Source organism: Rhinatrema bivittatum, chromosome 6 (genome assembly GCF_901001135.1).
Source record: "Rhinatrema bivittatum chromosome 6, aRhiBiv1.1, whole genome shotgun sequence".
NCBI lineage: Eukaryota > Metazoa > Chordata > Amphibia > Gymnophiona > Rhinatrematidae > Rhinatrema > Rhinatrema bivittatum.
Window position 1 is genome coordinate 95,717,068 of NC_042620.1, and position 144,179 is coordinate 95,861,246.

A 144,179-nucleotide genomic window follows, 5' to 3' on the forward strand; every position below is an offset into this window, starting at 1 on the left:
GTCCCCTAATAGGAAAGGCTAAAGAGGTTAGAGCTATTCAGCTTGGAGAAGAGATGGCTGAGGGGGGATATGATAGAAGACTACAAAATTATGAAAGGACTTGAATGTGTAAATGTGAAATGGTTATTTACTCTTTCCATAATACAAGGAGTAGGGGGGACTCCATGAGGTTAGCAAGTAGCACATTTAAAACAAATTGGAGAAAATTGTTTTTTACTCAATGCACAATTAAGCTCTAGAATTCATTGTCAGAGGATGTGGTTAAGGCAATTAGTATAGCTGGGTTTGCATAAATTCCTGGAGATGAAGTCCATAAACTGCTATTAATCAATAGGGAATAGCCACTGCTTGTTGCCAGCATTAGTAGCATGGGATCTATTTAATGTTTGGGTACTTATTAGATACATGTCACTTGGATTGGCCACTGCTGAAGACAGGATACTGGGCTTTGTCTGACCCAGTATAGCATATCTTATGTTCTTAAAATGCAAATATCTAGATTTCTTGTGCACATTATGCTTTGCTGAGTATACAGGGTTCACAACTTGTTTGTGCAGGCACATGCATACAGCTTAGATCATTACATATAAGCACTTAATACAGATTTTCTGCATGAAATGCTTACCTTAATGGCCTTCAGGATGCGAAGGTCCAGTTCTCCCATACTTCTCACAGCTGCCTCTGAAATTGTGCAGAGTACCATATGTTTTGCAAGAGAAGATGATCTGACTTGCAGGCTCCTCAGCCCTCATCCTGCCCTGATTCTGCTTCATCAGAGGCATCAGAGGTCTTGCCACTTGTGGCTCAGGTCTTTCACACTGTGATGGATGTTTTCACATGTGATGGATGTTCTCACATGTCTCTCTTTCCTGTATAAGCCCACTCTACTGAACTCTAGATGATACTGGAAATTCTGGACTTTTATCACCTCAAATACCAGAAGGTCTATCTCCCTTGGCTAGAAGTTGGGTTTCCTAGGTAGGGCTCCCCTCCCTCAGGACATGGTTCAATTAGGAACATGGGCACTGGGAGCAAGCCCTTCATACATGCATATGTGGGATTATGGCACATATTTGCATATATAAAGAGACGGGATTTACATAAGTAATAATACAAGTGTACATTTTTTTAAATTAATAGCAAATGTACATGCATTTGATATATTTCATGTATATAGGTTAATACATGTGTGTATAGCCACTGTAATATAGTGGTATATGCATACTCCTACATAAGTCTATGCACAGTTGGTCTATAAATGGGATAGAGACTTTCAGATCCAGTCCAGTGTTTATCCCTATAGTTTTCAATGAAGGAAAGTACTTAACTGGCTCTGCCTGTCCTTGAAAACAGGCATCCTGCTGCTATCTGTAGCATCATCTACTCTACTGACTTCTTGCCTGGATGGGAATCAAATGAGGAAATGTATATGCTTGATCCAGATTCAGGTAATAGCCAAGCTCTCATGGCTGGCTAAAAAGGTGTTTGAGAGGTACTTATAGACTACAAATAATGGAGGTGGGTGGTGAGATGAGGTTATGGACACAACAAGGAGTTCCTGATAGCTCACAGCTGGGAATGTTTGTGTGAAATCTCTCAAATATCACATTATCCTACAGGTCTTGTAGAATACAAGGCAACTCAGTCTTTTTGCAGGGAGATCTCCATGGAAAGGTGGGTATTTCAAAGATATTTATTTATTTATTAAAGTACTTCTATGCCACACTATCCAAGATTCACATGGTTTACAATTCTACATTCATAATTCAACATAAAAACACAAACAAAGCAAAATCAATCCAAACATTACTCCAACAAAATAAAATATCCAAACATAAAATAATACATGGGCATGTAGGAATGAGTAGTAATCAACTGACACAAATCTGGACTGACTCCAGCGTTTCTTAAAATACTTTATCTTTATTTGCCACTTTAAGACATACACCTTAGTAGACTGCTTTTACCTTCAGGATAGTGTACTCTAATTACTCACAGTTAGTACTGCATCCCTCGGTACTCATATAGCGTTGTTACAGCTCAGTATTTGGACAGCAATATTCTACAGGAGCTGCCTTCCTCCTTGAGACACGGGCCTGGTCTGACTAACCCACTTGGGTTACAGTTCTTATTCCTTCCCTGTTAGGGCCCTGCCCACAGAGCTCTCTCGCACAAGGGGAATTAAAGGGGTCTAGGCACCAAGCCTGTTCCTACACTGGTTTAAGGGGGAACATAGGGGCACTGCCTCACATACCCCTCTTCATTTTGACCCATTGGTACAAGCATCTTCACTCCCCCTGGATTCCATCCAGGGGAGTGTCTCACTTCCCTAGCCCCTCTTATCTGGTCACCCACCAGTTAAGCTTGGGGTTAGGGTTCTAGAGTTATGCTCACCCTCAACCTCCAGTAAACTAGACTGCCATAGCACAACCCAATGTACCACCTGTACCCCCAATCCTTTAACTAAGTCTCTCACTGGCTCTGGGTTCAAATTCACCCAGCAAAATGTCTAGGACTGTCTGTAGTGCCTCTAACAGTGATTCCTCTGGTATCCCCTTAGAACTCTCTGGCCACTCACCCATGCTGGTCGCTGGCTGTACTGCAGCCTCACTTACTGGGGTCTCCATAGTGCCACCCTCTGGGGTCTCCACAATTCCTTCCTCTGAGTTCTCCTTTGTAGCTCATTCACTGGGATCCCTGCAGCACCACCCTCGTGGCACTTCATCTCCTCTCTCACTAAACGTTTCATGCCCTCTCTCTCTGGGCTTCTCACACAAGTTGTCTCCAGACTCCCGGTTGTGTTTGGGAACCCTACAAGGTCTTCCTTGGGACCTCCTCGAGAACCAACTTCCAACTTTCCAATACTGCCTCGTCCTAGGCAGCCTATGTCACCCTCCCTAGGCATCTCTGTGACCCCTCTCTCAGGGTTCTTCACCACTCACTTCCCTGGGCTTATTACAAGAGCTATTTCTAGACTCTTTGTAGTGTTTGGGCACCGTACAGGTTTTCTATCAGGACCTCCTGTAGTGCAACTCTGCTGCTGGGCCTCCACTCAGTTCTTTGTGGTGGATTCCTCAGCTGCCTGATCATGTAGGCTCTTCTCAAAATAGGAATCAAGAAGAGCCAGGCTTGCTTCCAGGTTCTTTTTTCCCTTCACTATGGAAATTTAGGAAAAATCTGCTTGCATATCCCTTCAAAATTTGAAGGACAAATACTTGGGTATATCATTTGTGCATATTTAATAGGTAAATTCCAACTTATCTTGTCAAATAGTGTCCTTTGTCTCTACTTAGACAGACAGAAATAGTGGAAAGTGTTCTAAATATCAAAATCACAGAACATATAGAAAGGCATGGTTTAATGGAACAAAGTCAGCATGGCTTTACCCAAGGCAAGTCTTGCCTCACAAATCTGCTTCACTTTTTTGAAGGAGTTAAACATGTGGATAAAGGTGAACCGGTAGATGTAGTGTACTTGGATTTTCAGAAGGTGTTTGACAAAGTTCCTCAGGAGAGGCTTCTAGGAAAAGTAAAAAGTCATGGGATAGGTGGCGATGTCCATTCGTGGATTACAAACTGGCTAAAAGACAGGAAACAGAGAGTAGGATTAAATGGACAATTTTCTCAGTGGAAGGGAGTGGGCAGTGGAGTGCCTCAGGGATCTGTATTGGGACCCTTACTTTTCAATATATTTATAAATGATCTGGAAAGAAATACGACAAGTGAGGTAATCAAATATGCAGATGATACAAAATTCTTCAGAGTAGTTAAATCACAAGCAGATTGTGATAAATTGAAGGAAGACCTAGTGAGACTGGAAAATTGGGTATCGAAATGGCAGATGAAATTTAATGTGGATAAGTGCAAGGTGATGCATATAGGGAAAAATAACCCAAGCTATAGTTACACAATGTTAGGTTCCATATTAGGTGCTACCACCCAAGAAAGAGATCTAGGCATCATAGTGGATAACACATTGAAATTGTTGGTTCAGTCTGCTGTGGCAGTCAAAAAAGCAAACAGAATGTTGGGAATTATTAGAAAGGGAATGGTGAATAAAACGGAAAATGTCACAATGCCTCTGTATCGCTCCATAGTGAGACCGCACCTTGAATACAGTGTACAATTCTGGTCGCCACATCTCAATAAAGATATAGTTGCAATAATAAGGGGAATGGAACAGATCCCCTATGAGGAAAGACGAAAGAGGTTAGGACTTTTAAGCTTGGAGAAGAGACGGCTGAGGGGGATATGATAGAGGTGTTTAAAATCCTGAGAGGTCTAGAACAGGTAGATGTGAATCGGTTATTTACTCTTACAGATAATAGAAAGACTAGGGGGCACACCATGAAGTTAGCATGTGGCACATTTAAAACTAATTAGAGAAAGTTCTTTTTCACTCTACGCACAATTAAACTCTGGAATTTGTTGCCAGAGGATGTGGTTGGTGCAGTTAGTGTAGCTGTGTTTAAAAAAGGATTGGATACGTTCATGGAGGAGAAGTCCATTACCTGCTATTAATTAAGTTGACTTAGAAAATAGCCACTGTTATTACTAGCAACAGTAACATGGAATAGACTTAGTTTTTGGGTACTTGACAGGTTCTTATGGCCTGGATTGGCCACTGTTGGAAACAGGATGTTGGGCTTGATGGACCCTTGGTCTGACCCAGTATGGCATGTTCTTATGTTCTTATCTGGCTATATTTTGATTTATCTGGCTAAGTGGCAGCACACGTTCCTTAGCTGGATAAGTCTGAAAAGCGCTATTTCTCCATCTAAGTACCACTTTTAGGCTTATCTGTTAATGTAAGATAGCCAGATAAGTCTTATAAAAAGTGCTTCTTAGCTGATAAATCTTAAAACACTATGTATCCAGCTAAGTCAGATAGCTGCATAAGTCTGAAAGCTCCACTTATCTGTATATGTTGCACTTTTTAGACTTATCTGGCTATCTTATATATCTTGATAAATCTGAAAAGTGCTACTTAGATAGATAAATAGCACTTTTCAGACTTATGTAGCTAAGTGCCACTATTTAGCCAGATAAATTGAAACTTATCCAGATATGTGCCACTACTTTTTTGGATAAGTCCGAACTTGTGTGGCTTCTGGTTTTTACATGTGCAAGCATGTTTGTGAGTATATGTACTCTTATAACCTACACATATCATTTGCATTAAACTTATAAAATACTGTATCAATGTGAGCAGTTCTGAAAGTTTCCACTTGAACAATTTAATCTCATTTTACAGACTTTCATGCAAGCCGTTCCATAACATTGGTCCAGCAACAGTGATCATAGACTCTCTTGTCTCTGCTAACCTTATGAGCTGTGGAAACAGAACATTAAGTAAACATTGCATGGCAGATCTCTAGTTACCTTCAGACCTATAAATCTTAAAAAGGATCTTTGTTATTCAGGGCCTTATGCTTCATGAAGATAACTTTAAAATTTGCCCACCATCAAATTAACAAACAGTCAGGCCGATACAGTACAGTGCGCTCTGGCAGAGCACACTGTTAACCCGCAATTGGACGCGCATTTTTAACATGCTAGCTTTACCCCTTATTCAGTAAAGGGTAATAGCGCATCGAAAACGTGCGTCCAACCCCCCTCGAACCTAATAGCGCCCGCAACATGCAAATGCATGTTGATGGCCCTATTAGGTATTCCCGTGCGATACAGTAAGTAAAATGTGCAGCCAAGCTGCACATTTTACTTTAAGAAATTAGCGCCTACCCAAAGGTAGGCATTAATTTCTGCCGGCGCCGGGGAAGTGCACAGAAAAGCAATAAAAACTGCTTTTCTGTGCACCCTCCGACTTAATGTCATGGCGATATTAAGTCGAAGGCTCCAAAGGTTTAAAAAAAAAAATTTTTAAATGGGCCCGTGGCTCACAGGTTGAAAACCGGATGCTCAATTTTGCCGGCGTCCGGTTTCCGAACCCGTGGCTGTCAGCGGGCTCGAGAACCTACGCCGGCAAAATTGAGCATCGGCTGTCAAACTTGCTGACAGCCGCCGCTCCTGTCCAAAAAGAGGCGCTAGGGACGCGCTAGTGTCCCTGGTGGCTCTTTTTGCCATGGACCTTAATGTAAATAAATTAATTTACTGTATCACGCGCACAGGAGAGTGTCCTGTGCGTGCACCGGGAGAGCGGGCGCTCGCCCGCCCTCCTGCAATTTTTACTGTATCGGCCCGAGTGTAATGAAATTAACACAGGAGTAATGGTGCTCATGACGCAGTGTCCCTGTAAAAACGCATGCAGCTGAATTTTATATCACCTGCAGGTCTTGGACTATTGAAGATGATAAGAAAAGAATCCCAGTAGTCCAAACATTAAAATAAAGACCTGAAGTACTGTTCAAAAATTGCCTGGTCCTAAAAAAGGTTTAGGATTTCACAATAGCCATGGCTTAAAAATCACAATATGGACAAATGATTTGATTTGTGTTTTAAACTACAAATTTTGATTCAAAATAAGACTAAGGGTACTTCAGTATCTAGTGGAATTTCCACTACATCAAACTGGGTTTTAAGAGGAGCAGATATCTTCGGAAATATGCTCAGTTTGATGATCTCAGTTTTACCAGAATTCATAATCAATTTATTACTGGTAAGCCAACATTTAATTGCCTGAAAGTAAATCAAAATTAAACCTAAGGTGGTACTCATTTTGGAAACAGGGAAAAATAATGACAGTATCATCTGCATAGATTCTGTACTATAAACCCAATTCTGAGAACAATTTGCTTAAGGGTAGGAGATAGAAATAAGTGTGGGCAAGTTGATGAAGGGATTTGGAGATAGAAGGAAGCAGCCTTGTGGAGATAAGCTATGCCCTACCAGGGAGGATAGCCAGACTAGGCTTGGTGCTATGTATACATCAGACACGTTTTAATCCAGATAGGCCTTCATCTCTCTGGGGTAAGAAAGATAGTTTTTCATTTCATTGACATCTGCAGCTTTTGGGATATAGAGTTGAATTAATTGAACTTGCTGCAAAAGGCAGCTTCAAGTATCTCCAACCAGAGTATCTATACCTCTTTTCAGTGGAAAGTTATGCTCTAGTTGAAAGGGCTACTTCATAATTGCTCCATATCGCCATATACTATGCTTTTAGTGAAGGGGAGGCATACAAGAATTTTCCCTCTATAGAATAAACCCATGCTTGTGGCTTGATTGCCGCACATCTCTAGTCCTTTGGGAAGGTACATTGTAAATGTGGACTTCAAACTCTGAATTATTGTGTCCTTACAGGTTGGTCAATTAGGGGTGCTAAGTATAGGTGCCCACCCAAAGAACCAGAAGTTGCAGACAGGCAGCTGTAAGGGTAGATGAGAGGAGGATAAGGATTAATGGCAATCTTTCATGGCAAGCTACATACATGGCAATATGTGGGCATTAGAGTAATTGCTATAGGCTGTCCTTAAAGGGACTTTACTGTAAGTGGAAATGTCCCAAAGCATGAATCAAATAAAAGAGACGCAACCAAAATTATAATAATGAATATGAACTTTTATATAAACTTGAAAGTTTTTTAAAACCTTATAACTATTTACAAATAAAATATAAATGGGAAAAGTATGTTAAAACCTAGGGAATAAACTATTTACATTAAAAAAAAGGACCCAGAAACCTTAGGAAGTCAGGTCTTGAAAGGTCTGGTGTCATTGGTGGCCTCACAGCCATAAGCTCAAGAGCGGCTGTGTAGCCATCTTGAGCCTAGGCTAGTTGCTCTGTCACCTCAACCAGCTTCCTGAGGTCAGCTCTGATCTCTCTCTTCCTCCCACATCCTCTGTACAGCCAGGCCAATAGCTGATAGACACACTGTCTCCTGGCCTGAAGTAAGTGCTCCAGCCACTGAGGCAGCCTTTGCAACTAAAGGGTGCTACAATGATTCTGGTGAGAGGTATTAAGGTGACTCAACACCTCCCTTGCCCAACAATAGCTGGGCAGCCTCAGGGCCAGCATCTCGAGGTCATGAAGCAGAAAGGGAAAGAGGACCTATAGGAAAGAGGAGAGGAATTGGTGGGACAGTAGGCCTGGGGGCTCTAGTGGAGGGAGGGGAATGGCTGCTATGCTGCTGCTGGATCCACGACTGGTGGTGATAACTGCTGGTACAACTGCTGCAGTCGCAGCAGCAGTAGGAGCTGGGAGCTCTTCATCTTCTTTTTCCTCCTCGTCAGAGCTGGTGTTTTCTGTGAAAACAGAAAAAAGTGTGTGTGAGGCCATCAGCTGGTATGCTCCAGGGGGTGATGTATAGCATCATAACTGCTATAGAGCATTGCATTTTGGGAAGAGGTGGAGGAGCTGGCATGTGCTGCTAGTGGTGGGAAACCCATGTCCTATAGACAGTGGCAAGCCAATAGATAGATTCAAAGGTTCTGGCACTCAGGGAACCTATCAACCCAAAAAGAATCTACAATCCATACATAAATATTTACTACGTCCCCACAATCAGAGTCACTAGGCTAGATATCACCAGAAGACGTGCCTTTTCCATCGCTGGACCCAAATCTGGAATGCAATTCCTGATAACTTGAGGAAGATTACCAAACCACAAAGATTTTTAAAAGAACCTTAAAACCTTTCTTTAGGAGTGCTTTTGAAACTACCTCTACATCTTAAACTTGGCCTCTAATATATCTAAGTAAGCACTTAGAAAAAGAAGCACCTCCCCTTTACTATCTCAATCAGATGCAGTGTCTTCCATCCTGTTTTGATTAGTCTGTCAAAAGTCCAAGCTCGCTGTATTTTTACTGATTTTGTTTTAATATTTTTAATGTTACTTTTCTTTTAATTATGTATATGAAACGACTATGTAAACCACTTTGACCACCAAAGAGTGTAATTGTGGTGCCTAGCTAGTGATAGGGGCTTGGAGGTAGGCTCAGTGCCTGGAGGTTTGTGTTGGTGTGTATCCTTGATTGCAAGTCATCAAGGGCCAGGATACAGCCCCAAGTCTTTGGGTCTTTGTTCGATGTAAGGCATAGATAGTCCCTCCTAAGAGTTTTAGGGTGAGTTCTAACATCTTCTCTAGTACTATACCAGGCCTGTGACTGCATTATAAATAGTGTTCCTTGATAGTGCTGCCCATGACCCAGGGAATAGGTAAGGATCGTGTCACAGTGCATGAGGTTTTCAGGAAGCTGTAGGCAGGGGCAGGGCAATAGTGGGGCTAGTGATGGAAGCAAAAAATAGACAGAACTTGTTGACATCTTGATAGGCATGGAATTTACTTGACCCTGGCCTCCTCCTGCCTAACACACAGCTGGTCAAGCCACTCCCCCTCTTTGCATCTCAGCTCCTGGGCCTTCTTCTTAAGGTTCTCAATCTATAAAGAGAAAAAGGAATAGAAGGCTGTTAGATCAATGTAACTGCTTATGTGACCTCCAGAATGTCAAGTTTCCATTATTTTTACTGAAGCCTTGAATCTGTTTCCTGGCTAATTGCTCTCCCTTCACACAGATATATGTGGTGTCAGGCCAGATTATTGACCAAAGCAGGGACAACCTCAGAACAGCCAAAGTACTCAGTTTCAGGAGGGAGATAGCAGGCCAGTACAGGCTCTTGGACAGCCGCATTCTAAGGCATGATTTTAAAGGGAATAATAAGGAAATACAGTTACTGCAAAACTTGGGGTGGTCATTAACAAGTACGACTTGTTTAATTTTCTCCCTTCTGAAACAGGGACATAGGTCAACTATGCAAAAGGGTCTAGCAAAAAAATCAGAAATATGTCCCAGAGGATGTATTTTCCCTTACTTGGACCTTTTACTAATGACCACAGTCTAAAGTTGTTCTTATTTTTCCTAAATTTTTGTTTAATTATGTATATAACATTACAAATCAATTTCAAGTCCATTATCTGCTATTAATTAAGTTGACTTAGAAAATAACCACTGCTATTACTAGCAACAGTAGCATGGGATAGACTTACTTTTTGGGTACTTGCCAGGTTCTTATGGCCTGTATTGGCCACTGTTAGAAATAGGATGCTGGGCTTGATGGACCCTTGGTCTGACCCAGTATGGCATGTTCTTATGTTCTTAAATATGCCTATTGCCTCTTCCCCTACCACAAGCCCACAATGCCCCCCCCTTCACCCCCAAACCCATTATCATTTTGCAACCCAAGGATCTCCTATCCTCCACCCTCTAAAAGAGCCTTCTATTGCCCCAACTCCTCCCCTAACACCCCTCCCCCAAATAACCTCAATCCCCAATTGCCCCAACACCTTCAACCCCAACCGCTTCCTAAATTTTCCCAACAACCCTTAGTCCCACTCCAACCCAATTGCCCTTTATGCCTCTACCTCCACCCTACTCTATTGACCTTAATTGCCCCAATCCATCCTAACATCTCTAACTCATACCTTAATGCTCCTTACCTCCACTCCCATACCCCATCACCTTCCAGATCTTCCAACGTACTTACCACCCTTCAGAGGTAGGAAGCCAGTTGATAGTTTCTGGCCTGCAGCTTCCTTCAGGTCCTCCTCCTGCATCTATTGAGACACCTAATCCCCACATAAGAAACATATTCTCCTCATTACTAACCACCAGGGACATTAGGGTCTGCACATCCCTGGTGGTGAAATTCAGTTGCTTCGTTGGGGAAGAGCCATCTTGGAATGAGTCCACCCTGGAAGAACTGGGAGGTCAATATTAAAAAACTGTTTAATTGGATAACTGAAATGTTATCCATCTAAATGGCTTACTTGGGTATATTCAGCACTTATCTGGCTAAATTCTAGCCAATTAACTACTTACCTGGCTAGAATTTAGCTGAATAAGTTGGGATGTTCTGGGGCAGAGCAAAAGGCATTCTGGGGAAGAGAAGAGTTAGTCAGATAAGTAAACAGGCTATCTCCGGTCAGGCTGGTTATACATAACCAGCTAACTTTAACAGATATATTCAGTGTAGTGACTGCACTGCTGAATCTACCCTGCTGGATATGTTTATCCGGCTAGCTAGCTGAGCTGCTTAGTGGCTGAATATTGCCTCCTGGAAGTTTGAACAGATGTGGAAAAACATACACATATGCATTCGTGATTTAGCGATAATGGGGTACATTTTCAAAGACGCGCGCACATGCACCTGATTTTGTATCAATACACGCATGTTCGCGCTGGTACCCATTTGTGCGTGCAGGGGGGAGGGAAATTTTAAGCAGATCAGTGGAATACAAGCTCATTAAATGCAATCTGTGCAGATTATAAAATATAAGCGCACTTCTGTGTGACCCCATATACGCATGAATATAGGATGCATGCAGTTCTTCGAAAGTTATCCTCCATCTGAGAGGTTTTTGTTTTAATTTTATATTCTTACCCACCTAGAATTATGAATAGTGGTGGATATAAAGCTTTTAAATAAATACATACTTGAACAGTTTTGTAAGGAAGACTATTCTAATGTTGACAAAATAGGTGGAGACTTAACCCAACAGATTTACAGCTCTAATTGTTGCCAAAAGTACTTCCACTGAGTATTAACTCGCGGGGTGGAGGATGGAGTCTTATTAAAATGTTGTAATTTCAGTTTTGTTATTTTGGATATAAATTTGCTTTGTCCTTCAATAAAAGATTGTTGGCTTTGAAAGATGAAGAGTATGGTATGTTGATGAATGGAAATAAACCTTATTTATATGCATGCAAGTTTGATGCACTGACACAACAAAATAAAAAATGTTAAAGGGAGTGTAGATTTTCATTAGCCAATGTATTTTGGTATGTTTTTACATGTGTATGCATTCACACATAAAATATCTATGCACAGGGAGCCCAACTTTCAAAACTGTTCACAGGACACTATTTATGCATCAAAGTACACCCACAGAGATTTAAGCTATTATTTTATTAACTTTGTAGTGGGAGCTGCACAGTTTATAAAATACCATGTACTTCTGCCCTGAATTTAAGTGTGTATATTTGTAATTCAGGAACATCCATACTTTTTCTTCTCATTTTCTACAACTAAATGCTTATACTTTACACCCATAATAATTATAACAATATGGGGCAGATTTTAAAAAGTTGCGCAGCAGGCGCGAACTAAAGTACGCCTGATTTTATAAGATACGCGCGTAGGCGCGCGTATCTTATAAAATCTGGGGTCGGCGCGCGCAAGGCTGCGCAAAATCGGCAGCCTGCGCGCGCCGAGCCGCGCAGCCTGCCTCCGTTCCCTCCAAGGCCGCTCCGATTTCGGAGCGGCATCGGAGGGAACTTTCCTTCGCCCTCTCCGCACCTTCCCCTCCCTTCCCCTACCTAACCCACCCTCCCGGCCCTATCTAACACCCCCCCCTTACCTTTGTCGGCAAAGTTACGCCTGCTGGAAGCAGGCGTAACTTTGCGCGCGTCGGCCGGCAGCCCCGCTCCGTCCTCTGGTCCCGGGGGCTGGTCCGGAGGCCTCAACCACGCCCCCGGGCCGGCGCCACGCCCCCGGGTCCGCCCCCAAAATGCCACGGCCCGCCCCCGAAACGCCGCGTCAGTAGGCCCTGCCCCCCGACACGCCCCCGACACACCCCCTTACAAAAGCCCCGGGACTTACGCGCGTCCCAGGGCTTTATGCGTGCCGGCGGCCTATGCAAAATAGGCGCGCGGGCGCGCGAGGGCCCTGCGCGCGTAAATCTGGAAGGATTTACGCGCGCGGGCCTTTGAAAATCCGCCCCTATGTGTGTAGATATCCATAATTAAATGTGGAGGCAGGTATTTTATAAATTATGCATATACCTGCTTTGGAAAATAATTATTTGTAAGAGTACCAGAAATAACCAATTCATTGATACTTCCACCAGTTCACCTACACCCTCCAGCACTTCACCCTGAACTCCCATCAACTCACCAAGATCTAAAAACCCCAAACTATAGACAACAGGAAGTATGATTTCAATTTCACGAGACAATTAGCAGGTGTAAAAGTGTTCAGACAGGTTCATAAATGTGTGTACATATACTTGGGTAGATTTTAAAAGCCCTGCGTGCGTAAATCCTGCCTGAGTTACGCACGCAGGGCACTTGTGCGCCGGCGTGCCTATTTTGCATAGGCCGCTGGCGCGTGCAAAGCCCCAGGACGAGCATAAGTCCCGGGGCTTTGCTTGGGAGGCGTGTCGGGGGGCGTGTTGGGGGGGCATGCCAGGGGTGGTGCAGCATTCGGGGCGTGTCCAGGGGCATGCCAGAGGCGGTCCGTGGGCAGGGCCGAGTGCTCCGGCGACACGCGCAAGTTATGCCTGCCAGAGGCAGGTGTAACAACGAAATAAGCTAGAGGAGGGAGTTTTAGTTAGGGCTGGGGGGTGGGTTAGATAGGGGAAGGGAGGGAAAGGTGGGGGGGGGGACAAAAAAAAAGTTCCCTCTAAGGCTGCTCCGATTTCGGAGCGGTCTCGGAGGGAACGGAGGCAGGCTGCGCAGCTCGGCGTACACAGGCTGCCAATTTTGCGCAGTCTTGCGCACGCCAACCCCGGATTTTAAAAGATACGCGTGGCTACGCGCATATCTTTTAAAATCCGGCGTACTTTTGTTTGCGCCGGTTGCGCATACTTTTTAAAAGTCTTCCCCACTGCTTTCAAAATAGCAGTTTGAACATGTGCTTCCAAACCCCACCCTATAACTTCCCCTATTTCTCCTTTCAGATTTACATGTGGCACTGAAAACTCATGCAAAATCTTGACGTTTAGAAAATAGCATATATGTGCCTATATATTTAGTGCTTTTTTTCTATACCGGCATTCAAGATAAGGATCACATCATGCTTGTTTACAATTAATAGGGGGTGAAAATGCAAATAAACTCAAACAGTAACAAGTGAAAAGAAACTCTGAAGTTACAATAAAACATGTATGCTACTTACACACATATATACTAATTTTACAGAATTTTACAGACATTTTTCTACTGATATCTCCAAATATTTTTTTAGAGCAAACAGTTGGAGGGCATAGTGAGCTCTGCAATAGCTAAAATATTGAGGATGGGAAGCTGTCCATTTAACCCTGAAGGAAAGAGTTCACAAATTTGTAGCTAAATTGACAGAAGTGGACTAGCCAAAACAAATTTTGTGTAAAAACCAGTTCTTCAGTAAATATAAACAATTTGGCTGGTTCCACATTATCTTTCTCTCTAGTCCCAGAGAATTTGCCTTTCTGGAAATATTTTCCTTATGTAATAAAAATATAGAGGTTGATTTAGAAAAGGTTTAGCAGACTAATTTTGGCATTGTAAATTCCTAATGCAGCCTAGCAAATAGACTCCTATATTTGCAGTGTCCATCTAATTCAAAAAGGGCCTCCTCTACTGTGATGAGCAGAGCATTATGAATAAACCCAGACCCCTTTACTTTTGCAATTAAATGAGGGGTAAAAAATTTGTCCCATGAAATTAAACTTCAATTTGCATTGCTTTGAATTATTTAAAAAGGTCTTCTGAAGAATGGTTGTTTTTACTTTATTTTTATTAAGCCATTAAAAAAGCATTTTTGTTTTAGAGCTTACTACTATCATAAAAAGAAAACAATTAATACCATCTGGGAGACAACTGGATTCCATAAATCGACAATGGTGCAATTATGGGGATCTTTAGGACTTGAACCCAAATATCCAAAAAATATTTATTTCTGAGAAAAAATGCTTTTTTTACATATATATTTTATAAATAGGAAAAAATAGCATTTTTTTCAGAAATAAATATTTTTATCAGTGATTAAAAGGAAGTACTAAGATATAAACACCAACATTTATTTTTCACTGAATATAATCAGAACAGAGCTTTGTGGTAGCTCTGTTCGCTCCTCACACATTTTTCAGTCCTCACAATGGATGAATTTTTAAAATGTTATATGTGTAAAAATTAGCATGGATATACATAAATAGCCTCTACTCACTTATTCTGTATTTTATAAAAGTTGAAAATAGTAGCATACTTTCACTTTCAAGCACACATATACATCCATAGAAAAGAGTTTGTCTAGGGGCTTGCTGGGACCGGGAAAACATTTACACACATACCAGCTAATTTTAAAACGAGCGTACATGCACCCATATATGCATGTATCGGTGCGTGAGCAGAAATACGCTGGAATTTTAAATCATGTATGCAACTGAGTGCATATTATTTAAAATACACCTATCATGCATAAGTATGATCCTAATTTTAAGAGATTACTCCGGGAAACCTACTTTGCATATCTCCCATAGGACTTTGCCGGCTATAACATGCATGTGTAAGTAGATTTTAAAACATGCTTGTGTGAAGTTTTTCCAACTAGTCCACCAGTTTGACCAGTCAATAATGAGGTGTTCCAGACCCCTCTGGGTCTTCAAACTGCATGTCCTTGATTGATTTGGACCCCTTACCCTGTCCTGTAAGCCCTAAAATGCAAGATCTACAGACTTGTTCCTCATCATGTTGTTAGGCCTGGGTCCGGGCTCTGGCCAAGGTGAAGACCCTGGAATTCAGACCCAGCCTCTGGGCTAGGCCACAGTATCAGGTCTGGATCTGGGTCTGGCCTCCAGACTAGGCCCAGAAGTCAGGCCTTGATCTCCAGCTGGGTTGCGACATCAGATCAGGATCCAGGCCATGCCCCAGCATTGGGACCCGGTCTCTGGGCAGGGGTGTGCCCTCCAGCCATTGCCTGGGCTCAGCTGAGGCTGAGGCCTTGAGTAGGCAGAAGCTGAAGTCACAGCGATCTACCATGGCCTTGGCCAATGCAAGGTGATCCTGGTGCTGGTCTTTTCACGGGTGGTTTGGAAACTCCAGGAGGCCCTGTTTTGGGTTTTTTTTATTTTTATTTTTAATGTTTGGTTCATTTTATTCAGACAAATGAAATAAATCAGACATTCCAAGAATGGAAATTCATGGGTAAAAGTGACCAAAATGATAAAGGGTATGCAACAGCTCCCCTATGAGGAAAGACAAAAGAAGTTAGGGCTGTTCAGCTTGGAGAAGAAATGGCTGAGGGGAGTATATGATAGAGGTCTACAAAATTATGGAAGGACTTGAATGGGTAAATGAGAAATGGTAATTTACTCTTTCAGATAATACAAGGACTAGGGGTACTCCATAAAACAAATCAGAGAAATTATTCTTCACTCAATGCACAATTAAGTTATGGAATTCATTGCCAGAGGTTGTGGTTAAGGCAGCTAGTGTAGCTGGGGTTAAAAAAGATTTGGATAAGCTCCTGGAGGAGAAGTCCATAAAGAGCTATTAATCAATAGGAAATAGCCATTGCTTGTTGCTGGCATTAGTAGCATGAGATCTATTTAATGTTTGGGTACTTGCCAGGTACTTGTGAATTGGATTGGCCACTGTTGGAGACAGGATACTGGGCTTGATGGACCCTTTGTCTGATCCAGTATGGCATATTGTATGTTCTTATGACTGTCAGTAAACAAATCCATAGTAGAGCTGATAGGTGGTGACTTGGCCCAGCCACAGATACCAAGGCTTACCTTACCTTGGCAAGAGCAAGAACAATTATTGCAAAAGGACTAATCCAGTGTAATATTATTCCCATTAACAGTGGTAGTTAATAAGTGAATGACATGAAATAGATCTTGAGGTCACAAGACTGCTATTTGTATACGAGAAAAATAGTAAGTCTTTTTAGCCTTCTTAGTAATGGTGCTATATTCTATTAACTTCTCTATTGTTCAAGTCTATTCTGTATCTAACGTGCCATCAGTGCTCAGAGAACCAGAACTCCTGTTTGACTTTTCTCATAGAATCATTATACGAGGGTGCATACAATTTTCTCCAAAAGGACAAAATATTAAAAGGAGCTATCATATTAAGTGTTCCAGCAATTTACTATGTGTCAGAGGTAAAACAAGATGATTCAGTTTAGGCAGAAACAAATCATGAAGTTTATCCATGTGGGTGTCAGTACAGCTGCGGAATGGGGGGATCATTTTTCTAGAAGTAGCAGAGAACTTACAGGGTCATTTAACAAATTGAATTAGGGCATTATCATGGGCGTTAGGGCACTAATGCCTGCAATAATGCCCTAACACATGCGATAAATAATACACTGCGAGATGCGTATGCACATTTTAAAAATTTAGTCAAGTGGGAGGAGTTTGGGAGGAATTTATGAAAGTGAAGGATGCTTAATATTGCATATGATAAGGTAACACATGCTAACATGGGATTTAATGCCAGAAATAATTGCACCTTTTTTCCTGGCATTATGCCTGCGATAGCTGTGTGTTACAGCCGAACCAGATTTGCGATAAATATTGCAAATTCTTTTTGAGGGAGTGATAGGGAGAGAGGGAGTGAGAGAGAGCACCTCTGGGGAGGCACACATATTAGGCAACTTTTATACCACTGTAAGATGGACCATTCTGAACTTGGGGTGAGGTATTGCTGGTGGCCTAGGTTTTTGGGGGAGTTTCACATGCACAATCAGAGGTACGAACAGCATAGTAGACATCAGTGATGATTTTTTGTGATTTGGAGTGATGAAAGGTAAAGAAAGATAAGATTTGCACAATGTACTCTTGACCTAGCTTGATGTACTCTCAAGCTAGGTCAAGAGCACAATGTGCTCCATTTTGCCTCAGCAATAGGTTCCTTGCATTCTAGCCTTGCCTGGTCCAGCTTTGCTTCATCCATCCATCCATCCCTCCATCCAGCCTTGTCTCATTCAGCCTTGCCTTGTTCAGCCTTCCAGCCTTGCCTCACCTCACCTCGCCTTGTCTTGTTCGTGTTCCTGCCAGTATTTTTTGCTTCACCTGTCTCCCTGTCTTGTCTTTGTCCTAGTCCTCAAGAGTCTTGTTTGCCTTGCCATGTCCATCTAGACCTGTCGTTCCTTCATCTCGTCTGCCTTGGCCTCTTTCTCCAGTTCCGACCTCTCATGATCTTAACCCTGAAAAAATTATATGTATGTTATAGGAATTAGATGGACACCGGTATATAAGAATGTGAAAGTCTGGAGCAGCGGGTGATACTTATATCCGAATTGAAATAGAATATTTGAGAAGATTTGAAAGTCCTGGAGAAGTGGATTGAAGAAGCCTTGATTGGCGAAACGAGGTTCCTTGTTGGGAGGTGGATGTATATGTAAAAGTACAAAAAAATATTTGAAAAGTATGGATATGTATTTAGAAAAGTGGATACCCGTGTTGTGACTAAGAGGAGAAAATTATAAGGAAAAGTTGGGATATGGTGCAATAAAGTACAGTGGGGAAGTGTTTTAATATGTTGTTGTGATGTTAACAGGATGAATGTGGATGGATGAATGTGTGAATTTTAAAGGTAAGGGGTATTTATTACAGTGTAATAGGGGTGTTAATGCACTTTATAGGTGTCCAGGATATGTATTGTAACTGAAGTTGATGATTATGATTATGTATTGAGACAGTGAGACATTACATTTGTTACAATACTTCAATATTTGAAATTAATAAAGAATATATATGTTAAATTTCATGCTGTAACTGTATGCTGTTAATAATATTAATAGTACCCTTATGTGTTGATATTATATTTTTGCCTCTATGGCCAACTTCAATTCAAATTCACTCTTTGCCTGTCTTATCAATGTTTTACACTTAACTTGACAATGCTTATGTTTTATCTTATTTTCTTCAGATGGATCCTTCTTCCAATTTTTGTAGGATTTTTTTTGGCTAAAATAGCCTCTTTCACCTCACCTTTTAACCATGACGGTAATCATTTTGCCTTCCTCCTACCTTTCTTAATGTGTGGAATACATATGGACTGCACCTCTAGGATAGTTGAACACTTTTAACCTTTGCAGCTGCACCTTTCAGTTTTTTTCTATTTTCCTCATTTTATCAAAGTTTCCCTTTTGAAAGTTTAGTGTTAGAGCTGCAGATTTACTTATTGTCCCCCTTCCAGTTATTAGTTTAAATTTGATCATGTTATGATCATCACTGTTGCCAAGTGGCCTCACCATCATTACCTCTCATCAAATCCTGTGTTCCACTAAGAATTAAATCTAAAATAGCTCCCTCTCTTGTTGGTTCATGAACCAATTGCTCCATGAAGCAGAGTAAAGATGAGAGATGCTGAGAGGAGAGGAGGAATGCTAGGGAGAAAGGGAAGGGGGAAGGTAGAAAGAAGAGGGAAGATACTGGAAGAGGGAAAAATTTGACAGGAGATGTTAGAAGGGAAAACAGGGAACATGCTGAAGTAAAGAGAAACGGAAGAGAAGAGATGCCAGGAGTATAGGACATTAATATTTTCCTCTAGTCCCCTCAATGATTTTGAAAGTTATGTGGCCCTCATCATAAAGAGTTTGAGAAAACCAGTTCTAATATCCTAATTTGCTTAATATATATATTTTTACCACTATGCCTTCTTTTCACCAAAATAAACTCCAATAACTGGAAAAATGATGTAATTTTTTACACTGATTTTCTCCCATTTTTGTTCTTGTTACAATAAACACCATTAATTGCCAGGGAAAATTAAATAAAATAAAAACTGGAAACAAAGGTCTCTATAGATAGAAGTGGAAAGTTTTCATCCATAGCTTAATTTTTGTTTAGCTGTATTGAAATACTGCTTTAATTCTATGAAAATTATTTTCAACTATAAAAATAGCTCATGCTTAATTTTGTACACACTGTACATAACACACTATACATCATATGAATGTTTTGTATTTAAGTTTGTTGTTAAATTGTGTTCATATTTTGAAGAAAACACATCAAAATGAATGAATACTGTATATACTTGCATATAAGACTTCAATTTTATGCCCCAAAATATGCTTGAAAAGCTCAGTTAGGCTAATCTATGGATCACAGCCAAAGTTTAGAGCAAAGTATGGTTGCTACACATTGAGGTCGATGTGGGCATGCCATGTATAGCTATTTGTATATTAGCAAAAATATAAACTATTCATTATGCTAATTATTTAAAACGATTGATTTTTAAGGCAATATTTATGCACTATGTTATGTTTTAAATGTTTTAAATCATTTTGTGAAATGTGAATTATTGTGCCTTGTTTGTTTATATTTGAGGAAACAAGTTCAACATCCTATTTGTGCATTTTAGGAAAAGAATATAATAAAACATCACTTCAGTCAGTAAGATCAACAGACAGAACATGCCAGCTTTGTTTTCAAATGAAATTTACCTTACTACAATAGGCACTGAGATACATAGAAACATAGAAATGATGTCAGAATAGGCTCAAACGGTCCATCCAGTAGTTATCCCCATTCTTATTTATTTTCCCAGACCATAACATTTAGTGTCCTAGTTGGTTGCTGTCTGAATCCGATTCCCCTTTTCTTATTTTCCCCCCTGCCATTAAAGCAGAGAACAATACTGGAGCAGAGAGCAATATTGGAGTTGATATCAACAGAATGAAAGCTTATTTGTTAAGAATAATAACCGCCACACCAGCAAGATACCCCCATGCACTTTTCTCTTCATTTGTATCCTTTTAGTCTTTAGGGATCCACAGTGTTTATCCCATGCCCCTTTGAAATCTTTCACCTTTTTTGTCTTCACCACCTACTCCGGAAGAGCATTCCAGGCATCTACCAACCTCTCCGTGAAGAAATATTTCCTGATGTTGGCTCTGAGTCTTCCTCCCTGGAGTTTCATTTCATGACCCCTAGTTCTAGATGTTTACAAAATGAGTAAGCTACATCTGAAAGCTCTTAAAAGTAAGACAAATGTATAACTATGTCATTAGGGTGATATTAAGAGGCAAAAATGCATACTTGACTTATCTCTGACAGTTTGTTGCAAGCAGACTGTAGGCTATCACATTATTAACCTTGAACTATATGCAGGTTTCACATTTTTCTGGTTTAGGAGGTTAAAAAAACGATAGCTTATACATGGATGATCTTATATGCAAGTATATACAGTAGTTTGTTTAAAGTCAAGAAGACCTAAAGAAAAAAGAAACTGATTACCCGGAGAATAGGACTTTTCCTACCAACCAAGAAAAATGTTTTCTTTTTCATGGTACTTGAGATGTTATTTTACCATAGTTTTTGGTTTGATGCTGCTTATAAGGGAATCTACATTCCAGGAAGCCAGACCACCTTAACAGGCTCAATGGCAGAAAACCAAACAGTTTAATTCTTTCTCATATTTTTTCCTTACAGTTCTAATGTTATTAACCAGTTCAGTGGCAGTAACTTTGCATTTCAAATTATCTGTTTTACCTCATCATAAAGACTCACAATGAAAAAAAGCCTTATGTTGACTGCAGAAATAAAGGCATAATAGCAGCCCTCGTTTTCTCACTGACTTTTAAGAGAAGAAGATTAGAAATGTGAATAAAGACAAAATTGCAGGTTTGGTCTTGTCAAAAATTGATTTATGCCAAAATAGACCATGAGGTGTCAACTACAGCAAGATAAGTGACATGTGTTAACCACTCTCCCTCTTGCACAGAAGAATAAATGATATAATTACTTACGTTTCTGTAACTGGATCATACATCTTATATTAATCTTTTTAAACAAACCTATCAGGTGAATGTTAAAAGGAGTTACACCTATAAAAGTATCATATTATCAGCAAATTTCAAAAGTTATTTAGATGCATAAAGTGCACTTGCACGAGTAAATCCATTGGACAATTCAATGGCATATTTTGTAGAAATTTTCAAAAGCTCATTTACACAGATAAAGTGCATTTACACATGTAAAATCAATTTTTAAGTGTGTAAATGCTTTTCAAAATCAGGCCATGTGTGTACAACCTTTTTGCCCTCAAAAATAGAATTTAACATAAAATATGTTTAGCACCGGAGCCACACACAGGGCCGGATTTTAAAAGGGTTACGCGCATAACGTACGCGCGTAACCCTTTTAAAACCCCCCTGCGCGTGCCGAGCCTATTTTGCATAGGCTCGGCGGCACGCACAAGCCCCAGGATACGCGTAAGTCCTGGGGCTTCACAAGGGGAGGCGTGTCGGGTGGGCGGCACGAATTTCGGGGCGTTCCGGGGGCGTGTCAGGGCATGGTGCCGGCCCGGGGGCGTGGTCAAGGCCTCCAGACCGGCGTAACTTTGCCAACAAAGGTAGGGGGAAGGGTTAGATAGGGCCGGGGGGCGGGGGGGTAGGTTGGGTAGGGGAAGGTGCGGGGGTTAGAAGGAAAGGGAGCTGAAGGTGGGGGGGTTAGAAGGAAAGTTCCCTCTGAGGCCGCTCCGAAATCAGAGCGGCCTCGGAGGGAATGCGCGCAAGTTGCAGAAATGTGCACCACCTTGCGCGCGCCGACACGGATTTTATGCCGCGCGTATCTTATAAAATCCAGCGTACTTTTGTTTGCGCCTGGTGTGTGAAAAAAAGTACGCTCACACGTAGATTTAGAAAATCTACCCCACACTGTTTTCATGAGGAGTTTCTTCAATCAATTATTTAGTAAACTGCTTCAAAGAGAAGTGGTAATAAAAGTATTTTAAATAATAGGCAGCAAATTTATTGAAATCATGTTTTATCCACTTTAATAATTAAGTCAACATAAAACAAAATGCTTCATATAAGTATACTTCTAATTTTAAGAGGTTACTCAAGCTCAACTAGTGCACGTGTGTCTTCCATAGGACCTTATCAGCTTTAATGCATGTATGTCAGCAAATTTCAAAATATGTTCCCATGAGGCACATTACCAGTTTTGCAATTAGTCCACCAGTTTGTCCATGTAATAGCAAAGTCTTTCACCTCTCTAGTTCTTCACCCTACATTCTCCCCGGACCTCTCACCCTGTATTTATTTTAGCTGATATTATATTATATTTATGGATTGTTAAGAACATAACAACAAAAGAAATTGCCATACTGGGTCAGACCAAGGGTCCATCAAGCCCAGCATCCTGTTTCCAACAGAGGCCAAACCAGGCCAAAAGAACCTGGCAATTACCCAAACACCAAGAAGATCCCAAGCTACTGATGCAATTAATAGCAGTGGCTATTCTGATGGAGCGCACTGTTAACCCTCTATTGGATGCGCGTTTTCGACGTGCTAGCATTACCCCTTATTTAGTAAGGGGCCGAAAACGCGCGTCCAACCCACCGAACCTAATAGCGCCAGCAACATGCAAATGCATGTAAATGGCCCTATTAGGTATTCCCGCGCGATTCAGAAAACAAAATGTGCAGCCAAGCCGCAAATTTTCCTTTCAGAAATTAGCGCCTACCCAAAGGTAGGCGCTAATTTATTCGGGCACTGGGAAAGTGCACAGAAAAGCAGTAAAAACTGCTTTTCTGTGCACCTTCTGACTTAATATCATGGCAATATTAAGTCAGAGGTCCCGAAAGTTACCAAATTGAAGTCGGCCCGTGGCTCGCGGATCGAAAACTGGACGCTCAATTTTGCGGGCGTCCGGTTTCCAAACCCGTGGCTGTCAGTGGGCTCGAGAACTGACGCCGGCAAAATTGAGCATCGGCTGTCAAACCCACTGACAGTCGCCACTCCGGTCCAAAAGGAGGTGCTAGGGACGCGCTAGTGCCCCTGTGCCTCCTTTTGCCTGTTTTTACCGCCGGGCCTAATTTGCATAGTGAATTGCATGCACAGGAGAGTGGCCTGTGCGCGCACTGGGAGAGCTGGCGTTCACCCGCTCTCCCGCGGACTATACTGTATCGGCCCGTAAGTAAACTTGATTATTAGCAGTTAATGGACTTCTCCTCCAAGAACTTATCCAAACCTTTTTTGAACCCAGCTACACTAACTGGACTAATCACATTTTCTGGCAACAAATTCCAGAGCTTAATTATGCGTTGAGTAAAAATAATTTTCTCTGATTAGTCTTAAATGTGCTTCTTGCTAACTTCATGGAATGCCCCCTAGTTCTTCTATTATCCAAAAGTGTAAATAACTGATTCACATCTACTCGTTCAAGACTTCTCATGATCTTAAAGACCTCTATCATATCCCCCCTCAGCCGTCTCTTCTCTAAGCTGAACAGGCCTAACCTCTTCAGCCTTTCCTCATAGGGGAGCTGTTCCATCCCCTTTATCATTTTGGTTGCCTGTCTCTGAACCTTCTCCATTGCAACTATATCTTTTTTGAGATGCGGCGACCAGAATTGTACACAATATTCAAGGTGCGGTCTCACCATGGAGCGATACAGAGGCATTATGATATTTTCCGGTTTATTAACCATTCCCTTCCTAATAATTCCTAACATTCTTTTTGCATTTTTGACTGCTGTGGCCACTAAGCCAATGATTTTAAAGTATTATCCACTATGATGCCTAGATATTTTTCCTGGGTGGTCGTTCCTAATAGGGAACCTAACAACGTGTAACTACAGCAAGGGTTATTTTTCCCTATATGCATCACCTTGCACTTGTCCACATTAAATTTCATCTGCCATTTGGATGCCCAATCATACAGTCTTGCAAGGTCCTCCTGTAATGTATCATAATCTGCTTGTGATTTAACTACTCTGAATAATTTTGTTATTATTTTGTTCCTCACAATCTTTTATATTTTAGTAATAAGTTTTACAAATAAAGTATATAAAACATTATTCTATCAACCCTGATAGACTTGCTGACTTGATCAGCTATGAAGTTCAGCTTTTTAAATTTGCATTCAATTTTTTGACAATTTTAGCTCAATAATATACAGAATCACCATTAAGAGGAATTCAATTAGTTTCACTGAGGAGGTTATAAGTAAAAATCATGAGGTTATGTGGTTTGAAGAATAGTAAGGTTTGCTTTGGTTGTATGTGGGTTTTGGTGTTTGCTTTTTGCTTGCTTTCTGGCTTTTTGGTGTTTGGGATTTTAATTTTGTAAGCTTGTGTTGGGTGATACAAACGAGACATTGGAGAGGGATGTGGATGTGGTTGAAGTAATGTGTGAACTTTGCTGAAACAACCACTTTTTGAAACAATGAAGTTTGGGGTTCACAATGGAGTCTTGAGAAGTTTCAGGAGATCTTCATGGACACAATATTCTGGTAGAGGCTCTCCTTGTTTAAGGCTATGTATAAAGATTAAACTGCTATTTGGAAGGTGAGTGCATTTCTGTAGCGCATTCTATATATGTGTCTATTTTGTTTTTAGTTATTATTGGGTTAGGATTTATTTGAAGTGTATATTGTATGTGTTGTATATTTATACATGCATTTTATATATAGTTTTTTTTTTGTATAACATTGCATTTTTTAGGTTATATTTTTGTCCTTTATATCTTTGTCTACTTTGTGTGATATACTGATGTATTTTTGTTATATAAATTAAAATAGATTGATTTTGTATTTATATGTTTCTTATATGGCTTAAGTTGTTGAAAAATGATTTTACTGTTTACACTTACTTTTTATGTTTCTTTACTTGTAATCTGGTGCGTTGTGTTAGTTTAGTTGTTTTTTATTTCCTAATTGCAGAAGTTGTACAATTCAGAGCTGCTGAACTAGCAGCTGGTTTAAAACCAGTAACTAACCTCTGCTTCAGTAGTAGCAGAAGATGATGTGATATTGGAAAGCTTTTTTGGCTAACTTTAGTTCAGCTATCAATCAATCAAATATACTATGACATTTTATAATTTCCTAAGCAAAAGTAATAATCATACTTACATCGTTTTGAGATCTGGCATACAAACACTTCAAAGACAATAGTATAATTATTTAAATGACATGCAGAAAGACAATTCTTTAAGACTTTTGTATTTCACAAATAATTCTTCAGTAAAAAATAAATAAATAATCCCCTCACCTCTAAAAAATAGAACTATTGTATACCAGCTGCAGATTATAATGGAGTTATTTTTTACTTACTCCAACATTCAGAGGAGGTGCATGGGCCACAGAGGTTTACATAGGCACTGGACCCAATCCTACACCTCATCCTGCCTCAGAAGAGGGGAGGGAAGGAGGAATTTGGTTGACTTGAGGTTCTGTACACTTGACTACAGTATGGTCTACTGTATTGCCTGTTGTTTCAGGATAAATCATGATTGAGCACTAGACCAACAGGGATTCATCAGGAGTAAAAAAAAAAAAAAAAAAGGGAGCAGGTACAGTGCCTCCCTCCTCCTTTTATTTCTTCCTCAGGTTTTACCAGTTTCTTCCCTACATGGCTTTTCTGCTCATTTTTTTGTATGACATGCTATTTTTCTTACCTGGAGGGGATATCTGGGCATGCTGGGGGAATGGCAAAATGTAGACCACACTGGGCAAGGTGCAGAGTCAGATAGGTACTCAGTGGTTTAGCAGAGGATTGAAGCAGGCAGCTCGGTGCAGAGTGCAGTTGCAGAGGTCATTGAAAACTAATAAAACCACTAAGAAGAATAGTATAAACAAGCAGGCATTGGTGGAAAATGCAGAACAAAGTTCTATGTGTGTGTGGGAGGGGGGGGGGAGGGAGTAGTGATATGAGGAGGAAACATGGCCTCTGTCGCTGATTAGAAGTAATGAGATTACAAGTGGTGTGGGAGCATTGCAGGAATGGATGCAGAGCTCAAATGTTGGATAGGGAGTTTCAAACATGGTTGAGTTTGGAGGAGATGTCTGTGGAAGTGAGGTAACCAGGGGCCAAACCATGGTAGTTTTAGGAAGGGGATCTAGTGAAAGAGAGATGCAGGGGGGAAGGGAGGAAGGCAAGGGGGAGGTTGGTAAGTGTAATGTGGGGAGGGAGTGGGGAAATGTGGGGTCATGGATCAAGATGGAGAGGCTTGTCATTTTCCTGTTTCAGGTACTCCAAGGTGGAGAATGCTAACTCTGCAGTTGAAGCTCCAGGGCCCTCACGCCCAGAGATTTAGAGGGAGAGGCTTATGAAGAGGATGTCAGTGGAGGTAGGCATCCAGATGGATGGAACAACTGTGTGGTGGATGTCCTGCCTCTGTAGCAATGGCAGGGGCTCAAAAAGGTGAGCTAGTAGGACAGCTTGGTGGGAAGAGGCAGAGTTCAAGGTCTTGGGTATATGGGAGCAATGGAAGAAATAGTAGAAACAGGAAGCACCAGGATGAGCCATCAAGCATGTTCTCTTCTTCGATGGAGACTTCTTGTGGCTCATCTGACACTGGTGAGAGCATTCACTCACTGCGGGGAATGAGATTGTGGGACTCAAGTGTGATTCGGGGTCCCCAGCCCGAATTGTAGGAAGAGGTTCCTAAGGCATTGTGATAGAAAGTCAAGAAGAGAACAAACTTTGATATATTTTACCTTTTAGAATGGTAGTGAGGTGGAATGAAGGATAAAAGGAGAAGAAAGAAGAAGAAAAGAGTGAGGGAGGGGGTCCAGAAGGTGCCTAAGAATAGTTTTAATTGGATTAGGTGTTTTTTTTCCTAGGTTAATGAAAGTTAGAGGATCACTAAGATTCATCCTAGTAGGGGCCTTTGCTAGCTTTAGGGATGCCATATTGGGAGCCACAGAGATTATGAAAGAACTTGACTGAACTATGACAAATGGTTCATGGACAAACTGGAGGTGAACCATAACATGATATAGGTCATGCAGGATATTAACTTGTGATTAAGACAAATGACTTACAAGGCTCAATGGATCAGAAGAGGGGCCTCCAGAGTGGCAGGGAACAGACAGGTGAAGGACAGCCCTTTTGGGTAGCTGCAGCAAAGGGGGGGGGGGGGGATCAAAGCCAAGTAAATCACCCAAACAGGTTAAGCCAGAAGCAAGCATGCAGGATCTTTTTTGGTGATAAAATAGATGCATATGTTTGTCTCTGAATTGTAAATTCTAGCATAATTATTCAGTCTGCGCTGGTGGATGCCTAGCATCTAACAGGCTAATTTTAAAATGAGTTCATGTGTGCCCATACACGTGTGTCTGTTATGACTGCAGCTGCCCGTGGGTTTCCCCGCGAGCAGACTCACCTCCTACATGCTATCTTCACCCAACGCGGCAGGACGCCGCTGTCGGGTCTCCCCACGCAGCTGGAGCCGCGCTCTGTTTCTCTCCCTTGCGGCCCGGAGGCTGCCCCAGATCTGCTCCTGCTCCGCGGTTGGAGTTGCAGCCTTTCGGCGTCTCCCACGGGGCTGGGACCGCCCCCGACATTGTCTCCATCTTCGCGGCGTTAGGCCGCAAGCCCCGGTGCCATCCGGCGGCTGGAACCGCCCCCGGGGCTCCCCGCAGCGGCTGGAGCCACTGCCGACGTCAGGGCCTGCTCCTCAGGCCCTGCCTGTGTCTGCACGCTGTGCGTCGGTGCAGGCCGCTGTCCACAGTCCTGCACAGCTTCCTGCTGCTTCTTAGGCGCTGGCACACGCCTCTCTACAGAATTTAAAGGGCCAGGCACAGGAAGTGTGCTGGCCCCACCTTGCCATGGGACTTCCTGTATTAGCCCTATAAAGGGCTGCTCTGTCAGTCTGTTCTTTGCCTTGCATCGTGGAAACTTCTCTCTGGAGGCTCCTGCCTGCAGGAGCCTTTGTAAGGTCTTCTAGTCTTCGTGGAGCTCCTCATCTCGTCCGTTTGTATCATGTCAAGTCTTCATGCCTGAGGTCCTCATCCAGGTGTCCTGATCTGCATGTCCTGGTGTCTCGTCCTGATCCACAGTTTCCTGATGTTCCAAGTTCCGGGATGTCCTGTTCCCCTGTCTCATTTTCGCTCTCGAGCCTTCTGGTCCGGTAGGCCGGGGGTCCCTCGGATGATGTGTGCCTGAGTGGACTAGCCTGCAGGTGCACGTCTGTCCTGTGCTCCTGAGCCGTCATGTCCCGCCAGCTATTGTGGAGCTCCGGGCGACTTATGGCTCCGTCGTCGTAGTTCCGCAGTGACTGGACTCTTTCCTGCATCTGTCCCGTTCTTCTCGTGGTCCGTGACCAGCCTCTTGGGGCTGTGTAGGGTGCGTAGTGGACGGGGAGGTCTGCGATCAGCCCATTGGGTGCGCCCTTGAAGGTGGACTGAGTAGGGCGCCCTGAGAGACAATGCAAATGTCCTCCCAGCCATAGTCAAGTTCCAAGTGTCTCATCTGCGATGCCGTCTGCATCGATCCCAAGTGGCTCGTCTGCGATGCCGTCTGCATCAATCCCAAGTGTCTCGTCTGCAATGCCAACTGCATCGATCCCAAGTCTCGTCGTCAGTGATGCTGTGCACCAACTCAAGTTCCTGTGCTCCTGAGCTTCATGTTCTGTCTTCGTCTGTGGTGCCGTTACAGCGACCCAAGTCTCCTATGTCTTCATGTCAAGGCCGTCTGCCCTCAACCTCAGGCCGGGCCTGCTGCTCCATGCTGCTCGCAGCAGGTCCGAAAGGGCTCGGAATGGTCGGAGGACCATTCAACTTCCAACATCCTCGGATGTTGGCCTTGGGAGCTTGCCGGTCTGGTAGAGGGTATGACCGTCAGCCATGCGGCACCACCATCAACCCTTGGCTCGGCCCTGAAGTCTGGGTCGGGCTGAGGCCCATGGGCACACTAAAACACCTCGTTCTCAACAGTGTCGGCACGTGAGTGGAGATTTCATTTCATTTTCATTTAATAAAATGTATTAATCACTTCACACTAATGACTGAAGCAATATATAATAAAACATAAGAACATAAGAACATGCTATACTGGGTCAGACCTAGCGTCCATCAAGCCCAGCATCCTGTTTCCAACAGTGGCCAATCCAGGCTATAAGAACCTGGCAAGTGCCCAAAAACTAAGTCTATTCCATGTTACCGTTGCTAGTAATAGCAGTGGCTATTTTCTAAGTCAACTCAATTAATAGCAGGTAATGGACTTCTCCTCCAAGAACTTATCCAATCCTTTTTTAAACACAGCTACACTAACACACTAACCACATCCTCTGGCAACACATTCCAGAGTTTAATTGTGCGTTGAGTAAAAAAGAACTTTCTCCTATTAGTTTTAAATGTGCCACATGCTAACTTCATGGAGTGCCCCCTAGTCTTTCTATTATCTGAAAGAGTAAATAACCGATTCACATCTACCTGTTCTAGACCTCTCATGATTTTAAACACATCTACCAGCCGTCTCTTCTCCGAGCTGAAAAGTCCTAACCTTTTTAGTCTTTCCTCATAGGGGAGTTGTTCCATTCCCCTTATCATTTTGGTCGCCCTTCTCTGTACTTTCTCCATCGCAACTATATCTTTTTTGAGATGCGGTGACCAGAATTGCACACAGTATTGAAGGTGCGGTCTCACCATGGAGCAATACAGAGGCATTATAACATTTTATGTTTTATTCATCATTCTCTTTCTAATAATTCCCAATATTCTGTTTGCTTTTTTGACTGCCGCAGCACACTGAACCGATAATTTCAATGTGTTATTCACTATGATGCCTAGATCTCTTTCTTGGCTGGTAGCACCTAATATGGAACCTAACATTGAGTAACTATAGCATTGGTTATTTTTCCCTATATGCATCACCTTGCACTTATCCACATTAAATTTCATCTGCCATTTTGATGTCCAATTTTCCAGTCTCACAAGGTCTTCCTGCAATTTATCACAAGGTGCTTGTGATTCAACTACTCTGAACAATTTTGTATCATCTGCAAATTTGATTACCTCACTTGTCGTATTTCTTTCCAGATCATTTATAAATATATTGATAAGTAAGGGTCCCAATACAGATTCCTGAGGCACTCCACTGCCCACTCCCTTCCAGAGAAAATTGTCCATTTAATCCTACTCTCTGCTTCCTGTCTTTTAGCCAGTTTTTAATGCACGAAAGGACATCGCCACCTATCCCATGACGTTTTACTTTTCCTAGTAGCCTCTCCTGAGGAACTTTGTCAAATGCCTTTTGAAAATCCAAGTACACTACATCTACCGGTTCACCTTTATCCACATGTTTATTAAATCCTTCAAAAAAGTGAAGCAGATTTGTGAGGCAAGACTTGCCTTGGGAAAAGCCATGCTGACTTTGTTCCATTAAACCATGTCTTTCTATATGTTCTTTGATTCTGATATTTAGAACACTTTCCACTATTTTTCCTGGCACTGAAGTCAGTAGTTTCCCGGATCGCCCCTGGAGCCCTTTTGTCAAAGCTATTAACTGGCTGTCTGCTGTCAATGGGTATCAGAGTCAGTGCAGGAATTTGTCCTGCTCTACTTATGGTTAAATGTTAAGGCTAAGGCTTTTCATGTGCCAGTGATGGAAAATGAGATAGAAGATTCTCTTTCTCATTCAAAGTGGTCCATATTCAGATGGCTAGCACTTGGAGCAGATTTGATCATAGAAGCTTTTCCCAACTTCCTCTGTCAATTTGGCATTCAGAAGCATGGCATTTGTTATGTGCATCAGTAGCATCAACAACCTGGGTTGCTTATGTTCATTGGTGGAATCAGGTGGCTTCTTTCTTAAATGAATTTAAATGCCTTCGATTTATTTCTTGTCAAACAGGCTTCAATTTTATCATCTCTAGACTACTGCAGTTCCCTCTATCTAAGATTACCTCAATCTACATTGCAAGCTTTATAGAACATCAAGAACACTGCAGCCTGTTTGTTCTCTGGAACTCCTTTTCATGCACGCACCTCTCTGACTCTAGCAGACCATCACTGGTTGCCCATATGCTGGTGCATTACATTTATCATCCTGACATTAGTATTTAAATTTAGTAAAGGCCTTGCACCTAGTGGTTTTCCCAAACCTGTCATCTACTTCCTACCCCAATTCTTTACAATAAACATTAAAAGGTCTGCTGGTTGTCCCTGATTTCAGTGTTATGACTGTATGTTTAGTGTTGCAGGCTATCAACTATGGAATAAACTCCCAGATGTCCTTCAGGCAGAAAATGACCTTTTGCACTTCATCTGTTTTCTTCTGCATTACCAGTCTAATCTACCCTTTTGATCACTTCCATGCTTGGCCACTGTGAAAAATGTATTTGAGAATAAGCCACCATACCTTGTATGTATTTTTCTATTCTGTCTGTTTAAATATTGCATCTCAATAATGTTTTGAATTGTGTTTCTTTTAATACTGTGTATGTTTTTAGTAACCTGTTGAGCTCAGTGGATTGGTGGGCTATACATTTTATAAATAAATAAATAAATGGGAAGGAGCCCAATGATCATCGTTTCTGAGGCATGGTACATTATGCGAGAAAGGGGGCTCAAGGCTGGCAGTGGTAGTGAGTATTACAGTTTTTCTTTCTTTATCAAAGCCAATGGATGAGGTAACCTAGGCATGGAGAGTTTAGTAAAGTGAATGTTTATGTTAGATAAGTGGGTGCAATCCTGGATCAATGTAAACCAGTCACACCCCAGTTGTTATTAGAAATATTGGAAGAGTTACCAGAGGTATATGCAGGGGAATATGAGGTTTCTTTGTTCTCAGTGGCACTTTTGAAGGAGTCAATGGTGCAGTTTTCAATAGGGATGTGAATCGGGCTTCGGACGATTGAAAATATCGTCAATATTTTCAAAATAGTCAGAAATCGGGGGCTCCCCTGAAATGATAGGAAAACACCACAATATTGATCGTGGGGGTTCTCTTATCGTTTTGGGGGAGGGCGGGAAAAACGGCACACAAAAATAACCCCTAAACCCACCCGACCCTTTAAAACTAATCCCTTTGCTTCCCCCACCCTCCCGACCCCCAAAAAACATTTTACAGGTACCTGGTGTTCCAGTGGGGGTCCCGGGAGCGATCTCCCGCTCCCGGGCCGTTGGCTGCCACTAATCAAAATGGCGCCGATGGCCCTTTGCCCTTACCATGTGACAGGGTATCTGTGCCATTGGCCGGCCCCTGTCACATGGTAGGAGCACTGGAAGGCCCATGCCATTTTTAAAGATGGTGCTGGCCATCCAGTGCTCCCTCCATGTGACAGGAGCCGGCCAATGGCACAGATACCCTGTCACATGGTAAGGGCAAAGGGCCATTGGCGCCATTTTGATTAGTGGCAGCCGACGGCCCGGGAGTGGGAGATCGCTCCCGGGACCCCCACTGGAACACCAGGTACCTGTAAAATGTTTTTGGGGGGTCGGGAGGGTGGGGGAAGCAAAGGGATTAGTTTTAAAGGGTCGGGGTGGGTTTAGGGGTTATTTTTGTGTGCCGTTTTTCCCGCCCTCCCCCAAAACGATAAGAGAACCCCCACGATCAATATCGTGGTGTTTTCCTATCATTTCAGGGGAGCCCCCGATTTCTGACGATTTTGAAAATATCGACGATCACATGATAAGGGCAAAGGCCATCGGCGCCATTTTGATTAGTGGCAGCCAATGGCCTGAGAGTGGGAGATCGCTTCCGGGACCCCCAGTGGACCACCAGGTACCTGTAAAACCCCCACTGGACCACCAGGTACCTGTAAAACCGCGATCGGGCCCGATGAAAAAAAAACGACGTGAATCGGAATCGGAATCCGAACCGATTCCGGTTCCGATTCACAGCTCTAGTTTTCAATGAATCCAGGATTGTCAGGATTATTGAGCAACAATGACATGCTATCAAATGAGGTTGTGCAGTTTATTATTCATTGATCTAAAGTGGACCACAAAGTATTAATTTGACATAGGTGCGCGTGTTGGCATTTTGTCCAGTCAGAAATGCTTGGGCATTCTTAGATATACAGCCCAGAAATGGTGTCCAGTTTTTGGTAGATATAAGTGGAGCTCCATTGCTTAAATAGCAGCTTAGGGCTAGCCTCTTGAGAATGATATTAAGATTGGGGAAGATACTCCCCTTCCCCAGTGATTCTGTGATTCACCTTTTTCATATTGGAGCAGTTACAAGCAGGACAATGGTGGGGTTTCCGGATTAGCAATTTGGAGGACTGGTCAGTAGTATTCCATGACTTACGTAGGCTACATCCAGTCAGATAATTACCATTGATAATGTCAGATTGTTAAATTTGGTTAACTTTTTCCTACGTAATGCACATGTGTTTTCCAGGACAGAGGTATGCCTGGGTCATGGGCCATTTATTTATGCATTTGGCATGTGAGAGGGCTTACTTGAAGGCTTAAGGACATGATCTGTGGATGGCCTCCAAGGGAGCTTCAATCCGCTGGTTTGGGAAAAGAGGGATGAGATGAGATTGGCTCCTCCCATTGCTATGTTGGATGTTACATAAATTTCTTGTCTGGAAGTATTAATTATAAATTTGGGTGAGATGATTTCTGGTTCTGGTCTTGCTGGTAGCTGATTTTGGCTGACTTCATTTTACAGACTCGACCTGCCCATGACCCTCCCATGCCCTGCTGGACCCTGCCCACTCCCCGCCCCTTTTTTGATATTTGTGATTTGAGCACATAGTGGGAAATACATGCGTACCCACGCAGGCTTTAAAAAACAGGTGACACCAGCCAGGCCGAGTCACATGCATATCTCCCGGCTTTGGCACATGAAGGGGTTTTAAAATCTACTAGATTCTGTTTTGAAAACAATAATGACATTCATTGACATTGACATTTAATGTTATTATTTTTAATGTTGCCAAACATGTTGTTATGTCAGTCAATTATGATTCCAAAATTTTAAATGCATACCCAGAGGTTGTGGAGTTGTAGTCTTTGGAAGTTGGATATGGGATCAAAGGGGTGAGCATCTCTCATGACTGGAATTTGAATGATCATACTGGCTTGTAGACATGTGCATTCATTTGAGAAAAAAAAAAAAGGAAATGTCAATGAATGTCTTTATGCCCCGCACAGATTTTAAAACCTGCAAGGGTACGTGCGTATCCCCCGCTACATGCACAAATATCAAAAAAGGGGCAGGGCATGGGAGGGTCATGGATGAGCTGAGTCTGTAAAATGAAGTCAGTGCATAAGTATTTATGTGCACAAGCGTGCGCCGTGGTCCCCAACTGTGTAACTTTACTACTGCTATTGACAGCATGTAAGTCATGTAACAAAAAAATACTAGGCTAGTCAGTGGGTTTTAAGGGTCAGGGCTAATAGGGTAGAAGGGAGGCAACATAGTTAGGGCATTTAGGAAGTCCTCTTCTTTACTGGGGTGAACTGGGAATGAACTGGAGAAACAGGTAATTGCATCGGCGCGCATATCTACTAAGATTCCCCTCACTTATGTTCTCGAGTTGGCATTTGTGCACACATGCGTGTGTCAATATAAAATATAAAATAAAATCATGCGCATATGTGCGTGCATATAGCCAATTTTATAACAAGCGTAAGTTATAAAATTGCCACATCCATAACCCTTCTGTGGGGGTCCTATTAATGAAAGGGGCATGAGAGATGCCCACTTGCCACCTGCTTGGACATCCCTTGACAAATGACATTGGCTGGCTCTGAGACTGGCGCCATAGTGATCTCAAAATGATGTGTGTCTCAGGGCCAGCTGGCACCATTTTGCTATACAGCCGTAGAAACATAACACCATACAACAAATGGCAATAGTCATTATGTCAGGGCCAGCTGGCACAACTTTAATGCAAAGTCCGAGGGGCAGGATGCATGTGGACATCTCTCTGGCCCTTTTCATATACAGAACCTCCATGGAATTGATAAGGAGTAGCCAGGATATTCTTCAGCCTCAGCATCTTTTTCAGGTGGAGGAAGGGGGTTCAGAGGGGCATGGAGAGACTCCCATTTTGCTTCTTTGGGGTGGGATTAAAATCTTTATTCTGGTTTGGCAAGTCCAAACCAAAATAAACATTAAAAGGTGCATTTTTAAAGTCCATCATGTGCAAGTACCGGGAGATACGTGCATGGCCGGGCCATGTGCACACCGAGCACATTTTTGAAACAGCCCTCCCGCACACAATCTCCCGGTACGCAAGGAAGTTCCAGGGTCTATCAATGGGGTAGGCCGGGAGCAGGGTCTGGGCGAGGCAGGGGCAGGGCAGGGGCCGGCCGGGACAGCAGCCATTAGCCCCTGTCCTGGGGAGGCACACGCCAGCAGCCAGCCAGCACATGGAACTTTCTTTACCTCCAAAGAGGAAGTAACTTTTAAAACAAAAAATATTTGAATAGTTGGGGGAGTTAGGGGTCGGGAAGGAGAAAGGAAAAGGGAGGACGAGTAGGTAAGGGGACAGGGAAGTTCCTTCCCATTCCGCTCCTAAATTGGAGCGGACTGAGAGGGAACTGGGAATGACCCGATTACATCGCCGTGTGTTGTTTTTTTTTTTTAGAAAATCCCCCTTGCGCGCAAGTTGCGACCTGCCCGCACATTGACGTGCTGATGTAAAATCAGGCGCGCATGTGTGCGTGGTGTTGTATTTTATAACATAGGCGCATCACCACGTGCATGTTATAAAATTGGTACATTTTTTAAAATCTACCTCTAAGTGAACTGAAATCTGAAATTCCCCCCAAAAGCAAAACAAAAAAAAGAAATTTTGAAGGCTTATACCATTCTAATGGAGTTCATTTACCTGACGTGAGTTGGACTTGTTTAATGATGTGTTGCAGGAAGATTTGGAATGCATATTTTAATATGAGAACAAGGGTTTGGCTTTATTGTTGTGAGGGGTATTGTTAATCTATTGTTCAATATCTGTGAAAGGTGACCCAAACCAGAGCCTGTACTGGTTAAGTTGTTGATGGATTCATCTGGTCATTGGATGTTCTACAGGAATTCAAATCTTGGTGTGTTTGGGGGGAGGGGAGAGGGGGAAATCCACCAGGAAGTGGGTGTGCTAAGGACTGGGCACATTCGCAAGTGGTTGCCTGCTGGAACAAGTCCCCCAGGTAATTGCTGGGGAGTGTAGGCATTGCCAAGGGGTAACACTTTGTTGTTGTTTGTCTCGGGGAATACTACTAAACATCAATAAATCTGCCACCTGCCTCATCATTTTTGTACGTCAATAAAATGTGTGCTGATCCTTTTTTAAGAGTGATGAAGTTAGGATCTGTGAGGTGAGACAAGTGTCTTCCTGATGTACATGTTAGGGATGTGAATCGTGTCCTCGATCGTCTTAACGATCGATTTCGGCTGGGAGGGGGAGGGAATCGTATTGTTGCCGTTTGGGGGGGTAAAATATCGTGAAAAAATCGTGAAAATCGTGAAAAATCGAAAAATCGAAAAATCGCAAAACTGGCACATTAAAACCCCCTAAAACCCACCCCCGACCCTTTAAATTAAATCCCCCACCCTCCCGAACCCCCCCAAATGACTTAAATAACCTGCGGGTCCAGCGGCGGTCCGGAACGGCAGCGGTCCGGAACGGGCTCCTGCTCCTCAATCTTGTTGTCTTCAGCCGGCGCCATTTTCCAAAATGGCGGCGAAAAATGGCGGCAGCCATAGACGAACACGATTGGACGGCAGGAGGTCCTTCCGGACCCCCGCTGGACTTTTGGCAAGTCTCGTGGGGGTCAGGAGGCCCCCCACAAGCTGGCCAAAAGTTCCTGGAGGTCCAGCGGGGGTCAGGGAGCGATTTCCCGCCGCGAATCGTTTTCGTACGGAAAATGGCGCCGGCAGGAGATCGACTGCAGGAGGTCGTTCAGCGAGGCGCCGGAACCCTCGCTGAATGACCTCCTGCAGTCGATCTCCTGCCAGCGCCATTTTCCGTACGAAAACGATTTGCGGCGGGAAATCGCTCCCTGACCCCCGCTGGACCTCCAGGAACTTTTGGCCAGCTTGTGGGGGGCCTCCTGACCCCCACGAGACTTGCCAAAAGTCCAGCGGGGGTCCGGAAGGACCTCCTGCCGTCCAATCGTGTTCGTCTATGGCTGCCGCCATTTTTCACCGCCATTTTGGAAAATGGCGCCGGCTGAAGACAACAAGATTGAGGAGCAGGAGCCCGTTCCGGACCGCTGCCGTTCCGGACCGCCGCTGGACCCGCAGGTTATTTAAGTCATTTGGGGGGGGTTCGGGAGGGTGGGGGATTTAATTTAAAGGGTCGGGGGTGGGTTTTAGGGGGTTTTAGTGTGCCGGCTCACGATTCTAACGATTTATAACGATAAATCGTTAGAATCTCTATTGTATTGTGTTCCATAACGGTTTAAGACGATATTAAAATTATCGGACGATAATTTTAATCGTCCTAAAACGATTCACATCCCTAGTACATGTTAATGCATAGTCTTTTATGTATTTACTTATAAGAGTGAATAACTGTCTCATATGTGTTTGCAGAAAGAAAAAAGGAGCACTGCTTTCTTTTTTTCAATAAACAGATAAGGCAGGAGCCTTTACATCAAATAATAAGAAACATAAGAAATACCATTCTAGTTCAAACCATCAGTCCTATCATCCTGTCTCTGACAGTGGCAATCCAGCCACCAGTACTTGGTAGGATCCCAAAGAATAGTTCCTCTCCTTTTTATTCAAAGCCAGGAATAAGGAGTGACTTTTCCAATGCGATATGCCTAATAGTGGTTTGTGTACTTTTCCTCCAGGAATTTCATTAGTCCTTTTGTAAACCCAGTTATGACAACTACTTCCACTATATCCTATGGCAACACATTCCACAGTTTAGTTTTGTGCTGAGTGAAAAAATAGTTTTCTCCAATTTGTTTTAATTGTACTACCCATTAGCTTACTATTGGAAAGGATAACTTACCATTCCTGTTTTACCATACTCATGATTTTATAGACCTCTATCATATCTCCTCTCAATCATATTTTGCCAGTTTGAAAAGCCCTAACCTATTCAGCCCTTCCTCATAGGGGAGCCATTCCATCCCCCTATTCATTCTGATTGCGCTTCTCTGTACCTATTCTTGCCTATAAACTAAAACAAGAATAACATTTTTCATGTGTTCCAAATCGTCTATTTTTAAATGAATCATCACAAATGTCAAACAAATTTCAAATTATGGAAAATTAAATTTATTTAATTAATCCTTCGAGGGAGGAGAAGGTTGAACTGGAAAATGTCAACAAATTAAAGCTGTTTCACTTACAATTTATATTTTCATGTCATAATTCCTAACATAGAAAAGTATGTTCTACAAAATCTCTTTGCTTACACAGTTTGAAAACATTTAGCCAACTACTTTCCAGCAACAACAGAAAAATAGTCACTGTGCCTACTCTCTTTCAGATCATTTTTATTATTAAATGGAATTGAGAAATTATTTGATGGCTAGAATTAGCCGTGATATTTTAGAATCACAGTCACAGAGGTATGAAGCCATAAGGCCCAAGCAATTGCCTGTATATTGTTTAGCTGAACTATGGAGCTCAAGACTTTTAAAAGCCTGTCCCAATACAGGCAAAAAACAGTCAAGAAAAACATCTAACACAGATCCATTTGTGGTAAGGCACTTCAAGGGATGTATTATTTCCTACAATTACACCTCCAAGGTGGTTGAAATCACTCAGCCTTTGGCGTCATGCCTCAGAACACACTTCAGGCTTAGCTGCAAGACATCAATATATACACCAGTGTACCTTAAAGCTATAACACTTGACTAAAAGTATTGTTAGATCAATAAGAATGCATGATTATTGCAGTATTCTGCAATATTACCCTCTGGTAGTCATGCTTACATCTCACAAATTATAATGTGCCCACTAAAAAGAGTATTTAAAGCAGCAGCACCTGAAAACTTTCTTTTTTTTTTTTTTATATAATTTGTGTGGCAATTACAAGGAAAATCAACTAGATCCACCTTTTACAATTGAAGAATTCTATTTCAACATTTTTGAAAGCTCCTCTTACTCCCATTGCTATAAATCAGAGTAAATTAGAATGACTTTGCATTGATTATCTGGCATCACAATGATACATGTAAAAAATAAACATAGTACAAACAGCTAAAGAGTGGATTCATGAAGGAGATATTTAAAGCATATGCCTTTTAGAGGTTAAATATTTTTTTAAATTTCTAAATAGCATGAAAATATAAGAAATACAATACTTCTGATAAAGTAAATAAATTTACTGAATACGGACAGTAATCTCTACATCTAACCTAATAATTGTCACATATTCTGCTTATGGTGGGTTTTCTTTAAAATATTTAATTAAATGAATTAGTTACTCAAAAATGCTTTGAGAGAGAGTGCCTTTCTAATATCGTTGTACCCTAGTAAAGCAGGTCTCTGCACTTACTGTTTGTGTAACATTGATCATCATCAATTGATCATATTACTGAATTTCATTTTCAGAAGAGTGTTTAAGGTTTACCAAAATAAAGTCCTTTATCATACTTTTTGGTTAATTCTTCAAGTTTACTATATTTTATAGTTGAGCAAAGGTTTTTATGTAATACTTACTGAGTCCAGAAAAATGAGACTGTGTCTATATCATTCTATATAGTTTTGATATTGTTCTCCTGTTATTTATATTGATAGTTTCTGATAATTATCCTGCTATTTATATATTATTTTCTTACTCTGTGTGCTCTCTTTCGGCCTCCTCTTTTCTCCTGTCCCACCCCCCGGCCCCTGTTTTATGTATTTTCCACCTTTGGTTCGATTGTGAACCGGTATGATGTACCCACTAATGCCGGTATAAAAAAGTTTTAAATATATAAATAATTAGATCATTCTCTCTCTTTCTACATATATATAAAAAGAAAGAGAGACAGAGAGAAAGGGACTGTATATAATACCCCAAATTTCAACTAGGAAATCTATTGGCTTTGATCAAGGTTTATTTAATAGTAAAGATCTTTCAAGAGTAGATTTTCCAATGCATGTAGAAATGTCTGTCCTGATAAAATATATTTAACTCCTAGGTATAAATGGACATGAAAAATTTCATAGACTGAATAAATAGCTTTATGGGTATGATCATGTGATTCTTTCACATGATCATACCCATTCTTTCACATGATCAAGACCATTTCCCATCTGACAGCCCAGAAGCCCCTCTCAGTGTGATTATTACATGCCTTATGTTAAGGTTTTCTAGTTGTTGTTTTTTTTTAATCTATATTTCCATACTGCATCTTGTTACCCCCCTCCCAGTTGTAAACTCCCTATTAATATGTATTTTCCAAGCTTAAATGTTCGAATGTAAACCGGTATGATGTCCCCCACTAATACCAGTATATAAAAGCCTTTAAATAAATAAATAAATAAATAAACAAACAAACATCATTATTATATAAACAAGATTTGTACTGATCGCTTTTCAATTTAAGATTTATGGTCCTCTTTCTTCCAGAGAAGATTCAGAGCTCGTCAAAACATATTTAAATAACATGTTTCGATTACAATACATCTAAAAATAATTAGTAAACATAGTCCTTTGTGTCTCACTTTTTTGCCACTTCTTTTTCTATAAATAAGAACATAAGAACATAAGAAATTGCCATGCTGGGACAGACCAAGGGTCCATCAAGCCCAGCATCCTGTTTCCAACAGAGGCCAAAAACCAGGCCACAAGAACCTGGCAATTACCCAAACACTAAGAAGAATCCATGCTACTGATGCAATTAATAGCAGTGGCTAATCCCTAAGTATAATTGATTAATAGCCATTAACGGACTTCTCCTCCAAGAACTTATCCAAACCTTTTTTAAACCCAGCTACACTAACTGCACTAACCACCTCCTCTGGCAACAAATTCCAGAACTTTATTGTGCGTTGAGTGAAAAAGAATTTTCTCTGATTAGTCTTAAATGTGTTACTTGCTAACTTCATGGAATGCCCCCTAGTCCTTCTATTATTCGAAAGTGTAAATAACCGAGTCACATCTACTCGTTCAAGACCTCTCATGATCTTAAAGACCTCTATCATATCCCCCCTCAGCTGTCTCTTCTCCAAGCTGAACAGCCCTAACCTCTTCAGTCTTTCCTCATAGGGGAGCTGTTCCAACCCCTTTATCATTTTGGTTGCCCTTCTCTGTAACTTCTCCATCGCAACTATATCTTTTTTGAGATGTGGTGACCAGAATTGTACACAGTATTCAAGGTGCGGTCTCACCATGGAGTCATACAGAGGCATTATGACATTTTCCATTTTATTAACCATTCCCTTCCTAATAATTCCTAACATTCTGTTTGCTTTTTTTGACTGCTGCAGCACACTGAGCTGACGATTTTAAAGTATTATCCACTATGATGCCTAGATCTTTTTCCTGGGTGGTAGCTCCTAATATGGAACCTAACATCGTGTAACTACAGCAAGGGTTATTTTTCCCTATGTGCAACACCTTGCACTTGTCCACATTAAATTTCATCTGCCATTTGGATGGTTTCTGGGACAGCTTAAATGAGAAGGGATAGAAGGTAGTTTGTCTATTTGTGGATGATACCAAAATCTGCAACAGAGTGGACATGCCTGAAGAAGTAGAGAGAATGAAAAGTGATTGAAGAGAGGTTGAAGATTTGGCAGTCAGGATTCAATGCCAAGAAGTACAGACTCATGCATCTGGGATACGGTAATAGAAAAGAGCTGTATGTGATTGGGGGGAAATGCTGATGTGCATGGACCAAGAACGGGATCTTGGGGTGATAGTGTCTGGCGATCTGAAGATGATGAAGCAATGTGACAAGGCAATAGCTAATGCCAGAAGAATGCTGGGCTACATAAAGAGAAGAATAACTAGTAAAAAAATGGAGGTGGTGATACCCTTTAATGATGTACAAACATTAAAACTTTTTCCATTCGAAAGAAATCAGTAAAACTAGGGGAAATGAAATGAAACTCCAGGGAGGATGTCTCAAAACTAGTCAGAAAATATTTCTTCACAGAGAGGGTGGTAGATGCCTGGAATGCGCTTCAGGAGGAGATGATGAAAACCAAAACAGTGAAATAATTCAAAAGGGTATGGGATAAATACTGTGGATCCCTAAAAGCTAAAGGATAGAAATGAAGAAAAATGTGCATGGGGGTAACTTGCTGGAGTGGCAGTTACTACCCTAAACCACTAAGCCTGATACTTTGATGCAACTTAAACATGGTTCTCTACTTCAATGGCAAGGTGTTACGGGGAATTGGATTCGTACACAACCAACGAGAGTCCTGACTTTTATGATGTGGGAAACTGATAAGCAAGGATGTTATGGAGAATTGGATTCGAACAGCAACCAACGAGGGCCCTGACTTTTATGGTCTGGGAAAATGATAAGCATGGGGTAACCTTCATAGTACAGCAGATACTACCATAAGCTTACTTGGAAGACTGGCTGGACCATTTGGTCCTTTTTTGCGGTCATTTCTATATTTCTCTGTTTCTGTGCTGCATGAATATAGACATATGTTCACCCAAATGACAAATGATCTCTTGCTTTTATTTGACTCTAGGATCACTCACATATAAATATATTCAATCCACCGATGGTAGCTTTCAAACAGTGTGGGTGCACTTTGGCGTGCGTGTGTCAGCACAAGTCCAGATACATGGCCATTTTATAACGTGTGCACACATATGTGCACACGTTATATAATAGCCTGGTTTTATGCACATGTGTGCTCAATTTTAAGTGGGTGAATGCCTAGGCATGCAAATCGAGATTCTACCAGGTAATTCAGGGTATTTTATAGAGATGTGCTTCAGCCTTTATCGGCCTGCCATGGGAAATTTCGGTTTCCTACGGGTCGGGCCTTGTTTTTTCTGCAGCCCTGAATTTCGGAGTTAGTACGCACTAACTCCTGTTAGTGCGCGCTAACATTTCGGGAAAATTTGCTTCATTTGTCAGGGTTGCCAAAACAGGATGAATTAGACATATCTACTACAATGGTGCGGGTCATCCATTTATCCTACCATGTGACAGGGGCCAACCAATGGCACCGGTAGCCCCTGTCACATGGTAAGGGCAAAGGGCCACTGGCACCATTTTGATTACTGGCAGCCAATGGCCCAAGAGGGGGAGATCGCTCCCGGGACCCCCAGGGACATTTGGCAAGACTTGGGGGGATTGGGCAAGTCTTGGGGGGTCGGGATAGTGGGGGTTTGTAATTAATTAAATTTGAAGGGGTGGGTTTGTTTGGTTTTTTTTAATGTGCTTTTTCTCCCCCCCCAAAAAAATGACTGTAAAACCAATCAAAATTTTGTCGGTTTTATTTTCATTTTGTCAGCCCCCGAAATGCAACGAAATAGGAAATATCATCTTTGTTTCCTATTTTGTTGCAAATGAATGCAAATCCCTAGTAAGTATTTACGCAGATATTTCTTGTCCTTGCTCTGATATGCTCACACCTAGACCATACCCCTTTTTGAAGTCAAGTGAGATGTGGGCACAGCTGGAGATATGTATACATATGGGTGGTTTTTAAAATTTGGTGGCAAACCCGAGCTCGTTTTGTGCACATATCTCCTGATTTTGGCATGCACCAAGCTTTTAAAATTCACCTTTAATTGAGCTTAGCTTCAGGTTGACCCAGATCACTTGCAAAGCTATGCAGCAACCCGTACCTCCCATGGGAGCAATATTGACACTTCTAACTTATTGTTGTGTTCCGCGGCCATGGACGGCCACGACCGTGGCCCCCTACCTTGCCCATGGTGGTGACCCGCCGCGGCAGCTTCTAAGGAAATCCCTGAACCTGTGCCTGTCGCTCCGGCACGGGTTCCTGGGATGGCTGCCGGGTGGGGAGCCGTCCCTGCTCCTCCTTTGCGGTGTCCGGCAGTCTTTCTTCCTCTGTGGAGAAAATCCAAGATGGCCACCGCCATCTTTAGGCACGAGGCCACGCCACCTCTCTAGATTTAAAGGGGCCTGGCCCCTTTAACTACTTACAGCTGTTTCCAAAGAGCCGGAATGGAGGAAGTATAAAGGGAGGCTTCCTCTGCTCATTCCTTGACATGGCAACGTCTCTTGTAGTGCTGTTTAAGTCTGCTTGCTTCGGTGAGTCTTCTTGCACCTTGGATCCTAGTTCCTGTCTCGTCTTGGTGTTCCTGGTTCCTGACTTCGGATTGGCTAGAGGTGATTCCTGGTGTGAGACTTCGGACTGGCAAGCGGTGATCCCTTGGTGTAAGACCTCGGACTGGTAAGTGATGACCCTCTGGCACTTGACCTCGGACTTCCTCTGAATCATCATCTCCAAGGGCCCACCTAAGTCCCAGTGGCCCGGGTCCCTACGGCCTCCTCCCAGGGGGATCGCGGGCTTCCAGGGGTGAAGCTCCAGTTAGCCCTTGGACCGACCTCGACTCCTTGACATCTCAAAGGTCCACTTAAGTCCCAGCGGCCTGGGTCTCTATGGGCTCCTCCCAGGGAGACCGTGGGCTTCCAGTGGCGAAGACTCCGTTCCTCTCCTTGACGTCACGACTCTTCATCTGCCTCCACAGTCGCCTCAGTCTCCAGTGCCGAGGGTCAGCTGGTCACTTCTTCTGTTCTGCCTCGCCACCTGACGGGAGAACCTACGGATCCACTTCCTAAGGTATACCATCCTCCCATCGGTCCAAGGGTTCACAAGCCTGAGCATAACACTTATTCACACTTTTCAAAAGTATGCACATATTTTTCCATGAAAAAATTATAAGTAAGGACTTATCCAACTAAGTGGTAGCGGCTAAATATCTAGCTGCATTAACAGTCCAAATAAGTACTTAACGGGATAAGTACTTATCTGGATGAGTGATGGGGAGGAGCTGGGCAGTTTAGAGATGAGCTATTTATCTGGCTAAAATAGCCAGATAGCAATGATATTTAAACTTCTCCTGTTATGTTAACTGGATAAGTTAAACTGGCTCAATAGCAAGTCTAAAGTTAGCCAGATAAGACTTATCCAGCTAACTAGAGATTTATTCATGGATATTCAACAGCATAGCCATGTTGTTGAATATCCCCTGAATTTAGCCAGATAAGAATTTTTCAGCTTACTTAAATGTTCAATTCGATATCTACCACAAAGTGAAAGTATTCATGTACTTTCCTTTGAAAACTGGTATAAAGACCATGGGAAACTAACTAAATCTGTGCAGATTCTTACTACATATTGGGGCGGATTTTCAGAGCCCTGCTCGCCTAAATCCGCCCAAAACCGGGCGGATTTAGGCGAGCAGGGCCCTGCGCGCTGGGAAGCCTATTTTACATAGGCCTACCGGCGCGCGCAGAGCCCCGGGACTCGCGTAAGTCCCGGGGTTCTCCGAGGGGGGCGTGTCGGGGGCGGGCCCGGTCGTCGCGGCGTTTCGCGGGGCGTGTCGGCAGCGTTTTGTGGGCGGGTACGGGGCGTGGCTACGGCCCGGGGCGGTCCGGGGGCGTGGCCGCGCCCTCCGTACCCGCCCCCAGGTTGCTGCCCGGCGCGCAGGAGGCCCGCTCGCGCGCGGGGATTTACGCCTCCCAGAGGGAGGCGTAAATCCCCGGAGAAAGGTAAGGGGGAGGTGTAGACAGGGCCGGGCGGGTGGGTTAGGTAGAGGAAGGGAGGGGAAGGTGAGGGGAGGGCGTTAGAGGATTCCCTCCAAGGCCGCTCCGATTTCGGAGCGGCCTTGGAGGGAACGGGGGTAGGCTGCGCGGCTCGGCGCGCGCCGGCTATACAAAATCCATAGCCTTGCGCGCGCCGATCCAGGTTTTTAGCAGATACGCGAGGCTCCGCGCATATCTACTAAAATCCAGCGTACTTTTGTTTGCGCCTGGAGCGCAAACAAAAGTAGCCTATTCGCGCTCCTTTTAATATCCGCCCCTATATTTTTTATGCAGATAGCACAGAAAAGAAAACATCAAAAATACTTTTCACTTTCAGCCTTTCTATTAAGGGTTGAAGAGATGGAGGTGGGTTTTGTTGTTAGGGTTCTCAACACTCCTGCTGGAACTCTTGCTAGTTCTACAGCCATGGAAGCATATCATTGTGTGAAAGTAAAAGAAGAAAAACAATTTAGGCACCAAGTGTATAAACCCTTCCCTAAGCCTTACTGTACTATATACAACACCCATCTTTAACATACCACATACAAAGAAAGCAGACAAATAACATAGTAACATAATAAATGACAGAAGCAGATAAAAATGGAAATGGGACATCTAGTTTGCCCAGCAAACTACCCCCTAGATGGTGCATCTAGTCTGCCTGTGTAGGTTACCCCCAAGCCTTCTGCTAAGGGTAACCTGTGTAGGTTACCCCCAAGTTGAAATGTAATCTTTAGGTATAACAGAAGTTACTCAATTTCATCATTTCTACTTTTTAACCCAGTAGGGATCTTCTGTGTTTGTCCCACACCCTTTTGAATTCCATTACCGTTCTTGTCTTCACTACTTCTTCTGAGAGGGCATTCCAAGCATCCATTTTGCTTTCTTTTCACATTGTTCCTTCCTCCTTGGAGTATCATATTGTGAGCCCTAGTTTTACAACTTCCTTTCCATTGGAAAAGATTTGATTTTTCTGTATCATTAATTCATTTTAGGTATTTGAGTCTATATCATATCACTCCTGTCTCTCATCTCTTCCAGGGTATACATATTTAAGTCCTTCAATCTCATCTCATGTGGCTTTTGATGCACACCCTGCACCATTTTGACTGCCTTCCTCTGGATTGCTTCTAACCTATCTCTATCCTTTTCAGATACAGTCCCCAGAACTGAACACAATACTCCAGGAGAAGACTCACCAAGGACCTGTACAAGTTGACTGTCACCTCCTTATTCCTGCTGGTTCTGACTCTCTCTATGCAGCCCAGCGTCCCTCTGGCCTTAGCCCCCCCACCTTGTCACATTGTTTGGCTGCCTTCAGATTATCAGACACCATCACCTTGAAGCCTATCTCCTATTCCATGCACATCAGTCTTTCACCCCCCCCCCCATCATGCACAACTCCTTTGTATTGATGTACCCCAAATGCATGACTGCACTTCTTGTCACTGAATCCCAACTGTCAATAAAGAGAGAGTGCTCCAGACATGAAACATCCATTGAGAAATAAATAGAAGATTGGCAGAAAGTAGAACATGACAGAAAATCATATTGCAAAATAAGAAAGGAAAAGCTGTAACCCTAAAAAGAACACAACACTGGCTGAATAACCATTCCCTATTGTGCAATAATGTAACACATTTCAAACAGAATAATTGACTCATTCCTATCATTACATGCATATGTCATAGACTGTACACCGAAGAACAATTGGCATGAATATGCGACAACTCGGCCACCTCTGAATTGGATAAAGCAAGCACGTTGTCTCACAGATATGAGCTACAGAGAGCATGTGAATTCATAAGGGCAGCTATATAAACATAATCAAGGATATGAGCAATCAAAAATGAAGGCAGTATCCTCCACAGCTGCTCTTATGAGGTGAAGCAACCTCCTGGGCTAGGAAAGAGTTGTGATCAATGCTGCCTCAAACTGAAAAACAAAATCAAGGAAATGCATTCCAGTAAAGAAGTAGTGAAGTCAATACTCAAACCATGTTAGATCAAATGCACATCTATTCATAGATTAATGCAAGCATGCACAGATAAGATATATCAACTCTAGATAATCCTCTTCCCTTTTTTACATTTAGGAGGTCATTTTCAATTTACTTGTATTCTCAGAAGGCAATTTTATGACAGCCTGTGTAAGGCCGAAGTCCATGTTTAGAAAGTACTTGAAGACTTCAGCCTAAATGTTCAAAGTGGACTTACACATGGCTTGCAAATTAATGGATACATGCTTATCCCTGCATGGCATATGCATACACATTTATGCATGCTTGGGAGCAGGTGTAAAAGTGTACATGTACATTTATGTACATACGTCAGAAAACTAAAAAAAAAGTGCAGAAATATTTTCCCCACCCCAAATCCTCCCCTGGGAACACCTCTTTCAAATGTATGAGCAAAATCATTTCCACATGCATAAAAAGTCTTTTGATGTACATGAATGCTTCTGAAAAGTATGCCCTAAATAATTGTGTTATTTCAGAGGGTCTATTGACTGAATGAAGTGTCTAATCTCTATTGGTATTTAGGCCAATCTTTTCTGCTGGCAGGCCATTCACAGCTTTATTTTACCACCATTAGGTAGCTTTCTCCTTTCCTGTGTTATTAGATATATCAAGTGGTGATGATGTCTGAATGTCTGTGTCTTGGTATTTAGATTTTATGTGTGTAAACCTCTATCCGACCCCAAAATTGCAGGGTGCAGAACATAAATATTTTAAATAAATAAATATTTATCTATAAACCATTCTGTATGTTCATAATAGGATAGATTAAAAAAACAAATCAAAGAAATAATTTTCAACAGAAAACAGCATGTATTTTCTTTTAAAAATTTCCAGTATGTTCAAAGGACTCATGGACTTTGTACCTGCTTTTCTCCAGACAAATATTTTGCCAGAAAAAAAATATGTATAGATTTCAAAATCCAATCCATGCATGTTGTTTTCTAATCTCACCCTAAACAACCCCCAACAGGAATGCCTCCCTTGAATCTGGCTAAAATTACAGGAGCTATGGAACCCAGCACATACTTTTAGCCATAATGAGGAAAGGCAATTTTTTCACAATATATTTACCCAGGAAATTGCTATTTATCCAGGTATTTATTTATTTATTTATTTTATATACCATTGTTCCAAATGATGATCACAATGGTTTACATGAATACATTTCTTATTTTTGGAGAAAACACATACAGGCCAATACAGTACGGTGCGCTCCGGTGGAGTGCACTGTTAACCCGCGATTGGATGCACGTTTTCGATGCGCTAGCTTTACCCCTTATTCAGTAAGGGGTAATAGCACGTCGAAAACGCGCGTCCAACCCCCCCGAACCTAATAGCGCCCACAACATGCAAATGCATGTTGATGGCCCTATTAGGTATTCCCGCGCAATACAGTAAGTAAAATCTGCAGCCAAGCCGCACATTTTACTTTCAGAAATTAGCGCCTACCCAAAGGTAGGCGTTAATTTCGGCACCAGGGAAGTGCAGTAAAAACTGCTTTTCTGTGCACCCTCCGACTTAATATCATGGTGATATTAAGTCGGAGGCCCCAAAAGTAAAAAAAAGTTAAAAATTTTAAAAAAATAATGTAAAATGGGCCTGTGGCTCATGGGTTGAAAACTGGATGCTCAATTTTGCCGGCGTCCGGTTTCCGAACCCGTGGCTGTCAGCAGGCTCAAGAACCGATGCTGGCAAAATTGAGCATCGGCTGTCAAACCCGCTGACAGCCACCGCTCCTGTCCAAAAAGAGGCGCTAGGGATGCACTAGGGTCCCTAACGCCTCTTTTTGCCGCGGACCCTAATTTAAATAAATTACTTTACTGTATCGCGCGCACAGGAGAGTGTCCTCTGCGCGTGCCGGGAGAGCGGGCACTCGCCTGCTCTCCCACAATTTTTACTGTATCGGCCCAATATTTTGGGAAGACATATACTTAGGTCAACATGGCAGTGAGCTCTTATTTCACAGTTAGATGAAATATAATAATATAAATCAAGTACTTACAAGGGTGGGCAGGAGGATAGATCCAAACAAGTGTGACTAGTGTATCAAATAGAAGTTTGGAGATGCCTTGATGCTATCTTTATGCTGACAGAGCCACAACAGCAGTTTTGCAGAGGAATTTATAGAGACCATGTATTTCTTTTTTTTTTTTTAACAGAACTAGGCCAGGTGATGAAGTAAATGATTTAATTAAAATTTTACCAATGTGAAAAAACTAGGATGTATTTCTTGACTTCTTATCTATTGGGCTTAAAAAAGATGGATTTTTATGTGATATACAAGCATCTGTGGGGCTGAGCAAGGGACTCTTTATTTAATAATCATTTTTTTGATGTGTGGCCAATTGCAGAAAGGAATTTTGTGCCAGGCAACATCTGGAAGATTTGAGTATGAAAGATGCTTTCCACATCACTTCTAAAAAGGTTTATGCAAATCTACCTGGTGCTTTGTGGATACCATGGTTGCCTACCTTTCCCCAGGACATCAGTATGACTATGCTGCACATTCTACTTAAGAGGTATCAATGTACCTAAATAAAATAGTTTGCTTCTTCAATGAGATGCAAGCAAGAGGACTGTTGTAGTGTTCTAGTTAGATGTTGACTCTTAATCCATTTTAATAACAAGAAGACCCCTTTGGATAATTTTATTTGTATTGTGTGGTGAATAGGTATGAATGAACACCATTCTAGCAAAGGTGGAGAAGAAAATGAAGTTTCACATTTATGCAAATCAGATATGTGTTTGTAGAGGGATCCAGGAGTGGATTGGCCTATTGGGCTTCAGACATGCCCCGGTGGGTCGGTCAGGCCAGTCACATGACTGATGTTGATCACAGCAGCCCCCATGCCTGCGGAGCCAGTGCGATCAACACCAGGTCCTTGCAGCAACTTCTTCTGCAGAGTGTGAGCCTCCCCCAAGTCTCTGCATTTACTTCTGTACTTTGTTTTCTCTGCGGCTGTAGCCTCGGTTCCATGCTTAGGGGTGTGTTTTTGTGATTGACACTGGCTAGCTTGTCATCACTTGGGAACTGGTTCAAGAGCTGATTGGTCAGCAAGAAACTTTAATACTAGATCAAGAATCCAGGACATATATATGAGAGATGTAATCAAACTTGGAGGGGGGGGGGGGGGGGGAGGCAACTGATTGCAAGGAGGAAGGGGGCCTGCAGTTCTGTTTACTCACCTCTGGTCTAGGGTGAGCTCTACTACTTAATTATTTAGGAAAAATGGGATATTTACAATCTGTTGGAGATTTTTTGGCTCAATTCTGCTAGGCTCCAGGTCCCATGATACACATCTGAAGGGTCAGTTTTTCGTGTTTTGGGAAGTTGAAACATACGTTCCAGGGAAGGCACATAAGGGAGTCAGACAGATAGCGCATGGACTGATTTTGAAAAAATTCCCTAGGCTGATAATTTCCTGCAATCTGCCTCTGCAGGAAACAGTGCACCTTGCTGCTGGTAAGGAAGTGAAGACCATGCAATGAGCATGAGAGCTTTTTTTTTTTACTCCTTTTTATGATTTCATATACATTTTAGCCACTCCTTACTCCTGTATAGCATTTCCTTTTCCCTTTTTCTAAATATCACAGGATTTTTTTTCCCACCAGAAAAGGCAATTTTCTCTATTTCTTTTCATTTGCTTTTTTTCTCTCATTAAATTCAATGGAGTTGACCTATGTGCTTCCAAGCAAATTTAAATGAAGGAGCATAGTGACTGAAGTGCAGATAAACATTTTTAACTTTTAGTGCTTAGTTAAGCTGACATTCCATTTTCAGTGCTTTCTTTTTCCCAGTTCAGTTGTTGGTGACATCAAGAAAGTGAATCTACACATTCAAAAAGCATGAATGAAGATCATACATATTGTAATGAAGGTAGGTAAGGGGGATTTATTTGCTTTTGGTGAAGTCCGTATGAATAAATAAAGCCTGATGTCCACATATTCCCATTTATACAATACTTTATCCTTCACTCACAGTGTCCTTTTTAGAAATGGGAAAGCATTCACAGAATACTAGCCACTTTTCTTTATGCACACGTTTTAAATCTCAACCCATGTTTTGCTTTCATGGCCTCACAATCACACAGTCAACTACCATATGGGCCGGCAAGGTCGGGGCACTAGTGTCTCATCCTAACTTCATCACCTACTCAGCATCCTAACTTGCCATGTTGTAATAAAAGGGGGCTCTGCCTTCAAGCATCCCATTCTTGCCAGCATGCTGCCATCTTCTACAACATAACCATTAAACACATTGGCTGACATAGTACATTTTAGGTTAAGATGACCTGTCAGTGCTCTGAACAGGAAGTCATTCAGTACTTATAGAAGAAATCATGCAGTTTACATACAATGGATAAACCTGGAAGCCAGTGTGTGAATGTTGTATCTTACCTTGCTCCTTCTCTAAAGACTGCTGTTTAGAACGAACTAAGAGTACATGATTTATTTATTTAATTTATTTATTGGCTTTTAATATACCGACATTCATGGGAACATCATATCGGTTTACAATGTAACAGATGGGAGGAAAATATATAAAACCAAGGGGAGGGAAGAGGGAGCAGTTAGAAAAGGAGAAACGAGGAAAGGATGGAAATGTAGGCAGGGAAGGAAAAGAACCAGTGACTGAAAGGGAGCCACCGAAGGGTTACAATATAGCGTGGTAACTATAACGTGGTAAACAGTGCTTTCCGGGGAAGGCACTGTTTACCACGTTTACTAAACAATATGATCTTTACTATACAGTGGTAAACACTTACGGGCCGATTCAGTAAAGTCCGCGGGAGAGCGGGCGAACGCCCGCTCTCCCAGCGCGCGCACATGCCACTCTCTTGTGCACGCGATTCTCCATTAAAATGAGGCCCGGCGGTAGAAACAGGCAAAAGGAGGCGCTAGGGACACTAGCGCGTCCCTAGCGCCTGCTTTTGGCCAGGAGCAGTGGCTGTCAGCGGGTTTGACAGCCAACGCTCAATTTTGCTGGCATCGGTTCTCGAGCCCGCTGACAGCCACGGGCTCAGAAACTGGACACTGGCTAAATTGAGCATCCGGTTTTCGACCCAACAGCCGCGGGCCGACGTCAATTTTTTTTTTTTACTTTTTTTTACCCTTTGGGACCTCAGACTTAATATTGCCATGATATCAAGTCGGAGGGGTGCACAGAAAAGCAGTTTTTACTGCTTTTCTCTGCATTTTCCCGGTGCCCGAAGAAATTAGCGCCTACCTTTGGGTAGGCGCTAATTTCTGAAAGCAAAATATGCGGCTTGGCTGCACATTTTGTTTTCTGAATCACGCGGGAATACCTAATAGGGCCATCAACATGTATTTGCATGTTGAGGGCGCTATTAGGTTCAACAGGTTGGACGCGCGTTTTCGGCCCCATACTAAATAAGGGGTAAGGGAAAATGCATGTCCAGTGGCGGGTTAACAGTGAGCTCCATTGGAGCGCACTGTACTGTATTGGCCTGTTAGTGTTTACTAGTGTTTACTAAGGGGTAGATTTTCAAAGGGGCACGCGCGTAAGATACGCGCATACCCCCTGAAAAACTACCCCAAACCCCCCCTGTGTGCGCCGAGCCTATTTTGCATAGGCTCGACGGCACGCGCAAGCCCTGGGATGCGTGTAAGTCCCGGGGCTTTGCAAAGGGGGTGTGTCGGGGGCATGTCGGGTGGGCGGCACAAATTTCGGGGCGGGGCGGGAGGCATGTCGGGGGCGCGACGCCGGCCCGGGGGCATTGTCGAGCCTTCGGACCAGCCCCCAGGTCGGGTGATTGTGCGCCAGCAGCCCGCTGGCGTGCACAGATTTACACCTGCTTTCGGCAGGTGTAAATCTGCCAACAAAGGTAGGGGGGGGTTTAGATAGGGCCAGGGGGGTTGGTTAGGTAGGGGAAGGGAGGGGAAGGTGAGGGGAGGCAGAAGGAAAGTTCCCTCCGAGGCCCCTCCGATTTCAGAGCGGCCTCGGAGGGAACAGGCAGCGCACGCCGGGCTCGGCGCGCGCAGGTTGCACAAATGTGCACCCCCTTGCGCGCATCGACCCCAGATTTTATAAGATACGTGCGGCTACGCGCGTATCTTGTAAAATCCAGCGTACTTTTGTTCGCGCCTGGTGCACGAACAAAAGTACGCGCGCGCGTAAATTTATAAAATCTACCCCTAAGTGTTTACCACTAAGCACAGTGTTTACCAGTGTTTACCACTAAGCACTAAACAGTGGTAAACAGTTTACCACTGTTTACCACTGTTTAGTGCTTTCCGGGGAAGGCACATGATGACAAGCATCATGTGACAATGCACATGATGCTTGTCAGCTGTGTCTACAGAGCACAAAATAGATCCGGGCTTTTTAAATGGTAGTGATGTACCACCCTAGTGCTGCTGCAGGATATAGTTTAAAATATATGGGCATCATATTCTCATATGTAATGTTCAATTTAATATTTGCTTATCTTGAAGCTCAAGACAAATCATTACCTGATTTAGGGTCCTATTTACTAAGCATTTTTCCTAAAGACACACAATGGGAGAAAACATTTAGTAAATATGCATAAAATTAATATTTCCCTCAGGGCACCTTTTGCACGTACAAGAATGAACCTCACTTTTAAGCCAGGATAAGCTGGGTACAATTTCAATCTCTCAAATTTACAGCTAGTGCTCATCTTAATACTTGCCCTGTGCCAAAGAGAACTTCCTATCTGGAGTTCATAGCATGTAATATAAACAGGCAACTTATCAAATTTCAATTGAAAGTTTTTTTTTAATGAGGCCAGTGGTGCCCAATACAGTTGGGACTCTTTGTATCTTTCTGCCACATTTTCTTATTCTCTGCATCTTTTTTTTCCCATATGTTGTACTGACACTTCTATTAGCAATGCAGTTCCTGAGTTTTTCTCCTTTATCACAATTTCTAGTTTTCTTGAATCAAGCTTTTAACTGTTGGAATGGGAAAGTCCCAAGTGATCACAACTTCTTCTTCTCTACAATTCTGTCAGGGTCATGATCCCAGGGTTTTCTATTACGGCAATGTTATAATGTTTACATAGTTTCCAGAGGATGAGCTATGCTACCTTATTGTGCCTATCTGTACACAGGCCTTCTGATTTCAACCCATCACTCCCAGCAAAGAGGTATGTAACTGTCTTCAAGTTCTATGCTACAGAATCTGCATCTGTCTATTTTTACCAGTTTTTTTCTATGCTTACTGTGAGACATTTCACATCTTTAGGTTTAAGTTCAATCCGCCTCAACCATTCATGCATCGGATTTTGACCTATTTGTAGTTGATGAAGTAACTCTCTGTATTTCACACTATATTTTGCTTTAGTCAAGTGTATTTCCTTGTTTTCTGGTCCAATTCTTTAAAGAATTTATTTTTTCTTCTTTTGCAAATTCCTTTGCCCCTTTTTTCTTTTGTACCAGTAGGTTCTCACTCGTTCCTTCTACTCGTCAGAATGCTTGCCCAAGTTTAAGGATGGCGAATGATTTTGGCCCTACATTTCCCTGTATATGTTTCTTATTGGCCATCACTGAGTCAGGTATATGTGTCTGAAATGTCTTTTCATATGGTGGCAGCCAGTATGGTATCTGATGTGTTTTGCTGTCATATGTGTGCCATTTCAATTCAACATTTCCAGAGCACTTGTTCCACCTTCTATCTTTCTTTGTTCTGTCTGTGTCTGTGTGTGCTGTGGCATTTTTACTTTCTATGTTTTGGGTGCAGCCCTTTGTTGCATATAGTAGACAAGCATGTGCTGTTTCTATGTTCTGAGTGGTATCTATCATATTTCTTGTCATTCATGGTAACACTGTACATTTTCTCTCTTCTAAGCATGCTGCTTTTTTATTCGTTTTGCACATGCTTCTTACTATAACTGCTACCTTCATATCTTACCCAATTCGGGGGTTCTGGAAGCTTAGCATACTCACTCACACTCAAACCCTGGGAAGGGGAAACCAATTCTATACATTTCCTTCTTTTTGATTTATATTTGGTGTTCTTTGGGGACTTTCCTTAGTAGTATATGTACATGAATAAAAGGAGTATGTGTACAGGGTCAGCCCTGATAGCATATACATTTGAGAATGAGAGTGATAAAGAGGAATGATTGGGAGGGAAGAACATTGACGGTGACATGTACATAGAGGTTACTATTTTCTGATGGAAAAGAAGATGCAGAACTAGAGGTCATGATATGAAACTCCAAGGAGAAGACTCAGGAACAATGTCAAGAAATATTTCATCACGTCAAGGATGATAGATGCATGGTATGCCCTCTCAGAAGAGGTGGTGAAGACAAGAACAGCAATGGAATTCAATAAGGCATAGAGCAAACACAAAGGAGCCCTAGTGTTTAGAGAATGGACATGAAGAAAAGGAATAAAATCTGTTCAACTCAAAGTTTACTTTCTTTATTGGAGTACTTATGTGAAACAGCAGTTACTACCCTTAACAGAAGACATGGTGGTAACCTGCATGGAGCAGCACTACTACCTTTAACAGAAGGCATGGGATAACCTGTACTCAGTAGCCGTCATTATCCTATGCAAATTTCTGGGCAGATTGGACAGACCATTTTGGTCTTTATCTGCCATCATTAACTATGTTACTTTGTTTTTCAAAAGACTAGTGCAATAGTGTGCTGTGAATATCATGAACTTAATCTTTAAAAGCATTCAGAAAGTGCTCAAAAAGACACTTTTTTGTAATTTTTTTCCAATTCCATTTTAATGAAACCAGGAAGAGTAAAAGAAGACAGTGTGACAGAGAATGGCTCCTATAATGTTCCACTGGAGGAAAAGAAAATAATTATATTTTCTCCCAGAAAACAATGGAAGCTTTGCAAGTATAAGGTAGGCTAGTTTGATATAGTCCTGATCTGAAATGGAGTAAATAGATTTGGTATAGAGGCCTCAAATAGCAAATAAAAGTCATGTATCTAAGTGGCTAAATAGCCAGTTGTAGATGTGAGCAGAGATTGACACGAGCCTAATAACGGAAAGTATAGGTGGGTTCTACCTCCTGCTTACACTGAATATCCTTATTTGGACCCTTGCAAATAACTTTTTTGAGAGTTTAAAACCAAACCAAATGCCAGACAATTATACTTTTAATGTCAATGAATATTCAGAAAAACATGATTTTTGGCTGCTAATTCACCTTCTGGAGGCTAAAACTTCCAGGGGTGAAAGATCCTCATAATTAGCAAATTCCTATAGATATATGAAGAACTATGCTCAATTGTCTTAATTTCTATAACTTGCAAAACAGAAAAATGTCTACATATTACTAATAAAATTTACAATGATTTAAAATACCAGTATCACTCATTTTTGCAAGATTATTACTTCCTCTAGGGTTTAACGATGGAAAGGTACATTTAAAAAGAATATTGGTCTGCCAGTTTGGTAGCTCAAGAGCAGTGTTCCATATGGATATCTGGGACACTCCGGTTCAATCCTCAGACCTGGCTTTTACCACCTGCGTGAGCCAGATCTAGGGATGCTGTGGAGGCAGTGTTCATAGCCCCCTGAAGGGAGGGAATCTCCATATCATTCAATGGTAACACCTACTGACCAGATTTATGGTGCATATTTACTGGGCTCTAGAGGGAATAGTGGCCTGTGGCCCATAACCAAAAACAGATATGTCTAGACAATGTGAGTTATAGAAAAACCTCTGGTTAGGGGCGAATGAAGGCTCATACTGCTATAGCCCAGTAGAGGCTAATTACAATTGATTAATAGCTGTAAGGAGCTGTGGAAAACAACCAGGCTAAAAGAAATTGCTTTAAAGTTTATCATGTTAATATAATGGGCTCTTTGTAAACATTTTCCATAATATACAGAGTTTTTGCCATTAAAATCACCTCACACAATGCCCCAACTGTGACAGCATAGTCAGTTGGAGGTGTAACCTCGAGACCATGAGTGGTTAGTATACATTAGACTTGATTTTTTTTAAATCAAGAGGTTTTAGTTCTTAGGAGTACTGGTCATACCAAAGATAACTTTGTATTGAAAGTACCCTGGTTGGATCACTATCTTTTGATGCTTACTTGTTCCCATGCAGAGGAGTCAGGCAGGATATGCATGGAAAGTCATTGGGGTGGTAGTGATGAGGGAGGGGGGGTCTATGGGAGTAGGGCAGGGTCAGGTTAGGATATGCATGGGGGTCACTAGAGGGGCTCAATATGGCCTACAAATATGGCAACAATCAATATGTATGTCTGGATACAGTAAAATGTAACTTCCATTAATAGTATGATGTATGTACATGTGTTGCCAATGTAATGTACGGCTAGAGTGAAATATTTGGCAAGAATGACAAGGGAAGACTTTAAAACATAGTTATAAATATGTAGCATGCAGCAGGCTAGAAAGATCTAATAGATTTTAGGTAAGTTGTAGAGACATCCTCCCCCAGTTTTGTCCAGACAGCAGGAGCATGTTTCAAGCAGGCAAAAAGGTCTCTCAATGACTGCCCTAGTCTGATGTTGGATCCTGATGTAACAAACCTCGACAGAGATCCATTGGGATCATGAGCCAGGCTCTGAGTGGAAATCCTCTTTCACCTGTAAGGAAGAAGGCAGAGAAGAACTAAGTTAGATATGCCATAGGGTAGATCAGCGGGCTGTTCATAGGAAAGATTAGAACATCCTTCTTGGCCCAAACTGTCAATCCAGCTGGATATGAAGGAGACAATAAAAAGAGGTTAGCAGGTGTATGGTGGTAATGATAAATGCATTCCTACCTAAAAACCAGCCCCTCTGTGTTGTGGCCTTCCTGGAAGTGGTCATGAACTCCAGACTGCAAGAAGATGCTAGGCATCACGAATGGAATGCTAGGCATCATGAATGGATTCCAAAAAACTGGGCATGACATACAGTATGATGTCCTTGGCGTCGCAGACCACCTGCATATTGTGAGTAGAAGCCCTTGCAGTTGAAGTAGATGGCCTCTATATGTTCCTGGTGCCCTTATAGAGATATGAGTGTAATCAATAGCCCCCCAAGACAGAGGGAAATCATGCTATTTGATAGAAATCAGTATTTATTTGATGTTGTTGTTGTCTTCTCCAAGGGAAGGAATTATATATATACTTGCATCCTCCATAGTTTGGGGTGGGGAATAGCATCACATATATAATATATGAATAATGTTGCACTTTCTTGAGCAATGCAGAAAGCACCTGATCTATATACATAGAGTTGTATACTGGCTGATTCCAGACGTGATCCCTAGAGATGTCTAAAAGGTGCCAGTGGCAAAAAATTCCAAGGCAGTAGTGACATTGATGAGTACTAGTAAATTGTGACCCTTTTGGATGATAGGCTGAAGGTCTCATTCAAAACTTGTGTCCTAATCCTGTATACTATAAGGGTACCACCTCTTCCTTCCCCTCCTCTGTTCTCTCTCCCTTCTCATCCATAGTGATCTGAGTATCCATAGGGCAATTAGTCATATTGAAATGGGACTGTCCACCACTGACTCACACCCCCTAATATGTCCCAGCAATACACACTCCCATTCCCCCTTAATGCCCTTTTTGTCCCTGTTCCCCCCAATCTGTTCCAGTAACCCTCCAGAATAAACTGATAAGTCCCAGTTAACTTCCTATAGGTTCCAGCCTGTCCCACATACACTCCTTCACTCCTTCCCACCCCCTAACCTGCGCTTGTGTCCAATTCCCTGGAGAATTTTACACGCCAAATCTCGTGCAAAATCAAAATGAAAGTTAGGACTTGTGTGCGTAATTGAATAGTTGCAAAAGCATGTGCACATTTGTGTTGACGTTCACACATATATGACTTTTATAATACCTCATTATGAGCATATGTGCTATCCTGTCCCAACATACTCCTTTTTTGCACGTGTACTATTTTTCACATACGTGCATATGCACAGATATGTCACCCCTTTTTAACATATGGATTATGCGTGACCAGGCCACATACATGCATATATGGCCTTTTCTACATGAGTAACTCTTTCTACATGAGTAACTCTTTAAAGTGTTAGCAGACATGTTAATGTGCAGGTGAAGGTGTTAATAAATAGGAGATTTATCATGCATGCTATTTAGTGTGCATAACAGTTAGAAACCTTAAGTGAAATAGCCCTATAGTCTTTAGACTGAATTAAAATGTTTGACCTTCATACTCAATATTTTTATTAACGTTTTGGGGGAAACAATTTTTGATTTGGCTGTTTATATACCAGTGTACTCACTGATATTATTAACAGCTAGGAATATGTCTAGTTGATTTTTATGGAAGACTGTACAATTCATTTTGGCAGTAAACTCTTTTAGGGCCGTATTGCCTGGCCTGCAAAAAAATGCTTTCATTTATTCTTGATAAGTTTTAACCTGTGCCCTTTGATTCCACTAATTCATTCTATTTTGAACAGTACCTTGCATAAATGTATGTATGTATGTCCTTCTTAAATATGTATGCAATGTAACATTTCCACCCCCCTCCAACCTCTGCCCCAGTAATGCTAGTTTGATCCATCAAAAGAAAAAAAAAATTCTTGTCTCCTCAATTGCTTTCTCTTTGGGTCCTACTCCTAAATCTTCTCTTCTCTTTTTCTATCATAATGTACAACTTATATTTGAAGGTCTGTACTGTTGGTTTTATAGGTGATATAATCTGAAAAATAAGCTTTTGAAAAAAGAACTGTTGGAAAGGACATTAGTGCAAGGTTCGGATAGTCATATTAGTAGTGGAGAGAAATGGAATTTTTTTCAGGTTGCCTTTCACTGGCCCAAGAAAAAACATGTTACAGTACATTAGGAGAGGGTGTTGATGTTTTGCTGAGGTTTTGCATGGTGTGCTTGATGCTTATTGACTCACTTTTGCTATCCGTCTTTTTATAGTTGCTCAGAATGGAGTCCAAAAAACAGGAATAGAGCTGATAAAACATAAGACTCCAGTAAAGCCAATAAACAATATACCGGTAATATAGAAATCCAATTAAACACAAAATGAAACAAGGAAACACATAATGGTGGTAATTTTCAAAGTCATTTCCCTAGGCAAAACAATGCTTTCCCGATAGAAAAGTGTTTTTTAGAAAATTGCCCTCCAAATGTGCAGGCAAAGTTATGCCACTACACACATAACTCTACCCGCATTGTGAAGAGGAGTTTACACACATACATTTAAATTTTCAAAAGAGGGAGGATAACTTTCAAACAACTCCATGGAGCAGCATATATGCACGTGTATGGTTACGCGGATATTTACACTAGAATTTTATAACCCATGTGTATCATAAATGTGTCTTGTAAAAAAGAGCGTACCACTACCCCACAACATATGCATCTATGCTGACATGCATGCTTACATGCAAATACATACAATACATTGAAAGCGAGTATTTCAATGCATTGAACGCGTGAACTTTTTCTACCTATTTAAAAAATATATTTTACTTGCAAAAATAAAGACTTGCTTACTTAAAACCCAATTTATGCACATAAGTTGGCATATCTTGAAACATGCGCACATTATTGAAATTATCCAGTTTACCAAATACGCCACCAATCTGCCTAATACTCTTCCTGATCGTCGAGACCCTCCTGATTCTTCACCTGAATTCTTCCCAGTGTATCCAGATCTCCCACCTAGCCAATAAGTCTAATAACAATTATGCAAGATAATTAGGTATAAAACAGTGCACGTTTAAGTTGCCAAATTTATATGTGTGTTTTAAAATAACAACTTAGTTGTGTAACTGTTGGCCCACCCCAATTACCCTAGATCAGTCCTTTTTGATGCACGTATATCTGTGTACAAAACATAAAATGTGCACGTACTTTTGACTTTTATAAAATATGGATTGAGTGAGTATAGGCTACTTACATATGTATATGCTAATCTTTATGCATGCAAATCTTTGCAAATTACCTCCTATGTGTGGAAGCGTTTTTGGAAAAAATACCGATATAACTTAGCAGGTGTAAATGCGTGAAGGTATTTTTTATGGGATAATTTTCAACGTGCAAGTATGCACATCCTTTCACACTGAAAATCAATGCAAAATCTAAAAGTAAAAAGTACTCGCATTTTTCACTTACATGACCTGTCCTTAAAATTATGCCCAAAATGGCATATATTGCATGAACTTTAATCACTTGTGCAATTTAAGAGACAAAAAGGAACATTTGTTTCCCTTACTAGTAAAATCATGTATTCAGGTACTATTTAGTGATATTCATTGAAGACAGTTTAAAAGACTTTTCAGCAGCTAGTATTAAGCAAAAGTCATATTGCTTGACTTTCATAATTAGCTTTAACTGGACTGTTTGCAAACATGAAATATAATCAGTAAATAAGCCGCTGAACATCCTTATCCATTATAACATTATCTAATGGCAAATAAATACATCCATTTGTCATATGCTGCAATCAAAGGACAACAAAGTTGTGGGTGTATGTGTAAGATAGCTGAAAGATGTGTATATAATGTTTAACTACAGGACAAAAAAAGATTTCATACCTGAATTAGTCAGAAATTAAATATTTGAACAGTAGTGCCTTTAGAGGTCTTTACTATGTCCCAAGGGGTCACTTTTATTTGTAATAAGAATCACAGCCTATGTCATCCTACATCCTTACATAGACTGTAAGGATGTAGGATGACTTACTGAATAATTTTCATTTTATTTTCTTATCATTTTTATATTTTTCATTTTGTTTCATTTTTCTGCAAGGGGTATTTCATATCATTTTGTTTTAATATTTTAGTTCATATTATTTGTAAACAGAGTGTGCTAAAAGCTAGCAGGCAGCCATCTCCCACTTCCCACTGATTAAATACGGTCCCAAAATGTTTTTAAAAAGTCCCCTGGACTTGGCTTCCATCCCTCCCACCCTATTTTGAAGGATAGCATTGGTGGAGCAGAACAACTAAGGATCAGATAAGGAGAGGGGTGTATGGGAGGGAGGGATAAAGGACAATCCTGGGGAAGACCATTTTGTTAAAAGATTTTGGTGGGTAGGTTTAATCGGCAGGTGAGAAGGGGAGAGGGCTGGCTATAAATGAAGTAACAGAAAATCAAAATGTCATTTCAAACAGCACATCATTTATATTGATATATATCAAACCAATGTCTCACAACATTAATTGTGTAAAACTGTAATTCCACACAAATCCATCTCTACAATCCTCCTAGTTTCTGTCACTGCAATTCAAATACCTCAAAAAAGATCTTGGATTTTCCAATATGGTAGGTTAACACCAGATAGGTCTAACTGCTTATTCTGTTCTTATTTTACTGTTCATGCCATACAGAAGCACAGAATGTTACAACAAATAAGGACCATCTAGTCAGACCAATTTACTTCCTCATTCAGTACCAGACACTCTACTAGATATCAGGCTTTTTCTTTACTTCTTTGTTGCATCCAACAGTTTTATGAATGCATGGATTTCTCATAGCCATCATAGCAGTGATCTAATTTATTTAGATTTATAACAGTAAGCCAGCTTTCAAAAACATGAAATATTAGAACCTCAAAAGGAATTAAATAAAAATCAAAAGCAAGCAATGGATTTTAATGATTTTTGCATGTTTTAGATGATGCCAATATTATCGAAAAACAATTTGCTAGCTCTGCTGATTTTAAGAATTTAAATAACAAAAACCCTTGGCATTAATTTTTTTCAACAGCACAGGAAAAGTATTCATAGCAAAGCAGTTCAGCTTTGTCCTGAATGCTGATGGTAAAGATGGGGACTGGGTGATCAATTATTCCTATGTATATCTCAAACACTCCCCAAAGTCCCAAGCCTTTCTCCTACCCCCCAACTTCTACAACTAAGGCAATGGAGGGGGAGTCAGGGAAGGAAGGAGTGGTAAGGAGAATAGGTATATGGGTTTGGAGAGGGCATTCTGGAGAGTGGTTGGGAACTGAGGAATAAGCTGAAGGGCAACAAGTCTTCAGAGGCATTTGTTTCTGAATTTTAAAAAAGTTGAGTATGCTAGCAACTGATTGGCTGCCCATCTATGAGGATTCCTGAGATTCTGGGACTGCAAGGAAGGTTGGCGAGTCGGGCAGGGAACTGGGGAAAAATATTAAAGAGAAGGGGATCAGTTCCACTCCCATCTTTGCTTTCCTCAGCCCTTGGGCACCCACCCTTCCAAATTGTTTTATATACACTGTTTATTGCATGGTTATTGACCAATGCTTGTTTAAAAGTTGCAGCTTCAGGTGTGATATGGTTGGTTAACTGAGCCCCCAACTAAATTTCTGTAGAATTATAGGGCGATGACCTCTCTGTAGCCATCTGGCTGGTCAGGCACTGATGCACTGGGGAACCCTTGATATTGTATGAGTTTGATTGGATTAATCATGCCAGAAGTGAGCAGCTTAACTAAGAAAAATGGCAGAGGCCCAGTCTGCATTTGCAGTCACAAGCGGGTTGGCTAAACAAGTGAGCACAAAGGGCTAGTAATATGACAAGAAGCACTGCATTGGCTTGTTATGGTTACGCCTTTATTGGCTCAGGGGCTATTTAATAGTAAGTGTAAATGTACACTGGGGCCCATTTTCAAAGAGTTTAGGCTCCTAGCTTTTGGAGACAGACTCCTAAATTGGTCCTCTTGAAAGTGTACTAGTACTCAGTGCCTAAAATTAGGCTTCTAAATTTAGGGAAACTAAAAAGTGACTACAGAGGCAGAATTAAGGAATGGAAATAAAGATAGGTTCTTAGCACTGATTTTTAGAACTAGTCAACTAACTTACCGGATCATTCATCAAATGGAGATAGGGTGTTACCGCGGTAACACATGTGATAATTACCGCATCACAAATTGAATATTTAAATTTCAAATTTAAAAAAAGGGAGGGGTTTGGGCATGGTTTGGAATATTGAGGTGCCGGTAGTGCTGCGGGAGATAATGTTTTGCAAATTATCGCCGGCGGTATTGCCGGAAATACCTTACAGCTTTTCTACTGGTGCTATGAGGCGATCGTGTGCAGCGTGGCCACAAATGTGATGGGTGAAAACGCACCGCTGCGATGCGGCTGCCTGCTCACGATTGTCACTGCCCCTTTTTTCTTGCGGGCGATCATTCCGCTATATTTATAGCGCAGACGATAATTACCTCGGAATGACAAATTTAGGCCTTAAGTGCCTAACGCTAAGAAAACGAATATCAGACTAACTTTCGAAAACTATGTACGGCAGCATCTTTGGCCACACATAGATCAATGACAGTATTTTATAATCTGCATCTACTATAAAATATACATATTTTTACCCTAAAACATTAGCACATATAAGGGTAAATTTAAAAGGTTGCACATGCGCCATTTTATAATGTATACGTGTAGATTTTAAAATACTTTTCACCTCTACGTGCATATCTTACGAGAGAGAGAGAGAGAGATAGAGCTACTCTTTTTAGGGCTGTGCCTGACACTCAATATTTGCACCATTGTAAGGGGGCACTTTGATTCGGGGTGAGTTTTTTAGAGGTGGGTGGGGATTTGGGGATGGTATAAGAGAAACATACAGTGGTATTCACTGTAAACCTGGCATTATTAAAGAATTTTAGACCTTATAAGTGATGAAAATTTTAACAAGAGGAGTTGATTTGTTCGCTGCAGTCTCTGCCAGCTGCATTGTACAAATCAACTCCTTTTCATCACTTATAAGAACTAAAATTCTTTAATGATCTCAATTTTACAATGAATACTTCGGAATGTTTTTATAACACCACCCCCAAACCCCAACCCACCTCCAGAAAAATCCCAAATCAAAGAAACCCCTTACAAAGGTGTATATATTGCGTGTCAGGCACAGCCCTAAAAAGAGTCTCTCTCTGTCAATCTCTCATTAGGGATTACATGCATCAGTGCTGGCCCCACCTATGGAACACCCAGGCCCTGCCCCTTTTGCTCCTACTTTTTCTGGATGCGCGCACATTCATGTACGCGTGTCTTTCCCAGCTATTAAAATTTGCGTAACTTGTGTGCTGCCCACTTACGCACATATGTGGCAATTTTTGCACAAGCAAAGCTTTTAAAATCTACCTCATATATGCTTACGTGCAAATACATATAATGCACTGAAAGTATTTCAATACATTGAACGTGCATACTTTTCCTACCTATTTTTAAAATATCGGCCAAATTTTAAAAAGTACACGTGTGGGAATCATATTTTATAACACGCGTGTGCCGACAAGGGCATGTTATAAAATAGTTGCATCCTCTGTGTGCGTCAGGAACTGCGCGCGCATGGACACCTGTGTGCGTTTTTGAAAATCGACACCAATGCACGCATACATTTTATGCACATAAAGCCCGATATGCACAATTAATTGAAATTAACCAGGTTACCAATCTCTCCACCAGTTTGTCCAGTTCTTCTCCAGATCATTGAGACCCTCCTGGTTTTTCAGCCTCTTTCCCTAGTTCACCTAAACTTCTCACCCAGCCAATAATACAAAAAAAGAAACAAGTCTAGTATCAATTATGTCAGATAATTAGCAGGAGTAGAATTATGCAAGTAAATTGCCAAATGTCTGCACATTTCTTTTAAAATAGCAGTTTACACACATAACATTGGCCCACCCTGGAATTCCCTTAGATTGCCCCTTTTTTTACGCAAGTATATGTACGCAGGAAATGTAAAGTATGCGCCTAATCTAACCTGATCATGTGTATAAATGTTTGAAAATTCACCCCTTAGCCTCCAAAGTTTGGCTAAAAATAGGCTTGTAACTTAAGAAACTAAGGGGGTCATTTTCTAAGCCTATCGCACCTGAAAAGGGACTTTTCACACGTGAAAAGACCCTTTTCGCGTGCGATAGCTTGCAGGGGGCAGAGTCGGGGCAGGGCGGGGAGGAGTCAGGGTGGCGAGGAGGCGGATGCGGTGGTATCTTCGCTGGCAGCGATAAGGTAAGCACAGTTATCGTCACCAGTAGGGCGCCTAATAGCACCACCTTTCACAGTTGCGCTATTGGATGCGAAAGCCGGCAGCGATAACACCGCAATGGTGCGATGGCTGCCAGCTTTCGCAGGCCCGCTCCCCCTTCGCCCCCCAGCCCCCTGTTACCGCTGGATTCACCATTCTGTGCGAGAATGGAGAATAAGGCCTAACGTACGTGCCTAAATTTAGGAGCTCAGCTTTTTGAATATCAGCCCCTAAATCTTTTAAATAAAATGTTGCCAATGATTTCCACTAAGACTGTGTTTGAGTTATTGCCAGTCAAAAGGTGATGCTGTGGGTGGGGGAGCGAGGGCAGGTGGTGTCCCCAGCTGTGTTGCACCGGAGGTGGACCCTTGGGCTGAGGTGGGGTTGAAGCGACCTGTAGGAGGGATCCTAAGGGTCCCCACCATTGGTAGGCAGAGAGGGCTGATGGAAAGAGGCTGGCTGGTGCTTCACCAATACCAGCCCTCATTCCCCGCGGGTTGAGCCTTTGGGTGCCAGGGCCAGCTGGACTTAGTTGGCCTCCGTCGGTGGTTGTCGATGGAAGGATCGAGGTCAGCCCTGAAGCAGCAACAGGTGTAGGTATCAGTCTGTACTGGACGAGACGGAGTCCCGGAGACCCAGGCGCCAATAGGAACACAGTCAGACAGGGGGTGCCCGAACAAAAGCAGGCCAAAGCCTGAATAAGCCACATCCAGGACAAGACTGAAGAGGCAGCATTGAGCAAGCTGGGTTTAAGGCTGTCGGCAATCTAGAAGTAGTGGCAAGCAAGGCTGATGTCTGGACGAAGAGATAATCAACGAAGTGGTCAGGCAATGCAGAGGTCCGGGGCTGGAGAGAGGCGACGGAGTAGTCAGGCGATGCAGAGGTCCAGGGCTGGAGAGAGGCAACAGAGTAGACAGGCAATGTAGAGGTCAAACCAGGTCAGCAATCCGATAGGAAGATGAAGGGACAGGAACACAGGAATGAAGACACTCAGGATCAGGAACCAGGAACAGACGAAACAACGAGAACTCGACTAGCGAGGGGACCTGTTGCAAAGGCAATCTGAGGAAGCGGGACCCGGGTTATATACCGGAGAACTGCTGATGTCATCATCCGGGGCCTACAGCTAGGTTCCCGCCGCGGACCCTACTTAAGGTTTAGTTGAGCGCACGCCTAGGGAGGGGCGTGGCGCTGGTTGGAATGGCGTCTCTCCGCGGGCCACATGGAGAGGCCCGATGCAGAGCGCCAGAAGCTGTAGCAGAGCCGGAGGCATCAGGGGGTGGACCGAGGATGGAGCCGGCGGCTGGCAGCTGCCAGAGATGAGGGACCAGGCACTGGATTAACTTGAGAGAGGTGAGAGGGCCGAGCCGCAGGTCTGCCATGGCCAGTCACGTAACAAGTTGCTTTTGTTATTTGTGACATATTGCTGAAATAATGCAGATGACACAGAACCCTCTGTTTTCTTTGAAAACAAATAAATGCATAGTAACATATTAATGACAGATAAAAGACCATCTCATCCAGTCTGCCCATTTGATTTCCTCTCTGGTTTTCGATCACTTTTGGTAGATAGATAAACATATTTTTCTTAAATATATTATTAAGAATTGTGAGGGCAATTTTCAAAACTGCCTACATGGGTATTTTAATCCAGAGGCTTTGCACTAGTTTTCTAATAGAAAATATGAGCACGCTTTCCATTTGAAAATTTCTGGAAACAACCTACATAGTTTTTAAAATGCAAAACTAACAGGGTAATTCCTGCTTAATACCTGTTTTAGGGCCCTAACACACAGATTAATTACCACAACGTGTGTTAAAATGCAAATTATGCATTAGTTATTCATGAGAGAGGAGTTAAGGCAGAGTTTATGTTAATGTTCGGCAGTTAACGCATGCGATAACTCATCATCGCGTGCAATAGTGCATTAACGCACAGGATATTGCGTTTTATCGCTGGAAATAACTACACCATTTTTGGCTGCAATGTCCCCGCGATAGGACCGAAAATGCTTTTACTGCATTTTGCAGTTTGGGAGAGAGAGAGCCTCAGTATTAGAAAAGTAGATTTGTACACTGTACTCTTTGGTGTACAAATCTACTTTCTCTCAGCACGCCAAATGACACCAGTTTTCACAGGTGTCTACTGTGCTGTTCGTACATGTGATAGTGTATCTTAAGCTGCCCCTCCAATCCTTCCCCACCCCTGACACCTCACCCCAAATTTAAAGGTCCCCCCCCGTGACAGTACAAGTGAGAGAGAGTCCCCCCCGTGACACTTAGTACAAGTGAGAGAGAGTCTCTCTCTCACTTGTACTACAAACCTGCTGTCCTAGACCATTGTGATCTACTCTTATTATCTAACTCTTGACATTATAGCTTACTTTTCTGCATAGGTTTTCATACAGTTAGATAAACAATTTTAATCACCATCAATAGATGGGAATTGGGTTATAGTGGTGCAATTTTAATCAAAATGGCAAAATGAATTTGTGATTTTAAACTGTCTGTAAGGCTGAGAAATCAGGAATACATGCTGAGAAGTTACGTATGATAATTATGATTTAAATTTCTGTGGTTTGGTCTTTAAAGACTGGAAGAGTTATTTTTACTCATCTTCAACAGATTGCTTGGAGTACATTACTCAGTGTGCTGGAAATATCAAGTGCAACCATGTATAGATGGACCCATGTTTAAGTGTTAGTTGATTAGGTTGACACAATAGTAATAAATACTAAGCTTTATAAACCATACTTGCAAACAATGCTATAAACATTTGTAAAATATATACAAAAATACAGAGTAAATTCACAATGCTTTGAGCTTGAACATATTTGAAATTTCATATAATTTCAATGCAGCCAATAAACTAGATCCTAAATTAATGTTAAAATTTAGAATGTATAATGGTGTGTTTAATAAGCTATTTTTTTAAAACAAGTTGTAAATTTTCCCAGTTTTTAAACCAGTACTATATTGTAGCAGAATTATAATGTTTCAATTCTAAACATATGAAAATCATTTAAAGCATCCTGATCCAACACTGTTTCAATTGGGATGGATAGAGAGAGAGAGAGAGAGAGAGAGAATAGAGAGAGAGACTGCCTAGCTATAATGCCCTCACACTAGATAGATATTTATATCTCTACGGGAAGCCCACCTAGTAACTCGAGGTGAGGTTTAGGTATTAGTGTAGGGGTTAGGGGCCACGTTGACATTCAAAGTGAGACGTATGAACACTAACAGCACAGTGCTCTCTTGTGAAGATTTGATGAACTTCGGAGTGAGGAAACTCAGCCAAAGATTAGATTTATGCAATGTTCTCTCAACCTAGCTTGAATCCATGGACTCTCTACCTGGGTAACATCAAGCTAGGTTGAGAGAACATTGCATAAATCTAATCTTTGGCTGAGTTTCCTCACTCCGAAGGTCATCAAATCTTCACAAGAGAAAACTGTGCTGTTCGTACGTCTCACTTTGAATGTCAAAGTGGCCCCTAACCCCTACACTAATACCTATTACCTAAACCTCACCTCGAGTTACTAGGTGGGCTTCCCACAGAGATATAAATAACTATCTAAGTTTTGGGGCATTATGGCTAGGTTCTGTCTCTCTCTCTGTCTGTCTGTCTGTCTCTCTCTCTCCTTCAAAACTACTAAAAATGGTCCACCCAGTGGTTGTATGCAATTCCAAAATAGGTATTAGTGCACTTTGTGATAAACTGCCTATTACCATAAAACACACCCCTTTTCCTATCACATGCAATATTTAGTGCATTTTGATAAATCCAGGCCTAAGTTTGTACCTGAGGCAATGGAGGATAAAGTGAATTGCCCAGGGTCACAAGGAGCAACAGTGGGCCTTGAACCCTGGTCCATAGCCCGCTGCTCTAACCACTAGGCTACTCCTCCACTTATTTAGATTATTATATAAGAGCATAAGAAATGCCAAGCTGGGTCAGTTCAAAATGCATCAAGCCCAACATCCTGTCTATGGCAGTGGCTAATTTTGGTTGGAAGAACTCGACAGATGCCAAAAAAGTAGATCTATTTCTTCTTACTCACTCCCAGTGATAGGTGGGCAAGGGAAAGCCATTGCTAACTAATGATGATTTATGGACTCTTCTTCCAGAAATGGGTCCAAACCTCTTTTAAATTCCACTATGCTAGTCAACATGATCACGTCCTCTTCAATAGACTTTGTACAACTGGCAATGGTGAACACAGTTGCTGTTAAATTATATTTTAAGAGGATAATTTCCTAATAACCTGCATAATGCTGAAGTCTTTCAGCCCGAGTTTTCAAAGGGGGCATATATGCATAAATCTGCTTTGAAAATAGGTTTCTACGGAATACTGTACAGCATGTAAACACACATACCTGCTTGGGAGCAGATGTAAATATGTAAATATACATTTATGCTCATACTTTAGGAAATCAATGGTATGTTGCTTAAAGGGCTTCCCTGCCCCAATTCCACCTTCAGGAATACCTCTATCAAATACATATATATGTAGAAGCGAAACTGAATCCATGTGTACTTTTACATGCATAAGCCTTAGGACAATTTTTAAAAAAGCCAATTTACATGTGCAAAGGCATTGGGATATCTGGCCCTTGTTACTCTTGTTATAGCACTAAATATACTGTAAGTCCTCTATTCACTTTCTTTATTTGCAAGCTTGCAGATCTCATGACTGTGATGTTCAGTAAACCATAAAGGGGACAATTTTGAAACAGCTTGTGTAACTACACAGGCAGTTTTAATATGCATACTTTATGCAATTTTCAAGGAAAAACTACCCACGCTGTTTGTTTTTGAAAATTAGCAAGTGAAAAGAATGCACACTAAAAGCATTTGCATACTTTATACAGTACATGTGGGGGGCGTGGGGCAGATTTTAACAGCCCTGCGTGTGTAAATCCGGCGTATGTCCCGGGGCTTTGAAAAAGGGGCGGGAAGGGGTGTGGGCGGGGCACCAGTCCGGGGGCGGTACCAAGGCCTCTGGCACAGTAGCCAGCCGGCGCGTGCAAGTAAATAACAAAATAAAGGTGGGGGGGATTTAGGTAGGGCCGGGGGTGGGTTAGATAGGGGAAGGTGGGGGGGAGTGGAAGGAAAGTTCCCTTCGATGCCGCTCCGATTTCGGAGCGGCCTCGGAGGGAACGGGGAAAGCAATCGGGGCTCCCCTAGGGCTCGGCGCGCGCAAGGTGCACGTGTGCACCCCCTTGCACGCGCCGACCCCAGATTTTATAACATGTGAGCGGCTGCGCACACATGTTATAAAATTGGGCATAGATTTGTGTGCACTGGGTTGCGTGCACAAATCTATGCCCACGCGTAGCTATTAAAATCCAGCCCAGCATGCTAGCTTTTAGAAACTATATGGTTCTATATTCAAAGGAGTTTGTCCGGCTAACAGGGTCATTCATCAAAGTGCGCTAGGGCCCTAACACCACTGATAATGGCCTAACGCATACATTCTTTATTGCAAATTTTTAGTTTTAGTGAAAGGGAAGGAGTTTGGGCAGGGTTTATGAGAGAGTGAGAAAGAGAGAGACAGAGCACCTCTGGGGTGGAACACATAGTTGTCATCTATTTATACCACTATAGGAGGGTCATCCAGTAAATCGAGGTGAGGTTTTGGTGGTAGACTTGATAGTACCCAGGTAGGGCGAGAGAACATTTTAGAAAACTCATCTTTGTGTATCTTTCCTGTTTGTATGTCTGACTGTGCATGTAAAACTGGTCTCAAAACCCTAGTTCACCACCAAAACCTCACCCCTTCTGTTACTAGATGCCCCTTTTAAAGCGGTATAAATAGTTGACTACCATGAGAGTCTTGAAAAGAGTTTCTCTCTCTCTCTCTATGCGAAGCGCTGAAATAGCGCATGGTGCAATAACTAAAAAGCCACACCCCTTTTCCTTATCGCGAGCATTATTCATGTGAAATTTATAGCATTTGGAAAAACTCTTGGGTTTTAAATTTTCCTCAGTTTTAAAGGTCCCCTAGTCCAGATAAATTTGGCATGTTCCAGAGTGGGCAAAAGTTAACTTATCCAAACAAGTTAGCTGGATAATGCAAATATTCAGTATTATCAAGCTAAGTTATCCGAAAAAGTTTAGGACTGCCTCAGAGCTGTAGAACAGCCATATAGCTGGTTAATTCAAAATGAAAAAAGAAAAAAAGCCAGCAGATTATCTCATAATCTCCTACTCGGCAAATTAATGAAAACAATGTTGGAGCTAGTGCCTGTTATGATCATCACCATCCCACAAGCCTCCAGGCTCTTGGAAACTCTTATTCATAAGGAAATGGTATTGGCAAGATCTCCCTGTTGATTCACATAGGAGACTGTGACTGCTGTAAGGGGTTTAGAACCTGATGCAGTAGTATTAGTAAATATATGAGATGTTTCCTTAGCAGCAACATATGATAAGTTTGCACCACCCAAAAATATTAGAGTGAAATATCCTTTGCAAATGTACAGTATGTTTTACTAAAGACTAATGGTGCAAAGAAGGAAGTTAAGAAGTTTAGAGAGAGTTTGGCATTAACATCATAATACTGATTGTGAGATTCAATATAAAGAAGCACTTCAAAAATATCAAAGAAGTTGCATGACAAAGAAAACAGTTGTTATAATTACAAGAATTAACACATATTTAAATCGTCCTTGTGAGCTATTTTTAGCTGTAAGGAATTTATCCATGAGCCTGAAACATTATACTGAAGTTTATCCGACTTGTGATAATGTAGCTTTTTATTTTAGTGATAAAGGGGGTAAATTTCGAAAGGAGTTACACACATAAATGTAACTACTATTGTAGCAATTTTCAAAAGCTTTTTACTTGAGTAAAGTGCACTTATACGAGTAAATCCTATGGACAATTCAATAGTGTATATTGTAGCAATTTTCAAAAGCCCACTTACTCAAGTAAAGTGCATTTATTCAAGTAAAATCCATTTTTTCTTGAGTAAATGCTTTTTAAATCAGGCCCAATATGCACATTATTCACACTCAATTTAATATATATCCCTGGTGAAGGTGACTATAGTAATTCTGTGATATGGCATGAGTTCAACTGTGTTACTTTAAGTGAGATTACATCGCTTGAAGGAATACTGCATAATGTTTCCTCCCCTTTGGATCCATGTCCTTTTGCAATTATAAAGGGTTTGAGAGATTCACAGGTAAATTTAAAAGGAGCGCTTGTGCACCCTTAAACGCACACAGTGGGTACGCGAGCAAAGATACACTTAATTTTATATCATGCATGCAAGTTCATGTGCATCATTTAAAATATCCCTGCTGTATTTATGTGTGCAGCCTATGGGGCAGAATTTCAAAGGGTTACGCGCGTAACTCCTGAAAAGCTGCCCCTTCCACCCCCTGCACGTGCTGAGCCTATCTTGCATAGGCTTGGCAGCGCGCGCAAGCCCCGGGACGTGTGTAAGTCCCGGGGCTTTCCTGGGGGCGTGCCGGGGGGCGTGTCGCGGCCGGCGCATCATCGGGGGGTGTTCTGGGGGTGGGGCCGTGGGTGTGGTTCCGGCCCAGGGGCGTTCCAGGGGCATGGCCGCAGCCTCCGGACCAGCCCCCGGACTGGAACATGGCGCGCCGGCAGCCGGCCAGCGCGTGCAAGTTACGCCTGCCTCGGACAGGTGTAACTTGTAAAATAAAGGTGGGGGGAATTAGTTAGGGCTGGGGGGTAGGTTAGATAAGGGAAGGGAGGGGAAGGTGGGGGGGCCAGAAGGAAAGTTCCCTACAAGGCCGCTCTGACTTCGGAGCGGCCTTGGAGGGAACGGAGGATGGCTGAGCGGCTCGACGCGTGCAGGGAGCCGATTTTGCACAGCCTTGTGCACGCCGACCCTGTATTTTATAACATGCGCACGGCAGTGCGCGCACGTGTTACATTTTTGCACTAGTGACCATGGGAAATGGGGAAGAGAGAGTGAGAAAGAGAATGATTCTTTTGTTAGAGAGGCAATATAACTCTCTATATATCTCCCACTGAAAGAGGGGTACTTTCAACTCAGGGTGGGGTTTTCTTGGGGGGTGCTGTTACAAGGGTCTACAGACCTTTGAACTCTAGACAGACCAATGTAACAGCGCCCCCCCAAAACCCACCCTGAGCTGAAAGTGCCCCTCATACAGTGGGAGATATATAAAGTGTCATATTGCCTCTCTAATAGGGGCACTCTCTGTCTCTCTTTCCTCCACCCAAAAAATCTCCAGACTTATGCCTCATCAGCAGCAGCAGTATAGTTATGCAGGTAGCATGGCAATGGGCGTCATGATCAGCCTATGCAAAATTTGGGGTAAGTCTTGCCCGCCCTGGGAATGCCTACACTCCGCTCCTATTCTGGCTCCTTAATATGCATGTATTAGGCCATTTTTTGTTGATGCTTAAGTTTATAAAAGTAATAGATGTGTAATTTTCAAAGGAGTTACACACAGAAATATAACATACTACTGGTAGCAGTTTTCAAAAGTCATTTATGCACGCGGGAAAAACGGGGGTTACGGGTGTAGCCAGGCCAAAGGGGCCCAACTATGTGCGTAACTCCTGTTCCGCACAGAAGTGCTGGGCCCAAGAAAAGGGGCGATCCGGGAGGTGGGGAGGGGCGAGGCTGGAGGCAAAAATTCTGCAACAAGGAAATAAAAATAAGGTAGGGCCTTCTAAGGGGTCGGGGAGGAGAAGGGAAGAGGGAGGGTAGGTAGGAGTTAGGAAAGTGCTCTCCCAGTCCGCTCCTTAATTGGAGCAGACTGGGAGGGAACTGGGGAAGGCCCGATCTCGTCGCTGCATGAAACATGCAAATTTCTACCCCCCCCCCCCCTTGTGCGCACCGCCCTGGATTTTATAACATGCACGCGCAGGCGCACGCATGTTATAAAATCGCATGTTCATGTGCACCTGCTGGGTAGCGCACACATATGGATGCGTGCGCGTATTTTTTAAAAATCTACCCTATAAATTGCTCTTATGCAAATATTGTAGCAATTTTCAAAAGCCTACTTATTTGGGTAAAATGAATTTACATGTGTAAAACCCAGTTTTACACATGGGAATGTTTTTAAAATCAGGCCCATAATGAATACATTTTTTTCTGAAGGATATTTCCCCATTCAGTTAAAGAAGGAAGCTATAAGATCAATACTAAAAAATTCCCTGCTGAATGGTGAGATTACCAATTTTCAACCAATTTTAAATTTTAAAACTCTAGGTAACATTATGGCGACATGTGCTTGAGCAACTTGAATAATTTTAAAAAATATATAAAGTCTTATATTCTCAACAAAATGGTTTCAGGAAAGCTCATAGCACTTAATTACTCATACTTTCCTTAACAGACATGTTATATTCCCATTTTGACTGTGATGAAACAGGAGTTTTGGTCCAACTGGACATATCATCAGTGTTTGAAACAATCAATCAACAGCTGATGATATTGAGACACCAAGAAATAGAGATAGAAGGTATGTTTTAACATGGTTTAAATCCTTTTTAGCTGACAGGAAGCAAGGTGGTTATCTAGGAGATCAATGATTTCAGTGGCTCATGATACAATCTGGTGTACCACAGAGCTCATCTCTTTTCACAAATTTATTTAATATTTATTTACATCCTTTGGGGAAAGTGTTTTAAGTCCTTAGGACTACATAGTTATATTTATGTGGATGAGATTCTGTTTTATATTCCCAGTGATAAATAAGGGGAGTTTTCTTGATTCTCTTCAGAATTACATGTGAATTTTAAGTGAACAAAGGTGTTGTAATGCTCTGTCACTAAATATTAGAGATGTGAATCATGTGCCCAATCGTCTTAACGATTGGGTTCGGCTGGAGGTAGAAAAAAATCTCATCGCTGGAGATGTGAATCGGAAAATAAACAAACAAATGTCTATGTTATTTTTTATTATGGTTGTATATTTTTGTAATCTGTACTGGACAGAAATTATTTTGGAAGATGCTGTTACACCACGCCTACCGTGGTCTTCACGCTGTGATCGGTGCACCTTACTGCCAGCTCAAACCAGGTCCCGGGATGCCGCTGATACCATGACATTCTGCCGTACTTCCTCTGTTGCACCCCAGTTCTTTCAAGACCCTGTTGCAGGAATTCAGCTATGGTGCTTCCCCAATTACACCATCCTGATGGACCATTTAAATCACGACATGACAGCAAGATCATTCTTCCTTACAGTGCTCGTTGTTTGTCTTTTTCGTTCCTTGCCTTGTCTTGTTTCCTGCCTTCGCTCCAGCCCCCAGCTTTCTTTCCTATCTTGATTCTACCCTTGACCTTGTCCTTGGCCCCTGTTCTCTTTGTCTTCCTAGGACTGATTTCTTATTGCCTCAACCCTGCCCAGTTTCCTGATTGCCACCTGCCTTGACACTGGCCTGCTACCAGTGTCATCTGTCCACTGCCTGCTTCAACCCCTGGACCATTCTGTGGTGGACACTCGCCTAATTTCTGCTGGCCTCAAAATCAAAGAGCTCAACATGCAGGAGAAGAAGTTGGTACAGATAAAGCCTCCTTTCTGTACCAGCTTGAGTGGGTCTGCCTGCTGATGGTGTGAACCCACCTGTACTGGGCAATACCAAGTGCACCACAGCCCAAGAGCTCACACTGCATGGCAGACGCGAAATATAAGATTTTTATAAACAAATTAAATTAAATAAAGCAATGACCCCCAACACTCTCCCCTCTATTCCCCATGCCTAACCTCACCATGTTCCCCATTCCTTTCCCCCTCTCCAACCCAATGCTCATGCCTCAACCTCTGAGCATGTAGGGCTCTTTCTTGAGTCTATTGGCCAGTACTCCTAATGTCACTCAGAAGAGAAAAGCCACCTGCTTCCTGCTCTAGTCCTTCCCAGGTAAAATGCATGGAACAGGACATGGTGGTGAAACTGACAGAACAGAGAAGAGCCACACTGCTCCTTTATCCCTCCCACATTCTACCCCTCCACTTCCATCTTCCCCTCCTCTCCTATTCTGCAAGGAACAGGAAGGGAGGAGTGAGGTTGGAGTGGATAGAGCAGAGTAATGAAAAGCCATCCTGTTCCCTAATCCAATCCTTTTGTTCCTGTTTTTTTTCTGAAAGAACAGAAAGGGAAGGGCTAGTACTCAGAAAGTTTCCAGGTATGTTTGGAAACCCAGGGATTTAACTAAAATCCCAAAGTCTTCAAAAGTTAAACCCAGAGAATTCCATGTTATACAAATATATGAAAAGCTTTCCAATGGCAAAATCAGATGTAATTGGGGCTTCATGCTAAAGTAGAATTAAGCTAAGAAAAATGAAGCTATAAATGTTAGCATCATTAGATATTACTATTGAAAAATACTAGGCATGATGTTTTTATCTCATTCATAGTGAAGAGAAAATATTTTTCTATTTATGTGTCCATGAGGAAAGTTAATATAATTTTGGCCCTTACATTCCAGTTCCAACCTTTTTAATGTATGTATTTTAAGCTACTAAATCCCCTTCCCCCCTCTGGTGGTCAATCTGGATGGTTAATTTTCTAATTTTGGCCATAAAAAGGATATTGACTTATATCAGTTAGAATTATCCTGTACTATCTATTGAGGTATATGTGTGTGGGGAGAGAGGGAAGATAGACAGTACCTTGACTGAGAGGAAGGGGATAGAGAACTGAACTTGTAAAGGGAGGAGAAAGCTACTGCACCTGAGTGGTGGGGTGTGTGGAGGACAGAGAAGTCTGCATGAGAGTAGGTTAGAGGGTCTGCTCTCTTCAGGAAAGAAATGCATTCATCAAGTATTCCAGCCAACAGCATACGGCCTTAGGACCAGATTTTAAGCAATTACTCAAGTAAAATTGGGCTTTACTTGAGTAAATGGATTTTGAAAATTGCTTTGATAGTATGTTACATGTACGCACACATTCTTTGAAAATTATCTCCTTATTGCATAGCATGCTATTTTTAGTGCATGCCAAATGGCTTTAACAGGCATGCTAAACTTTGTTGCATAACCATTTTAATCTTAAGAGCAGCATATATTTATATTTATGTGTACATTTAGGGACAGCTTTTGTGGAGTGTGGCCTGTGCAGCTGCACAAGCTGCCGTGCCCCAGGTGGGGTTCCAATATTGGACTCCTCACTCCTGCCAGGGCCCTTCAAATGTCTCGCTTCAGGCTATCGTTGTTCTTGTTGGGGATGAGAGGCATTATGTTTGAACCTCTGAACCTTCATTATTCTTGTGTGCTGTTGTGTATATTGAACCCCTGTCATTGTTATTATGGGGTGCGGGGAAGGGGAAGGAGGAATTACATTGAGACCATTGAGCCTCATGTGTGTGGAGGAGTATTTATTTATTTATTTATAATGTTTATATACCGATGTTCCTGTATGTTATTAGGAATATTTTATTTTTTTCCTTTTATAACATTTAATATTCCATTTAAGATACTTACCTTGAATACATTTTCTAAATGTAGAAATAAATAATACTTCAATTTTTTAAAGAGGGCAGGCACCAATTTTAGTTTTTGCCAAGGGTATCAGTTTACCTGTACCCTGCTCTGATTGTGTATCTATTGTATGTACACACTCACAACACTAGCATTATCATTTCAAATCTCTCATTATAAATTGCATATCTAATATTCTCTTTACAAGTTCCTTTAGTATCCGTGCATGAAATCCCATCTATGCCCATGTTTTGTTATAAATTAATATCTTCAGGGAAGCCAAATTCTTTCCTCACTGCCACACAAGGGTCATATCCTCATCAAACTTTTTGTCAATTATTGGCTTTCATTTTTGAGCAATAAAATAAAACAAGGTGGTTATCATTCCTTTTCCCATATCCCCCATAATTATCCCACTTATCACAAGAATGGTGAAATTGCAATGGTGGTATATTAAAATCAGTTCACAGCATATCAAGGTAAATTGTAATTTTTCCCAAAGGTTTAACTGCACAAAATTAAATGAAGACTTATTTTCTGTATTAACCTAAGAATAATAAGGCTACTTGTCTCAAAAAAAAGCCATATAAATCACAAAGGGGATGTTTTCAGACTGTCTGCATTGGGACAAAATCTGTGAGTACATTTTACCCACTGACTGCACTTAATTTCAGAAACTTGCAATGGGCATTTTTTCCATGGAAAATAATGCATGTAGAGTTGAAAATGCAATCTGCAAGCATTACTTCAACTTATAGCATTTAGGACATGTAGATTGAAAAGGACTCAACAAAGGCCATGAAAAGAATTTACTGGTGCTACGCTGAGGAATTCTATCCACAAAATTCTGCTTTATTGATGACTACTAGCTTTTTTGCAAACTAGTCAAATCCTAGCTCTTCCGTGAAGCATTTGCAACTTGCTATCTTTCATATTTTTTTTGCCTTATGGCATACACTGATCTCATTTAGGTTTGCTGTTACCATTTTCTTATTTAATTTGCTGTAACAATTTTAGTATTGCAATTTTTAGATTTATTGGTGATTATATTTATACTTTATTGACATCTTAGACATGATTTATTTGGTTCAAGACACCTATATGCTTTTCTATATACAGTTGCTATTGAGAGAGCTGCACCATATGGAATACAAATTAAAGTTTTGTTACAGTTTAAAGCAACTTTTGTCAGAACTGTGGGGAACAACTGCATTGAAGTTGAAGGCCTGCTCTACGAAGTCAGCTGGAAGACAAGAAGCCTGAAGGAAGACCTCATTTGTTATGTATGGACTTTGTCTTAAACAAGACTTCCCAAACTGTGGGTCATACTCCAAATGGGGGCCACAAAATCTTAAGCTGGAGTACTCTTCAAGCAGAAGCAGAATTAGAAGAAGTCAGCTAGGGGCCTGTGTGCCAATACATACTCACAGGCCCTGCAGTATCCTTGCCCTTCCAAAAGTTTCCAGAAAACCCAGTTTGAGGAGGGATCAATGCCATTGCAGGGCTTGTGGACTTGCATTGGCTTAGAGGCCCTATGCTGACTTTTAGCATAGGGCCTCTAAGCCAATGCAAGTCTGCTAGCAGATCACCATCAGGCTTGGAATCTGCCATGAGGGAAAGAAATGACAGAGTGTGAAAGAGCCAGTGGAGACTGCCACTGCTTCTCTCTTCTCACTTGCTACTGAACCTACCAAAAGTAAGGTAATCACGTCTCAAAAATTATCACAAACTTCTGAATAAACTTCACCCCCAAGATCTGATGTTGAAAGAAAAAATTCAAAGTTAGTAGAACATGGTGCCTTCCAGTCTTGGATACTTCCACCTAGAATAAAGCTATCAGCTTTGGACGATGGAGTATACAAAGTCATTTACAAAAGCATTGAAAATATTTATTTGCTTTAGCATTAAATCAGAAATAGCATTGTATGCAAGTTCCTGTACATATGTAAATGCAGATTATGAGCAGGCTATTTGTGATTTGCACTATTATTTTTATGTATGTATCACAAGTACTCTGTCTCAAACTCTTCCTATCAGCCCTAGCTTGATGGACTCTCTACCAGGGTACTATCAAGCTAGGATGAGAGAACAATGAAGTAATTTCATCTTAGTCTGACTTTCCTCATTCCAAATGACATCAAATCTTTACTGAGGTCTACTGTGCTGTTCGTACATCTCATTCTGCATGTAAAACTGGCCCCAAAACCCTACACCACCACCAAAACCTCATCTCGAGTTACTAGCTGGTCCTCCTATAGTGATATAAATAGTTGACTACTATAAAGGCCTTATAAAGAGTCAGTTGGTCTCTCTCCCGCTCTCTCTCTCAGAAATGCCTGTCTGCGCACTTTGGGAAAGATTTTAAAAGACTTGCGCGCGTAAATCCAGCTGGATTTACGCGCGCAGGGGACTTGCACGCCGACACGCCTATGTTGCATAGGCCACCGGCACGCACAAAGCCCTGGGATGCAGGTAAGTCCCGTGGCTTTGCTTGGGGGGTGGGGTGGCGTGGCATTCAGGGGTGTTCCGGGGGCAGGGCTGTGGGCATGGTGCAGGCCCGGGGCGTTCCGGGGGCATGGCCGAGGCCTCCGAACCAGCCCCCGGGCCGGGGAATGGCACGCTGGCAGCCGGCCGGCGCGCACAAGTTACGTCTGACTTGGGCAGGCGTAACTTTCTGAGCAAAGGTAGGGGGGGATTTAGTTAGGGCTGGGGGATGGGTTAGGTAGGGGAAAAGGAGAAGGTGGGGGGGGGGGGCTGGAAAAAAAGTTCCCTCCAAGGCCACTCCAATTTCGGAATGGCCTCGGAGGGAACGGAGGCAGGCTGCTCGGCTCGGCGCACTTAGGTTGCACAATTGTGCACCCCCTGTGCACGCTGACCCTGGATTTTATAACATGCGCTTGGCAGCACGTGCATGTAATAAAATCAGGGGTAGATTTGTTCGCGATGGGTTGCACGAACAAATCTACACCCACGCATAACTTTAAAAATCTACCCCTTTGTGACACAGCAAGAATTCTCACCAACGCCAAAAAAAGAGACCACATCACCCCGATCCTCCAGCACCTTCACTGGCTCCCCATTAAATACAGGATACAGTTCAAAAGCAGCATGATGATGCATAAGGCCCTTCATAACATATCCCCACTCAACTTAACCTTCAAGCTGCAACTACATACTTCGGACAAGCCGACTAGAAGTGCATACCAAAACAGAATGATTACTCAGCCCGCAAAATCCTCACTGAGAAAACGCGCGCTATCAACCGCGGGCCCGTCCCTCTGGAACTCCCTACCACCAGACCTCCGCCTGGAGCCGTGCCACACCACTTTTAAGGCGAAATTAAAAACTTGGCTCTTCCTGCAAGCATTCCCAGAGAGCTAAGAACTAACTGATATAACAACCCATAATTACCCTGATCCATTGGTTCTAATGTATTTTTTTCTCTGCACTACTTAGCTAAGACTAAATTGCCTTACTTATATGTTTAAAGTTTGAAACTAGTTAGTTGGTTTGCTTATTCTTCTCATATCAAGTTCTGATTTGTTCCAATGAAAAAATTTGTTCCATGTAAACTGCCACACGGCAGTAGTTATTACCGTTTAACTGTGAACCGGAGTGATATGTATTGTATACAGGAACTCCCGGTATATAAATCCATAAATAAATAAATAAATAAATAGTGAAGTACAAGTTATCACAGGGTACAAAAACTTTAACAAACGTTGCAATAAACTACCTATGTGAAGTGCTAAGATAGTTAACACTCAGCGCAAACCTGCTAATAGCGGTGTATGAGTGCGCACATTGGTCTGCCCTCGCCCAGGGACATGGCCATTTTACAACACGTACATATATGCACGCATGTTATAAAATAGCCTGACCATGCTTTAACTGGATGTGTACCTGTGCACACAAATGTCACTTCTACCGTGTGAGGGGATCTTTAAAGCTATGCACACAGACACCATTGGCCATTTTCCCTGTTCATTCCCAGTGAACCCAGTTAAGAGATAGGACTTCAAAACCCCTCTAGTTTAATAGCTTCCCTTCCTCCCTGTTAGCCCTAACCTTTAAAACCCTACTCACCTGCCTAGAATTTTTTGTTTTCCAACTTACACGTCATCCACAGCAGAAGTAAAATTATGTGGGAGTGCACGTATTAATTCACAAATTTTAGGTTACAATCCTGGAATGCCCATGCCCTGCCCAGACAACGCCCATTCCCCACCCCTTTTCAAAAACGTTTCATTTGTGCCCACAGAGGCAAGTACGCACATATTAGGCATTCTTATAAAAACTCCTCGGTGCACTCCGGCCTTACAGATTCACGTATCCCCTAATTTTGGCATGTGCCAGTCTTTTAAAGTTCACTTTTAAGTGCATGGGTCTTTGTTACAGGTTCACTGTGTGGTGTGATAAAATACAAACCCATTATCCCCCAAGCATCTCCCTGGTGAGATTTGTTATCTCAAGACACAAAATGCCACACTCACACCCTGAGTCAGTACAACTGAAGATTCCAGAAATAGGTTTAATTTGTGCTTGATTATGCTTCAGAAAGCAATGCAGCAATGCAGCAGAGATAATACTTAGAAAGGCAATGCTTATAATAATAATACAGCCTCTAACCTAGAGATCCAGATAATAAATTGAGAGTAGTATTTCTCCCAAAGAGTGGTAATTGTTCCAATCAAGAGTTTTTACAGGTTTTCTATGAAGTGTATATTTTCCAGCCAGGAGATTAGTGCAGAGGATTATATAAATTGGTATTCCCTGCCAGTTTCCATTGTAGCTGGTGAATGATTTTTGAAAGTCCTATGGTTCACTACTAGTTCCCTGAGTGACTTGTGGAAGATTTTGTTTTAGGATAAAATGGTTACTTGCTGATCCCTTGAATGATCAGTGCATAATTTATGATGTTTTGCATGGCTAAACTTTTATGAATGAGTTTATTACCCCATTTCTATGTTATCGAACCTTATGGCACGAATGTAAACTGACAGATTGTAGTATCATTACTTTTATGTGCCTCACTGTAAACCGTTGTGACGGTACCCACCTTAACGACGTATAGAAAAGAATTAAAATAAATAAATAAATAATTTTCAGGTCACAGAATGGAAGTTGCAAATGATTTTTACATAATATCTGAATACAGACCCTGTCATAAGGTGTAAGGTGTTAGTGTACCTGCACAGCTCAAACATATTTCAGAATTTTTTTCTTTTTTCCTTGGCTAAGGGAAAAATACCGTGTTTAGTGTTGAATTATGTACGCCGTGTCTTAAACTTTTTAGGCCTGATTTTAAAAGGCATTTACAAGCTTAAAATTGGGTTTTACATGAGTAAATGCACTTTATTTATGTAAGTGGGCTTTTGAAAATTGCTACAATATATGCAACTGAATTGTCCATAGGATTTACATACAAAAGCGCATTCTGCGCACGCATTCTGCTCATCAGCTCTTCACCTCTCAACTTGTACTGATTACTCAGATTTCTGCTCCCCCAAATTCACGACTGCATTTTTTCGCATTGAATTTTAACTGCTATTCATTTGACCACTTCTCAAGCTTTTATAGATCACTTCTCATTCTTACTCCCTCAGGAGTGTCCACTGTTAGAGATCTTTGTGTCATCTTCAAAAAGGCAAACTTTTCCTTCTAACTCCTCCTCAATGTCCTTTACAAAGATATTGAACAGAGCTGGCTCCAAGATCGATTACTGAGGTACTCCACTAATCACCTTTTTCTTCTCAGAGTGAATTTTATTTACCACTACTCTCTGCCGTTTAGCACTCACTCAGTGTCTAATCAGTCCACCACTATGGAAACTACCTCCAGGCAGCTCAGTTTATTTATGAGTTTCCTATGGGGACAGTATCAAAAACTTTGCTGAAATTCAAGTAAATCATGTCCATCATATGCCCTATATCTAATTCTCTGGTTACTAAATCACAAAAATAAATCAGATTCATTTAATATGATCTCCCTCTGATAAAACTAGGCTGCCTTGAAGATATAGCACTCTTTTTTTTCTTTCAGTAAACTCTCAATTATTTTTACCACCACCAAGGTCAGATTAACTGGCCTATAATTTCCAACCTCAACCCTATTACCATTTTTTTTGAAGAGGGACAATATCTGCCCTTCTTCTAGTGACATGGAACAACCCCCATCTCCAAAAATATATTAAACAGATCCTTCGGTGAGCCTGCCAGAACCATTCTGAGCTCCTTTAATATCCTTGGATGCATACCTTGCAGCCCAATGGCTTTTTTCACCTTCAGTTTTCCTAATTCCATTCAAACACTCTCCTCTGTAAATGGTGAGGTATCTACTCTACTCCCACATGTATCCTTCACATCCAGGACAGTCCTTTTCCACTTCTTTCTTTAGGGAACGCTAACAGATGTCTTTATATTTTCTGCTTTTTCTTCATCTCTCTACCCGTTTTTCATCTTTTGCTTTCAATCTTACAGTTCTACCTTTGGTCTTCTTTCTTTCTCTGATATAGCTGAAAAATGCCTTATCACCTTGCTTTCCTCATTAGCTATTTTTTTTCTTCCATATATGTTTTTCCTATCCTGACTTCTTTAGTCACCTCTTTCAGTCATATCCTGACTTTTTTTAGTCACCTGTATTCTTGTTTTTGAGATCTTGGACTTTCTGAATGCTTATCATTTTGCCCTGACTTTTTCAGACACTTCCTTGGTAAACCATACTGGTTTCCTTTGTTATCTTAATTTTATTTACTTAATTGACATAAAGATCTATTGCTCTCACAATAGCTCCTTTTACTTTAGCCCACTATTCTTGCATTTCAGCTACCTCCTCCCAACTTGTCAAAGTCTCCTTAAGGTATCTGTCTATTTAATGATTTTGTTGATATTTAGGACTGAGCTTTGCATGGCTTCTCTCCATCTAGAAAATTACAGCAGCAACAAGTTTCAAAAACTGAATGCACCAATATAATAACCTTACATACAAGCATTCAAAACATTTGTAACTTATTTTTCTCATCTACTTAATGCATATTCATAAGGACCAATCTACCACCCACACAAGGTTTCAAAGTTTTCAACAAATGGTGCTCTGTGTCACATATAATCATTGGTCCACTATATCTTCTAAAGTTCAATTTTAATATTTTTGAAATGCATATAAAATTATAAAGTAACACTTCCCTTCACTTGAAGACCGCCTGACATGATATGTTTTGAATTCTCTGCATCAGGAGGATATGTATGTGTTACTTCTACGTGCTGCATCTGCTTGTTTGTTCACAATGCCAACATTATCTTCCATTTTGAATTCAGGAAAATATGTTCAACACAAAAGGAATTGTTTTAAACCCAATTTCTGCTTACATGGTGTTACCCAATTAGACATTTAACTGTTCAATTTCAATTAACAACCTATTGCATTTACAATAATACACTCTGTTCTATTTCAGCATTGAAATCCGATGTGTAAACAGATTGCAAACAATAAATCCAATCTTGCTCATGTTGATTTAATCTTCGCACCTTAAAAACTGTCTGACAGGTAAATTATTTTTGAATTGCATTGGATGAAAGCTTTGATATAATAAGAAATTATTTCTCTCATGAGACTTTCTATAAATACTCATTTTTGAGGTTGCAGCATCTATACTCTGATATTGAGGAATATCAGCTTCAATCAAGAAATATGGTTTCTCACTAGAGGCTATCCTTATTCTTGCATAAAACAAGCTTATTGGAGAGTTTTATATGCAAATCAGAAATTACTAATGACATAGGCACAGAAATATGAGTTGAGCCAGCAGACTTACTGAACACAGTACTCCAGGTATAAACACAGTGTTCAGTTCTGGAGACCGTATCTGAAAGAGGATAGAGAAAGGGTGACCAAAACAGTGTAAGGTCTGTATTGGAAGGCTTATGATGACAGGCTGAAGGATCTGAATATCTATAACCTGGAAAAGTGGAGGTGCAGAGGAGATATGATCAGACCTTCAGATACCTGAATGATTTTAATGATAAATGTTCCTCAAATCTATTATGGAGGAAAGCAAACAGTAGAACTAGGGGTCACAATATGAAACCAACATCAGGAAATATTTCTTCACAGAGAGGGTGGTGGATGCCTGGAATGCTCTTCTGGAAAAGGTGAAGACAAAAGGAGTAAATGAATTAAAAAAGGCATGGGATAAACACTGTGGATCCCTAAAGGCTAGAGTTGGAAATTAAGAAAAGGGTGCATGGGGGTAAACAGCATGGTGTGACAGCTGCTACCTCTAACAGAAGGCATGGGGATTACTACCCCTAACCAATTAGCATACATGATTTTGAGACAATTGCAGCATTGCTCTCTGCTTCGACGCTAGGGGGTGAAGAAAAGGGGAATTGGATTCAGATGACAACCAACACTGGGCCCTGACTTTTATGGTCTAGGGCAGTGGTTCACCAATAGAGGAGAGGACTGGGAGAGAACTTCCCTAACCCCTTAACTAACCTTCCTCCATTTTCCCCTCACTCCTTTCCCCCCAACCCCTAAACCCACCCCAAGTAACCTCATTTTTTTTTGTTTCTGAACTTACCTGCTCTCTTGAACAAAAGTAACTTCCATGCACCGACCGGCTGCTGGTGTGCCCTTCCCTGATGGTGCTGTCCCGGCCAGACCCTGCCCCTAGCCCGTCCCTTTTCAAGAACCCGGCACTTCCGTGCGTACCAGCAGATATGCACATGGCTGGACTGCTCTGAAAATGCACTCAGCGCACCTGTGGCCAGTATTGGCGTGCACCAGGGATTTAAAATTCTCCCAATAAACGAATAAATAATAAAGAGGGCATTTTGCAGGTAAGTGGCACAATAAATGCACAAATAACATAACATAAAGTTACATCTCCTCTTCAGAAAACATAACATTTTAAAATAAAAAAAAAATATGTGCAGAACTATACCCAAACTCCATCCCCCTAATACAGAGAATTTCAAATGTCATGTTGGGTGGTTTTCAAATGAAGGGAAGTGTTACTTTACAATTTTATATGCATTTCAAAATTATTAAACTTTGGAAAATATAGTGAACCAATGATTATATGTGACCCCACTGCACTGGTGAAAACTGTGGAACCTTGTACAAATGGTATAATGGTCCTTTGAAGCTGCATTAAAGAGATTAGAAAAAAAAGTTACAAATATTTTGAATGCTTTTATGATAATTTCCCTTCATCTTGGCCATTATATCGAAAAGGCCCTCCCCTTTGTGCACCACTTAGTGCAATCCATAGTGCAAGTTTAAGTTAACATCTTTGACATTGGATGTCTCTCTTTTTGTTTAATATGCGTCCTGTTATGCCTTTTGCTCAATTGTTAAAAATCTTGCATTTTGAACTTTTGTAAACCGTTATGATGGCTTTACCAAATGACAGTATATAAAACTAAAAAAGAAATAAATAAATAGATAAATAAATACATAAATAGATTGCTGGTGCTCAGGTGAGCACATATCAAGATACTAGAGACTTTTTCATCTGTAAGTACCAAGTCTGGTATAGCTTCTTTGCTCACAGGCTATATTATCATTTGCCTATTGAGAGCATCATGAAAGGGATCCAGGATTTTTCTATCTCTAACTGAATCTGCAAACAGGAGCCTCAAATCCACATCTCATATCTGGTAAGTTAAAATCTCCCACCAACACTTCTCCCTTCATTGCCACTTTTTCTGTATCTTTGATCACTTCTCTATCAAGTTCTTTTGCTTGAGTGGGAGGTCTGTAGACTACATAAGTGTATATGGTAGTGCCATCTTCCCTTTCCAAGACAGCCCACAACACCTCCTCTTTTCCATGGATACCCTACATTTTCATTGCTTTGATATTATTTTTAATATAAATCATTACTCCACCTCCCTTTACTGTCAACTCTGTCTTTCCTAAATAGATTATAACCTAGTATTATCACATGCCATTCATAGGACTCAATGGATCATGTTTCTGTGATGATGTTATCTAATCCACCTCTACAATTAAGACTTGAAGATCTGGAATTTTATAGCATAGATAAAGAGCACTTGCACTCATGGCTTTCCATCTGTTTCCACTCGACCTACATATACTCCATATAACTTTGCATCTGCTTTCTTCTATCTTGTTGCTCTTCACTTTCCAGATTGTCCCTGGTCTGTCTCTCCCACTCTATATATCTCCCACGTTAAGAGGAGCACTTTCAACTCAGGGTTGGTTTGGGGGGCGGGGCGGGTTACATTGGTCTGCCTAGGAAGCAAGGGTTTATAGACTCTGGTAACTCTACTCCCCCCCCCCCCCAAAAAAAAAAAACAACCTGAGTTGAAAGTATACCTCTTACAGTGGGAGATATATAAAGTGTCATATTCTCTCTCTCTCTCCCCCCCCCCCCCCCAAATATGGTCACTTGTACATAAGCATATTTTTTAAATATGCACAGAAAGGCTGCACACATACGTGTAGCATTTTAAATGATATGTGTGTACTTGCACGCATGATATTAAATTAAGCATATCTCTGCTTGCACATTTGTTATGGTTAAGCGATGTTTGGGTGGATGCTTGGGTACTGTGGCAGATGACCACGCCCATGGGGAGGAGCCCCGTGAGGCACCACAGTACTGGGCTAAACGCAGACGCACAAATACAGAGTTTTAGTTCTTTTATTAACAGCTTGTAGTGTACCACCAGAGGTGCAGTAGTGAGGTAGTCTGGAAGGAGCAGTCTCAGGACCCTCGGCAGAGGGGACCTTCTCACCCCGTTGGTATAGGAGAATTCTGGTGCAGGTTTCCCAGCAAGGTAGTACTGTGGATGAGATAGACTGAGGGTTAGATTACTCACTAGATGGTTGCTGTTGATTGAAGAAGTTAGGTAGCGGCACCGAGGCAGGGAGAGCAGGCCCTCAAGGAGCGAGTACCTGATCCCTGTAAAGCTCCTGAAATAAAGCAGAGGGCCCCCGAGGAGCGGGTACCCAGGTTAGAAATACCCCAAAGGGCAGAGAGAGGGCTTCCAGCGGCAGCACAGAAGCAGCAGAGTAGCTTAGAACCAGCCAAAACCAATCCTTTGCTAACTCAATGAGCTAGCAACAAAGTATAGGCTATATATCCGGATGGTATGACATCAGTAGAGTGGAACGCCCTGAGGTTCGCGCCATTGCTGGAATAAAGATGTGGATGGCGTGCGCGCGCACACCCTAGTAGGCACTTGGGAGGAGCATGGTGGGAAGTAGCACCATAGCTGTTCCGGGGACGCCGGAGAGGTCGGCTTGTAGATGCAGTGGCAGCCATTTTCCCTAGGGATGCGGGAGGAGCCATGAACAAGGTGAGGCAAACTGGGCAAAACCGTCTAGCACCGACAGACGCAACAACATTTATGGGCGTACGCACACTCCTTTTAAAATTTGTCTGTTAAGTTATATGCTGTCATGATCTCTTGTGTTCCAAACAGCAGTACACAAACCTTCAGAGTTAATTTTAATATTGTTCTTTTGCAAACTATATCTGACATCATCAGAAATTAAGAACCTGTAGATGCTATTTCAGTAGTATTTCCAACTCTGGAGGATTAGATCCTGAAGAATGTTTTCAATATATTACTATAAAAAATGTGCTCAATTTTTCTATTTCTTATGTATCCCTATGTAACCCTTGATGCAAAATATCTGTACTCACCAAAACAACTGAAAATCTGCTGCATATGCATATAATTGTTTGCAACTAACTGTCAAATAAATCAATATAACATGTAGAGTAAGTGCATGAAGCAATGCAATTTAGATAAAGACTAAGTGGATCTGTCTCTCTCCTAGCAATGTATATAGGTTGTTCAAGCCATGAAGGCCAATCTTTTCAAATGAATGGAAATACCCTTGCATTACAAAGTTAGCAATGATAGGAAAACAAAGTACAGAAAAAGCAACTTAAATAAAGTAATTCAGGAAAAAACAGAGTTACAAATACATGAATATTTGTATGTAGTCATGCCGCCATGGGCTTGGATAATAAGTACTTTGAAAAGATAAACAGGGTCACATTTAGTCAGACTTTGAATGAAACAGAAACACTGATATAGAATGTGATGTTGACTGGTTTAGCTTTACAGCCTAAGCCTGCATTCTGCCAATGCCCCCATTTACAGCCAAAGGCATTATACTGATGAAGATGTCATCTTTCAGAGATGTTACACTTGTCCTGTAATCCATGTACATATTAAAGGTCATATTGTACTTTTACAAGAATAAGGATAATAATTTTTATGTTCTAACTAAATTCCATCAGAAATAACCTCTGCTGAGATCACCCTCCCTTCCCTGGTTAAAACCTAAATACAGAGAAAACATTGTTTTCTATGAACATATCTTTAAAAATAGTATAAGGCACTCTGGGCTTAATTCATCCAAATCTGGTATTTAGAAAAATTTACAACACAAATTGTTGATTTTGAAGAATAAATGCATCCAAACCTGTTAAAAAGTACAAGATTCAGAGATATACCGGTATCTCAGAAAAAGTGAACAAGAGGGTTTTTCATTTCATTGCAACATGCATAACCATCATTATTCCTTTTTAGAGATGTGAAGTAACATTTTGGCATACCAATACTAAGGATTAGCCAAAAGAAGAGCTCAGCATGTTCACATGAATTTATAGCAAAAAAATAAAAAATGCTTGTCTACACTTCAATTACTAGCTCAATTAAATATACTCAAAAGCACTTATGCACTACTGTTTAATGAGAATCAATAGTAAAGCAAAGACACAAACATAAACTTGAAATTGTTAATTCATTGTCCAAATAAGTACATTAACATTTACAAGGAACTAACAATGTTATGCAAGATTTAGGGAAAAAATCTCAAAAGTCAGAACAAAAGGCTCTCATGTATATAGGATATTTGGCAGCAGCAGAAAACCTTAGGTGTAGTTCACACATGCAAAAAGTGAGGTTTCAAGAGGTTAAACAAAAGCACATTAATTGTGCTGTTGGATTGTGGGTATTATAGAAATATTATGAATCAGCAGACTGGAATAAGAATAAAGAGCCAGGACAAAAAGGAAACCTATTATTAGGCATGTGAATCGTTTATCTGACGATTGAAAATATTGTCCGATATTTTCAATATCGTCAGATATCGGGGGGTCCCCGATAGCGATAGGAAACCCCACGATTAATTTAGTGGGTTTTCTTATCGTTATGGGGGGGGGGCGGAAAGAAAGGACACAACCTAAAAACACAACCTGACCCTAGAAAATGAGTTTGTTAGTATCCCCCCACCCTCTGCCCCCCCAAAAAAATTTTTAAATACCTGGTGGTCCAGCAGGGGTCCCGGGAGCATTCTCCCATGCTTGGGCTGTCGGCTGCCACTAATCAAAATGGCACCGATGACCCTTTGCTCTTACCATGTGACAGGGGCTATCGGTGCCATTGGTCGGCCCCTGTCACATGGTAGATGCACTGGATGGCCTGCGCCATTTTTAAAGATGGCGCCAGCCGCCATTGCTCCTACCACATGACAGGGACCGGCCAATGGCTTGGATACCCTGTCACATGCTAAGGGCAAAGGGCCATCAGCGCCATTTTGTTTACTGGCAGCCGACGGCCTGAGTGCAGGAGAATGCTCCCGGGACCCCCGCTGGACCACCAGGTATTTAAAAACTTTGGGGGGGGGGTCTGGAGGGTGGGGGGATACTAACAAACTCATTTTAAAGAGTCGGCTGTATTTTTTGGTTATCGGCTCGGGCGCAGCAGATAAAAAAAACCCGATCGGACTGCAAGATAAAAATTTCACGATGCGAATCGGAACCGGAATCCGAAACGATACTGGTTCCGATTCACATCTCTACCTATTATCACCCATAACACATACAAATAGGACAAAGCATTACATATGAGAAATATTACATATTTATTTAGTCATTCATTCATATTTTCCTCACAATAAAACACACAAGAATTGATTCTCTTCCATACCTATCCCACAGAATTCTATTCCAACAATCCCAATCACACATATAATACTAAACAGGACTCTGCTTTACATTGGGGAAACCTGCATAGAGCAGAAGCTACAATCCAAAACAAAGTGATACAATTGCATCAAGGCTCCAAAAAAGTATGGGGCTAATCTGCATAGAGCAACCCAAAACCAGCAGTGGTGACTTCATCAAGGCTCAAAGAAAGAATGGGGAGGACAACAGTGTGGGAACTGTGATGAGCTTGGCCATGCTTGGGACATATATGAGAGGAGGCTTGAGAGATTAGGTGGAAGACAAAAGGGGGAGTTGGTGTTGGGTTGCATTTCAGAATTTGATAAGCACATCAAACAAAAGATTATGAATCTCAACTGAGAAGACTGGATGTCATGTTTTGGTCTTAATCTATCATCATTTACCATGTTACTATAAGGCATTGCAGACCCAGGAAATTAAGACAGCACACCCTTCACCTGGTGCTGTGAGTATGCGATGTGCAGGTTTGTTATATTTATTTATTTTTATTTAGCTCACACCTTTTCAGTAGTAGCTCAAGGCAAGTTATGTTCAGATATAGTAGGTATTTGTGTATATCCAGAGGGCTCACAATCTAAATTTATATATGTAAACGCACACACACACTAGCTTCTGTAATTAAAAAATCAATGTATGCATTAGTACTAGTTAGTATTATAAGTAGTCATTATGAAAAAGTTCTGCTTCTTAACATAGTTGTGCAATATCTATAATAAATATGCAAGAAAATTATTTACATACACTACCTCCTTTTTATGCAAGTATTTCTCATGCATATTCATTAAGGATATCTTGAAAACCCAACTGACTGAGGGGGACTGAGGATTGGTTAGAGTGCCTATAAACTAGGCATTTCTCTACGCTATGGGCAGCATTGTCATGAAGCATTACTTGGAAGGCACGATTAGGCAGAAACCCTTCAGAATATTCCAACATATGCCAAAATGTATGCCTACAAAAATGTAAAAAAGGACACGCCAATCCTATAACATGTGCACATCACCACATTCATGTTATAAAATCCGATACCCGCACGCACATTCGCCCCCTTGCGTGCGTGAGTGCGCACATGTGCCCACTCGCGCATGCAAGGGGGAGGATTTTATTTAAAAGCTTGCAGTGACATGATCAGGCTTTCCCCAGATCCCTCCCAGTCTACTCCAATAAAGGAGCGGACTGGGAAGGAACTTTCCTAACCCCCCTAACTATCCTTCCTGCCTTTTCCCCTCTCCGCCCCTACCCCTAACCCCCCAATGCATCTAAATTTTTTGTTTTAAAACTAATCTTTTCTCATAAGCAGAAGTAAGTTCCTAATGGCGCTGTCTCAGCCATCCCCGCCCTGCCCCAACCCCACCCAGATCCTGCCCTTGGCCTTCCCCTTTTTAGAAACCCAGCTCTTCCGCGCATACCGAGAGATATGCGTGTGGCTGGGCTGCTTTGAAAGTGTGTTCGGCATGTGCAAGACCCGGCCACACATGTATTTCCTGGTTCTTGTGTGCACCAGAATTTGAAAATTGACCCGTGAACGTATATGCCCCCTGTCATATACAAGTATGTACTGCCTCATGGTATCACTTGCACCCTTCCTCTCACACTATGTAGATAAATTCACAAATACCTGCAAACATTTCTTTGTATCAGTCCATAAAGAAGAGGTTATTTGGTGTGTTGTGGTAGTGATGGGAGCATTCTTATCTAGAAGCCAGATTCGGTGATGCGTCCTTCCTGGAAGTAGTCATTAATAGCTGACTGCGAGAGGATATAGGCATCATGAGTAGATCCTGGAAACCTGCACATGACATCCAGGATAATGCCCTTGGCGTCGCAGACCACTTGCGTATTGAGGGAATGGAAGTCCTTGCGGTTGCAATAGGTGGCCTCATCTGCTCCTGGTGCCCTTATAGGGTCATGAGTGCAATTGATAGCCCCCAAGGCAGAGGGAAAGCATGGTATTTGATAGAAATCAGTCATGATTTTTTGTTGTTGGCGACTGCTCCGAAGGAAGGATATATAGTAGTGAGTTTTCCTGAGCAAGGCAGCCAGGATCTAAACACACAGAGTTGGCAGAGTAGCTGATTCTAGCCATGGCCCTGAGAGGTATCTGGAAGGTTCTGGTAGCAAAAAATGCCAGGACGGTAGTCATTTTGAAGTGTACTGACAAGGCATGGCTCCTTTGTGTGGTAGGTTGCAGGTCCCGCTCAAATTGTTGGCATATGTACAGTATGGTTTTCTTGTTGAAACTGAACCAGTGGATGACTTTATCCTCAGACAGATCAAAAAACTGTGTCCTAATTCTCTGTAAGGGGTACCTCCTTCTCTGCTCTCTCTGCCTTCTCAGCTGTATAGACTTGTGCACCCATAAGGCCATTAGAGTCTTCTTAAAAATGGAGACTCTACCACTGACTCACACACCCCAGTATGTTCCAGTAACACATACTTCCACCCCTCTTTATAGTCCTTTATGTCCCTATTTCCCCCAATCTCTTCCTCTAACCCCCAGTATAAATCTGAATGTCCTATTTACCAATCAGTATTGACCTGTCTATCCCTGGTGCACTCACTGCAATACAACAACCCATGACCTATCTGTCTCTTTTAGCCCCCTGCATGACACAGGGTTTCACACTGTCCCCCATTTGGTCCCAGTCTGTCTTGATACATTCCCTCCCACCCCCTGGCCTGTTCCTGTGTATATTCATCTCTAGAAACCAGGCCACCAAATTCCAAGTCACTATTCCAAATGAAAGCTAGCACTTGTGTGAGTAAATGAGCAGTAGCAAATATACATGCATATTTGCTTTTACATGTGCATGCATGTGTGTCATTTTAAAAATAGGTTATTAAGTGCATGTAAACACCACCCTCCTTCCCCGACAATCCCCTTTTTTGCCCATGTACTTTTTCTCACACATGCGTATATGGCCTTTTTTACGCTTTGCAAATTCACCTTAAAATGTAAGGTGAATTTGCAAAGAACAAGATGTTAAACCAATAATTTAAATTTACTTTCCATAAAGCAGCAGTGACACAAAAAGGAAATGTGTTGCAATTAGTAGTATTACTGAATAATCAACCCATTTCTTAAAATATTATATAACAGTTCAAACTTTTATTGCTTAATAAACAGCTCTCCTGAAATTTCCTAATTCTGTGGAGCAGCCAACTTTAGAAATGTCACAAATTACCTCATATCACATGAGATCAGATTGATTCATGTTATGTGAAACCATTTCTGACATCATGGCAATCAGGAACCAGTCAAATCTAAGGAATGTAATGCAATGACCAATTTTTGCAAAGATGACTGTTTTCAGAGGAAGCTGCTAAAAGAATTTTTAACAAAACAATGATAGCAAAATTTGTAACTCATACACAGTGAGAACTACCAGCAGTCATTTACTTTTGAATTATTCCACAATGCACAGAGGGTACTCTTCTTTTTAAATGTTATATTTACCAATGATGGATTGTGAGGCTTATTTACTAAAATGGATTATTGTTTTAATGCAGATTAAACAGCTGTTTTGATGTCTAACACAAGTTAAATATATGGTTAGGTATCTGGCTGTTTACATTACTTCAAGGAACTTTGATAAAGTTCACATATGATGGCAGTAGGGCAGGGAGGTCGAATTTTGTGCTTCTAAGTTTGAGGTAGGTCCTCTGTGCACCTCAAGAAGGAAGGAATAAAGTTGGAAGGGTTTTACTGCTTGGATGGTACCTCTTTAATCTTGGGGTAATCTGCCTGGAGTGGCAGCTACAACTCTAAACACCTTGATGGGCATACTGGACGGATCATTTTGGTTTTCATCTGCCAACACTATGCTACTATGTATAACGGCATTAATGAGCGTTAATAGCAACATGCTTGCATTGGCACAAAAAGGATCATATCACAATAAAGCAGCTCATTATTATTAAAATGGTTAATGAAAGTCAAATTAAATTATGAGATTTGCTAACTTCTTCACCCAAACCCAAACCCTCCCTCTTTCCTTCCCCTCAGGTGAATAAAGGGTCTGCTGCAGCCTTCAAGCTCAACATCAAAAAAAGCAGTACAGGGGTTCTGAAACCTGATACCCCGGTCAGCATGAAATCTCTTCCAAAGAGCAGATTTATGCCCTTTTTGAATAGCATATTAAACCTGCTTTTCTAACATCTGTTAAAAATATGTAATGCACTTAGAAGTGAATTTTAAAAGCCCGACGTGCACATTTATTAGGGGATGCACCAAAAAATCGGGCTCACATGCATCAAGCAGGATTTAAAAGCCGCCGAGATACATGTGTATCTCACATAATGCGCACATCTCAAAAGTTTTTTAAAAAGGGGAATGGGAATGATCTGCATGGGGCATGGGAGTTTTGGGGTATGAACCTAAAATATATGCATAAACACTAGAGATGTGAATCAGAACCGGAATCGGTTCCGATTCCGGTTCTGATTCACATCGTTAACTTTTTTTTGTGCGGCCCGATTGCGGTTTTGTTTATCGGCTGCGCCCGAGCCGATAAACAAAAAAACCCACCCGACCCTTTAAAACTGTTCCCTTAGCTTTCCCCACCCTCCCGAACCCCCCAAAAACTTTTTACAAGTATCTGGTGGTCCAGTGGAAGTCCCGGGAGTGATCTCCCGCTCTCAGGGCCGTCGGCTGCCACTAATAAAAATGGTGCCGATAGCCCTTTGCCCTTACCATGTGACAGGGTATCCATGCCATTGGCCAGGCCCTGTCACATGGTAGGAGTAATGGACGGCCGGCACCATCTTTAAAAATGGCACGGGCCATCCAGTGCTCCTACCATGTGACAGGGGCCGGCCAATGGCACGGATACCCTGTCACATGGTAAGGGCAAAGGGCCATCGGCGACATTTTGATTAGTGGCAGCCGACAGCCCGAGAGTGGGAGATGGCTCCCGGGACCCCCACTGGACCACCAGGTACTTGTAAAACGTTTTGGGGGGTGGGGTTCGGGAGGGTGGGGGAAGCTAAGTGAACAGTTTTAAAGGGTTGGGTGGGTTTAGGGATTGTTTTGGTTTGCCGTTTTTCCCGCCCTCCCCCAAAACGATAAGAGAACCCCAGGAACAAAATCGTGGGGTTCTCTTATTGGGAGCCCCCGATTTCTGACTATTTTGAAAATATCGTCCGATATTTTCAATCGTCCGAAGCCCGATTCACATCCCTAATAAACACTGACATGACCCATCGCGCGCCGAGGTCCCTGCCGCACAACTTTACTTCTGCTATGGATGCCGTGTAAGTTAGCATTTAAAGAAAACTAGGCAGATCTGTGGGGTTTTAAGGATCAAGGCTAACCTGGGGAAATGAAGGCTATCAAACCAGGGGGGACTGGAGGATCTCTCTCTTAACGGGGTGAACTGGGGATGAACTGGAAAAACTGGAATGGCGTTGGTGCGTGCCCCTTTTCAAATCTCTTTATGCAGTAGAAGTGGGTTTTGCGCACACATGTGCGCACAGCCAGGCTATTTTATAACACGCATGCAAGTTATAAAATGACTGTGTACCTGGGCGCAGGCCAATGTATGTGCGAAAATGTGCACATCGCACTGGTTTGAAAGTTACTGTCATAGTAATAGGTCCTTTATTGTGTTAGGCACCACAGAGTTAAGCAAGTCTTGTCTGGAGGTGTGCACAGAAAAAAAAAGTTTTGTTTTGCTATTTCATTTGGTTTTGTTTTATTTGCTTTTCATTTGATTGATGTTTATTTAGTTTATTTCTTTTTTAATAAACACGATAGTGAAAATTAAAAAAAGAAAACAAAAAAACAAAAAGAAAGGAAGGGGCCCTCGAGTACAGCACAGGCATTTAAAAATTAACTCCCTCATCTCAGGTCTTCTCTTATCCCCTCTCCTCCCTGGATGCCACTTTCCACATCCATAGGATTCCAGGAGTCAAAATGGGGCCGAAGCATCAGAAGTCGCTACTTCCCTCCCTTGTCTGTTTTCAAAATGCCACTGGCCAGACATGAGGCTGGCGCCATTTTGCTAGATAGCCAAATGCTGTATGGCCATAAAACAAACTGGTGCCGAGACCAGGGCAGGCTGGCATCATTTTGAAAACAGAGCTGGCAGGGCAGGAGCAACTGGGATTTACTCCTGCCCTATATACTTTTGTAGGCAAGAGGCATCTGGGGAGGAGGGGTGGGAGACACAAAGGAAGGGGTGGCTACATTTTAAATGTCATTGAGGCTTGAGGTTTTATCATTTCCAAAATGAAAGAAAACAAAAAAATCTCAAATTTTGTTGCAGGTTTCTTCATTTCACGTTCTAATGAAACAAGATTTTTTTTTCAATGTATTTTTCATTTCATTAGAAAATGAATGCACGTCCTTAGCAAGTTCTCTTTTTCTTTTCTATCCTATGAAGTGATAATAAAGTAACTTTAAAGGGTTACCTGTGCTGTGATTTATCAATCCATTTGCCATTTGATTTCCGCGTCAGTGCAGTAGTGATGAGTTGCCAATGCAGTATTGGTTCAGTGTGTCCTAAATACGCAAATTAGTGATAACAAATCAGTGTACAAGGTATTAATTTAATACTAGTTCTGCAAAAATGCACTAACCAGCAGATATTGTAATTAACTCATTAATTTGATTAGAAGCAGTCCAAGCCAAACAAGTGTGAATGAATTTCTCTCTATTTTTTTTTAACCAAAATAACATATACACATTGGGGTAGATTTTATAAATCTACATGCGCGCGTACTTTTGTTCGCGCTCCAGGCGCGAACAAAACTACGCCGAATTTTATAAGATTACGCGCGTAGCCGTGCGTATCTTATAAAATACGGGGTCGGCGCATGCAAGGGGGTGCTCACTTGTGCGCCTTGCGCTCGCCGAGCCCTAGGGGAGCCCCAATGGCTTTCCCCATTCCCTCTGAAGCTGCTCTGAAATCGAAGCGGCCTCGGAGAGAACTTTCTTTTCCCCTCCTCCACCTTCCCCTCCCTGCCCTTATCTAACCCACCCCCTAGCCCTACCTAAATCCCCCCTACCTTTATTATTTAAGTTGCACCTGCCTCCAGGCAGGCATAGGTTGCGCACACCGGCCGAGTGCTGGCACGCGATCCCCCGGCCTAGCAGGCCTTCGGAGGCCTCTGGCCACGCCCTCACCCCGCCCCTTTTTTGAGCCCTGGGACATACGCACATCCCAGGGCTTGCGCGCGTCGCCAAGCCTATGCAAAATAGGCTCGGTGCCGCAGGAGGGGTTTAAACGGGTTACGTGCGTATATTATGCGCGTAACCCTTTTAAAATCCGCCCCTTAGTCATAGGGGAGGTAATTTTCAAAGACATTTCTACAGGTAAAATGGTGCTTTACCTGAAAAAAAATGTTTTGTTTTGGTTTCTTTTTTACAAAATTGTCTATCTGATATGCTGATAAACTAACATGCATATTTCTTACATGCACTTAAGTTCACCTGCTGTAAGCAGAAGTATTCCTAGGTGTGGGGTTTGTACTTATGTACATATTTTTGCATTTTTCAAAATTATGCACATACATTTTCCTGGAAAATCTCTGAGTAAATTAGCAGGTGTAATTAGCCAATTTAAGTGGGATTTTTTTTGAAAATTGGTGTAAAGTATGTGGGTGACTTCTATTTTAGGAGGACTGTTATAAAATGTCTCCCTTTCTGTTTCAGGTTTCTCTGGCCAGATGACTGTCCTTAACCTCTCTTTTTTTTTCCCCTTTGCTTTAGCTCCATATGTACTTGTGGATAAATTAACCAACACTGTTGAAAGGACTTTCAAAAGTGGGCACCATTGGTTAGACGAGTATTTCCACAGCAGTGTACTGTTCAATGTTGACTGATTTAATTTCTCTGTTAGTCCTTTTATTCATTTTCTCTCTTTTGCTGAAAACTATTTTTAATATAATCATTTTTACTGAAACCCAAAACAGCAATAAAAACAAAAAATAGTTTGCCAGAATATTTAAAATAGACAATAACATTTGTAATATACATTATATAGCAGAGTTAATATAATCCTATATTAAGAATATATTGATTATTAGCTTTCCCATAGGAGTGATCTTCCCCTCTAAAAAATTGTCAATGAAATTGCTTATAAGTAAGGTCTTACAAAATGTAAAACAAACAATATATAGAGGAGATACCCAGCTATAAAAAAAAGGTTTTGTCCTTCTATGACCCTCAAGAAGGGTGACCATACTTTAAGCACATTTTGGTATTTGTCATTCAGTTAAAATTTTATTAGCCCCATAGTAAACAACTTTCCTACTCAAAACATTTTTTTATTATTGCTCATTTGTATTTTATTTATTTATTTAACACTTTTATATACCAAAATTCATGTAAACAATTACAAATAACTTCGGTTTACAATATAACAATAATGAGCATGAGGAATGCTTTACATTAAACAAGGGGTAAAAACTTGGAGCAATGGAAAACTGGGATCAGAGCAGAGTGAATAAAATAATAGGCTCTTTTTTAAGAACCAGAGGTTAACTAGTTAAAGATTTTGACAATAGCACAACTTAATCCACTGGTTTTTTTCCTTTCCCCTCTCCTCTTCCCCTTTCCTGCTAACATTTCATCTGTTCTGTCTTCTGGTATTGTGTCTTTCTGCCACATTAGACATTTATGTAGTATCTCAGTAGTTTACTTTTAATTTCCCTCTTGTTTGTTTTTTCTAAAGTTTCTCTTCTGTTTTCTTTCAGTACTTAATTGATCAGTCTGACTGCTCACTGAATTTATAGCCCTCCTCATGATAACAACTCTCCCAGTTCTCCCTAAATGCAGAAATTAAACAATATGGAGAGACTAAAGTGACTCACATCCACTATCTAACATTTTATCTACTTATTGAGTTTTATATACCGTCGTTCGGTTTTGCCATCACAACGGTTTACAAGTTTCAATCTAGTTAACAATCTTAAAAACATGGTACAAGCATTGGAATAAAAGTGAGATAACGGTACAGTTAAGATCATAAAATTAGCATAACATATTATGGGGCAGATTTTCAAAGGGTTACACGCATAAGATACGCAAGTAACCCCCGAAAAGCTGCCCCTGCGTGCGCCGAGCCTATCTTGCATAGGCTCGGCGGCGCGCGCAAGCCCTGGGACGCGCGTATGTCCCAGGGCTGGCAAAAAGGGGCGGGGCGTGGGTGGTCCGGGGCAGTTCGGGGGCGGGACTGGGTGTGGCCTGAGCCTCCAGGCACAGTGGCCATTTGCCACTGTGCCCGGGATCGCGGCCCGGCTGTCGGCCGACGCGCGCAAGTTACGCCTGCCTACCTTCAACAAAGGTAAGGGGGGAGTTCTAGGTAGGGCTGGGGGGTGGGTTAGGTAGGGGGAGGGAGGGGAAGGTGCGGGGGGGCGGAAGGAAAGTTCTCTCCGAGGCCGCTCCAATTTCGGAGTGGCCTCAGAAGGAATGGAGGCAGGCTGCGCAGCTCGGCGCGCGCAAGCTGCACAATTGTGCACCCCCTTGCACGCGCTGACCCTGGATTTTATAACATGCGTGCGGCTGCACGAGCGTGTTATAAAATCGGGCGTAGATTTGTTTGTGCCTGTTTGCGCAAACAAATCTGCGCCCTCGCGCAGGTTTTAAAATCTGCCCCAATAAGCATAAAGATAATAGTGGAATATACAAGTGATCACGGCTAAGATAATTAAGAATGATATGGCTCTATAAAAAAAGGAATGAGGGGGGTGATACAGGAGTGTCATTGTGTGTCTTGATAGGCTTTGGTAAAAAACCAGGTTTTCAATTCCTTCTTAAATGTTTTCAGGCTGGGTTCTAGTCTTAATTCGGTTGGTAGTGTGTTCCAGAGTTTGGGGCTGGCGAGAGAGATTGCGCATTTGCAGAGTGAGGTAAGATGTGCGGAACGAAAGGAGGGAATTGTCAGGAGTCCTTTGTTGACTGATCGAAGGTTTCTGTGTGGCACGTGGAGCTTGATATCATCACCTAACCAGTCAGTTCGTCCTTCATGTATTAATTTGTGTAGAATGGTCAATATTTTGTAATCTATTCGGAATTTTATTGGAAGCCAATGTAGGGATGTAAGAATTGGAGTTATATGTTCGTATTTTTTTTGTACCTGTTAAGATTCCGGCTGCCGTATTTTGTAAGATTTAAAGGGGATGAATACTGGAGAGTGGCAACCCAAATAGTAAGGAATTGCAATAGTCCAGATTGGAGAAAATGAGCAGTTGTAATACTGTTCTGAAATCTTCTGGGTTTAAAAATGGTTTTAGATGTCTCAGTGTTAGTAACTTGTGGTATCCTTCACTTATTTTTGTTGCAATATGGTTTTTAAAGGATAATTCACTGTCAATGATGATTCCTAAATTGCGTGCATGTGTGATTGGGGAAATTGTGGCTATTTGATTCTCTAGTTTGAGGGGTGGTAGAGGTGATGGCCTGGTTTTTCTTTCAAGGATTATTATTTCTGTCTTTTCGATGTTTATTATAAGTTTCATGTTGGTTAACAGTTGTTTGATTGCAGTGAGATAGATTGCTGTTTTCTTATAAGTTTTGTCCAGTGTGTTTTGAATTGGGATTAGTATTTGGATATCGTCTGCGTAGAGAAAGTGTGTTAGGCCAAGTCCAGCTAGTAAATGACATATCGGGAGTAGGTAAATGTTAAAGAGGGTTGCAGATAGGGCAGAGCCTTGAGGAACTCCGGTGTTTAGGTGCATTTTTTCAGAAAGAGCGATGCTAATTATTACTTGGTAGGTTCTGTTTGATAAATAAGATGAGAACCAGAGTAGATTTTTATTAGTTTACCCTATTTCTGTCAGACAGTCAAGAAGAATTGAGTGTTTTAACGTGTCAAACGCTGCTGATAAGTCTAAAAGGATTAGTAGATAGCTTGGTCCATTATCGAAATCTCTGAGAACGGTGTCATTGAGGGAGAGAAGTAGTGTTTCAGTGCTGAGGTGTTTCCTGAAACCAAACTGTGTGGGATATAGGATGTTGTTCTTTTCTAGGTGATTGGTGAGTTGTGAGTGGATGACATTTTCAATGATTTTGGCGATGAATGGTAAGTTTGAAATAGGCAATAGTTTTGTAGGATCTCTAAATCCAGGTTATTCTTTTTTATGATGGGTTTAATTATTGCTGATTTTAAGCAGTCGGGGTAATTTCTTTCTGCAAGGGATAAGTTGACGATGTCCGATACAGCCTTGGTTAAAGTGGTTTCTATGGCTTTGATCAGTGGTATAGGAATGCTGTCTAGGGGGTGATTGTCTGGATTCATTTTTTTAATCTTATTTCATACCAAGAAATAAGCAAGCATTGTAATAAATAAAACCATTTTCCATGCGTATATGAATTATTTTTTATGCTTGCAAACATATGGAATATAGGAAAGAATTACATAAAAGTGATTGACGTCTGTTCCTTCATTGGCATAATAACTTTCCAAGAAAGGGACAGAAATTCACTAAAGGCCCAATTTTAAAAGGGCTGCGCGCATACGTTTCGGGGGTTATGTGCGTGTCCAGGCCTTGTGTGCACTGTACACATTATACAAAGGGCGCATAACCCCCAGTACACATTGAAGAACTGGGCCTGCTGAAAGGGGCGGCCCGGAGGGGCATGGTCTGGCAGGGGCAGGCCAGGACAACACCATTAGCTGCTGTCCCAGGGAAACATGCGCCGGCAGCCGGCCAGTGCATGGAAGATACTTCTGCTCCAGAGAAGCAGTAAGTATTAAAATACAAATTAGGGGCTAGGTAGGGTTAGGTTAGGTGTCAGGGAGGAGAGGGAAAAAGGTAGGAAGGGTAGGGTTAGGGTAAGGGAAGTTCCCTCCCATTCCGCTTCTTAATTTGAGCGGACTGGGAGAGAACTGGGGAAGGCCTACTGCATTGCTTCACGTACCTTATAAAATCTCTCCCCCCCCCCCCCCCCCCGCGCACGAGTCGTGGTTTGCCCATGCATGTGTGGATGGGTCAGGACTCGCGTGCATGTGTGGGGGTGGGGGATTTTGTAATCAACATGCGACGACGTGATTGGGATTTTGCCTAGTTCCATTCCAGTTCGCTCCAATTAAGGAGCGGACTGAGAGGGAACTTTCCTTTACCCCTATCTACCCTTCCTCCCTTTTCCCCTCTCCTCCCCAACCCCTAAACAAACACTAACTAGTATTTTTTTTTTTTTTAACTTACCTGCTCCCTTAGAGCAGAAGTAAGTTACTCATGCCAGTTGGCTGCCAGCATGCACTTCCCCTGGACAGGACCTAATGGCCGCTGTCCTGGCTGGCCCACTCCCCGCCCCTTCCCACCCAGACCACATGCCCCAGTCTGCCCCTTTTAGCTGTCCCAGTACTTCTGGCCCTTTTGAAAATTTGCCCCGGCCACGCGCATAACCCCCAAATTTTATGCATGGTCCTTTAAAAATTCACCCGATATCTCCCATCACAAACACCTGCCCCATGTATACTCCCTCACACATCCCATCATACACACTCACCTCTACATATACATCCTATACACTTACTTCCGCACATATACAGTATGTACTCCAATACATTCCATCTTACACACACACACACACGTCCCCCACACACTTTACTCACACCCTTATATACCAAAATCTATTCTCCCCACTGAGAAAATAACTGACACAGTTCACATCTCTATGAACATACATAGCCCACCACAGTGGGCAAAAACTACACCCCCACCTCCTGATAGCCATACCCCCAATAAACAAGTCCCTTACATATTCAGCCCTGCCACACATTACTCTTGCACAGATCCCTACATCCACTTCTACTTATAAATATGATAAGATCAATCCTAACAATATATGGTCAGACTTTGATCCAATCTCTAAATTAGAAATAAACAAAATTATATCAAAACTTAAACCAGCATCTCACCCTCTTGACCTGATTCCAGCATCCTCATTAAAACAAGTAAACCAAACTATAACCCTTTCAATTACAACTATGTTTAATCTCTCTCTCCCTGAAGGCTATATGCTTCTTAAGCTAAAACAGGCTGTAATTAAACCAATATTAAAAAACAAATCTGGAAAAACTGACAACTAGGATAACTACCACCCTATCTCCAATTTAACCCTTCTTGCAAGAAAACTTGAAAAAGCTGCTCTCTCCTAACTTGAATCTTATTTTGATAATAAAAAAATCCTATACCCTAACCCAGTGGTCCTCAACCCGTCTGGCTGGTGGGCCTCCAGGACAGGGTTTTCAGGATATCCACAATGAATATGCATGAGAGAAAATTTGCATGAATTGACTCCATAACATGCAAATTTTCTCTCATATATATTCATTGTGTATATCCTGAAAACACGATTGGCTGGTGGGACCCCAGGACAGGGTTGGGAACCACTGCCCTAACCAATTCAGCTTCAGGAAGAATCGCTCAACAGAAGCTCTTCTTCAATCAATAATTGACCCTATACTGCGTGGCTTCGACTCCAGCAAATCATTCTGCCTATTTCTGATTGGCCTAACTGCCGTACTCGACACAGTAAACCATAATCTTCAATGACTCCAACTAAAAATCATAGGAATTAAAGGCAATGTTCTAAAATGGTTCTCCTCCTTCCTTTCCGACAGATTCTTCCAAGTAAAACTTAATAATCATCTTTCTGACACTTTCCAATGTACTACCCGCAATGATCTTCACTTTCAGCAACCCTGTTTAATATCTGCATGCTGCCCTTATACAAACTATTAACTAACTTTAGTTTAAATTTCTTTCTGTACACTGATGATCTTCAATTCCCTATCAATATTACAAACTCACTTGAGAAAACAACTTCTCTTCTATCTGAATATATGATCACCATTAAAGAAAATATTGCAAAATTGAAACTCTCAATGAATTCCCAAATAAATGAAATAATCTGGCTAAGCAAAAATCCACCTTTAACTACTACTCCAAACCTTGATCTAGGAAACTATGTCCTAACTCCTGCAACACAAGTATGAGATCTCGGCCTCCAAATCGATGAAAACCTATCCATGAAGCCTCACATAAACAAACAGATCAAATCCGGTTCCTTCACACTATGAATACTAAGCCGTCTGAAGCCCCTTCTGACATTATCAGATTTCAGAACTGTTCTACAATTACTCATATTCTCCAGCCTGGACTATTGTAATTCCCTTCTCCTTGGACTTCCAGCCAATCATCTTAAACCTCTCCAACTTCTTCAAAATATAGTGGCCAGACTACTAAGTGGAATAAAGAAAATTTGATCATATCACCCTGCTCCTGGCTGCTCTACATTGGCTCCCAGTGCAATCCAAATCATCTACAAAATTCTAACAATAATTCACTATAACTTGAATCTTAACAATGAATTACTAGGAATAAAATTTAATCCTCATATCCCTACCTGATCACTACGATCTCATAACAAAGGCTTACTTGAAATCCCATCTATAAAAAAATACCACCTAAAACAAACAAGAGACAATTGCAGGCTGTATGCCTTGGAACTCCCTACCAGAAAACCTAAAAATATCTACCGACACCAAGAAATTTAAGCAAGATCTGAAATCCTGGCTCTCCAACTGTTGCGCTGGAAGTGGATCCTTGGGCTAAGGTGGGGTTGACGCAACCCGCAGGCAAGGGCCTATGGGTCCCCACCATCAGCAGATAGAGTGGGCTGAAGCTAGAGGCCATTGGAGCTTTACCTATACCAGCCCACATTCCCCTTGAGTTGAGCCTTTGGGTGACGGGGCCGGCAGGACTTAGGCGGGCCTCAAGATTGGATGTCAAAGGCAGGTAGTTCAGCCCAGAGACAGCAGCCAGCAGGTGGTGTAGTATTATCCTGGACTGGTCCCAGTACAGGAACCCAAGCACCAAGGAATGAGGATTGACTGAAGGTGCTTGAGCAGAGAAAGGCTGGAGCCTTGAGAGTCCAAGTCCAGAGGATAGGGACAGAGGCATCACTGTCGAACTTGAATGAGAGCTGGCAGCAATTGGAAGGTATAGCAAGCGATGTAGAACTCTGGACACAAAGAAGTCTATAGCGTAGTCATCCATAGCAATGATCAGGGCACGGAGAAGGCAGGCGTGGTCAGACGTAGCAGTGGTCAAGGCATGGAGAAGACAGGCGCGGTCAGGCATAGCAATGGTCAAGGCATGGAAAAGGCAGGTGTAGTCAGGTGTAGCAGAGGTCGGGCTTGGAGAAGACAGGCAAGGTCAGACGTAGCAGAGATCAGGCTTGGAGAAGGCAGGCAAGGTCAGACATAGCAGAAATCAGCACCAGGAGGTCAGTCAAAGTACAAACAAGACGAATGAGGACATAGGAACTTGAAGACACTCAGGAACACGGAACGAGGAAGCACGGAGGCAATGAGTACTCAGAACCAAACAGGGAACCAAGGAGCCCTGTTGCAAAGGCTACGCTTCAGTGCGAGGCCTGAGCATTTATACGGTGAAGGATATGATGTCGGTATCCCGGTCCGCGGCCAGGTTCCCACCGCGGGCCCTTTAAAAGGTTTACTGATGTGCAGCGCTGCTGGCATCTCTCCGCGAACCCCGTGGAGAGGCCCGATGGATGGAGGCATCCTGGCTGGAAGTCCCAGGAAGTTGAGCAGGGCCGGAGGCGCTGGCGGGAGCCGAGGACGGAGCCGGTGGCTCACTGCTGCAAGCGACGGGGAGCTGGAGCCTGAAGGTTGCTTAGAAAGGTGAGAGGGCCGCACTGTGGGGCTGCTGCAGGTGGCAAGCGTAACACCAACAATGCCTTCTCACTAACTCAATAACTAAAAGTCTTCCACTTAAATCTATAATTTTCCCTTTAATTGTCTCCCTGTTCATCTACCTTTCTTTTTAACTTTTCCTTAGTTCATCATTATTTTAACCTAATACACCGGTGTGATCTAGTGATTCTCACCTGGAATGTCAGTATATAAAAATCCTAAATAAACAAAATAAATCCCCAACCATCTAATTAAATGCACTAAAACCCTCACATTCATTGCCCTTTTACTTGCACCCACAGTGTGGTATACTAGATACTCCTTCCATGAAACAGGCCAGTCTTTCTGAGACACGAGACATCCTTTTTGATTGCCACACCCAATCTCTGGAGCACCTTGCTTGAAAATCTCTGCTTAAGGAATGCACTAAAATATTTAAACTGTTACTTAAGACTTTTTTATTCAAATTGGCATTTTACTGGCCTTTTACCGAAAGAAAGCTAACCTAACTGATTGGTAAACTTAAGGTTAGCATCTTTTTGATTTATGGGAAGAGATTCCTTTTCCTGATTTATTTTAATCATTTATAAGTTTTATCTTTTTATTATTTTATCCTTCTTATTTTGTCTCTACTTAGGTGCTATCAAGCTAGGGCGAGAGCACATGGTAGAAATCTCATCTTTGTGTATCTTTCCTCATTCCAAACCACATCATATGTTCTCTGATGTGTACTAGGTATGTGAATCGTTTTTTGACGATTTAAAAAAAATCGTCAGATATTTTTTAAATCGTCAAAAATCATTAGAGTCGCGATACAATAGAAATACCCCCGATTTATCGTGAAAAATCGTAACTCGGGGGAGGGCGGGAAAACTGGCACACCAAAACAACCCTTAAACCCACCCCGACCCTTTAAAACAAATCCCCCACCCTCCCGAACCCCCCCCCCCAAATGTTTTAAATTACCTGGTGGTCCAGTGGGGGGGGGGGTCCCGGCGCGATCTCCCGCTCTCGGGCCATCGGCGCCATTTTGGCTGCCACTAATATAAATGGCGCCGATGGCCCAATAAAAAAAAAACCCACCCGACCCTTTAAAATGACCCCCTTAACCTCCCCCACCCTCCCGCCCCCCAAACCTTTTAAAATTACCTGGTGGTCTAGCGGGAGCGCGGGGAGCGAACTCCCGCTCTCAGGCCATCGGCGCCATTCCTTTGCCCTTACCATATGACAGGGCAAAGGTAGCGCCGGCGCTATTTTGAATATTGGCAACATGGCCTGAGTGCAGGAGATCACTCCCGGTCCTCTGCTGGACCCCCAGGGACTTTTGGCCAGCTTGGGGGGGCCTCCTGACCCCCACAAGACTTGCCAAAAGTCCAGCGAGGGTCCGGGAGCGACCTCCTGCACTCGGGCCGTATTACCAGTATTCAAAATGGCGCCGGCGCTACCTTTGCCCTCACTTTCATAGGGGCCATTTAGAGAGTCCTGTCTTGGGTTTTGTGACCATGGACTGCAGCTTTTAGGGAGGGGAGGGTTCCAGGGAAGCTTTCAGCTACCCGGTCCCTATGGTGAGTGTACCTAAACTAGGAAGGGGTTTTTCTATCAGAGGCAATGCACTTGATAACCATTATACTTATCACATATCCCAATAGGGACTGTCTGCCGTTAGATCTGGGCGGCCCCAGTATGGTGGCAGACCGGTTGTCCTGTATGACTGGGCAGTCACCTTGCTTGCTGTGGCAGAATAAGCGGAATGCCTATGAGGAGCGTTACTCTGAACAGAGAATGCGTTACTCTGAACAGAGAATGCTACCCTGGAGGTTCTGGATTTAATCTTTCTACCTAAGAGCCTAAATTTGGCTTCCAGAACCTCCCTCCCACATTTTCCTATGTCGTTGGTGCCCACGTGTACCACGACAGCCGGCTCCTCCCCAGCACTGTCTAAAATTTTATCTAGGTGACGCGTGAGGTCCGCCACCTTCGCACCAGGTAGGCAAGTTACCAGGCGATCCTCACGCCCACCCGCCACCCAGCTATCTACATTCCTAATAATCGAATCACCAACTATGACGGCCGACCTAACCCTTCCCTCCTGGGCAGTAGGCCTTGGGGAGATATCCTCAGTGCGAAAGGACAATGCATCACCTAGAGAGCAGGTCCTTGCTACAGGATCCTTTCCTGCTACACCTGGTTGGTGCTCTCCCATTATGAGACCTTCTTCCTCCAAGGCAGCACCAGGGCTGCCAGTCTGAAGTTGGGACTGGACTACTATGTCCCTGAAGGTCTCATCTATATACCTCTCTGTCTCCCTCAGCTCCTCCAGGTCTGCCACTCTAGCCTCCAGAGATCGGACTCGTTCCCTGGCTCTCAGAGAATGAGTCCGATCTCTGGAGGCTAGAGTGGCAGACCTGGAGGAGCTGAGGGAGACAGAGAGGTATATAGATGAGACCTTCAGGGACATAGTAGTCCAGTCCCAACTTCAGACTGGCAGCCCTGGTGCTGCCTTGGAGGAAGAAGGTCTCATAATGGGAGAGCACCAACCAGGTGTAGCAGGAAAGGATCCTGTAGCAAGGACCTGCTCTCTAGGTGATGCATTGTCCTTTCGCACTGAGGATATCTCCCCAAGGCCTACTGCCCAGGAGGGAAGGGTTAGGTCGGCCGTCATAGTTGGTGATTCGATTATTAGGAATGTAGATAGCTGGGTGGCGGGTGGGCGTGAGGATCGCCTGGTAACTTGCCTACCTGGTGCGAAGGTGGCGGACCTCACGCGTCACCTAGATAGAATTTTAGACAGTGCTGGGGAGGAGCCGGCTGTCGTGGTACACGTGGGCACCAACGACATAGGAAAATGTGGGAGGGAGGTTCTGGAAGCCAAATTTAGGCTCTTAGGTAGAAAGATTAAATCCAGAACCTCCAGGGTAGCATTCTCTGAAATGCTCCCTGTTCCACGTGCAGGTCACCAGAGGCAGGCAGAGCTCCGGAGTCTCAATGCGTGGATGAGACGATGGTGCAAGGAAGAGGGATTCAGTTTTGTTAGGAACTGGGGAACCTTTTGGGGAAGGGGGGAGTCTCTTCCGAAGGGATGGGCTCCACCTTAACCAGGGTGGAACCAGACTGCTGGCGCTAACCTTTAAAAAGGAGATAGAGCAGCTTTTAAACTAGAACAAAGGGGAAAGCCGACAGTCGCTCAGCAGCGCATGGTTCGGAGAGATGTATCTTTAAAGGATACTAATGATGCATTAGAATTAGGGCATCCCGACAGTGAGGTTCCAATAATTAGAAAAGTAGTCCAAGTGCCTGTAACTAAAAACTCACCTGAGCTAAAAAATTCTAACTTATCCCTATCAATTAAAAAGCAGAATAAAAATACAAACAAAAAACAAACTTTGAAATGTTTGTATGCTAATGCCAGAAGTCTAAGAAGTAAGATGGGAGAATTAGAATGTATAGCAGTAAATGATGACATAGACTTAATTGGCATCTCAGAGACATGGTGGAAAGAGGATAACCAATGGGACAGTGCTATACCGGGGTACAAATTATGTCGCAATGACAGAGAGGAGCAGTCGGGAGGAGGTGTGGCGCTTTATGTCCGGGATGGCATAGAGTCCAATAGGGATGTGAATCGTTTTTCAACGATTAAAATTATCGTCCGATAATGTTTATATCGTCTTAAATCGTTATAGAACACGATACAATAGAAATTCTAACGATTTATCGTTAAAAATCGTTAAATCGTGTTAGTGCGCACTAACTCGAGTTAGTGCGCACTAACGGGGAGTTAGTGCGCACTAACTCGATTTAGTGCGCACTAACTGAAAATGATACAAATAAACACTTTCCAGGTCACTGAAGGTCAGTTAGGAATCAATATGTGTTCCTATTGGCTGGCTGCCCTCTTATCTATTGATATTACCAAGGTTACCACTGAGGTGATGGTTGGGGGGATGGGAAATGGAACTGGAAACTAACGAACACCAACAGAAAATGAAACAAAGTGTTCACACTTCCCAGGTCAGTAAAGGTCACTTAGGAATGAATATGTATGTATGTATTCCTATTGGCTGGCTGTGCTCTTATCTATTGATGTTACCAATATGGTTGGGGGGATGTGAAATGGAAACAGTTGGAAGCTTGACAAAAAAGTAATGTAATGATCAGCACTCACGTGACTAGAACTTGTTTGTTTATTATTTTTGTTAGCAGGCACCTGAAATGCTAGTGCATGTTGAATTTGCCAATCACTGTGCATTTTAGAAAGGTGGTCCTGGCTGGAACTGTACACAGTTCAAATATATGTAATTGATTGTTGGTAAGTGTATTTTTTAAGTAGCCACACTGGCACCAGTATGTTTACTTTTCCTCCTACTTAACTCACTAGCTCAGCTTTGTAAGAAGGGCTTCTCTGCTTGTGTGTTGTTTTTGTTTGGTGTGAGGAGAGCAGAAACATCAGATCTTTATTCAATCTACTACAGTCATCTCTTACAGTGCCCTATCCCTATTAATACCAGGAGTGTTGTGATCTTCCTGCACACAGTGCCCTAACCCTGATACCAGTCTGAGACAGCTCCCTCCCTGCATTACTAGTGAGAGGCTGGCTTCACAGACAGGGGGGAGCTGCCTGACCCTCACTCCTGACTTCCCCCATGTCCCAGCTAGTGAATGGTGTGTGGGTGAGGGGGGGGGGGGAGGATGGTGAAGTCTGAGACAGCTCCCTCCCTGCATTACTAGTGAGAGGCTGGCTTCACAGACAGGGGGGAGCTGCCTGACCCTCACTCCTGACTTCCCCCATGTCCCAGCTAGTGAATGGTGTGTGGGTGAGGGGGGGGGGGGGAGGATGGTGAAGTCTGAGACAGCTCCCTCCCTGCATTACTAGTGAGAGGCTGGCTTCGCAGACAGGGGGGAGCTGCCTGACCCTCACTCCTGACTTCCCCCATGTCCCAGCTAGTGAATGGTGTGTGGGTGAGGGGGGGGGAGGATGGTGAAGTCTGAGACAGCTCCCTCCCTGCATTACTAGTGAGAGGCTGGCTTCGCAGACAGGGGGGAGCTGCCTGACCCTCACTCCTGACTTCCCCCATGTCCCAGCTAGTGAATGGTGTGTGGGTGAGGGGGGGGGGAGGATGGTGAAGTCTGAGACAGCTCCCTCCCTGCATTACTAGTGAGAGGCTGGCTTCACAGACAGGGGGGAGCTGCCTGACCCTCACTCCTGACTTCCCCCATGTCCCAGCTAGTGCATGGTGTGTGGGTGAGGGGGGGGGGGAGGATGGTGAAGTCTGAGACAGCTCCCTCCCTGCATTACTAGTGAGAGGCTGGCTTCACAGACAGGGGGGAGCTGCCTGACCCTCACTCCTGACTTCCCCCATGTCCCAGCTAGTGAATGGTGTGTGGGTGAGGGGGGGGGGGGGAGGATGGTGAAGTCTGAGACAGCTCCCTCCCTGCATTACTAGTGAGAGGCTGGCTTCACAGACAGGGGGGAGCTGCCTGTCCCTCACTCCTGACTTCCCCCATGTCCCAGCTAGTGAATGGTGTGTGGGTGAGGGGGGGGGGGGGTGGATGGTGAAGTCTGAGACAGCTCCCTCCCTGCATTACTAGTGAGAGGCTGGCTTCACAGACAGGGGGGAGCTGCCTGACCCTCACTCCTGACTTCCCCCATGTCCCAGCTAGTGAATGGTGTGTGGGTAAGGGGGGGGGGGAGGATGGTGAAGTCTGAGACAGCTCCCTCCCTGCATTACTAGTGAGAGGCTGGCTTCACAGACAGGGGGGAGCTGCCTGACCCTCACTCCTCCGGGGGTATTGTGATCTTCCTGCACACAGTGCCCTATCCCTGATACCAGGGGTGTTGTGATCTTCCTGCATGCAGTGCCCTATCCCTATTAATACCAGGAGTGTTGTGATCTTCCTGCATGCAGTGCCCTATCCCTATTAATACCAGGAGTGTTGTGATCTTCCTGCATGCAGTGCCCTATCCCTGATATCGGGATGTGTGCAAGAAGATCACAACACCCCCGGTATCAGGAATAGGGCACTGTGTGCAGGAAGATCACAACACCCCCAGTATCAGGAATAGGGCACTGTGTGCAGGAAGATCACAACACCCCTGGTATTAGGGATAGGGCACTGTGTGCAGGAAGATCACAACACTCCTGGTATTAATAGGGATAGGGCACTGTGTGCAGGAAGATCACAATACCCCTGGTATCAGGGTTAGGGCACAAGTTCTAGTCACATTGACTGATCACATTACTTGTTTTGTCAAGCTACCAACTGTTTCCATTTCCCATCCCCCATATACTGTCAGTAGGAAACTTGGTAACATGAATAAATAAGAGGGCAGCCAATAGGAATACATATTCATTCCTAAACTGACCTTAACTGACCTGAAAAGTGTCAAATTGTATCATTTTCAGTTAGTGCGCACTAACTCCCGTTAGTGCGCACTAATCGGAAAAAACGATTTTTAACGATTTTTTAACTAAAAAATCGTGCCTAAGACGATTTTCTTGCCCTGCCACACGATTTCTATCGTTAAGACGATATGGAAAACGATTCACATCCCTAGAGTCCAACAGGATAAACATCCTGCATGAGACTAAATACAAAATTGAATCTTTATGGGTAGAAATCCCTTGTGTATCAGGGAAGACTACAGTGATAGGGGTATACTACCGTCCACCTGGTCAAGATGGTGAGATGGACAGTGAAATGCTAAGAGAAATTAGGGAAGCTAACCAAATTGGTAGTGCAGTAATAATGGGAGACTTCAATTACCCCAATATAGACTGGGTAAATGTATCATCGGGTCACGCTAGAGAGATAACGTTCCTGGATGGAATAAATGATAGCTTTATGGAGCAATTGGTTCAGGAACCGACGAGAGAGGGAGCAATTTTAGATCTAATTCTCAGTGGAGCACAGGACTTGGTGAGAGAGGTAACGGTGGTGGGGCCGCTTGGCAATAGTGATCATAATATGATCAAATTTGATTTAATGACTGGAAAAGGAACAGTGTGCAAATCCAAGGCTCTCGTGCTAAACTTTCAAAAGGGAAACTTTGATAAAATGAGAAAAATTGTTAGAAAAAAAACTGAAAGGAGCAGCTACAAAAGTAAAAAATGTCCAAGAGGCGTGGTCATTGTTAAAAAATACCATTCTAGAAGCACAATCCAGATGTATTCCACACATTAAGAAAGGTGGAAAGAAGGCAAAACGATTACCGGCATGGTTAAAAGGGGAGGTGAAAGAAGCTATTTTAGCCAAAAGATCTTCATTCAAAAATTGGAAGAAGGATCCAACAGAAGAAAATAGGATAAAGCATAAACATTGGCAAGTTAAATGTAAGACATTGATAAGACAGGCTAAGAGAGAATTTGAAAAGAAGTTGGCTGTAGAGGCAAAAAACTCACAGTAAAAACTTTTTTAAATATATCCGAAGCAGAAAGCCTGTTAGGGAGTCAGTTGGACCGTTAGATGATCGAGGGGTTAAAGGGGCACTTAGAGAAGATAAGGCCATCGCGGAAAGATTAAATGATTTCTTTGCTTCGGTGTTTACTGAAGAGGATGTTGGGGAGGTACCCGAAATGGAGAAGGTTTTCATGGGTAATGATTCAGATGGACTGAATCAAATCACGGTGAACCTAGAAGATGTGCTAGGCCTGATTGACAAACTGAAGAGTAGTAAATCACCTGGACCGGATGGTATACACCCCAGAGTTCTGAAGGAACTAAAAAATGAAATTTCAGACCTATTAGTAAAAATTTGTAACTTATCATTAAAATCATCCATTGTACCTGAAGACTGGAGGATAGCAAATGTAACCCCAATATTTAAAAAGGGCTCCAGGGGCGATCCGGGAAACTACAGACCGGTTAGCCTGACTTCAGTGCCAGGAAAAATAGTGGAAAGTGTTCTAAACATCAAAATCACAGAACATATAGAAAGACATGGTTCAATGGAACAAAGTCAGCATGGCTTTACCCAGGGCAAGTCTTGCCTCACAAATCTGCTTCACTTTTTTGAAGGAGTTAATAAACATGTGGATAAAAGTGAACCGGTAGATATAGTATACTTGGATTTTCAGAAGGCGTTTGACAAAGTTCCTCATGAGAGGCTTCTAGGAAAAGTAAAAAGTCATGGGATAGGTGGCAATGTCCTTTCTTGGATTGCAAACTGGCTAAAAGACAGGAAACAGAGAGTAGGATTAAATGGGCAATTTTCTCAGTGGAAGGGAGTGGACAGTGGAGTGCCTCAGGGATCTGTATTGGGACCCTTACTGTTCAATATATTTATAAATGATCTGGAAAGAAATACGACGAGTGAGATAATCAAATTTGCAGATGACACAAAATTGTTCAGAGTAGTTAAATCACAAGCAGATTGTGATAAATTGCAGGAAGACCTTGTGAGACTGGAAAATTGGGCATCCAAATGGCAGATTAAATTTAATGTGGATAAGTGCAAGGTGATGCATATAGGGAAAAATAACCCATGCTATAATTACACGATGTTGGGTTCCATATTAGGTGCTACAACCCAAGAAAGAGATCTAGGTGTCATAGTGGATAACACATTGAAATCGTCGGTTCAGTGTGCTGCGGCAGTCAAAAAAGCAAACAGAATGTTGGGAATTATTAGAAAAGGAATGATGAATAAAACGGAAAATGTCATAATGCCTCTGTATCGCTCCATGGTGAGACCCGCACCTTGAATACTGTGTACAATTCTGGTCGCCGCATCTCAAAAAGATATAATTGCGATGGAGAAGGTACAGAGAAGGGCTACCAAAATGATAAGGGGAATGGAACAACTCCCCTATGAGGAAAGACTAAAGAGGTTAGGACTTTTCAGCTTGGAGAAGAGACGACTGAGGGGGGATATGATAGAGGTGTTTAAAATCATGAGAGGTCTAGAACGGGTAGATGTGAATCGGTTATTTACTCTTTCGGATAGTAGAAAGACTAGGGGACACTCCATGAAGTTAGCATGGGGCACATTTAAAACTAATCGGAGAAAGTTCTTTTTTACTCAACGCACAATTAAAACTCTGGAATTTGTTGCCAGAGAATGTGGTTCGTGCAGTAAGTATAGCTGTGTTTAAAAAAGGATTGGATAAGTTCTTGGAGGAGAAGTCCATTACCTGCTATTAAGTTCACTTAGGGGTAGATTTTAAAAGAAGCGCGATCAGCCTACTTTTGCTTGCGCATCAGACTCAAGCAAAAGTACGCTGGATTTTAGTAGATACGCGCGGAGCCGCGCGTATCCACTAAAATCCTGGATCGGCGCGCGCAAGGCTATCGATTTTGTATAGCCTGCGCGCGCCGAGCCGCGCTGCCTCCCCCCGTTCCCTCCAAGGCCGCTCCGAAATCGGAGCGGCCTCGGAGGGAACTTTCCTTTGCCCTCCCCTCACCTTACCCTCCCTTCCCCTACCTAACCCACCCACCCGGCCCTGTCTACACCCCCCCTTACCTTTGTCGGGGGATTTACGCCTCCCGGAGGGAGACGTAAATCCCCGCGCGCCAGCGGGCCTGCTGCGCGCCGGGCCGCGACCTGGGGGCGGGTACGGAGGGCGCGGCCACGCCCCCGGGCCGTAGCCACGCCCCGTACCCGCCCCCAAAACGCTGCCAACACGCCCCCGCAACGCCGCGCGCTCCGGCCCCGCCCCCCGACACGCCCCCCTCCGAGAACCCCGGGACGTACGCGAGTCCCGGGGCTCTGCGCGCGCCGGGAGGCCTATGTAAAATAGGCTTCCCGGCGCGCAGGGCCCTGCTCGCGTAAATCCGCCCGGTTTTGGGCGGATTTACGCGAGCAGGGCTCTGAAAATCCGCCCCTTAGAGAATAGCCACTGCCATTAGCAATGGTTACATGGAATAGACTTAGTTTTTGGGTACTTGCCAGGTTCTTATGGCCTGGATTGGCCACTGTTGGAAACAGGATGCTGGGCTTGATGGACCCTTGGTCTGACCCAGTATGGCATTTTCTTATGTTCTTATGTTCTTATGAACAGGGTTCTGCTTGCCTATGGCTGGTCCCAGGAATCCAGACGTGATGCACTGCCTACTAAATGACACCTGATTAGTATTATCTCTGTTATGGCTCGGGTACTTGAGACAGGATTGTATTAATGTTTACTCACAATAAAGATGCAGCCATCTTACACTAGTACACTGTCAGTCTCAGTTGCTAGTGCAGTCCATTGTGGGCTGGCACTACCCTATCCCACTCCATCGAACGATGAGCTGATCATGACTACCGTGGTTATATGTTTCTAACCAAAGGAAAGTGGGAATGAGAGACCCAGGCCACATCCCAATTAGAAAAATAAATTGCCCATATAACAAAGGCAGAAAAAGATTTTATTTTCTGTTTTTAATGATTGGAATGTTTATTTATTTATTTACAATATTTATAGTCCGCCTATCACCAGTTCTAGAAGGATAACAATGTCATTATACAAATGTACAACATTTCATAAATTATTCAAGGTGCTTTTGTTTTCCTTCCAGATTTCAGAGGAGGGGAGTTGGTTAATTTGATTTATGTTGGCTTTTGATACTGTGGAAACTTTGGGATTAGTCCCTGGGGAGTGATGGGTTCTTGTTGGAGGGGTTATGGCTTTGGTAGTTGGCAGAGTGCTACCTTCTTAGTAGAGGTGGTTGGGCTACTTGGTCTGTATATATAAAATTATACTGCTGATTTTATGTTGGATTTTATTATGTATGTTAAATTTGTAAACTGCTTTTATTGTAAATTTTACTTGTTATGCAGGTTGCATAACAAGTATTGCATTATATAAAATGTTTAAATAAGTGTGAACATTTATACAATATTGGGAGAAAGAGAGACAATGCAAGATACATATAGATAAATAGATCTAGATATATTTTGGTGATGGCAGGTATTGGCTCCAGGTGATGCAGTCAGTGCCAACAAAAGGTCTTTGGAAACTCCATCTTGCACAGTTGTATATAGCTTCTGAAAATCTTTTTCTTTACAGATTTTTTGTGATATTTCACAAAGTATCTGATAATGGAGGGATTTGGAGTTGCCGTTACAGAGGTGACACCAGAATTTGAAAATATCTTGATTGTATGGTAATATCCTAAGTCTGCTCTATATAAACTTCATAATAGGTGAAAATATTTTGATGTTGACAATGAGATGCAAAACAGTTTATCTACCTTTCAATCCCATATTATGAAACTGTGAGCAGCACGTGTCCCACATTCCTACCTGATGAAGAAAAGATTAAAACTTGTGAAAAAATAAATTGTAATAACTAACTTCTAGAACAGATTATAAACTGTAAATTAAGAATATTTTACTTCTTCTGTGTTGTTTTAATTATGCTTTGTGTTTAGTTCAGCTGCTGTATGTAGTTTACAGTCTATCACACCACTTGAGCATTGTCTGTCAGGTGTGTCACAATGAAAGAAAAGTTAAGAACCACTGCATTAGAAGACTTCTGCATGCTCGTTTAAAGAGGGTCTCTCCTTTGCTTTGTCTAACCTACATACTCTATAAATATGGTATTAATTATGTCTGAATCGGAAGCAGCTGAGGAAACTGACAATCCTAAACTTGCTTCAGGTGATACTCTGAAAGGCTGATTTGTATGTGTTCTTCTCCAATATAGGAGTCCCTGATCGCTCACAGCTGGAATCTTTAATGAGAAAGCCTTCAAATACTTCCTTTGCCTACATGTCTGGTAGAAGACAGGGTCTTTGGGGGAATCGCTGTACTAACAGGATGACCTCTATTGGTATGTGGAGCTTCCAGAGATGTTAGTGTTGGCATGGGGATGAAGGGCTTTGTAGCTGGAAGCTGAGTACCTTATAGTGGATAGCTGGCTCCTACTTGGGAGGAGAGCCACAGTATGCAGAGAAAGGTGAGGATCAGGCTTCTAGTTATATCAACCAACTGTTGAAGTCCAGGTGGCCGTCATCACTGTGGGGTAGACTACATTTCGGCACTATTGCTTTCATTCAGATTAATAGCTTTTTGGAGATTAAGATGGATGATAAGAACTTGATGCAAGCAGTTTCTTTTGAAAACAGCTCCTGCCTATATATATATATATATATATATATATATATAAAACCTCTCTGCTAGAAGATTTCCTATTGGTGAAAGGGTTACTACATTTCTGCAACTTGTCTCCCCATTTTGTGATAGTAGTAAAGGTAAAGAAGACAAGATGCAACCCTCTAAAGGCTATACTAGTGTTTGTGGATTGGCTGCACGCACATCTCTAGCACTTAGAGAAGGTATGACCTAAAAGGTGAATTTTAAAAGCCAGCCACACGCATCAATTAAGGCATGTGCGAATATGTCAGGCCACTGCGAGCCGAGTGGATTTTAAAAGCTGCCTGGGTATGCGTGTATCTCCCACTGTGCGCACAAATGAAAAGTCTGTAAAAAGGGGGGAGGGGGGGGCATGGGCATGTTGGGGTCTGGCCAAGAGATGAGCATGTAAATACTTTTGCGCACAGGCATGCCCTGGGATCCCCTGCCACGTAAGTTTCCTTCTGCTATGGATGACGGGTAAGTTATAAAAAAAACGATAGACAAATTGGCAGGATTTTAAGGGTTGGGACTAACAGGCAAGAAGGGAGGCTATTAATAGGGGAAGCTGGAAGTCCTATTTCTTACCAGGGTGAACTGAGAGCAAGCTGGGAAAACTGGTAATGGTATCAGCACGCATTCCTTTTAAAATCCCCCTATTTACGCGGTAGAAGCAGCATTTGCCCACACAGGCCCACATCCACTTAAAATTGTGTGCACATGTGTGCATGGTAAGGCTAGTTTATAACATGCACACATATACGTGTGCATGTTATAAAATGGCCGAGTCCCTGGGTGTGGGTCGATGAACGCACACCTGTTTAAAAGTGACTGTCGCCGTGATGACTTCAAGCTCTGTAGTGTTGTGGCCATTACACCAAGGAAATTCAGGGGAGCAAGGTCTAGTTGGATGCAGGCCAATCTGTGGATGTTAGAGTGAATACAGTAGGCTGTTCAGAAAAGGGCTTGATTCTGGGATGACATGGTATGTACTATGCATGCAAAGAAGCTACATACAAAATGTAAGAAATACAAATATATTATCTAAAACATGTTTTTACTATTTGCAATGGAAAATAATAAGAGAGAGGGACAGGACAAACTAAGGACAACTATTTACATAACAATAAAAAGGCCTCAGAGGAGGACAGGTTCTAACAAGCTTAGGAAGCTGGTGGCTGTTATGGTCGCTTCATGCCCAGTAGCTCGAGTGCTGCCATTAGACCCTCTTCAACGTGCACTTGATGCAACAAATTCTGCTACTCGGCTGCAGCTTTGTGTTGACAGCCGAGTAGCAGAATTTGTTCCGGGCACACTTGGGAATCAATTGGCATTCTGCGGCCCCTGAAGAAGCTGTCAGAAACACGAGCCATGTCGGGCCAACGCCAAGCTTGATATCCCCGCTGCCTTCACTACTACGATAAGTTAAAAATACGTTATTGCCCTTAAAAAGTTTAGAAAAATTGAAAAACAAGCAAAAAAAACATACCGGAGAAACCAATGATTATATGGAGTAACGGCATATGATTTATCAGTGACCGTATAACTAATAGTGGCTTTTAGGGCTACCAAAGATAAAGCCCGCCATTTTATATGAGGTTTCTCTGGCTATATGAATGAGACTACATGGCACTAGCATTCTGCATCACATGATGTTATTTTTTGAATATAGGTTATCTTCAGCTGGCACAGCAGATGCCATGGAAGGAGAGGCCAAGTTAGGAGCCTCTTCCTCTGCTTACTAGTCCTCCTTTTCAGAGTCACTGGTGGTGTCTATGAAAAGAGAACAAAGTATGAGACAAGCCATTAAATTCTGGATAATAGGGTGTGATGTGCTGTATCATAATACCTGACAGAGTACAGTCCATTTATGAGAAAGATGAAGGAAAAGGGATTATCTGCTAGCTGTGGGATACCCATCTGCTATAAGGGGTTGCCAGGCCATATCTAGTTTCTTACTGAAATGGAGATATATATAGCTGTACTTTACAGCATGGTGCCTCCATAGTAATAACTGTTCTGAGGTTGGTCCAGTGATAGGCTGCCCTTTGCCCCTACCATGTAACAGGGGCTACCAGTATCATTGGGCAGCCCAGTCACATGATAGGGGCAAAGGGCAGACTGTGCTATTTTGATTAATGGTGGCCATCAGCCAAGGAGGAGGATTTCACTCCCGGACCCCCCACTAGACCACCAGTGATTTTTGGTGAGTCTTGGGAAGCTTGGGAGGGAGGGCTAGGGTGGGTGGTCCAAGTGTGGGGGGTCTCCATATTTTAATAAATAGGAAGGGTTGGGGTGGGTTCAAAGGCTTTTTGTTTTTTTTCTCTTTCTGTTAAAACAAAACTGGCTAATTAAAAAAAGCCAAAGAAAACGATCTGGGGGTAGGTAAAAAAATGGCCCATCCCCAGACTGAAAACAAAACCCCAATAAAAGTTTTTGAAGGCTCCACCCCTAGTAACTGGGTCATGGACAAATTTTAAAATAGTAAATTTATTCCCCTATTTTGGCTCTCTATAGATTCTAATTGAGTATGTAGTGTTAAACTATCTTTAATAAGAGCTACACCAGTAGCCTGCAAAGAGATCACATGAGAGCTCAAAGTAGAAAAAGAATCTCAAGAGAATCCAATCGAACATCATGTTCTTGCAGTTTAGATTTAGTATCCTCAGTAAATTTACATAATTGAGAGACAGTAGAAGATGGTTCTTTCCAGTTTAGTAACCATTTCCCACATATCAATCATTGCAATATTACATGCTTCTTCAATCTTATCATCAATATTACAAGGAAGCAAAACAGATGGCATGGTAGCCCTTGACTGCTGCCAAAACCCATATTTTTGTCCACAGAAATATCTAATAGAGAAGAAAGCCTGCTCACCCTTCATTGGAGACATTGCAGGATACTGATTTCTTCTCTCTTTTACCCAGATCACTCACACACATTTGATGCAGGAGCTTCGTTTCATCCCCAAGCTTAGTAGGAGCATCTGACATTCCCTCATGTATCAAGGGCTGTGGAGGAGGTAGAGCAACATCCGGACTTAGGGAAGCCCCTGATGAGTTAGAAGGCTCCCCAACCATATCCATCAGAGTGGAAACCAAAATATGCCAGACCTTAGGTCCAGAACAAAGGTGGTGGATGAGACAGACATCTTCCTCTTCCTCTTTTTACCCATAAATAAGCAAAAACGTGCTTCAAGAGAAAAAAAAATCCTTTGTAAGGGTTGCCAGCGACTGAGCACCACAGCTGTGTTGTTTAAATGGGCCCAGAATGTTCCCTTGCGATGATGTCACACCAACCTCTCATCAGCAAATTAAGATGGGGGAAGACTACCAGCACACTATGCCTTCATAGTGAACATTCCCCATCTTACAAGTATTTAACTATAAAATCCCACTTTTAAGTTTAATGTGGTAATATATAGCTGATTTTTATATATGGTAAATTTTCTATGAGTATATAGTTTAAATATTATTTAAAAACAATATTAAAAGTTTTAAATACAAACAATTGACTTTTTTGCATAGTCAGATTGTGAATCTTTATGCATAATTGTGCAAATTTGCTACATAATTCCCACAAAATTTAGGAAAAAAAATCTGCCACAGGAAACCAGGGTTTTTACTATCATCATCATCTTTTATGTCACATACACATTAGCAAAATAGCCTTTACCACACAAATTAACACAGAGAATAGAGAAAAATGAATTCCTGACCATTTGATAGAATTATGTTTATTATTAAGCATTTTCTTCTATTCACTGCACATAAGCATTAGAGATATGCAGACAAAAAATTTCAGTTTGTTTTGGGGTTTTTTTGTTTCAATTTGTTTAATTTTTTCAGTTTGGTTTGTTTCTCAAACCAAAAAAAAAATTAAATGCCGAAAAATTCCCCCAAAACTGGACTTTCTGATAGAGATGTGAATCGGAACTGAAATTGGATCTGATTCTGGTTCCGATTCACATCTATAGAGATGTGAATCGGAACTGAAATCGGAACCGATTCTGGTTCCGATTCACATCTCTACTTTCTGAGTCCCTCCAACCCCAATCCTGCCCCATAAAATCCAAGGCTGGCCTGACTAGGTTGAGCTGGGTCCAGATGAGCCTCCTTGACCCTGCTATTGTCCCTATAACTGACCTAGAGGCTCCAGCCTATAAGATTGGGCTGCACCCGGACCAGCTGGGGCATTCTGAGGCCACTAACCATCCTATGGCCCCTATAATTGAGCCCTGGGCCCAGGCCTTGCCATCTGGGCTGTGCCATACCCAGCTGAGCCCTCTACTTAGGCCTCTGCTGCCTCCAGTAAACACGTGCTTGGGGCCAGGGTGCTCCCGCCCTGGCCCCATCACTTACCCTTTTATGACTGTTCTGGTTAAAAAGAATGATAAGGATAGTAGAGAAGCCCACTCACGTCTGTCCTGGCTCCTAGATCTTCAAAAATGTTGCAGGCCAAATGGAGATAGGTGCCAAACTGACTTTGCTTCTATGATGTCCTCAAAATGGCATGCATTTTTAAAGATACATACACCAGGGCAGGAGTGAGTGGGCTTCTCTCCTACCCTTATCATTCTCTTTTCAACTAGACTAGGCAGAAGGGGTAAGTGAGAGGCTATGGAGGGATGTCCCTGTCCCTGGCACAAGTTTACAGTGAAGATCCTAGGGAGGCCATGGCTGGGCCTGGTGCACACTATCCATGTAGGCCCAGGCCCCGAGTTTGATTGTAGGAGGCAGAGTGGGTCAGAAGGAGGGCCCCAGTTCAGGCCAACCAGGCAGTCTTGGGCCCCAGTTTGGATTTTACAGGGTGAATGGGGGGGGGGGGGGGAGGTGGTTGGAGGGCCTCTCTGAGGCCTCTTTATCTAAATTTGCAATAAAAATACTTGAAAATATTTGGATATTTTTGTAAGAGGACATTTTTAGTTTATTACATTTGGAACAAAGAAAAATAGCCTCATTTTTGCATTCTAAAAGGTAGATTTTAAAAGCCTTGCATATGCAAAAATGACCACATACGCCCAAGAGGGAGCCACAAATTTTAAATAGCCGGGAAGGGCATGTGTACCTCAGTGAACATGCTCCAAGAAAAAGTAGGCAGAAAAGGGGCAAGGCATAACATTATTAAAGACTTTCTGACCTTATAAGTGATGAAAAGGAGATGATTTGTACAATGCAGCTAGCAGAGACTGCAGTGTACAAATCAACTCCTCTTTTTAAAATTTTCATCACTTATAAGGTCAAAAATGATTTAATGATATCAATTTTATAATGGATACCTCTGAATGTGTCTATAACAACTCCTAACCCCAACCCACCTCCCGAAAATTCACCCCGAATGATAGTGCCCCCTTACAATCATCCATTAGAGTGTCAGACTAAGCAATATAAAAAGTCTCTCTCTCTCTCACCAGACTCCTGCATGTAAGATGTATGTGTACAGCTGTAGATATGCACATGGGAAGAGTATTTTATAACCTACGCGCGTAGTTTTTAAAACAGCGCTTACTTTTGTGCGCGGTGAGATATGCACATTTATGGGCACAAGTGCAGCCCTTTTAAAATCTACATTTAAGCATTTGGTAAATACAAAAGCACATCCTTAAAAGCATGAAAACAAATTCCATTACAACTATTGTACTACAAAACCATAAATTCCGATAAATCCATCTTCCCCTATAATCCTTCATTCCTTCTTAATAAAGAAAGAAAAGGGCAAAAGGGATGCTCAGGGAAAGCAAAGGAATAGCAGAAAACCTGAAGCAATTCTTTGCCTCAGACTTTATGGAGAAGGATGTTGGGAATATACCAACAACTGAAACATTATTTAATGGTGGAGATTTTGAGCAATTAAAACAAACATTTTACCAATGAAGATTTTAATAGAACAGATTGATCTTGAGTACCTTGAGTACTGTGTACAATTCTGGTCGCTGCATCTCAAAAAAACATATAATTGAAATGGAGAAGGTACAGAGAAGGGTGACCAAAATGATACAGGGGATGGAACAGCTCCCCTATGAGGAAAGGCTAAAGAGGTTAAGGCTGTTCAGCTTGGAAAAGAGACGGCTGAGGGGGGATATGATAGAGGTTTTTAAAATCATGAGAGGTCTAGAACAGGTAAATGTGAATTGGTTATTTACTCTTTCAGTTAATAGAAAGACTAGGGGGCAGGCCATGAAGTTAACAAGAAGCACATTTAAAAATAATTGGAGAAAATTCTTTTTTACTCAATGCACAATTAAGCTCTGGAACTTATTGCCAGAGGATGTGGTTAGTGCAGTTAGTGTAGCTGGGTTTAAAAAAGGTTTGGATAAGTTCTTGGAAGAGATGTCTATTAACTGCTATTAATTAAGCTGACTTAGGGAATAGCCACTACTATTACTGGCATCAGTAGCTATGGATCTACTTAGTGTTTGGGTACTTGCCAGGTATTTGTAGCCTAAATTGACCACTGTTGGAAACAGGATGCTGGGCTTGATAGACCCTTGGTCTGACCCAGTATGGCAATTTCTTATGTTCTTATGTTTTAAAATTTCAGAGTGTGTACAGGTACCCCCATGCTTGTTTTTAAAGTTACCATCCCTTTGCAGTCTAGAGTTTTTATGGGTGGAAATTCCATGTGTGATGGGGAAGAATGTAGAACTGGCTTTTTACTATTGCCCACCTGGCCAAAATGAACAGAAAGACAACAAAATGCTAACAAAGATTAGGAAAGCTAATACATTTGGTAGCACAGTAAGAATGGGAGATTTCAAATAACTCAAAAAGAACAACAAGTGTAGATCAACTTCTTGGATCCAAAAGTTTATTTAATGTAAACAATTCAATGGCAACTCCACTATTAAGCTTATTGTATTATTCCAATCATGGGTAGGGGTCCCCCAACACGGACCCTGTGTTTCGCCCACTGGCTGCGTCGGGAGGGACAGCACCATATAATCAATAATCTTCAAGAAGTTCAAGATCCAGGTTACAGGGAGTGCCTGTAACCTGGATCTTGAACTGGATTTCAAATGGATGTTGAACTGGATTTCAAATAACCCAATATTAATTGGGTAAATGTAAAATCAGGACATGCCATAGAGGTAGAGTTTGTAGATGAGATACATGATTGCTTCATGGAGCAGTTGGTCCAGGAACTGACAAGAGGGGGAGCCATTTTACACCTAATTTTTAGTGGATCTCAGGATTTTCTGCAAGCGATAACTATGGTAAGGCTGTTTGGTAACAATGATCATAGTGTGATCAAATTTGACTTAATGGTTGGGAAAATACTAAGTAAATGAACAGCTATAACATTAAACTTTGAAAAAAGGAGGCTTTGATCAAATGAGAAAAATAAAACAAATAAAAGATGCAGTTACAAAGGTTAAAAGTATACATCAGGCATAGTCATTATTTTAAAAAAACCATCCTAGAAGCCCAGTCCAGATGTAATCCATGCATTAGATATAGTGGAAGGAAGGCCAAATGACTACCAACATGACTATAACAGTGAGATGAAAGAGGCTGTTTTAGCTAATAGAACTTCTTTCAAAAATTGGAAAAAGGATTCATCTGAAAAAAGTAGGAAAAAGCATAAGCACTGGCAAGTTAGATATAAAACACTGATCAGGCAAGCTAAAAGAGAATTTGAAAAGAAGCTCACCTTAGAGACAAAAACTCATAATAAAAGCTTTTAAAAATATATCCAAAGCAGGAAGCCTGTGTGAAAGTCAGTTGGACTTAAAGGGGCACTTAGATAAGATAAGGCAATCCTGGAAAGACTGAATTAATTCTTTCCTTCGGTATTACTGAAGAGGATAGTGGGGGAGATACCTGTGCTGGAAACTGTATTCAGTGTTGAATATTCAGAAGAATTGATATTCATCCCAGTGAAGCTGGAAGATGTATTAAGGCAGATTCACAAACCAAAGATTAGAAAAATGCCCAGAACAGATAGTAGATAGCCTAGCATTCTGAAACAACTTAAAAATGAAATGCAAACCTGTTACTAGTAATTTGTAACCTTTCATAGGAATTGTCCATCATGCCTGAAGACTGGATGGTGGGCAATGTAAACTCGATTTTAAAAAGAGCTCCAGGGGTGATCCAAGAAACTATAGACCAGAGAGTCTGCCTTCAGTGCTTGGAAAAATCAAGGAAACTGTTCTCAAGAACAAAATCACACAACATATAGAAAGGCATGGTTTAATGGGACATAGACAGTATAGATATACCCAAGGGAAATCTTAAATCACCAAACTGCTACTTTTTTTGAAGGGGTTAATAAACATGTGGATAATGGTGAGCAGGTGGATATAGTGTATTTGGATTTTCAGAATGCGTTTGACAATGTGCTCCATGAGAGATTTTGAGAAAATTAAATTGTCTCGGGATAGGAAGCAATGTCCTATTATGGATTTCAAGCTGGATAACGGATAGGAAACAGAGAGTACTACGTAGGACTAAATGATCAGTTTTCTCAGTGGAGAAGGTTAAACTGTGGAGTACCTCAAGGATCTGTACTAGCTCTGGTGCTTTTTAATATATGTATAAATGATCAGGAAAGGGAACAGCGAGCGAAGTGATCAGATTTGCAAATGACACAAAATTATTCAGAGTTCTTAAATCACAAGCAGATTGTGAAAAATTGCAGGAGGACAGTGCAAGACTGGAAGATTGGCCATTTAAATAGCAGTGTGAGGGAGTATACAAAAGACTCCCTCAAACCACTTTAAAACACAGGCTAGAGCCATCTACCCCAGTCTGCCTTAAGGTGCAGACTTGGGGTGGATTCTGGGTCCTGGGAGAATCCATTTTTAACAATATAAAGGATCAGGGCCTAGAAGGGTTAGGAAGGCCCTGGGGGGCTGCTTTGAGCCCATGGTATGCACATACTATGTATATATAACTTCTATGGATATTTAAAACTAGGTGAGCTACAGTTTTGTTTTCCTATTTCTTTGAGTCTTTTATATAAACCTTTGTTCCTGACCAGAACAGCCAAATCATGCTGTCTTCCTTGGCTGCTCCAGATGCCTTAGCCAGCCCAAAACTCTACATGTGGTGGTAGGAGTGGGGTAGGTGACCTAAAGAAAGAACCACAGGTACGACCCATAGATACAGTAGAAGAAAATTAAAAACACACAGTTTTTTTTTCTGTTTTCTGGGGCCTCCCTAGCTTCTTGCCCAAAGGGGCTACAATCAGGCTAAGGGGGTAGCCTGCTAGAATAGATAGGGGTCAAGAAGTGAGACAGGGCTGGACAGGCCAGAAGGATTTATTTTCGTCTTCCTTCTCTCCGGTCCCTAGAGAGTCACCTGCCTAGCACTCTCCTTCACCAGAATGCAGGCACATGTGGAGCAAATCATGCAGGTGCTGACTATCAGACAGCAATAGCTGCAAAATGCTTTGCAGATCCAGTCTGACCAGCAGCAGAAACTTCAGGAGCAAGTCAGTAAACTGCTATTAACCAAGTAGACAAGAGATAGATAATAATTATCACTGCACAACAGCAGCATGGATCTATTTAGGGGTAGATTTTACAAGGAATGAGCGCGTTATGCCCGGTTTTATAACATGCGCTGCACAGGCGTGCGCATGTTATAAAATCGGGGTCCGCGTGTGCAAGGGGGTGCATAATTGTGCACCTTGCAAGCGCCGAGCCGCGCTGCCTTCCCCCGTTCCCTCCCAGGCCGCTCCGAAATAGGAGCAGCCTAGGAGGGAACTTCCCTACACCCCCCCCCCCCCCCACCACCTTCCCTTCCCCCCTACCTTTTTCTTTTTCTTTCTTTTATTACTAAACTTACTTTAGCCCTGGTGCTGAAGTAAGTTGCGCGCGCCGGCGATCCCCAGCACAGCAGCAAATATGGGCCGCTGTGCCGGGAGCCTGACCCCTCCCCACCATGGAACTGCCCCCCCTCCCCCATGCCCCACCACCTCCCCACCCCTTTTTGCAAGCCCTGGGACTTACACTTGTCCCGGGGCTTTATGCGCGTCACCGGGCCTTTCTAAAATAGGCCCGGCGCACATAACCTTTTTAAAATCTGGCCCTTACTGTTTATGATCTTGTCAAGTACTTGTAACCTGGATTGGCCACTGTTGGAAACAGGATGCTGAGCTTGATGAACCTTTGTCTGACCCAGTATGGCATATTCTTATGCTCTTTTTTCTTATGTTCTTATGTAAAAAGCGATTCTAGTTGATATAGTACATAATTCTTTTTTTCTTTTATCTCATGTGTAAGGGCACTGTTTGTGGCTCTATTCTTTCATCTTTGCAAAACACTGTAAGATAGTGTACATGAAAGGTGATACTTACGATACTTCTCCTTCCATGTATTATTTGTTGATAGCAAGATCATTTTCAACTAATTGAACAATTGTATATTTACAATTTACAGAGATAGAAAGATGACAAAAAGACTGATGCATATAAACAAATATGCAATTTCTTTTTTGCACATATACTGTGGTGTTCACTGTGATGTATCACCTACATAACAAGAGCAGAAATTCACCAATAATAAAATAATTTAGCAGTAGTCGTGGTTATGCAAAAGTATTATCCTATTTCTAGAATCTTAATAGAAGAATCAGAGACATAGCACACCTGACTAGTAAATATAATTTCAGAAGCGTGATTATATATGTTTGTGTAAATTTTTGTATGTTTTCTATTCATTCTTTTCTAATTTGGTTCACTAGAACATATGGATGGTAATTTTCAAAGGCATTTCCATGATAAAAAAAAAAAACCCAACAGCAACAATATTTTACCCTCAGAAATGGCTTTTAACAAAATTGCCTGCCCAATATGCAGATAAGCTGGCATGAGTACTGCCTGTTTGTGTGCATGTAAGTTTAACCAGATTGAGTGGAGGTGTTCCCAGGGAAAGAGTTGGAGAGAGGTTTGGACTTATGCCTACACTTTTGCATTTTCAAAAATATGTGCTTAAATTATCCTAAAATATTTCCATGCACAGTGTATCAGTTGCAATTGTGTGCAGGTAAATTTGGTGGGATAATTTTCAAAGCATGCTTTTAAGTCTGCTTTAAAAGTTAGTATACTTTACATGTGTATATGCTGTGTAATTTAGGTTGGCTATTATAAAATTATTCCCGCAGTGTGCAGTATGATCATCTGATCACAAATGAAGTTCACAGAAGACTTAACAAGACCACCCTATCTAATGCTATTCAAAAGAAAACAATACAGTAATTACATTTCATGCTGAAACATATGGCATTCAGAAAGGAACAGGAAGGAAACATATAGGGGTAAATTGTATAATGGACACGCCAATTTTATAACATGCATGCGCCGGCACGCACATGTTAAAACAATCTGTGGGCCGTGCGCACATGCGCGCTGGATTTTATAATCTGTGCCCCTATGTGCAGGCGGCGCGTGCAAGAGGGGATTTTGCAGTTTCCACACAGCGACACATTCCAACCTTCCCCAGTTCAGTCTGTTCCAATTAAGGAGTGGACTGGGAGAGGACTGGGAGGGAACTTCCCTACCCCTCTACCTATATTCCCTTCCTCTTCCCCTCTCCTTCCCAGGCCCTAAACCCTACCTAATCTTTCCTCTTTTTTTTTTTTGTAGTACGACTTACTTCAGGGTCCAACCTGAAGTAAGTTGCATGCGCTGGCCGGTAGCCGGCGAGCGAGTCTTCGGGACAGCATTCAATAGAATAGGGAAGTAGACTAGCTTCTGATATATCAAAATAAAAGACTCACCATATTTCAACATAAAATGTTGCCACATATTTTGGTACTTTTTTTTTCCTTTAGAGAATCCAAATTATACACATTAACCTAGGAGATGTCAGCAGATGAAGATAAGTTAGCCCATCAATTCTGCCCAGTTGTCGTATTTTCTGGTTTTCTATCAATTTGGGTGGATAAGTATCTAAACTCCTATAATTAAAACAACACCTCCCTTGCCACATTTCTTTTATCCAACCTCTCAACTCTTTTCTTACCACTACCTTCTATATTTATCCCAAGCATTGTAGGCCCCTCCAACTGTCCTCCTTCCCACTGCAAAATAACTTGGGGCTTGGGCCCACCCAGGTCCTTCTGACTCCCTCCCTTCTAAAACTCATCAGGGCTGAGAGTTAGAGATCTCTCTATCTCTCACTTACTCCATCCATGAGGGTCTAGTGGTTCTAAAGCCAAGAGCAATACCCACTCACCCCTTTCTTGTTGGGTCGCTCTAGAAATAATAGTGCTGGCCCTCCTGAGTTTGCAACTAACACCATATTGTACATTTTGCAAACATGGATCAAAATCTGACACAGCAATGGTTAAGGAGAGGTAAACAAACCTAAAGATAAGAGATTAATAATTGTAGCATAGCAGAGTCTAGACCAGCATAGAAGAGCTTAGGCCAGCACAGAATAAAAAAATAGTAAAACAGAACAGGAAATGGTTTTACATCTCATCACAGGGTGTGACATGATAGATGATAGAAGGTCTGTATACAGAATGACATGATAAGGTGGCAAGGCTCAACTACGGAAAACGGTGTAAACACTAGAACATTGCTGTAACAGAATAAAACTGGCATCATAATCCTGATAGAATTGTAAAGAACAAAGAAGGTAGGATCATCTGGGACAGTCTTATTCCAACTGATAAAAACCTTTATACTAGAAAATCAGGCATTGTGATAAAGAAAATAAGCACAAGAAAGCATGTTGATAGAAGTGTTAGTTCCAAGTGACTATTCTCTGGATTGTATGGAGAGACAGAAGATCCTTAAGTACCAAGAAATGCAATCAGAGACCAAGGAAATGTGGGAGAAAGATACAAAATGTTGCAGAAGTAGATCCTTGGACTGAGGTAGAGTTGGTGCAACCCACAGAGAGGAACCCTCTAGGTTCCCACCATTGGCAGGCGGAGCTGGCTAGAGCAGAGGCCCAACAGAAGCTTCACAATACCAGCCCTCATTTCCCTTGGATTGAACTTTCTGGTGCCAGGGCTGGCTGGACTTAGGCACAGGCCTCTGTGGAGATGTAGATCCATCACGTAGGGTGTTACAGGCCAGAGGAGATAAGTGGAGTCAGTACGAGCAGTGATTGGGGCAGGCGGCAGAGACTGGTGCAGGCTGTGGTCATAGGTGACGGAGTTCATGCAGTGTCATGGTCCAGAGAGAGGTCTAGGCAGGCAGAGTTCAAGCAAGTCAATGAGTAGGTAGTGGTCAAAGGGCAGGTGGAGGTCAAGCAGCATCAAAGTACAAACTGAAGTCAAAGCCAGAAATCCAAACTGAAGTCAAAGACAGGAGTCCAATCCGAAGTCAAAGATAGGAGTTCAATCCAAAGGGCAAGGAGAAGAAGAACAACAGGACAGGCAAGATGCTGGAGACAGATAAGGGAAGGCAGACCATGAAGACAAGAACTCAGGAGAAAACCAGACTTGTGGAGGGACCAGGAATAGGACACAGGAACTCAAGATGACATACAGCGAAACCAGGAACATGGAGGCAAGGATCAGGAACCAGGAACGCAGAGGCAAACTGCTAGTCCAGTGGAGATGACCTGTTACCATGGTGTCTGAGGAGAGTTGGAGAAAGCTTTTTATAGGAGAAGGTCCTGTCATCAGAGGGTGCTGAGGGGAATTTTCCACCATGGGCCCTTTAAATGGCAGTGAAGTTCAGTGTGTGAGCACCTAAGGATGCCCAGGGCAGCTGGTGGCAGTGTTCCTCAGGTTGACATGTTAGGCCTGTTCAGGCAAGGTGGCCATGCTTCCATCAAGGGGGGCTGCCCCAATATCGGAAGATCCCGCCCGTAGCCCGGGACTGGAGGTAAGAGCTGCTCATCATGGATCCATCCTGCAACCAGCTGAACATAACAGAAAAACAGTCCCAATTGTACTGGGTGCCACTGGCCTAATTAAAAGAACTTCCAAGCTCACCTTGGTATGTTGCCTATACATATAACATCCTATGAAATGAAGGAGGCAGCTCCCTTAGGCATATGTAAGTTGTAGAAGAGTATTAGCAGCAGATATGAGAATAGAGATCACTCCCAACATATCCTGGTTTATAAATGTGATTCATTCTTGTCAAGCTATGCACAAAACAAATCGCTTTGGAGACACTACTTCCAAGAGGAAAGTTGAACTCCAGAGCAGAAACACCATTTGCTGAGGACTTCTACTAAGGCCATAGATCTCTCAGACTACTAAGTTTTGTTCTCTTTTTTGTTTGTTTGTTTTAGAAAGTGACCTTGTCAGCCAGAGTGATGAAGTAGCAATGTGTCTCCACCAAGAAATGCTCAATAACTGGTGGGGAAGGCATGTATGCAAGAGGAACTGTAAGGTGAGTCTCACAAGTGAGACTTCAAGAGTGGATCATTATATTCACTTATATTACTGACTGCAGGGGAATATAATAGAATGGCATGACCACTGAATCCAGCAGATTGCCTGTGGGAATTTCCAGCTTTTAGTAGTCTACACTCTATATGTACACCATAATAAATTTTAGTAACAGCAGCTGCCACTAGAGAAAGTATATAATTTGAATATCAGCTAGTTGTAGTAAATTAGGATAGTAAGTACTCCTGTTGAGTAAGTAAATGATTTCTGAACAGATGCTAGAAATGGCAGTTATATTAGAACTCTTACTTTTTATATATATAAATCAAATAAATAAAGTTGATGTAATAAATGGGGCAAACATCTTAGTACATCTGACTTTCATTGCTTTTATTTTTGGTTTGATTTATTTTCTGTGAATCGTAATGAAAATAATATTGCTGTGTATATTTTGACATAAAATAAATTTACAGTGTTCTTTGTGTATATATATATATATATATATATATATTATATAATATTTTCTGTATACACTCTGTTATCTTCACAAAATATGTCTGCTTATACATCTCATATCTAATTATATGACATTAATTAAACAGCAGCTGTTTTGGTTAATCATTGAAATGTGCATATGCATTGCTATGAAATATCAAGAAACACTCAAAAAAATAATTTGTCATTTTCCAGTTGAGGTTTTACATGTAGCCAGTAGGACTGAAGGCTAAACCAATATGCAGAGAAAATATTCCTTGGTTTAATCATTCTATTGATTATTTCACTATTGTTTATTCCAAATTAATCAAAGCTAGAAGTGAGAGTAAAGCAAATATAATAAATAGAGCACAGTCATTTCCACTTATATGCTAACATTTCTTCAAGCATTAGAGAAAACTAACCATGATAAATGGTTGTTTCAAAGCATCTAATTCATATATCTATTTAGACCAAAAGCATATGATCGTATAGAGAAGATGATTTCTACCAATTTAAGAAATTATAGAGCAAAATGAAAAAGCAAATCCATTATGAAAGATATTTATCTGATATTTTGTTAAAATTGGAATGTATCACTCTAAAAAGCTACAAAAAATAATTTCATAGCCAATGAATGAGCTCTTTTAAGGCAAATCATATTTTGCACACTCTTGAATTCCAACAAATGTGAGTCAGAAACAAGGACACCAACTGACTCCATTTTTTCTGAACATATTGATCCATTCCTGGGATTAACACTGTGGATGCCTAAAAGCTAGAGGTTGGAAATGAAGAAAAGGGTGCATAGGGGTAACCTGCAGGGAGCGACAGTTACTACTCTTAAAAGAAGGTATGGGGATTACTTGCCTTATCCAATTCACTATGATGCTTTTGATGCAACTGCAACATCACCCTCCTCTTCGATGGCAGGGAAAAAAGGGAATTGGCTTCAGACAACAGCCAGTGCTGGGCCCCGACTTTTATAGTCCAGTGTACTGATATACAGACACTAAGGAAAAGCCACAGGACTGTTTCTATGAGCAAGTCCAAAAGCAAAGCACATTCAAGTAGGGATGTGAATCGTGTGATCGATCGTCTTAATGATTGATTTTGGCTGAGGGGGGGGGGGAATCTGATCGTCTTAGTTTTTTAGGTTAAAAAATTGTTTTATCGGGGGAGGGGAGGGCGGGAAAACTGGCACACCAAAACAACCCTAAAACCCACCCCGACCCTTTAAAATAAATCCTCCACCCTCCTGAACCCCCCCAAAATGTTTTAAATTACCTGGGGTCCAGTGTGTGGGGGGGGTCCCGGCGCGATCTCCCGCTCTCTGGCCACGGCTGCGTTAAGAGAAATGGCGCCGGTGGCCCTTTGCCCTTATCATATGACAGGGCAAAGGTAGCGCCGGCGCCATTTTGGTTCCTGTGACCCGACGTCACGAGTGCAGGAGATCGCTCCCGGACCCCGCTGGACCCCCAGGGACTTTTGGCCAGCTTGGGGGGGCCTCCTGACCCCCACAAGACTTGCCAAAAGTCCAGCGGGGGTCCGGGAGCGACCTTCTGCACTCGGGCCGTATTGCCAATATTCAAAATGGCGCCGGCGCTACCTTTGCCCTCACTATGTCGACATAGTGAGGGCAAAGGTAGCGCCGGCGCCAGAAAAACTCTCCACAGACTGTCATCTCGCCACCCTACCTCCATGGCGAGGGTGCGGAATTTGTTGATTAATCTGCCAAGGACCGAGATCCCTGTCTCAGCTGCAGGAGCTCTGACGTGGCTGTAGGCAAGAGTGCAGGTTCATCGAAAGCTTGCTTGAAGTTGAGTACAAACTGCTGTAGATTATTTAGCAAAGGATCACTGCGCTCCCACATCGGCGATGCCCAGCTCAGTGCTTTCCCTTCAAGCAGTGACAGGATATAAACTACCTTTACGGAATCCGAAGGGAATTGACCAGGAAGAAGTGAGAACCTTATGTAACATTGGTTCAAGAACCCTCGGCAGCCCTTGGCATCACCAGAGTAGCGCGAAGGAGCAGGCAGCTGAGTGGGTGCAGTCATGCTCAGGTTAGGAGCCAGGGGTTACATGAGAGGCGGTTCTGGAGGTGTGGAATCCAAATGATTCGCCAACCGTTCGACAGTGGCGGCCAGGACATCAAGGCAGTGTTGCTGCTGCTGCAAACATTGGGCCATCCCAGGAATGGCTTGAAGTCCTGAGATGTCTGCCAGGTCCATGGCCTTGCAAACTGTTGCGGACAGAGTGGTGGACCCTTGGGCCAGCCTTGCGGAGAGGAGAAAGATGGTTAGGAGAACTCCGTGGAGAAAGATAGGCCGGGAGGTGGCACGGAGCCAGGCGACCAGGCAGGATCTTCACCCTGGAAGCCTGAGATCCCCCCGGGAGGAGCCCGTGAGGACCCGGGCCGCTGGGACTTAGGAGGGTTCTCTCGGGACGAAGGATAGCAGCGTCAAGACAGTCCGAGTGCTGGGCGGGTGCAACAAGAAGCACAGAGAGACAAGCCAGAGTCAAGAACCAAGAAGACAATCCGAAGGAGAGGCAGGACTGGAACCTGGAACAGCGAACTGAAACAGGAGCCGGAGCTGGAACAAGAGACAAATTGGAGCTGGAGCTGGAACTGGAGCGGGGCAGGAGCAGGAATGAAGACTGGAGCAGGAACGGAGCTGGATCAGGGATGGAGGCTGAAGCAGGTCCAATTTTGGAGCGGCCTCGGAGGGAACGGAGGATGGCTGCGCGGCTCGGCGTGCACAGGCTGCTGATTTTGCACAGCCTTACGCACGCCGACCCTGTATTTTATAACATGCGTGCGGCAGTTCGTGCATGTTATAAAATCAGGAGTAGATTTGTTTGCGCTGGGTTGCGCAAAATCTGCTCCAGCGCGCATCTTTTAAAATTTACCCCTTTGTGTGCATTTTCAGGGCAGAAATACATGGTATTTATAAAATATGTGGCTTCCACAACACAGTTATAAAATACTAGCATAAATCTCCACATGCCCACTTACATGTGCTAATGATATACCACAGACAGATCTGAATGTTTGGCTGTAAAGCAGCAATTCTAGAATACATGGACATAATATGGGTACATCTTATTTATTTAGTGAAGAAACATTAGTATTTCAAGTAATGGAATGTTCTTTCTACTTATCTATTTCCAGGATTATTTACCAGTAATCTAAATATTTGGGACTGCTATATTGCATCACAGGGATCAACTGATCATGCTATATCTACCAAATCAATCATACATATTCACCAATCAGTCATACATACAGCATCAACAGATAAAGATTTGGTGAAGATTTTAAAAAATTGGGGATAGGCTATAGCTAAGTGTACACTTTTCAGAAGCATGATTGTGTAAGAATTTGAATATATTAGAACAAAAAGAAAGCAGATTTATGAATAAGATCAAAGGAGAAAGCAAATTAACCAAGAAAAAAGCAAGTCAAAATTTTGCAGTCTGCTAAAAATGTTCCTTTACCTGCAAACACTGTCACTGTACAGCAGTTTGTCGATCAGTAAATCAATATTTGCATGTGGTTGAATTACTGCCAATTGAACTGAGCCAGGTCACTGAAGTAAACAAAGAAGGACCATCCTGAGTAAGCTAGAGAGCAAGAGAATTATCCAGGTAAACTTACCCAGATAACTTTAATCAAATATTCAACGGAACTTAGCTGAATAAGAATTCCTCTGAATATACCCATTAAAAGTTATCAGGGTATCTTTAGAACCGGTTTCTATCTGACCAGACTTACCTGGCTAACTTTGACCAGACAGTGCAAACATTTAGCACTGCCTAGACAAAGAAAAACTATACCCCAAGAAGACCCCCAAAGCCACTTCTTGGTATCCGGGTACACTTTGTATGGGCAGCAAATTGCTCAGACAAAACTTAGTCAGGAAGCAGGAGAAAATTTTAAAATCTCAGATTTTGTCTGGCTAACTCCAGAAGTTATTCTGACAAATCTTTTGAATATTGACTTTGAGGTACTCTGTCATTTATATGGAAATGCAAAGGATAAGTGTGGAAAAGCCTCGTTAAAGTTTCATTTCAACACATATGGTCAAAGCGTTAACTATTTTAAATTGCAACAATATTGTTTATTTATACTTTATTTTATCTGCAAACTGTTAAAACTAAGCATTTTCCATTGCATTTTAGGCTAATGAACTTTTAGAATAATTTCTTTATGGCTCATCAAGGATCAGGAACATAGTTTGAAGTATATGGTCTGGGAATCTATCCTTAAAACAGAAGTTGATATTAGCACTATTTGCCTAACTGTTTGGACTTAGCTGGACAAATGTCAGGTTTTAAAAGTCTTGCCGTGCTCACCATCCTGAGCTAGCCATGTCACTGAACATTCTGCCAAGGTTAGCTGGAAAGTTTTATCCAGCAAACTTGGCTGGCAGCCCTCAAAGTAAATAACTGTTTGTAAATTATAATATATTTTCAATGTCAAAGGATGTATAGCAGTATATAACAGTACCATTCATATTTGACACAAGAACATTCCCCAAATGTTACCATGTGGGAAACAGGAAGATTATATAATATGTTCCAAGAAGCCTGATTTATAACAAAATGATCCTTCAGAGTTGTGCATCAAACATTTATTTTTAAGTTCCTTCATGAACAATGGATCTCCGTACCACCCAATTCTAACTTCAAGTCCTAAATAAGATCCGCACCCAATTCACCAATAGTTATTCTTTTGTTTACAGCGTTCCTAGACCTTTATTTCTCCAGCAGTCTATGCTTCCAAGTTCTCTATCCTTGTTGTATGTAACTTTGTTCTTCCGGTTAAATCTACTGTTTTTGTTACTGTTTCCCCAATTCGATGTAAACCGATCTGATATGGTCTTCAACTATGAAGGTCGGTATAGAAAAGTGTTAAATAAATAAATAAATAAATAAATAAATAAGTTAATTATTCCCATCATTAGTCCCAAAAGTATCATCACATATCAAATGTTAAGAAAAACAGTTAGTTAATTAACCAATTAATTAATTAATTAGAAGAAAATCTGAGATCTCCTGCTTATAATTTCTTGTATGGTTCTTTTTTTTTTTTTGGAGGGGGGGGTACGGGGTGAGGAGGGAAATGGGGTTGAATTCCAGATCAGTAGTAACCAACCTCTCCTGGCCTGCAGCAGGATCATTCTTTTGCAATTACCTGAACTTTTTCCCACATCACAGCAACTTGCTAAAACACTTGTTGCCAGTTTTGACGTAGAAGAACCCTTAGCCAATATGATTTTTAAGATATACACAATGAATATGCACGATATCAATTTGCATACAAGGGAAGTAGTGGCTGAAAATCTATCTCGTATATATTTATTGTGGATATCCTGAAAACTAAACTGACTAGGATCATCTCTAGGACCGGCCATAAAACTCAGTATGAATGCACCGTGAAAGCTGAATTTTCAAAAGTGTTCTGCAAATAAAAATAGTATACACACTCCTAAGTAGCACGTACGTTCAAAGTATGCGTGCCTTCAAGAGTGCACGCATACTGTAGTAAAAAAGAGGCAGTCTGGGGCATAATTCTGAAATAATGCACAGTATTTTGTAAGATGACCTCCTAAGTGGCCCTGCTAGCAAGTCTGTAGGGAACCAAAGAAGTCTGAGTACTTTGTAGAGGAAGCATCCCTGAGCACCAACCAGCAAATTCCTCCAGCACAGAGAGGTGCTCCTTCCATTGGTCTGGTGGCACACAACGATAATGCAACTTGTGCAACCGTGGTGGAGAGCACAGCTGTGAGGCTTGTTTCTGAATTTCAGACTTCACCTATCCTCCTGGAAGATCTTGGCAAAGGGGATATGTTTGCTTTCTCTTTGCCTTTTTCATCCTCTATGGGTCTAAAAAGATTAGAAGCAATTGAGGGGGTTATCTCTATTGGGCATGATCCAGAAAGATTAGTTTGCATCCTCCAGTGAGTTTTGCTTGATATCACCAACTCCAGAGGTAGTGACATTAGACTCCATATGGGATTTAATAGCCAATTTTTGGAAATCCTTAAACTCATACAATGCTAAGACAGATAATCTTTCCTCAAAATTTCAGCAAATGACTTAATTTTGAGGATCAAAATACCACCATCAACTCTAAAGTCTCTACGATTCAGAAAACTATTAAGGATCTACAAGCTTTCAATTAATTAACAGTGAAAGAACATAGTGCACTTTCTAGGTATATTGAATATCTTTTTTATTCTTATTATTTTTGAATTGTCAAAACAAAATATCAAGACAAAATAGCAATTAGGAATTGAAGGATCAAGTACACATAAAAAATCAAAACTAAAAATTATTACAGACAATCAATTTCCAGTCTAATAGGGTCATTTTCCAAGGTGCGATAGCGGGCTTATCATGGTGGTAAAATTAAAATTAGGGGAAGGGGTGGCATTCGGGAGGAGTTCAGGGACATGGGGTGGCGGCACCACTGCCGGTGATAACACTTTGGACATTATCGCTGGCAGTAGCTAGGGAAATAGCTCCACCTTTTAGTGTGGCACTCTGGGGACAATAGTGTGCGGCATGGCCGCACAGCGGCAGGTGAAACCGCACTGCCGTGATGTGGCCGGCTGCACACTAGCTCCCCCGCCCCCTTTACTGCAGCAGCTCATCATTCCGCAGGAATGATGAATCTAGGCCTAAGTCCTCAAATTCTGTGGATATAATATACAACCCAAAGAAAAATTTTACATAGATAAGAAAAATTATCAATAGTTATAACAGCCATACATCCAAATAGATTGCAGCATTACTGAAATTTGAAGGTTAGGGTTTTTCAGCAGGAATAGAAATATTTACTTTGTCACCTAGAAATTGGGTCAGTTGAGGGGGGTTCATAAAAAAATATAAGAAACATCTCGATACTTGATCAGATATTTACATGGAAATTTAATTAAGAATACTCCCCCAATTGTTGAATGCATAAGAAGAAGAAAGTGCTTTCGTTTTTTTCAGAGTATATTTTGCGATATCAGGAAATACTTTAACTTTAAACTGTAAAAAGGTCTCAGAGTGAAGACAAAATAAAAGTCTCAACAGCCAGTCTTTGTCGGGTTCTAGAGCTAAAGATACAATCAATGTGGCAGGAATAGCCAATTCACTATCTGAAGTCTCAAGCAAAGCGGAAACGTACAGATTGGGACCTTCAACAGAGATTAACAGAGTTATTTGAATATCCCCATTTATTTCTTCAGATCTCCTTTTAAATGGGGGAAGACAGTAAATTTTTGAAACAGGAGGAACATAAGAACCTAAGAAATTGCCATGCTAGGGCAGCATTCTCTCAGCTGGGCTCAAAGGTGATAACAAGCCTGGGGGAGACAGGAGCACATCTTCCCCTCCCACTCTCTCCAATGGTGCAATTCCTGGCATCAACCTTAGGAAGAAACTTAGGGTGCATACAAACAAAACAATATTATACAATATAGGAAGTCTTGTCCCCTAGAGGACCTGTCCCTAGCTCTCTCAAAGAACCTACAGAATATAGATTTCACTAACGAGAACACGGCCTACAGCTCCTGGAAGAACATCACTAAACAAATTGCTGATGAAAATTTCCCCATTATCATCAAAGAAATAAAACCTTCAAACCCAAAGAAGCCTTGGTTCACCCTTGAACTCAAAGCCCATAAGCTCCAATTACGGGCCAAGGAAAAGAAATGGCGTAAGAACCCCTCCCCAGCTCTCCAGGTCTCCTACAAACACACCCTCCACTCCTACAGAACCTCCATTATGAAAACAAAAAGAGACTACTACGCTCAGAAAATCCACAACTACCAATATGATGCCAAAGCCCTTTTTAAGTATGTATCCTCTCTCACAAATTCAACTCCTCCCCCTTTCTCAAATACTGACGCCAAAAACAAGTGTACGGAATTAGCTAACTATTTCCAGTCCAAAATCACCAATATTATCTCGAAATTCCCCACAACCCCCACCTCCCCCTTACCACCCAAAAATCATCCTGTAACACTCTCATCTCATTCGAACTCACCTCTGCCACAGAGATAACTAATCTTTTAAAGAAAATGAAACCCTCCCTCCACCCCGAAGATTCCATCCCCACAAAATCACTCCTTGCTATTCCTGACACCATAGCAAAACCTATCTCCGAAATTATCAATCGATCCCTCACCCTAGGTAAGGTCCCCGATGAACTGAAACAAGCTACCCTCAAACCCATTCTAAAGAAACCTAACTTGGACCCTGCAGTCCCAGCCAA